Raw genomic sequence first — 142,217 nt, 5'->3', positions numbered from 1 at the left:
TTTGTTTTCAATTTAACACAACCTCAAGTCGCCTGAGGTCTTAGTTCCTTTTCTGTTGCTGTGAGGAGACACCAGGGCCAAGGCAAACTTACAGAAGAAAAGGTTTATGAAGCTTCCGGGTCTAAATCATCATGGTGGGAAACGTGGCAGCAAGCAGGTGGGCATGGGGCCAGAGAAATAGCTGCAAGTTTCCATCCTTATTTGCAGGAAAGAAGCAGAGAAGGGGAGTAGGAGAGAGAGGGAGAGAGAGACAGAAACAGAGAGACAGAGACAGAGAATAAGCAAACTTTGAAACACACCTCCTCCAATTTAAGGCCACACTTCAAATCCTTCCCAAACAATTCCACCAGCTGAGGGTCAATCAATCAAACATATGAGCCCTGGGGGGGGCGGGGGGGCGGAGGTGGTGGGGGTGGCACATTCTCATTCAAACCACCAGACCTGGGATGAGGCAGCTCAACTGAAGAGTTGTCTCCATCAGCCTGGCCCCTGGGCATGTATATGGGGCATTTCCTTAAACGCTGATTGATGTAGAAGTGCCCAGCCCACTCTGAGAAGCAGGTAGCAATGTCTATACCTCACCTATGGGCATCATGGGTTATCCCAGCCTACCCTGAACCTGCTACGATATGCAGTCATCAACATAGAGGACTTTCCAGTAAACCACTGGACACCCCTGCAATTTATGAAGCTGCAGCCACTGAGGGGCAGGTGAGGTCTGATGAATCCATTTTCAACATGGGATGGATGCATCACGATGTGTCAAGGAGCGTCTCTAGTTGGGAATTAACTTCAATGTGACTGTACTCCCTGTGCATTTGTGCAGCTCTGGCCTCTCACTTGACCTGCATTCCCGATAACAAAATAAGATCCTCCGTGTGTTCAAGTTGTGTCTGCTTAAGTATCCTGGTTTTTGTCTTCCTCCGAAGATTGTTAGTTTGAAAATGTGTTGTTAAACAGTGTTATGCTTGTCTTCGGGGTCTCCTGTCAATTCCAACTGCTGGCATTCCAAAATCCATCACTGAGTGTGTCAAACAGATCTGTGTGGTCATGTTGGAGGCTCCCTCCCAATTTCTCTTGCCCCCCACCCCCCCCCACCCCCCACCCCAAGGGCGTGACTATCCTGTGCCAGCCTAAGTCCTACCTCAGGTTGGTCAGGACAGGTACAGAATAGGCAGTGACCTCGTCCATGTGCCTCAACCACGCCCCTGGAGGGACCACCTCTAGCGGCCTATAGCATTCCGGGACAGCATGCCATCCCACAGCCTGATTTGACGAAGCTGCACCAGCTGACAATGCAACGGTCTCATTTTCCCATGATGCATGGCAACACCAGATTCAGTGGCCTTGAGTCCAGCTCTCCAGAGGTGAAAGAAGGCAATTGGGAAGGTTTGGATGCATCTGCTCAAACTACTTCTCATGAGCTCACTATCCCAAATGATTTGATTAGCTGCATAGTTGGGAGTCAGGGCGCCAGAATTGATGTGCTCTGTCAGACGTCTGGGGTGCAAATCAAAATTGCAAACCCAGTGGAATGGTCTACTGACAGGCAGGTTATCAACACTGGATCTGTTGCCAGCGTTAGCCTGGCTCGGTATCTAACCAACGTCAGGCCTTCCTCAGAGACAAATGGCATGGAAGCACCTAGAACTGTGTCATCCATTACCCCTTCCTGCTGTTCATTACCACCTGTGATCCATCTGTGTAGTGTCTGAACAGTCAGCAATTCCAGGGTTTAAGTAGTTTGTAAACTTTCAATTTCTGCACACCTTATCATCCGCTCGTGATGATTTAATTAAAGTATTTTAATTCTTTTCTGAAAAAAAAAAAAGGAAGGAAGAAAGACAGAAAGAAAGAAAAAGAAAGAAAGAAAGCTCACCAAGAGCCCCCTAAAAGTGAAAGGACAAGGGGAGAAATAGAGACTCCTGGTCAAAGGAGGGTCTGAGGCTCCTGGCAGGGGCGGGAGGTTGAAATAGAGGAAACCATCAATAAGGCAGTCAAAGGAAAGAGAACAGGAATGAGTATTCTGACATCTTCTCTTTCCTGCCATCATGGACCAAACCCAGGTAGACCAAAGGTGCTCATGTGAATTGATGTACCCAGGGGTGTCAGCCTCGAGACATCACTGTCTTCCAGACAGATCACAAGGGTGGCTTCAGGTAAGAATCAAACCCTTGGGGCTGGAGAGATGGCTTAGCGGTTAGGAGCACTGTCTGTTCTTCCAGATGTCCTGAGTTCAATTCCCAGCAACCACAAGGTGGCTCACAACCATCTATATTAGGATCTGGTGCCCTCTGCTGGCCGGTAGGTATACATGCAGATAGAGCACTCATCTCCATCATCTAAAAAGAGTCAAGAACCCTTCCCAATTCATTCATGTGACCTAATTCTACCGTCTGCATGAGAACAGCTACTGCGATTCCAGACGATGCTTGCCCGGGGAAGAGAATACACCCTTTCTTCAATCGGAAGCATCCCAAACCAGTTTACACCAGAATTCTTTGCCGCCCTCAGCTGGAAATCCTCATCAGCTAGCTCTCTCTCCATGCTGAAAGCTGCTTACAGCTGCTGTCCACAGACTCCACCTTTTTCTCTCCCACCCTGGGAAGCTGCTGAGGCGCTGACGCCCCAGTGAATTGTGTTGCAGCCAGAGAAAACGCAGCCTGGGTTCCCCACCAATCTTCTCTGGAGACTGACACAGCTTCGGAAAGGAACACATGGGTTGCAATAATGTGCAGCGCCTGAACGCCCCTGGGGGCTTCCTCCCTGCTCAAGTTCAGTGGAGGGGGACCGGAAAGGCATTATTATTCTTCCTACTTTCCCTATGCAGATGCAAAGGCCAGAGTGTCTGGCTGGAAAGGGTCCCAGAAATGATCTCATTTCTCCTTCCTCAAGGGGTTAGGTCATTGGAGGGAGGTCAGCCAGTGGCTGGGAGTGAACCTCGTCCGAGCCAGGGGTCTTGTTCTCACTCCCCTGCCCACTTGGTTTTTTGTTGGTTTTTTTTGTTTGTTTGTTTTGTTTTTTCTTCCTCTAACAGTCCTTTTTGCTGAACTCCCGGGCACTGTGCCACGTGACAAGTGCTGAGGAGTGAGGTCACTTCTTTTTAGTACATTCGTAAGCAGACGTTGAGTTCCGTCTGCCCTCTGGCCTGCAAGAGCTCCCAGCTTCCAAGCCCTGAGGTCCATACACGTGAGAAGAGTGGAGAAGCAGGAGAGACAGACACCAAATAATCTAGGAAAGATGAATAATCTAGGCCCCCAAATCCTAGGTTGGAATTGGAGAAGAGAGGATGGGGCGGGGGGCAACAACAAAAAAGATGGGTCCTTAGAGGGGCTGTATCCTGCTCTGGGGTAAAGTTCCAGGATGCCCACAGCAGACCCCTGGGTGCCTGGGTGCCTGGGTGTCTGGGTGCCTAGGACCCTCCCGGGCTCAGGGGCTCTGACATGAAGCATCAGAGTGGCCTCCATAACTGCCAGGGGCTATAGGGACAAGATCAGGGACAGGTCAGGAATGGCCAATAACCAACACCCTGGTGCCATTTAGACAGTGAAATGCTAAGCCAACTCTGGTTGCACTGGTGTTGCAAACATCAGAACCAAGGAGCCGGCACCTGAAAACTGGTCCCAAGAGGATAAGAGCAGCTGATCTCAACCCCTGGATGGCACCCCCTTTGGGGGTAGACCCGCCCTTTCACGGGAGACGCACATCGGATATCCTGTATTACATTACAATACACAACAGTAGCAAACTTACGAAGTAGCAGCAAAAAGAACTTTATGCTTGAGGGTCACCACACATGAGGGACTGTGATGAAAGGTCACAGCGTCAGGAAGGTTGAGAGGCCCTAGGATAGAGATTCCTCTCTCCTGGCCAGTGCTGGGAACTGCTACTGGAGAAATGGGAACACCCAGACTTCCAAAGCTTTCTAGTCTGAACCAGAAAAAAAAATGTTTTCTATTCGGTCCTTAACAGAAGACGATCCTGAGCAATGGATGAAGGACTGAAAGATACTTTTAAGAGGAGCTATCACCTTCTCCATGAACCGGCAGTTTTCTGAGTGGCTCACAGACGGCTTCTCTTCTGCGGCTGAGGGGGTTCTTCCACAGGAGAGTTTTCAGGTCCCCTTTACAGGAAGAGACAGAGTCAAGGACGCCCCGTTGGCATCTGTTGTTTCTATGGGGCCTTTAGATCAAAATGGTCCTGATGCCAAAGTGGCAGGTCGGAAGAGTCCGTGCTCCAGCATCCTTGCCCAGGAACAGGGTGGCCGGAAGGGTAACAGGATAAGTTGAGTCTGCCCTGAGAAACACACGCATCCTCACTCCCTCTCCCAGATTGTTAACACTAGACAGGACCAGGATATGACCTTGTGTGACCTTGTAGCTGGTCCCTGTCTCCCTGTTTGCTGTCAGCCAAGTCACGGGTCACAGTCTTCCTTGTAGCTGACCAGGAGGACCAGGGCTTCAGAGTGAGGGAAGAGAAAGCAAGAGGAGAAAGCAGAGAGAGAGAGTGGCAGGCAATGCAGGCGGGAGGACATAGTGACTCAGTAGTGAGTCACTTGAGTCACTAATTGAGTTTTTGTGGCACCTGGAGCCTCACATCCTTTAGGTCCTGAACTCTTACCAGGGACCTGTCAAGGGATCTTGGGAAAATATTTGCTGTCCCACTTCTTGTAGCTCTGGAAACTTCGATCAGCAGAAACCTCCAAGTGAAGAAGCCTGAGACACCAGCATGCATTTAAAAAGACAGTGGTCAACCTTGAGCCTTAAGCCACCCAGCCCAGGCATGACATGTCAGCTGAGGGACACCAGAGTCATCATCTCTTTGCTGCAGTCAGCGGAAGACAAACCCTAAAACCAACCACAGAGCCAGCCGTGGTGGTGCATGCCTTTTAGTCACAGCACTGGGGAGGCAGAGGCAAGTCATCTCTGTGAGTTCGAGGCCAGCCTGGTCTGTCTACATAGTGAGTTATATATACATGTATGTGTGCTACACCTCATAATCCTCCCCAACAGCCACCAACTGGGAACCAAATATTCAGATGTCTGAGACTTTAGGGGACATTTCATTTAAGCCACCACACTTTATAACAACACTGCTAGGGCGCTTTTTTTCTTTCAATGTATAAATTAGGGAATCTTTAAAATGGAGAGCAGGGGCTGGAGAGGTGGCTCTTCCAGGGGACCTGAGTTAGGTTCCCAGCACCCAGGCTGGATGGCTCAAATCACCTGTGATGTCAGTTCTAGGGTGATACAGTGTCCTCCTCTGGTGTCTGTGGGCCCTGAGCTGCTGTGCACATACCTACCCACCCACACATAAGACACAGTAAAATACGTCTTTTGAAGAATAGAGAGAGTGTGAGGATGAAAATTCAAAAGACACATCTTCCCAGCCCTCTTTGAAGCAAGTAGCCCGGTGTCCAATGCTAGTTAGTGAAACTGGAGGTTCCCTGCGGGGAGTGGGGGTGGAGTCATACCTGCATTAAATGACCCACAAGCCTAATCGATTAGAATTTTCTGACTGGAGAATGGAAGGTTGTTAAATTTGAAGGCCCCTTCAAAGCCTTTCACGCTCAACTTCTGTGTCTGATTTAACATGTATGTGATTAACCGGGGGGGGGGGGGCTTTTGGGAGGTTTGGTTTTGTTTTTTTGAGACAGGGCTTCTCTGTGTAGTCCTGGCTGTCCCGGAACTCGCTATGTAGACCAGGCTGTACTCGAACTCAGAGATCTGCCTGCCTCTGCCTCCCGAGTGCTGGGGAAGGTCCGCACTACCACAGTCCCTCCCTTTTGGGATGTATTAACAGCCCGCTAGCTTCTACCAGCACCAAAATGAAGAAGTGTCATCCGACAGCACCTGAGACCTAACACAGATGTCCCTACTTTGCTATAACCCGTCTACCTGATGTTTCCACCAATATATTTGAAAAATGTCCTTATGTATGATCTTTTCTTGTTCCTCAACCTTGAAAACTTCCTGAAGACATTTCTGTGCTAGAAGATGTTAGTGAGGTCAGCTGAATCTATGTTCCTGAGACATGGCCAGTCATCTTTGGTTCAAGAATAAATTGTCACTCCCTTTGAAGTGATAGCTGTTTTAAACTCTCTTGAGTGGCTTTGGGGGAAAGTACCATATTTTTTTGGACCATAAGATGCACTTCCCCCAAAAAACTGAGGGGTGGAGATTAGGGTGCACTTCATGGTTTAAATTGCTGTTTTTACTGTTTTTCTTGTTTTACTGCTTTAAAAACTGGGTGCGTCTTATATGGTCAGGTGCGTCTTATAGTCCGAAAAATATGGTATCTTTCTCTCTGGTAGAAACAGGGGCAAGAGAAGAGCTCCATCGCCACACTTGCTGGGGATGAGAGGGCACAAAGACAGCCTGCCTGGCATCACTAGGCATTCTGCCACAGTGAGCTAGCCAGACGGGGGACAGGATGAGGGCTGCTCATGGGATGACGAGGGTACAGATGAGATTTGCCCTGACCCGTCACTACCCAGGCCCCCCTAACTATTCAAGACAAATGAGTGGCTTTCTTATTGCACAACAAGTGTTTCTAATGTCTGAGGCCGTGCTGGGATTGGCAGTAGGTACAGAGCCGTTGGGAACATGGGACTTGGTCTCTTCCTTCTATACCATAAGCTTACCACCAAAGCAGAGAAACCAGACCTGGGCACCGGTGCTCAACATCGTTTAAATTGAAACTTACAATACAATCCAGTTTTAAACTCAAGGCACCAGGCTGGAGAGATGGCTCAGAGGTTAAGAGCACTGACTGTTTTTCCTAGAGGTCCTGAGTTCAATTCCCAGCAACCACATGGTAACTCACAACCATCTATAATGTGTCTGATGCCCTCTTCTGGCGTGCAGGTGTATATTCAGGCAGAGCAATGTGTACATAATAATAAATAAAATCTTTAAAAATAATAATAAAATAAACTCAAGGCACCAGCAATTCTGCTGCTGGATATCTTCAAGGTCATTTGAGATTAGGGTGCCTCCCTTACAGTACCTTCCCAGGCAAAGAACCAGAGACTAGAGTAGGGGTAAGGACTAGAGTTGGGGAAAGGTGACAGGAGCTTTAAATGAAGGCAGGATACAAGGAAAGAATGACACACCTCTTCTCCATTCTACTCCTGGAGACTCCTGAAGGAGACAGCCTGCCTGCCTGCCTACCTGCCTACCTCTTGCCTGCCTCCCTGCCTACCTCCCTGCCTGCCTCCCTGCCTCCCTCCCTGCTTGCTTTCCTGCCTGCCTCCCTGCCTGCCCTAGGAGTTTTCTTTTAAACTCTAATAAAATCGTCTTCTTTGAATAAAGCTTGTTTTTGTTTGACTCCATGTTGTGTTTTGTATGTTATATACAGAGGACATAAGCCGAGCCTCATGAATAGCTCTGCAAAATGCTTTCAGAGGTAAGAGGTCCTGCCTAGGAATCACCGCCTACCTGATGAACTCCTGTCCGTGTAACACAGAAATACAAGGCGAAACAGAACCTTCTGTCTTTCTCAAAGTTGCAAACATAGCAAATGGCCACTTGATTTCTACCACATTTCACATCAGATGTGGAACTGCACATCAGCCCTGGGCTAAACTGACCGGTCTATCACTCCAGGTGGTCTCACTTAACTCCTAAGCTTGGCCACTAGGTGCCAGCAAAATAGGTTAGTGTGAAAAATGGTTTCTAGTAAAGATACTTAGCTCAAGAAGGGCCCATATTTTTCTGTCCCTCCTCCCCCCTTTGTGCCAATTGCATCAGATTGTGAGGTCAAGCTCGAACCAATGAAATGAGATGTAGTCAACACCCACATCAGGGATAAAAGACAGTGGCCATTTTGGCTAAGCGTGCTGCTCACTAGGCCAGTTTGCTTTCTAGCACACCCTTGTTTGAAAAAAAAATCACCTGGCCAAATTTTTATTTTATTTATTTATTTATTTATTTATTTATTTTTGGTTTTTCAAGACAGGTTTCCTCTGTGTAATATACCTGGCTGTCCTGGAACTCTCTTTGTAGCCAGGTTGGCTTCGAACTTACAGAGACCCGCCTGCCTCTGCCTCCCTAGTGCGGGGATTAAAGGCATGCGCCACCACGCCTGGCTCACCTGGCCAAATTACTTCACTTTATTAGTGTATTCCTTTGTGGGACACCCAAATTACTGTTTTCCAGCAGTAACGTTCCTTGGCCTACATCCTGCATTAAAACACTGGAGAATACCAAGAGGTGCTGGTGCAGGCCTGTAATCCCAGCACTCTGGGAGGCAGAGGCAGGCAGATCTCTGTGAGTTCGAAGCCAGCCTGGTCTATAAAGCAAGTCCAGGATAGCCAGGGCTATACAGAGAAAAACTGTTTTAAAACAAACAAACAAAAAGACAAAACAAAACAAACAAAAAAACAAACAAACCACCTAAAACAAAACAAACCGACTGGAGCATAAGACAAGATGGCTGACATTTATTTCAGAGCCAACTGGATCCAAGATCCCTGTGACAGGCATGAGCCCACGGTTGTGTGTTCTTCTCGGGTTCTGTGCTGCTAGGTCCAATATGCTGAGGTCTGTACTTTAGAGGCCGTCTTTCCTTCCCACTCCTGTTGCCAGCGGCCCCTGTGCAGCATCCCAGGTCCTGGACTCCATTTCTAATCTAATTGGAATAAGGATAGTGCGTTTGTGTGTGATCATTGCAAGGTCTACCAAATGTCAGGGCATCATCCCTTTGCCTATTTCTTTCCATCCCCAAAGGCAGGACCAATTTATCTCTCTTTTTCTGCTTGGGCTTTTGGTGGCCACCTTCAGAATCCCAATGTCTTCCTTTATTCGTTGAGAAAAAAAAAAAAAAAAAGTGTTGGAAGCCTAGCGGGCATTGTGGTACACGAAGGAGAAAATGGCCCTTCAGGAAGCTCATGCCTACTGGAAATCAAATACCTCTTCTAGGTGCTTTGAAAACCTCTGAAGTAATTTCAGAGATTCTGTAGGTTCCTGTGTGCCCCTTTCCCCTCCTTCCTCCACGGATGACAGCTCCTGTATGATCATAGCATAAAAATTAAACTTCTGATCCTCATACATAATCCAGCCCCAGGTACTTGCCAAGTAACAGCTTGAATGAACTGCATAGACACTACATGTTTACGAAGTTGGAACTATAGCCCATACGTAGTTCATGGGTAAGAAATTTACGTGGGTCTAACTGTCCACTAACCTACAAGCCTTATTGGCAGTGAGTCTCTGCAAGTGCCCTTTGGAGTATTTGTTAGCATTCTGTTTCAGTCTGCCTACTGATGTCATTGCGTACCTGCCACAAGGGCGTGGCCCTGCCCAGGGCCACATAAAAGGACAAACCGACCACATGGCCCTCTCTCTTACCCCTCTTACTTTTCCTCTCTACCTGTTCCTCTCTCTCTCCTCCTCTCCCCCCTCCATCTCTCTCTCTTTCTCTTACCTGCTCTACTCTCTCTACTCCCTCTCTCTCTCTTTTTCTTACTCTGTCTCTCTCTGGGGTACCCTTCCCCCGTTTTCTTCTCCCCCGATGCTCACTTAGTAACCTCATATAATATCTGGCATTTGGTGCCTTATTATCCCTTAATACCTTATATCTTACTGCCATAATTATTAACTATAACAGTATTGGTTCGTAGTTAAGACAGTCTCCGATAGTAAACAGCACTGCCCCCCTATTCTGCAAAGACAGAAGTAGAGTCTCAGAGCAGTCAGTCAGCTAGCAGCATCAGCTAAGCCAGCGGGAATACGTCCCTTTCCCCACCCCCTCAGCACCCCCAATCCCCCACCCCTATCCTGCAGATCCTAACTTCCGATAGCTCCATGACAAAAGGCTGGGAGCCAGGAGAAGCTGCCCCACTTGAGGCCTCTTCTCTCTCAGACATTCAAATCCAAGCTCCAAGTTTGTTTCCATGGCAAAGGCTTCCCAAAGGAAACGACTGTTTCAATCAGCGTCAGGGGAACAATGTCAGGTGGGCTAACAATGGCAGAGTCTGCAAACATTTCCCTGCGGGGGCAGGAGGTGGGGGGGGGGGAGGTGGGGGCGGGGGGGGGGTAGATGGGGCACGACTTGAGCTGAAATACTGTGACTCTGTAAAGGAAGTGCCTTTGTGAAAACCTGCAAGAAACGCAGGTGCAGCTAAAACAAACCCAAAGGAAAAGCTGGAAAAAAACACAGGGTTTTCCACTCAAAAACCGGACACTGTTTCCCACGGCTTCCTTCCCACTGAAAGAGTTAAGAACCTGCCATCTGGCCTCAGCGACTATTTTGAATCAGAGGCACATGTGAAGCCGAACAAGGATGTTCCTCACGCCTTCTTTCTGTTTCTTCCCCACGACCCAGTCCCTCACTCTCACCAGCGCTGGGAGTTCACTGTGGCCATGCCTGCCTGCAGTCCTACCTCTCAGGGGGCAGGAGCAGGAGGCTCAGGAGTTTTGGTCATCCTCAGCTGCACCCTACCCCAAGCTGGAAGCCAGCCTGTGCTACAATGAGACCGTATCAAAAAAGAAAAGGAAGGAAGGAAGGGTTCTTCTAGAGGTCCTGAGTTCCATACCCACCAACCACATGGTGGCTCACAACCATCTATAATGTGATCTGATGCCCTCTTCTGGCATGCAGGCAGAGCGCTGTCCACATAATAAAATAAATAAATCTTTAAAAAAGAAAGAACGAGCGAGCCACCCATGGTCCAGACTTCCATGTTGTGTCCCAGGGCTCCTAGCAGACCCGTTTCTTTCTCTCCCAGGAGAAGCTGAGAACTACATTGACAAAAGGGCTGGCCCTCACCTTTCGGATGTGGACTCTCTCCGGCTCTGATCTGGAAAAGAAGAGGCGGGTACAATACGTGCAGAGTGATCCCAGGCGCATCAGCTCCATGCCTGTGCCCAGCAGGGCCGCTGTGATCACGTAGTTGACAAAGAACGCGCCGTTGTCTGGAAGGAACACGCACCTGGGCAGTGGGGGAAGGTGGGGGGTGGGAGCGCAATGGAAAGACAGAGGAAAGAGATGTTGGGGGAGGAAAAGAGAGAACCAGGAGAGGAGAGAGAGAGAGAGAGAAAGAGAGAGAGAGAGAGAGAGAGAGAGAGAGGAGAAGGACACAGAAAAAAAAATAAAGATCCATAAATAGGCACTCTGCAGAACGGCGTTTCTACCAATGACAGGTCACATAGGTGATGGTAGTGTAGTTTGTAGACTGCATGCCCCGGGGAGGTGGTAGGCACTGTAGTCTGTGAAGGTGCGCCTCGAGGTGCATTTCTCATGCACACCCATGAATATACCAGGAACCTTATTTAACAAGCAGACATATGGATGGACTACATAAAATTCGGTTTAGAATGGACCTGTTAGGTGTCTAATAGACTCTGAATTCTGACTTTTTCGCCTTAGAAGGGAAAAATATGACATCTTTTAATTTTTAAAAAAGATTGGTTTTTATTGCTTTTAATTATGTACCTGGGCCTGTGTGTGGATATGTGCACATGCGTGCAGGTGCCCACAGAGGCCAGAGGCATCGGATCCCCCTGGAGCTGGAGTTACAAGAGGGTTGTGAGGCAACTGGAGCGGATGCTAGGGGCCACACTCGGGTCCTCTGTAAGAGCGGTGCATGATCCTAAGGGCTAAGCTATCTCTTCAGCCCACACAAGGAAGGGCCTTCAGTGTCATTAGTCCCTAATTGAAACATGCCATTTCTTTCCATGAGGAACATCAGCGGCAAGCCACAGGGACATTAGCCATCGCTGTGACTGCGGCACCAACTCAAACCCCATCGTCCTCGTTGCCGACACCGTCTTATGTCACTCATGTAAAATGATGGTAGGTGCTAGACACGAAGCTACCCTGTGTAAAATTCTGTCTCCTTGAAGTGGGCTCGGCGTGGCTAGCCACCTTCCACCAGGGTCATGCAGAGGCTGCTTCTCCGAATGTCTTTAGTGTATGAAACACATGGGCTGCAAAGAACACAGTTATATAGAAATAGAGAATCATGGAACTAGTTTAAAGGCTGGGGAGATAGATAATCAGCATCTAGCACCTACAAAGCAAAGAAAGAAAACCAGTTCTCTGGCCAGTCAGCCTAGCTTAATCAGTGCTCTCCTGGTCCCAGTGAGAGACTCTGTCATGAAAAAAAAAAGTTGGCCGCTCCAGAGGAATGACATCCAAGGCAGACTAGGTGTCACATGTGCATGCATACACATACACACACATGAATACATGCATACATGCACACACACGCACACACACATACACATGCATACACACGCACACACACATACATACACACACATACACACACACATAAACACACATACACATGCATACACATGCACACCCACACACACACATACACACAGTATTTTTAGAAGGGAGACTTAACCATGCCTGGCGTTTCTCAGTGTCCCCTTCTACACAATTGTGTTACTGCTCTTGTAGAGATACCTATGAGCCTCTGGCCACACTTCAGTTACCATGTGGTTGCTGGGAATTGAACTCAGGACCTCTAGGAAAAACAGTCAGTGCTCTTAACCTCTGAGCCATCTCTCCAGCCTGGTGCCTTGAGTTTAAAACTGGATTGTATTGTAAGTTTCAATTTAAACGATGTTGAGCACCGGTGCCCAGGTCTGGTTTCTCTGCTTTGGTGGTAAGCTTATGGTATAGAAGGAAGAGACCAAGTCCCATGTTCCCAACGGCTCTGTACCTACTGCCAATCCCAGCACGGCCTCAGACATTAGAAACACTTGTTGTGCAATAAGAAAGCCACTCATTTGTCTTGAATAGTTAGGGGGGCCTGGGTAGTGACGGGTCAGGGCAAATCTCATCTGTACCCTCGTCATCCCATGAGCAGCCCTCATCCTGTCCCCCGTCTGGCTAGCTCACTGTGGCAGAATGCCTAGTGATGCCAGGCAGGCTGTCTTTGTGCCCTCTCATCCCCAGCAAGTGTGGCGATGGAGCTCTTCTCTTGCCCCTGTTTCTACCAGAGAGAAAGATACCATATTTTTCGGACTATAAGACGCACCTGACCATATAAGACGTGTGGTTTCAGCTGCCCACAGGGATCTGGCTGGCTAGAGCTATCCTCTAGGACTTGACCAGCGGCTGCAGGCAGAAGGACTCTGTTTCGCATCAGCACCAGAGACCTGTGACTCCAGCCTTAGAGACCCATTGGGTTCAGAATATCTACTTCTGCTACTGTCATCCATGACCTACAGACTTGCTCTGCAAGGGACTGCTCTCAACTGCTGCTTCAAAGCCCTCCAAGAGCTTAGGGCTGCAACACCTGCAACAGTACTGCTGGGCAACCCAAAGCCTGATGAAAAGAACCAAGCCAGAGGCATGAGGCAGTATCAATCAACTGCATCATTTTATAGTAGTCCTTGGATCACTAGTGATGGCTGACATGAATGCAGATCCTATGATAATGCACAGGCCAATCTGGTTCAGACAAGGAAGCAATCCATAGGTGTCTGCAACCTCAGCTTCCCACACACTACAACCCTAGAGCCAACCCTCAGAACTACACAGATGCTTAACTCAGGCAAGAAGAGGAACACCAACCACATTGACCTGCCCCTACAGCTCTAAAGTAAGTCTTGGTTCTAGTATATACCGTCCCACTTTCTCCTTCTCCTTCTTCTTTTCCTTCTTCTTTCTTCTTTTCTCCTCCTGCTTCTCCTCCTCTTCTTCCTCTTCCTCCTCTTCTTTCTTCTTCTTCTAAATTGTCTTATTCTTCTTGGCCTGTTGAATTCTGTGTGTTTTGTAAATGAGCTTATCAACTTCCACAAAATAAAATCCAGGGATAGTGGTAAATGCCATTCACCCCAGTAATCAGGAAACAGAGGCAGGCCAATCTCTGTGAGTTGAAAACTTCCTTAGTCTACATAGTGAGCTCAAGGCCAGCCAAGGCTAAATAGTGAAACCATGTCTCTCTCTCTCTCTCTCTCTCTCTCTCTCTCTCTCTCTCTCTCTCTCTCTCTCTCACACACACACACACACACACACACACACACACACACACACCTCACCACCACCAGCATTTTGATAAGAATCACTTTGAATATAAGGATTAATTTGAATATAGCTCACATCTGTGCAGTCTTGAGTCTTTCTGTCCTTGAACATGCATTAGCTCTCAACTGATGCAGATTTCAGTCTCTTTCAATGATGAACCCATTTTCAATGACAAGATCTTTTATTGAAGAAACATTGTTAGGATGTCTCAATAGACAAACATTAACAAAAAATATCAATTGAATGAGATAATTTCTAGAGAAAATGCTTTGCAAAATGGCAAACATTATAAGAATTTGAGCCATTTTTTCCTCATCAACCTTACTAAGCACTAAGCACATCATTTTGGAAATCGACAAGCACCCAGTGACTACTGACTACTGATTAGTCAAGATGCTGAGGCCACACAGCCAGTAAGTCACATTGGTGACCAGGAAGAGAATAAATTGACTGGCATGAAATTAACTAACCTTTTCTATCTGAATGTCTTTTATCCAACAGCCACTCGATGGCCTTGGAAGGAGAACCTCCCTTACCCCTCTCTACAAGGTCTCAGGGAAGGCAAGTGCTTCCCAAACTGCAAATCACTGAAGGGCTGAATCATTTAAGGTAGCCTTGCCTGTCTTCACAGGGATCCTCAGCTGCTGACAGATAAAGGTAAGGCATTATTGCTTCCTGGAAACTGACTTTGTTGTGGGGCTTCTCTGATATTTGATGCCTCTAGATCTAAACAGTATGATTCCTGCTTCTACCAAGCCTTCCAGCATCCTCCTGCACCTGCCCAGCATCCTCCTGCACCTGCCCAGCGTCCTCCTGCACCTGCCCAGCATCCTCCTGCACCTGCCCAGCATCCTCCTGCACCTGCCCAGCATCCTCCTGCACCTGCCCAGCGCTGCCAGCCACATACGACCTGATTCTCATTTCCTTCCTTGTCCCAGTAATCTAGAGAAGAAAATGGCAAAGAATGGGTCTTAGAGACATTAACGTAATTTGAGAAATCTATTCTAGTCTCTTGGGTTGATCGAAGTTGCAATGAGTCTGGGATTGAGGCCCAGCAATTTGTGTCTAACAAGTTCTCCAGATGACTTAGGGCTCTCTTGTCCCATCTGGCTCTATAAAGACATACACTTAAGGATGACTATTTTATTTACCCTGTAAGGATGGAAGTTAAATTGAAGAAAGCTAATAATAATGCAAATTATTCTTACCCATAGATATATCTGTTAAGTCAGCTTTCTCGTAATGTAATGAAATACTAGAGGTAAGTGACTTATGAAGAGAAAATGGTTATTTTTGGCTCATACTTTGGCAGTTTGTAGGTGTCAATTGGTTGGCTCTTGAACCTGTGGCAGGCAGCATGACATGGAGCATGGCAGAGCAGAATTGCTCAGTTTGTGGATAGAAAGCAAGAAGAGGGGGGCAAGAGTCCCACAGTCCCCTTTGAAGACACACCCCTAATGTCCTAAGGACCAGACCCCACCTCTTAAAGGTCCTACCAACTCCTTCTAGCATCACTCTGAGAATCAAGCCTTTAAGACAAGAGCCCTTGGGCCCACTCAAGACCCAAACTTCAGCACTGTGCAAGTGACTCTTGCTCAGGAGACACACAAGTCCCTTAAAAAAAAAAAGATAACTCCACTTCAAGCCATAGGAAACTGGCCCATTTTATGTTCACTGGCAACTTCATCTCACACGCCCCCCCCCCCGCCCTCCCCACTCTCTCTCCCCGTCTGCCTCTGTCTCTCTATCTCTCTGTCTCTGTCTGTCTGTCTGTCTGTCTGTGTGTGTGTGTGTGTGTGTGTGTGTGTCTGTCTGTCTGTCTGTCTGTCTGTCTCTCTCTCTCTCTCTCTCTCTCTCTCTCTCTCTCTCTCTCTCTCTCATGTGGATGTGTGTACAGGCTCATGGAGAAGCCAGAAGACAACCTTGGCTGTCATCCTTAGATGTCATGCCTCTTGGTTTTTGATACAGTCCTCATGCTGGCCTGGAACTCACTGACTCAGCTGGGCTGCCGGCCAGTGAGCCTCAGGGATCTGCCTAGCTCCACCTCTTCAGCTCTAAGGCCATTCACTTGCACCCCTGAGCCACGTGCTTTTTACATGGCTTCTGGGGGACTAGACTCAAGTCCTCGTGCTTGGCAGACAAGCACTTTAATGACTAAACATTCCCTTGGCACTATAGATGGCTCTTTAAATTTGCCAGATTTTTTTTTATTCTCTAGTTCACTCATTGATTAATAAATTAAATACAACCATTAACAGAAAATTGTTTTATGTATTCATTCCACAGTCTTTCCTCGCCCCCTTTTAAAGATGTACTTATTTTTATCTTATGTGCATGGGCCTTTTGTCAGTATGTCTGTCTGAGCATCACATGTACACTTGGTCCCTGCGGAGGCCAGAAGAGGGCATCAAATCTTCTGGAACTGGAAGTACAGACAGCAATGGGCTGCCACGTGGGTCCTGGAAATTGAACCCAGGTCTTGTGGAAAAGCGGCCAATGCTCTTATACTGAGCCATCTCCCAGACCCTTGCCTCCCTCTTTTTTTAACCTTTTGTTTTTCGTGTGTGTGTGTGTGTGTGTGTGTGTGTGTGTGTGTGTGTGTGTGTTCATGAGGTCAGAGGGTACCTTGTGGGAGTCATTTCTCTCTTCCTACTCTGCAGGTCCCAGGGATCAGCCCAGGGCATCAGGCTTGGCCTCGAGCACCTGTACACAATGAGAAATCTCCCCTGCCCAGTTCTGCCTTTTTGAAACTTATCCTTTAGCGCAATACTTCTCAAAGTGCAGTTTTGGGCCAGGCAAAGGCCACTTAGAGCTTGCCAGAAATATAGATTCTCAGAGATCATGCAGAAGAGTGATGGTAGGACAAAGCCCACCTGCCTGCCATGTGTAGGGAGCCTAGAGATTCATCTGGTGTGTGCTCAACTTGAAGATCTTGTGACTTCACACACATCAGACGCTGCCAAGATGCCACGTTTGCCCTGATTCGGTTGGCTAAAACCCTGGAACCTGATGGTCGCATGGTCTTTGACACAGCCTGCCAATGACAGACAGGAACAGGCCAGCTGCTCTTCCTTCTCATCTCTAGGGCCTGGCTTAGTCACCCTGTGCCTCACTCCTATGTATTTTCCCACAGGGAAAAAGAAAGGTCATATAGGAACTTGACAGAACCAGTGTGTCAACATTTCTCTGAAGGGGACATCTAGGATCTGTTGGTACCTACTACCCTGACCCTGAGAGGGCCAGTCACCACCACCATCACCCCAGCTTCATTATCAAACTTCCCACAGGGGCCATGTTGCCAGAGAGAAGGGATACAGACAGTCTGAGGGGCCCAATCCCACATTCTGTGATTACTCTCTGCACTCTGCAATGACAGATTGTTATTTCACTGTGTGCAGATGCGCAATCATAGGCCCATTGTGTGTCAGGCTGGAGCACACATTCGCCACCCATGTGCCTGCCTGGGAACTCTGCCCTGTTCCCAGGAAGCCCTCCCTGACTGCAGTACTGGGAGAGGAGCCACCTGAACCTCCCTTCCTTTCCTCAGCATGATGGGTGGGCTACCTCCCACCCAATGCCCCACTGCCAACCACCCTACCCAGCCAAGCCTGCTTGAACCAGCTGCTTTCCATAGACCTCCTGTACCTTCATTGCAGAGAGGTCAGCACACTGGGGAAAGGCATCATGGGAAGTCAGCAAAACACAATGTTGTTTTTTTTTTAAGTGCTTAGCTGGTCTGTATTCAAATTCTGTTTCTCTGCCACACTTAACAAGGCTGGGAACCTGGGCTTGTTGCATTCTTTTTCTAACGCCCATATTTTCCAGTGTAGACAGATAGGTGGAAAACATCTTCTTCTGGGTGCTATGAGGACTCCAGACCTCACAATAATAAGATTGTCATCATAGAACCGCTCCCCACAGTGCTGGGCGAGTCATAATTGGTAGTCATTATTTATGATGACGTGTATGCACTAAAAAGATCCTGGAAGGGGAGGAACTTGAACCACAAACATATCCCACAAGGACTGGGGAGGAGCTGGGTACAGAAAAACTGTGATAGGTTCAATTGTCAGTTTCGCGGAATGGAGAGTGGTCTCTCTGGGCAGAGCATCCCACTGAAGAATCGCCTTGATCAAGTTGGTCCAGAGGCATGTCTGTGGCAGGGATCGTCTTCGTTGCCTGGAAGACCTGCCCACAATGGGTGGCACCATTCTCTAGGCAGGAGATTCTGAACTGTATGAGTAGAGAATGCGAGCTGAACACAGCAAGCTCATGGAGAGTAGCTGAGGCCGGGCAATGTGTGGCAGGCTTGAAGTCTCCACGGAGAGGGCCTGAGAAGCCATTATGTAAAGCTACGAAGGTAAAGCAGTGGAGACCTCAGCGCTGGGGACGCCAGAGACGAAAGGCTGTCCTCTACAGAGAGCTGTAAGTGCGGAGCAGAGCCTAGGCCCAAGAGAGAAGCTGTGTAAGCTATAGGTAACAGGGCTAGAGTGTTGCCCAAGCCTTTGGAGCCCAGCCAGTGACATGACATTCCCCAGGTGATGAACACAGAGATGATGAATTCGGTGTTTTCCCTGTTGGCTTTTCATTGCTGTTTGATGCGATTAGTCCTTGCTATGGCCCTGGACCTTCCATTTTGAAATAAGAATGTGTTACTGTATGTTGAAAATGTGTAATTTGTTTTTTTGGTTTATAGGAACTCACAGTTGAGAGACTTGGGGCTTGCAATGTCTTGGAATGTTTAAAGACTATGGACTTCTAAAGTCGGACTGTATTTTACACTATGAGATAAACGTAAAACTTTGGGGACAAAGGACGGAAAGTTGTGACTCCAGAGTGATGTGTCTGGGTAGCTACTTGATAAGGAGTGGAGCTGAGGTTGCTAGTTTGACTGTCAGCTTGACACAGTGTAGAATCATCTGGAAATAAAGTCTCAATTGCTTAGACCAAGTTGGCCTATGGGTATGTCTGTGGTGGATTGTCTTAATTGTCGTAACTGAGGTGGAAAGACTTGACCACTATGGGCAGCACCATTCCCTGGGCTGGAGGATACTGAATTATGTAAGTGGAGGAAGTGAACGGATCACTAACATGCACATATGCACCTACTGCTCTCTGTTGTTGATTATAGACGGGATGCGACCAGTTCCCTCAAGCTCCTGCCTGCCATAGCGACTTCCTCACAGTGATGGACTATATAACTTGGAACTGTTGCTAAAACAAACCCTTCTGGAGCTGGAGAGATGGCTCAGCAGTTAAGAGTTCTCGCTACCCTTCCAGAGGATCTGGGTTTGGTTCCCAGCAACAACAGGGCTATTTGTACCTCTACTTCCAGGGAGTCTGACACACACTTCTGGCCCATATGTACGAAGCACTAGACATGCACATGGTACACACACATACGTGCAGACATGGATGTGTTTACTCATACTCACAAAATTAAAATAAGTACTTCAGAAACAATAAATAAATGAAAACCCTTTCTCCCTTAAGTTGCTTTTGTCATCTCTCTCTCTCTCTCTCTCTCTCTCTCTCTCTCTCTCTCTCTCTCTCTCTTTAATCACAGAAACAGGAAAGAAAGTAAAACACAAATCTTGTAGTCCGTGAGCAGCCCTGGCCCTGTGGCAGCTACAGGCCACCCCCCACCCTGGACTGAAGAGGACTTTTCTCCATAGGAACTGCCCCCCCCTTCACACAGCAGGCCACAGGTATAACAAACCCTCTTTCTCCATTGTTCCTGCTGAGCTCTCAGTAGGTCCCCTAGAGCCAACAGCTTTGCTGCTAAAGACACCTCAGGGGAGGCCAACTGAGCCAGAGCCCCACCACTAGCATCCATAGGTTTGATTTGGGCACAGCATTTGTTTCTTCTTTGTTTTTATTAAACTGTATTTCTTCAAAGGCCGGGAGGGGGGCAACACGTGCAGAGGTCAGAGAATAACTTGTGAAGTTAATTCTCTCCCTCTGCCATGTGAATCCCAGGGATGGAATGTAAGGAGTCAGGCTGGGCAGCAGGAGCATCACCTGCAGAGCCATCTCCCTGGCCTTCGTTTGTTTTTTTCAGAGACATGGTCTCGCGCCATCCTGGATGGCACTGAACTTGCTATGCAGCTGAGAATGATCTTCAACTTCAGGTCCTCCCGCCTCCAAGTTGCTGAAACAGGTGTGTACCCAGATGCCTGGCTCCCTAGCCTACCCGTCTGTGCAGCCCTAAGCACATCCTGCCACTTTGCTGAGCCTCAGCTCCCGTCCAGGAACCCAGAGCTAAACCAGGAGCACCGTAAAGGCTCTTCTAGCAGTGGCGTCACTCACCCTATCACTGGTCATCGATTTGCCCCAGAGTGTAGACCTGCTAGACCACAGGCAGACAAGACCTGATCTACTCTGAGTCTGACCCCTGTGGTCACCTACAGTATAGATCTCCTGTTATTGTATGAGGTGGTCCTCAGAGGACAGCAATGGGCTAGTGTCCCTTGGGGTAGAATACAATGTGTCCTGCCTCTTCTGGACCCCTAGAGGCCAGGCTGCCCAGGAAGTAAGTACCTGGGTAGGAGCTCAACTTGCAAACATACATGATGACCCAGACACTTCCATCTCACAGGAATCCAAAGCCAAGACTACATAGTGCATTCACCAAGCATGCACTATAACTGCCGGGGCGCCTAGAGCTAAGCGGCTCCAGGTACAGCAGTTTTCAGCTGCCTCTCCCAAATCCCTGAGAGGAAGAGATCCATCAGCTAAAATTACTCTGCTCCTAATCTCTCACCCCACGTATCCTCAAGCACCCCTTTGTTTTGGGGTCTGGGACTCTTGCTAAGAACAGGTGACGACGGTCCAGATTAGCTCAGCATTAGGCTTTCCAGTGATACACATAGCGGGGCTGGAGGGGAGGGGGGGCGCGGGCAGTGGGGAGGCTGCACCTCGCTGATACCTCCCTAGAAGACAGAGCGAAGCTGCGAGGCTAGCTCCTGGCTGTGCGCTCAGCTATGAGATACTGAGGGAAAAAAGGGTGCTGGAATCCAGCTGTCCAAATTTAGACAAAATTGGAGCCCTCTGACTCTCAGGTTGCTTGCCTGTCAAGGCTGCTCTGTGGCTCATGGGAAGCTATGTGTGAAGCGATGGCCTTGTGGCATGTGTCTGGTAGAGGGTGGTTATTTTCATATAGATATTTTGATATAGATAGGCCCCACTTAGCTCCATAAGGAAGAGACCCCAGCAACAGTCTGAGAGAAGGTAATTGAAGGTAGACCCCCCCTCCCCCACCCCCACTGAATCAGAAGCTGTCTTGGTACTTCATCATAAAATGCACCCCATCCTGTTTGTTCTCTGAGACTCCGCCTTCAATTCAGACAGATGCCAAATCCACAGAGGATTCTCTCAAGTTCATCTTAAGAACCCCAAGGAGGGGCTTGGGGAGATGGCTCAGTTCAAGAGTACTGGATTCTCTTTTGGAGGACCCAGGTTCTATACCCAGCACCTGCTCTACACGGCAGCTTACAATCATCTGTAACTGCAATTTCAGGGGATCGGATGCCTTCTTCTGGCCTCTGAAGCAGCAGATATGCACATGGTACATGCACATACATACAGTAACAACAACAACAACAACAATAATAATAATAAAATTAAAGTACTCACGAGGGACTCAGGAGCATAGCATGGCACTGGTCAGGCCAGCCTTCATCTGTACGTTCTCCAGTGTTCCTAGATTCCGGGGACCAACCCAGTCCCAACCAATTTTTCAGCATTCTGCCGGCTGGAGGCCAGGTATCAGTAATTTTGAGAGCTGGAGGCCAGGTATCAGTAATTTTGAGAGCTCCCTGGGTGAGCCTACCCTGAGATCCACTTTGCCCAAAGAGCTCTGCAGTTCTTCCCAGGTGTCCCTGGGGCCCGCAGTCATGTTCCACTCTGCAAGCAGACACGCAGTATAGACTTGGTGAACAAGTGGGCAAAGATCGTGACTCACTTCGTTTGTTTGTTATCTCCATAATTAATGACATGAAAGGGAAAAGTCACTGGGTGTGGTGGCACATGCCTGTAACCCCAGCACTCAGCAGGAAGATTAGGAGTTCAAGATCAGCCATGGCTATATGCTGAGTTTGAAAATAGTTCAATATATGTGATGATCAAAGGAAGAGATGGGGTAGGGGAGAAGATAAAGGAAAGAAAAACTGAATTCTGAGTGGAAACTGAAGGGCACCTGTCTAGTTGCCTCTGTGGCAATGAAAAGGTTCTGTAGCCTTTGCTGTTCCATCATGGTAGCTCTGAGCTGGACCTGTCTACCAGGTACTTAGGAAGAAGCTAGTGTGGCCAGGGCTCTAGCTTTCCAACTTTATGTAGGGTTAAGTTTAAATTTAAAGACTCACATACGGCCTGCAGTGAATAGTGGAGAGCGTACATAGGGAGTATCAATCTATTATAAACCCCATCTGTCTATGTCTTGTACTTCTATATCCCTCTTTTACAACAGCACTCCATCTCAAGTCTCAGGCTAACCAGGCCTGCATAGAGATACTCTGACTCAGAAAGAAAAAAAAAAAAAAGGAAGAAAGAAAAGAGCATTAATCAAAATAGAGTGATATGATTGCTAATGCCCTAAGACACTTCAGACCATCTCGAGAACTGTGAGGTCTCTAGAATGTGATTAACAACCGTGATGTATATAATATGAACTTTATCTGTCCCTCCTTTCTACTTCCTGTCAACTGGTTACTCGCTCTGCTCTGCCTCTGGACCTACGGCTAACTTTATTCAGCTTTTGTTTACAGAAAGCTTTTGGAATAAAGGTGCGTGTGCCAGGGCTGAGCCAAACCCCAACCACGTGTTTACAATAAACAGAAAATTCTTGGGTTAAAGGTGTGTGCTATGGCTGAGCCACACCACAACAAGAAACTGGCTTTTCCAGCGCATGATCTCTTGGTCCATAGTGAGATCAAATACCCTGCAAGACCTGATACCAGTGCAGGTGCTCCCTAATGCTTACCATCTGAAGGTTTCAGCGAATATCCCAAGTCTGTTTAGTATGCGTTATGTAGTATATCCCAAATCTATATTTCATCTTAAGAAATCTGCAGTGGTCATGATCTGATGCTATGTCACAAACTACTGCTCAAACTTGTATGTATGTATGTATGTATGTATGTATGTATGTATGTATCTCACTTATTTCTATTTCCATAGGAGAAAAGGTCAGACAGGATGCAGACAGCCGTCCTATCTCTGCTCCATGACTTTGGGTGTAAGACCAAAGGCTGAATCTTCACAAGCTTCTCTTTACCACCTGTCCTGATTGTCTCAGTTGGCTGAGGGGTCTACCGGGTCCTCGTGTGGCATCTGTATTACTTGTGCTTCCTCATGGCATGGTGGCTGGTGTCTTCTGAGTGAACACAGCCTCTTGGTTTTGTTGTTGTTGTTGTTGTTGTTTTGTTTTTTGTTTTTCTTTTTTCTTTTTTTTGTTGTTGTTGTTGTTGTTGTTTTGTTTTTTGAGATAGGGTCTCTCTGTGTTAGCCTGGGCTGTCCTGGACTCACTTTGTAGACCAGGCTGGCCTCGAACTCACAGCAATCTGCCCGCCTCTGCCTCCTGAGTGTTGGGATTAAAGGCGTGCGCCACCACGCCTGGCCTCAGCCTCTCGTTTTTTGTGACCCAGCCTTTAAGGATCTCGGAGCATCACCCCCTCCCCATTCTGTTCACGGGAGACAAGCCCTTGAGCTCAGCAAACGTTCACAAAAGGATGGCAGAGGACTTGCAGACGTACTGTAAAGTCACTGTGAGCACTGGGTAAGCGTGAGAGATGGGTGCTATTAGGTAGAAAGGAGGTGTTGTAAGGTCTGGTTCTGCCGCTTGTCTCTGTGTGAGCTTGGGGCAATCACACCCTCAGCTTCCAGCTTCCTCACTCACACAACGAGGAGGCAGGCGGCAGTTGTTGGTCTCAGGAGACATTTGCATGGCTGGACTCTTGCTGCCTGGGTGCCTTTAGGATGAGGCAGGTCTAACTAACTTTCTTAAAGCCCTGGGACCTGGCCTTCTGGAAACATCCCTAGCACTGACCGTGCCTGGTTCCTGACACTGGAGGTGACAAAAGGCTGTGACTGAAGCTCAGAAAGATCTGACTCCAGGAGGAACTTTAAGGAACCAACGGGGAGGTGCTGAGGGCCTGAGGGTTCTCTGGGCTCTTCTCTATACTTGCTGTGGGTGTACATCTTTAATCCCAGCACTTCCAGAGCCCAGGGGACCGGCAAAGCTCTGAGTTTGGGGCCAATCTGCTCTACACATCACGTTCCAGACCAGCCAGTGCTACATCGTGAGACCTTATCTACACATAAATAAATAATGACATGAACGAGCAAGCAGCATTCCTCTGTGCTTTCTGCCTTGAGTCCCTGCCCTGACGTCTCTCAACGGTGGACTGTGTCTGGAAGTATAGACCAAAATAAATCCTTTCCACCCCAAGTTGCTTTTTGGTCAGTGTTTCATCACACAGTAACAGAGATGAAATTAGGATGGGTAGAGGGGATATCTGCAGCACCCTAAAGACAGGCACACACAAAACTCCACCTCCCAAAGGCTGTGCCACCGCCAAACAGTAGCATCTGAGGCCATGTGGGGTCTCCAGAGTGCACGGGCCACACACAAAAATCAACTGTACTAATTCTGGGCAGGTCGACACTCCCCAAACACTGCCTCCTACTCATAAGTTGCTGCCTTGGTCCTATGTCTGGGAAGGCTCACTGGAGCATCCAAAGCCAGAACTAGGGGCAAACTCTCTCAGTGAAAGAGAATGACTCCCAACTCCTACAAATCCTCCCTTAATGAACACTGCCAGAAAGGTTGAGTTCATCCAGCGCGACCGGCTCAACTGACAGATAGGGAAACTGAGGCTGCAAAGGGGAGGGATTTGCTGGAAGTCCCAGATGAAGACCGGCATGAACACATCTAGAACTCGGGTCTTCCTGGTCAGCATTCTTGCTTCTATAGCGCAGGCCGCCCCTCCAAGAGTTGTGCTTCAAGAAATTCCCAAGCGAAAGCCACTATTCCTTCCGCTATAGGAATCCCCCTCACCCCCCAGGAGTTTGCGCTCTGTGTAGTGAGTTGTAAACTTCCTCTGCAGTTCTGCGCCCACTTCTCAGCGCCCTAAGAGAAAGAGGTGAGAAGGGAGAGAACGTCCAAGGCATCCCTGCGACAACTTGTAGCTGGGGGGCCAAGGGTGGCGGCAGCAGGAGGACCCGATGGGAATGCGCTGGCCCTTTAAGGGGGGGACGGAGCGCATGCGCGGCGCGAGCCGGAGTCGAGGCTGGTGGGCGGCGGGAGGGCTGGGCATCCAGCGGTCGGCTGCGGTGGCTTCTGCTTTGGTGAGCCGGGACGCTGCGACTGGCCTGTGGGCTGCACCTTCGCAGGCTGCTGCTCCCCAAGAATCCGCACACCGCCGCCCGCCCGAGCTTTGCCATTCGCTTACAGCCGTCGCCGCGGGCGGAGCCTGCAAACCTGCCCTCGCGCCCCGCTCTCCCAGCTCTGCTCAGCTTGGCGGCCGGAGCCCTAGCGCAGCATCCTTTGCCCGCTCATGCTGCAGCTGGTGACTAGCGGCAAGTCTGCGGCTGGAGCCTGCCGCTCAGTGACCTCAACCTGGTCCCCGTGCGTCTCCTGAACCACTCCCCATGATGGCTGAGCTTGGAGTCCCGCGTCCCGCTTTGGCTCAGCTGGGACCACTCCGCTCCAGGTGCCCCCGGTGCCCCCGCTGAGCCGCACCAGGCGGGGGATCTCAAGGCCCGGGCGCCCCTAGCCGTCGCAACCCCACCCCCCTCCGCGCCCTTCCTCCCCGCCTGCTCCACTGCTGCTCCCGGGGGCTAGGGGCTAGGGGCTAGGGAACCCAGACAAAGCCCCACTTTGTGCCGGAGGCGGGCGTGGAATGTGCGCGCCGGCGCGCGCCCCCTCCCCTCTCCACTAGCTGCTAGAGTCGGCTCCCGGAAGGGTCGCGACGGAGAAGTCGCCCCCCGCGCCGCGCTCTCCTCTTGTATCTCCGGCCCCCGGGGTTCAGACTCGGAGCTCACGCGGGCCCCCTCCGGTCGCGCCAGTGTGAGTGTGCAAGGATTTCGTAGAAGAAATTTTTTTTTCTCTCCAAAACTTCGAGTGGGCACCGGTGCCTCGGCCGACCTTTTCAGCGTGGCTGCAGGTCTAAGCAGTCTGGCCTCAGTCTCCCCAACCCGACCCCTACTTTTCTCCTCCAAGCCACCCTAGATCGCTGTGGGTCATTGTTCTCGCCGCCAAGTGGGGGTGCTTTGTACAGGGTGCCAAGTTGGGGTTTTTCTCCTCAACTCGTTTTCCAAACAAAACAAGGCCTCTAAAGCCGACCCTGGGCAACCCACCTGGCCATCACTCCAGGTTGATGCGCTGATTCTTTCTTACCAAATAGTATTTTATTGTGCAGGAGCCACGCCCTGGTTTCTTAAAGGCGCCAGGCACTGTTTGACCATGTGTTATCTCTATAGCGGGTGTGTGGGAGGCCTCCTGTGAGGCACTTATTTTTCCCGCCTCCTGATACATCCTCCCACCCCCCCGTCGAGGATTTAGGGATGCCAGGGGGAAAGAAAGTGGTCTCGAGTGGCAGCAGCGGTGCCTCCCCGAACACAGCCGCCGCCTCCGCCACCGCTGCTGCCGCTGCCTCCCATTCCGGCATTAAACGTTTGGAGACCAGCGAAGGGGCCTCAGCACAGAGAGACGAGGAACCGGAGGAGGAAGGGGAAGAGGACCTACGAGATGGTGGTGTCCCTTTCTTCATCAACCGTGGTGGACTGCCAGTAGACGAGGCCACCTGGGAAAGGATGTGGAAGCATGTGGCCAAGATCCACCCAGATGGAGAGAAGGTGGCTCTGCGGATCCGTGGGGCCACGGACCTGCCCAAGGTAAGACATGCAGGGGGCAGACACAGTGAAGAGGGGTTTTATTGACTTTGGGGCTAAGAAAGTAGTCCACACACATCTTGCTTCAGAAGGGGACCATCGTTATGGTAAGTTTTTAAAAATAATAGGTAGGTGGCACCTGTCCAGAACTTTATTAACAGTGCTTTTGGAACCATCCTATGAGGGAAGCTCATGCCCCCGTCTCCAGGAGGCCCTCCCCCATGGCTTTCTGAGCAGAATCACAAATGAACTAGGGAACTGGTGTGGCTTGGCATCTCTTATGTTCAGGACACTTGAGGACCCAGGAAACTAGGAGACTGGGGAAGTGCAGGGCTTTGTATGGTGAGGAAATATTTTAAAATGTTACCCTCTGGGTTTGACCAGCAGTGTTCCCAAGGAAGTGCAGTTTGGGTTCCCTTTTAGGATGAGAAACTCAGAGGGTACAGTGGGAAGCTGCGGAGCTGGGATTCCCCATCAGGCCTTGGGGTTCCATAAGCTCAGCTCTGTTGGGCACCAGATTCAGTGGCGTTAGCCATTACCCTGTGGGGAACAGAGAAGTTAAAACTGGACCTCCTCCACCACAACAGAGCCTCCATGGTACTGCTGAGCAAAAGAGGCTCCGTCTCATTCATCTTTGTCTTCTTGAGGTCTCCTGAGTGCCTGGCACAGGCCAGACAGTTATGAGTGTTTACTCAGTGAAAAGACATTTGGGCTATGCTGTGCTGTGCTGTGCTGTGCAGTGTTATACTGGAAGTGTGTGTGTGTGTGTGTGCGCGCGCGCGCGCGCGCGCGCGCTCGAGCGCGCGCGTGTGCACACACATGTGTTTAATGTTTATGGTTCATTCCAAGGAAGTAGTGCTCCAAGTACTGAGGCCACTGCTCAGAAGTCAGAGCCTATGGCTTTAGCCCTGAAGGAAGAAAGGGGAGAACAGAGCTACTGGAAACCAGGCCTGTTTTGCTTTTGCTGGGTTATTGGCAGAACCATCAGAAAAAAATGTTTTTGGGAAAAGATAATCTGAGGTTGAAGGCTGAGCTACTGCCTAATGTTTCCCAGGGGAATAAGCTAAATTGATTTTGAATGGCTACAGCTCATCCCCTCGTTTATTTAGCTGATCTAAAACTGTGGAACCGTCTCCACTGTCTTATCCTTAAAATGAACACTGCGCAGAACATTCTAGAACACAAAATTTTGGAGCCCAGCTTTGATTTTTGACCTTGGGATAAATGTCTGAACAAGGAAGTATGATACCATGGGATGGGAGTATTGTTTCGGATAGCCTGCCTGCCCATGTGAACTCAAGCCAATCCCCTGTAGCCTGCTCGCGTCACCGGCTTTCTTATCTGTAAAATGGGCTGGTGGCGGTGAGGACGAAATGAGAAACCATGTGTCAAACTGGAAACTGGGACTATTGGGAGGAGAGAGATGAGATGCCACTCAGAGTATCTGGCAAGCACGTGCTCCACAAGCTCTGGCCCTCTTGGTTCTGCCTGTTGGACCGGGGGAGAGTGGCACAATAGGCCGCAGCTTTGGAGGACTCAGACTATCGGTGTCTTTGATACTGATTGGTCAGTATTGTCATCCACAGGCTTCGTGTTCAGAAAGGACGTGCTTGAGTGAATGAAGCTGTCTGTTAGGGAGGAAAGTACGGAGACGTTATAGGAAGTATAGGAAGGCAAAGGGGAATTCTGAAACCTCATCTTCAAGCCTTCGAGGAAGCGGGTCAGATTGAGGAAGCGAGTAAGCACCAAGCTGAGCTGTTAATTTGGCTCAGGGAGCCCTTTGGGTGCAGGGGCTGTGGAGGAGCCCTAGAAGCCACGGAGAAGAGAAACAATATTGCACATCATACTGTGAGCTGCAGAAAGGCCCCTCCTGAGTGGCCTGCTGCGGAGGTCACACTGTCCCACGATGGGTCCCGGGAGGGTTTCTTAGGATACACAACGTCTTAACAGATTGCTTGAGCCAAACCTTGACAGGTGGGGAGATCTCTCACATAGTGATCCGTAATTTTTGGCATCTTTACAGGAAAGGAAGAGAGATGGGAACAGCATGTCTATGGCAGCTGGCAGGAGGGGCTGGGATGCGTCTCCCCCTCCCCCTTTTCGCTACAGCTTCCTGTGCCCCTGCCCACACCTGCCTTCTCTGAGTTTTACAGGCTGAGTGTCTTCAGGAAGCTGTATCCACAGCAGCAGGGCAGGGCAGTGAAAGGCAGTGCTGTGGAGGGGCCTTCATGGCTCCTCATCCTTCCTATCTCAGAACAACTTTCATAAGATGCCCTGTCCCTCCGCATCCGCAGCTGTCAGTGGCTCGGCGGCAATGCCCATTTCATGGGGATGCTGAGATGAACACCTCATTAGGTGAGCATAGGTTCCCAGTGGTGCACAGGGTGGACATGCAGCAATCCGCAAGCGCTTGCTAGAAGAATCCAGAAGCCAGTAGCAGGCTACGGCTACGCTCCTGCGTAAGAATCTCTCCTTGCTGTTTCCAGCTGCTGTCCCCTTTGGAAGCCTAGAGACTTTCCCTAAACCCAGCTGCTGAAGGCCTAGCTGTGGCACTGGCTGCTGAGGACCTGCAGATGGGAATCCAGGCATCTCTAGAGAGCCAGATAACCCGGGAGTGTGTGCTGAACAGTCTTGGCACATATCTGTAGCCAGGTGTTAGACAGTGTTCTTAGGTGCCTGTTGGCAACAGCTCAGTGATGCCCCGCCTGTTCCTGTTCCTGCCCTTTCAGGAGTGAGGTGCGTTCACTGTGAGACATCCGAGGGCGCCTCTGTTCAGGGGCTTCTCTGAAATCGCAGAGTTGGATTCTATAGCATGGTCAGTTCTGCTCTGTTTATCTGGGAGCCTTCCTGACTCATCTCCAAGGTCAGCCGTAGGCTCCCCCGCCTCCCCTAAGCTGCTCGTTGTGCTGGGCTGAGGAACTCTTCCAGTAGGATTAGCCTGGAACCCTGGACTGTCTAGTTCTTGGATCAAGCTTTATGTTCTTGCTAAGGTGGTCTCTAAGGCCACACATAGGACCCTAGGTCATTTTTTACTCTTCTTCCACAGTGGCCTTCTTGGCAGGCCCTTTGTGTGGCAAGTAGCCATGATGCTTTTGTGGGTACCCCCTGTTCCTGGCTTGAGCCTGTTCCTAAGTCTCTGCCGGAGCTTTGGCAAGTAGTTTACTATGGCTTCCTCCCTGTCCAAGAGTGGCTCTTGAGCCAGGTGGGTTCAGTTACACACCTCCAGGTGCCAGCCCCTACTTACCAAGTGGGGGTAATTGTGATACTCTGAGAGTGCCCCCCTGAGGTCCAGTGATTTGGGTGGACATGCAGTGTTGCTTATCATGTCCTACCTCCCCACCCCCATACCCTTGACCCTTGACCCTTGACCAGGATGGCTGGCCAGCCCCTGGGACAGTCACAGTGTGCATTTGGCACAGAGCGATCAGGCAAGTGAAGAAGGCAAGACCCATCCTGAGCTTATCTCGTGCCGGTGGCTGTTAAAGTGATGGTGCCAGTTTGAAGATGGAAGTGATGGGAAAGCGGAAATAACTTCTCTAGACTGTGGCATCTGCTGCTAGAGACTGCCTAGACAGGAAGCCAAGGGCCCTGGGGAGGGAAGAGGAAAGAAAGACCTGCTAGACTGCCTTTCTGAGCCAGGGCCCTTGCTTCCTGCATCTCCACCCAATGGAGTGAGGCAGTATCTATCAGAGACACCACACTGGGCTCCCCTTCCCCACAATCAGAAGCACCCCAGAGACACGTGTGTGGTGATAACTGTGTGTTACTTCCCTTCCTGACAAAGCCCAGCCACAGTGACTATGGTATTTAAAAATACTCTGTGGGCCCAGCCTACCAAAGGTGAACCCTTCCTCCTCCCTACACACCCACCCTGAGGGTACCTAGGACTCCTGATGCCCCTGCTCTTTACTCTCACCCTTACATTTGCAGCTAGGTGGGCATGGGCAAGCTCTGGGTGGGAACATACTGCTTAGGTATGGAGTAGGTGAGAAAAGGGTGTTTGAAAGCAAGACCTGCCCCATAATATGTTCCCTTGTCCCACTGCCACTGCCACACTCTTTGCCAGTTCAGGTTGGTGCTTTGGAAGCCCCAGCACGCCTGCCAGTGGGGGCAGGTGACATCCCTTGCTGAGGATATGTCCGCCTGTCTAGGACAGATCTCCTAGCTTAGGGTACTACCTAGTAGAATGGAACACTGAGGAAACCAGTTTTAATCTAGTACTGGAGCCAGAGTGTATTCGTCTGCTTTTCACCGCTATAATGAAATACCTGAGGCATGACACTTAGGAAGAAATGAAGGTTTATTTAGCTTGCAGCCTTGGGGGCTGAAGGGGCCCCTGTTGGTTCAGACTTGGGTAAGGTCTAATGGCAGTGGATAGCGTCAAGACAGGAGCATGGAGAGACAGATCACACTGGAAGCAAGAAGTTGGAGGAAGAGGGAGCTGTGTTGTGCCCCTTTGATGACAATCCTGAGGACTTTCCTTTCCAAGGGCACACCTCCAGTGCCCTAAAACCTTCACCTAGAACCCACCTCAACATTACCAACCCAAGGACAAAGTCTCAACACCTTTGCCATAGACCAGACTGAACCCCAAACCCAAACAAATAACCCCAATATGGACATTCTTGTTAAGCATTAATTAATGCATATTGTAAATTTAGGCAGTGGATCCTCCTGTGTTTTCTAAAATTATTTAACAGTATGAAATTCCAAGGTCAACATAAGTGCAGTCTGGTGTCTGGGATGGCTGAGCTGGGAGGAGGCTTGGGATGGAGGGAGCTGCTAGAAAAAGCAGTGCAGAGTAGGAGCCTCCCCAGGGTGTTGTTGCTGGGGGGGGGGGGCTGGAAGCTCTGGGGTGTGCCTCTCCATGTGACAAGAGATTTTTCTCCATCTGTCCCTAGATTCCCATACCAAGTGTGCCTACTTTCCAGCCAACGACGCCCATCCCTGAGCGCCTGGAAGCCGTGCAGCGCTATATCAGGGAGCTGCAGTATCCTCTTGGGTCCTGAGCTGTGGTCCACCATTTAGTGACAGCCCCAAAGATCTAGTGGGACCTGGAGAGAGATCAGCAGGGCCGGCTCCCTCCCAACTCCAGAACTGCCATTTACTGGCACCTGTGGTTGTGTCTGAATGCTGGACACCCTCTCCAGCTTCCCCAGTACCAGCCTCTCCATAGTGTGTGTGTGTGTGTGTGTGTGTGTGTGTACATGCACACCTATGTAAGGAGAGAAGGGGCTCCTAAGAACCTTGCTAAGGACAGTGGGTACCAGTTGTTATGCATCCTGCCCCAGCTAAGGGACAGAAGAAGCTGGTTGGGGCCATTGCGGTGCTCCCTTTGGGAGGATGAGGGATGGAAAATGATCTTTTGCTCCAAGATAGAACATCTTGAAGTATTTCTCCTAATTTTTGGCACTTTTCTTCCCTGGCTAGCAGCCAGTTGCCTTACTTCTCTGCTGCGAGCCCCTGAGCTTCTGCCCAAGAGCTGTGTTTGTGTCTTGGATCCTGTGGTCCTTGTTTTCCTGTGGCTCATATAGCTTGCTTTCTTGGAACACCCAGGACTACCAGCCCAGAGGTGGCACCACACACAAGGGGCTGGGCCCACTCTCCACGTCAACCCAAATTAAGCAACTTCACCTCAGGCCAGTCTGGTGGGGGCATTTTCTCAGTCGAAGTTCCCTGTTTCCAAATGACTCTAGCTTGCATCAAGTTGGTATACAGCTACCCCACCAGCCTTTTTAGCTGTTTGGAGGACCCAGCACTGCCAAGAGCTGTCCCTAGCTAAAGGCTGCTTTCTCAGCCCTGCTGGCTTGGCTGCCCAGTCAGTGTCCTGTCCTGAGACAAGAGGCCACGAGAGAACAAGGGAGGCTGCCAAGGAGTGGGGGAGAGGAGCTATGAGGGTGAGGAGAACCCCAAGTTCTACCCTGTTCCCTTCTTCCCGGAGAGCATCCCAAGCATCCTGCAGGGCGGTTTGTGGGGTCCTTCTGTCGCCATCCTACGGTCTGGGATGGCAGCCAAGGGGAAAGTAGAGCCTTCTAAACCAAGCTAGGAAATCCTTAACCACTATCCCCAGGTACAATCACACAGGGACACAGTTCTTTGAAATTAAGAAGAGCAGACCTCTGACAGGGTAAGTGCAGTGCCACTGGGTTTGATCCCTTAAGGAACCTGGCGGGGGGCGGGGGGGGGGCTTTTCTGAGGACCGCCATCCATAGGATGGGGGATGGGTGCTACCGCGGGGGGGGGGGGGAGGCGAGGCGCCCAAGGAAGGAAATCCCAATGAGATAGCCACCCAAGGCTGATGAAAGGGAAACATAACTGAGCTAGTGGGGTAACCCTTCCCCTGACCCCAGATGCTCTTGACCGGAGTGGGAGATGGGAAAGGGCATCTTCCTTTTCTTTCTTTGAAGCCTCCCATGCCCTCTGGGTTATATGGTACCGACAAGTAAGAAAACTGGCTTCTCTCACTCCCTACCCCATGGTGACTCAGCATGCTGACTTGAGCTGAGTCTCTGGTTCCAGACAGTTTCAGTTGCTAATTTGCTTAATTTCGGGACAACGACCTGCACATTGCTTATCCACTTAATTCTTGAAACCCTTGAGTGGAACCCACCTTCTCCGGTCCCAGGCTTGGCTCCTGTCCTTCAGTTGCTGCAGTGTGCCGATGTCCCTTTCCATCCTCCCAGGATGCAGGTGACCCACACAAAGCAGTCGCTAGACCTGGAGGATAGGCTGTTCTGAAATAGCCTCCATTCCAAGTTCAGGGGCAGGCGGGCCAGCCAAGGGATAGCTGTCTGCCTGGCTACAGAGAGTATTTGCCGTCAGTCAGCATGTTCTTTGGGCAGCTGTGGTCAGGTGAGGAGTGCCCATGGCAGGCTTCTCAGCTCCCCCAAGCTCCTCAGGTCTTCCTGCCGTCCATGCTCCCCTCCCCCAGTCTTTGAGCCTGAGCCAGGCCAGGGAAGAGGAAGTGAAGGGAGAGAAGGGCAGGGAGAACAGGTCTATTTCCGGAGCTCCAGAGCTGCCTCCTCACCCCCTCAGGGTGGGGGGAAGGCTTGGGAGGGGGAAGGAAACACCAGGCCTGGGGGATGGCAGCTTGGAAACAAGTCCCTGCTGGAATCTTTCTGGCAGTCACCAAATAGGGCCATAGAGGGCTGGAGACAGTCTCCACACAGCTCCGCCTTCCTTTCTCATAGGCTGATGGACCTGGCCAAGGAAATGACCAAAGAGGCTCTGCCAATCAAATGCCTGGAAGCTGTGATCCTGGGAATGTATCCTTCCTCTGGCCTGGGGGAGACTGGCTCTGACTGGCCTGGCCTGTGCTGACATCTGTTGGCCCCTAGCATGGAGCAGCCTCCCAAGGTGGAGTCTGTGCCAAAGGGAAGATCCTTGGGAGGTCATTGCCCCAGTACCCTGACTGTTGTACCATTTCTAAGAAACAGTCTCGGAGAAGCAGCCAAGAGGCCCAGGGCTGCCACATCCAGCTTGTGCTGACTTACAGAGATGGCAGGTGGGGTCTTGAAAGTAGAACTGCCTAGAAAGATGCACAGGGTTTCTCAGCCAGCCCCGCAAAGGGCACAAGGGCATCTAGGAAGACTGACAACCCACCCCGCCCTGGGAAAAGCAGCCCTCTGCAGGACCCCAGTCAGAGCTGGGGAGAAAGACGTATTTGTGGCCAGTTTGTCTGTTTTCAGAAGTTGGCCGTTCAGGGGCTCTTTGGCACACAGATAAAACATCCTGACCAGGCCCTTTCCTTAGCGCTGTGATTCACCAGTTACCTCACCAACAGCATGCCCACCCTGGAACGCTTCCCCATCAGCTTCAAGACCTATTTCTCAGGGAACTACTTCCGCCACATTGTGCTGGGGGTGAACTTTGGGGGCCGCTACGGAGCCCTGGGCATGAGCCGGAGGGAGGACCTGATGTACAAAGCTCCAGCCTTCCGCACACTCAGTGAGCTCGTGCTGGACTACGAGGCGGCCTACGGCCGCTGCTGGCATGTGCTGAAGAAGGTAAAGCTGGGCCAGTGTGTGTCCCACGACCCCCACAGTGTGGAACAGATTGAATGGAAGCACTCGGTGCTGGACGTGGAGAGACTGGGGCGGGAAGACTTCCGTAAGGAGCTGGAGCGTCACGCCCGGGACATGCGGCTCAAGGTTAGCATCAGCAGTGGTCTGAGGGGCCAGCGTCCAGTCCACTGCCGCTTCCTCAGGGGATTCCCCTCCACGCCTTTACCCGGCTGCCCTGACCTGTAGGGGTTGCCTAAGGATGAAGTATCTACCGGGACTCAGGATCCGTCATTACTCAGAAAACGTCCTGTTGTTGAAGTTGTTCCTTTGGGGAGGGGGAAGGGCGGGCGCTGGGTTTGCGGAGTCCTTAGGTCTGTGCAGTTTGGACGTGTGAAGGATGGGGACATGTTACACTCCAGGCCTGGGTGCTCTGCGTGGAAGCAGCAGGCACCTGGCCTATCTGCGAATGTGGCTGGCAGGCTGGGGTAGCGAGCAGCCGCGACCTCTCCTGTCCCTCCTGAGTCCCTAAGCTTCCTTGCAGTAAAGGACCAGGAGGTGAGCAGCAGAAAGAAGGTCCAACTATAGGGAAGACAGTGAGGGAGGTGGCCCCTCCCCCTTCTTCCCCACCACTCAGCAGCTGCTGGATGGTTGGAGGAACCTCATGGATCAGCATCAGTAAACTAAGGTCCTTAGCCTTCTAGCAGACAGACTTGGGGAGGGGGCTCTCTCCTGAGTGATCAGCCCCTCTCTCTTTCTCAGCCCTAATGCATTGTGATCTGCTCCCCCCAAAACCCCGGCAGTTAACATTGTCTCCCCCTGAGGTGGAAATAGGCCTCTGTTAAAGAGAAGCCCCTCTGTGCCTAGGCCACTCCCCTCCCCCAGCTCTCACTGTTGGGAACATGGTAGTGTTTTCCAGGCAGCAGCAGAATGTAGAGACAGAGCTTTTTAGGGAGTTCTCTCTCTCTTGAGTGCTGCTGGTTCCAAGCCAGCTCAGCACTGGACTCCCCACACTGCTGTTTTTTCAGCTCCTCCTAGCTCTGGGGAGCTAAGAACTCTCCAAGCGGGCTGACCATACCACAATGAAGAATGATTTGAGGTTTTATGAGGCTTTTGGGTGGTTGGCTGGTTGGGTTTGTTTTTGTTTGTTTGTTTGTGTTATTCTGAATCAGAGATACAGCTCCCAGTCTGACATCTGATTAGCTTGAGATTGTCACTGTCAGCATTTGCCATATCCCCATCTCACACACTTACCTAGCCTGGTTAAAGGAGGTCTTTCTTCAGAGGTGTTTCTCCAGTCCTATGACAGCCCAGTGACAGCCTCCTGCACTATGTTCTGGACCCTCGAGGAGTAGACAGCTCTACTGCGGATCTGCTGCCCCAGTGGCTTTTACTGCCAGTGATGACCCAGAGACAGGACAAAGGCTTGGAGTGTAGACTGCCCAGGGGCTTCCAGGGACTGTGGCAGGCAGAGTGGGCCACTCGGCAGCCCAGGACTTTTTTTTTTCCTTCCTCTCCATCCAGATTGGCAAGGGCCCTCCTTCTCCCACCAAGGACCGGAAGAAGGATGTTTCTTCCCCACAGAGGGCCCAGTCCAGCCCCCACCGCAGGAACAGCCGCAGTGAGAGGAGGTGAGAAAGGAGGCCCAACAAAAAAACCTTTGCAAGTCTTGCCCTTGCCTCTTCCTGACCCCTCTCTTCACCCCTCCTTCCTCCTCGTCCTTTCTTTGAGAAATCACTTGGGGTAATGGGTCCATGTGCCTGCGTGTGTGCCTACAGCCATTTGTGCCATTTCCCTAAAGAAATTCAGCTGACTCTGGTTACCCTGTGCCTGGCCAGGAGGTCTAAGGACAGAGGCAGGCAGCAGAATGGACACAGTGGGACTCTCACAAGGCCCTGAGCTCTCCTGAAGTTTGCTAAAGGGGCTCTATATATGACCTTAGGCTGTACAGCTAGCACAGGAGGCTTTGAGCACAACTTTTGCCCCCTATATGGTCAAAGTTTTTTTGTCTGTGTCCAAATAGTAAAATTTATTATTTAAATACCAGGCCTCACACTCTGACTCCCTCTCCCACATAGCATCCCGGCTCTGCCTTTAATTATAATTGTACCTCTGGAGCCATCCCCACCCCCACTGTGAAGTGAGAGGGTGCTGAGCAGACCTCTGGCACTGAAATACCTATTGCCCCTACCTGTGATCTCAGAGGGTTTTTGTAGGGAACCAACTCTAGGTTGTACTTAAAGCTCTTACGCGCAAACTGTGCCAGTCTAGTAATCGGCATCAAAGAGCAAGAGGCTGTGCGCTGGGGGGCGGGGGCATCTAGGAACTTGAGGCTGCCCGCTGGCTCCAGAGCACTCCCCAGACCCCCTGCTGCAGCTGTGAGGCTCCTGAGTGGAGGGAAGGGTGGGGTTATGATATCTTCCTTTCCCTAGCTCCCTAGCAACCACTTACTCTCTTCCACTCCCTCTGCTTTCTTCCTTCAGGCCTTCGGGGGAGAAGAAGCCTGCAGAGCCCAAAGCCATGCCAGACCTCAATGGGTACCAGATCCGGGTGTAAGGCAGATGCCAGAACCCCTGGGCCTCTTCTGCTTCTGGAGGCCCAGAGCCACCTGCAGGAAAGAACCTACTTCATTCAAGCAGGGCCTGGTGATGGGGTGGGTTGGGGTTGGGGGGAGGCAAGAAAGATGCCTCATGGCCCCCCCCCAGGTGACTTCCCTTCCCGTGGAGCCAAGCCCCCAACTTTGGGCCAAGAAGCAGTATTTCATTTGGAGTTTTAGCTCTACAACGGAAGTTTAGGTATTTGGAGGAAAAGACAGATGGGCACACTGGTAGCTACCGCGGCCTGCTCTCTCTGAGCACTGTGTGGCTTGGGGGGTGGGGAGGCTTAATGGCTCGGTGGTGCTCCTTCTCTCTCTCCAGTGCTTGGCAATTTCGAGCCCCACCAGCCTGTGGGGTGAGGGTGGGGTGGGCTAAGAATGGAAGTGTTCTTCCGGCTGGGCCTGTCCTGGCAGAATCATGACGCCGGGAAAAGGAAGCAGGGTAGGTGTTCTCCCTGAGAAATGACTGTTTCTCAAGTCAGGAACTTGGCAGAAGCCACATCTGCCTAAGGTGGAAACTGATAGCCCAGGAAAGCCCTCAGGGCAGTGTGACTCTTCAGATAGCACTGTGTCCCCTCGCCCCCACCCCCATCTTCACTATAGCCAGTTTGGGATTAGGCTATAGAACCAGGGAAGGACCACAGTGGGAAGCGTGCCTGGCCCCTAAGCACATCTGCTGGTTCCATATAGTCTTGACGGAGCATATAGATTGAGGGGGCTCCTTGCAGAAGGGCTGGGCTTTGTAGAGGGCCCAGAATTGCACTGGGGACACTATGACCCTGAGAAACTGCCTGGGCACAGGATGGTTGAGTGAAACCCTCTAGTTGTGTGAGAGTGGGCTCTTTTCTCCCCTTGTAATAGCCCCAGCCCTTGCTGGGGAAACAAGACCAGACCAGGATGCCTATACCCCAAGCCCACCCACCCTGCGTCACTGCCCATTTGCGCAATTTTAGCAATTCTTTGAGGCACTGGCAGGGAAGAGCCCAGGCGGCGGGAGTTGTCTATGTACTGACCCTTGGGCACAAGATCCCTGGGAGGAAAGTGAGGTGTGGAGGGGGCCTGTTGGGGCTGGGGGAGGAGACACAGCGGTGAGATGGGAGTGTAAGTGAGAAGGGCCGTGGGAGGCAGTTCAGGATAAGGCTAGGTGGGGACTGAGTTCCCTGCAGCACAGATGGCACTGGTCAAGTTGCTGGAGGCTTCAAGTGACAGAGGACAGCTGGATGAGGTGACCATTAAAGGGCTTTACTGAGAGGCAGAGGCAGCCTGGGCAGCTGCCAATAAGGCTGCAGAGGGCTGAGGGCTTGGATAAGAGCAACAGAACTAGGGACTCAAAACACCTACAGGGTCAGCAGCTATCAAAGAGGAGGACTGGGTGGGACTGTGTCCAACAGAAGAGAGCATATCCCATTAAAGTGGGTGCCACCATGCTACTGACCCCTCAGTGCAGGCCCTAAGGGGTAGTTATCTTTTTTTTTTCTTTAAGGCCAGGACTCTGAATTGATACATGAATTATAAAAGTTAACAATCAGTTCAAGACATTATTACCGTAGGTGACAGAGTGCTAGTCTGCAGTGTCTAGGCTAGAGAGCATGGGCTGGTTATGGGGAGACTCCTGCTGCACTGTGGGTGGAAAATGTGACTGTTTTCAGTTTCCCAAAGGCAGAGGGGGCCACCTCCTGTGTCACCCTCCTTGCCCCATCCTGCAGGTAGACACCATGCTTGTGGTTGTTGGGCCAACAGAGCCGGTAGAGTGGGACAGAATGGTGAGGCTTTGGCCTGCCAGGAAATGGCTGGTGGCTGAAAGGAGAGGAAGAGTTGGAGGAGGAGGGAGGGAGGGAGGGAGGGAGGACCATACTGGTGACATGTGTCACAAAGAGGCCGGCTGCTCATCATGCCAACAGCTCCTGGGCCCAGAACCAGGTCCAGTAGGATCCAGCACCGGCCCCATGAAAGGCCGGCTGTTCAGTCTCTTATCTTACCCTGTTCCTCCTGGGGTCAGGGAGGGCACTGGGAAGTACATACCTGCCCCGAGGCTACACCCCTGGCCAGCCCCATGAACGGGGCATGACACAGTTTGATCCATCCCCGAGTTCAGGGGATAGGAGGTGGTAGTCCCAGTGTTCCCATGCCCACCTTGAGAGGTGCAAGGTTGGACAAGATCTCTTCTGAATCTGAATGTGGCTGCTTATCCTTAGGAGAGCAGCCCTGTATGTGTCTGGCAACTTCAAGATATGACAATATGGGAGGAAAGGTGTCAGGAGAGCTGGCGTCTCTATGTGGAGACCAACTCCAGGTCCTAAAGCTTGAGGACAGGCACTGAGGCCCAGGGAGGGAGGAAGTAGGCGGAACCCTGACTTGTTCAGTGTGGGCCAGCTGTGACCCCTTGCTCTTCACCTCCTCCGGCCTGTGGAGACTGACCTAGGCCACAGTGGTGCTTTTTATTTTTTACTTTCTCTTATGTAGCAAGCCATCCTCTCCTCTGAGGCCATCTGTGCAGGCTGTTGTGTGCTCTCTGGGGCTGACCTGGCTGTCTGGTTTTCTGGGGAGGCAGAGGCAGGGACTTTTGAGGCCTTAGTCACCATCCATGACGTCACTTCATCTCACTTCCTATGAGGGACAGAGAGCTGGCAGGTTTGACTCCAGACCGCCCAACTCAGGCCTGCCTTCTGGCTTCTCTGCCCTATCCTTGGGGGCCACTGGCCGAAGAGGGTCAAGGTGAGGTCGGAGGCGGCTCCTTGGTGGAGGTGGCTGGGGCAAAGGCTCCTTGTGCGTGTTGTTGGGTCAGAACACTGGGAAGCTGGTGTCAGAGAACTTTCCTCTCCGCCTAGCTGCCTGCCAGTCCTTTCCCTCCATAGCCCCACATTTCCATGTTTCCTGACCCTTCGTGCCAACCACTTATCCTTAGTGGGCATGGCCAAGTGGGCAGAGCAGTGGCCTTCTGGCCCCAGACTCGATGATGAAGCCTAGAGACCAGGCACTGAGCAGCAAGCAGCTCAGGAAGTTGACCATGGCTGATGTCTAGTCCTGCCCTGCCCCCTTTCCAGCTGCGATGAGTTCCTGGCTCAGGGGAGGGTTAGGTTTAATGATAGTTGTGCAGTGCCCTGAGGTCTGTGTGTGCACACACCTGGCCTTCCTGCCTGCAATGAATTCAGGCTTACCACAGCACTGCCCCACCCCCACCCTGACATGCTCTCAATGATGTTAGAGTGCAAGGATGTGCAGGCAGGGACACACAAGCTGGAGGTGTAAAGGGCAAGAATATTCTCTAGAGTTGTAGGTGGGAGCTAAGGATTCGCCCAGCCAGGTATCACAGCCTCCTGCCAGCATCGCCAGCAGGCGGGGCTACCATCATGCTAGCTGCACGTCCTTTGCTAGGATCTTCTCACTCCAGCTTGGTGCTTTGGGGTCCCAAGCTTCCTTGTTAGTTTAAGTCTGATACACTTGACCCCTGGGCCAGTGATGACAGCCCGCCATCCCGTGTGCTTTGTTCAGCTGATGTGTTGTCCCAGAAGTCATTATTTCTGTGTTCGTATCAGTGTTATCCCTGCCCTTCACTGCACACTTTTGTCTCCTTTCTCACCTTCCCGTGAAATGAATAAAGTCTGCCCAGCTCCCGTTGTATGGGCTGGCAGAAGTCATGTGAAACCTTGTCTGCTTCACTGTGGGAGTGGAGCCCAGTCCCATTCCCACCTCGTTAGCCCCACTATCTGCAGGAAGAAGCCAAGATCCCAAGCAGATGGGAGGAGAACCACAGAGTGGGGAACAGGAAGCCTCCTGGCCCTGGCCAAGGGACTCTGTCAGGCGGTCAAAGCTATTCAGCTCTTGCTAGCCCTAATCTGGGATCAGGTTTCCCAATCTGCTGTGAGGTGCCTCTTCCACAGCCAATCAGTAGAAAGGAGAAAGACAGTTCATTTGAGGAAACCGCCAAAGCTTTGGGAAAACCTCTGGACCCACATTGTCCCTCCCTTTGACTCTGGACCTTTTAGCCACCCATACCAAGGCAAGTGCAAACACTGAAAACCAACACAGAATTCTTAAAGCCCAGTGTCTGTCAGCCCAAATCACTTATCACATGTGTCTCATTGAGCTTACGAATAAAACTCATTAGGCAGGCCATGTGACAGCCCAGCCAAACCATCCCGTCCTAGCTGGGAGGACAGTAGCATAGAAAGCCTCTGTCTCTGTCATTTCAGTGGTCTGATGACTAGGCTTGGGGTCAGCATGGCAGCTGGAGAGGAGAGCAACCTGGGGTTAGTTTGGATTATACCCTTAAATAGAGGTAGAGTTATTACCAGCCAAAATACAGCACTCCCTAAAAATTAAAAAAACAGTTACCCAAAGGTAACCACAATATGTGGATACAGTGAATGCATGGCATTCCATGGGAGATGTGCTGTTTACACAATCTAAGTCTAGTTACAGTGAAACGCAGCAGAGAGCTTGGTGGGAAGCCCCAATGGTACAGGCCACTCTGGGCCAACTGCTCCTGATCGAGGGAGACAAAAGGCTTGGAGTGATCATAGGCCATTACTGAGTCAGGCTCATCATGGTCACTGCTAAGCCAACTCCACAGACTGCAGATGTATTGCTGCTGACCTCCAGGCTGCTCAGAACCCAGTTTCCTGGGAGACGTGGTTACCTTATTCTCTGCTGCCCAGGTTCTTCCAGGGCCTGCCTCATTTAGGCATGACTAAATTGACTATTCCCAAAATCCCTAAAGAGACTGGTGCACTGATTCCTCCTCCCCATCTGCCAGGACCTTGCATTTTGACTGCCTCTGTGGCGGGCAATGGCAATGGAAAGCAATTGTCATACCAAGGACTAAGATTGACCCAGATGCAGGTTGCCTGGGAACACTTAGTGTTTGCCAAGGTTGGATGGAGAACCAGCTGTTGAGGCCTGCTGGGTGGAAGAGACAGGCCAGCTCTTTGAGCTAGCTCACATGACAACTCTTTCCAATCTCTAGCCAGTGAGAATTTGCTAATGGGAAACAAAATTTCCAAGAATTCAATATAAGAATAGAATGTAAGAAGTCATTTTCTCCAGGGCTAGCTGCAGTCTTGCTTGGTAGATCATAGGGACTGGAGACAGTACACAAGGGCCAGCCTCTCTGCAGACCACATGGAATCCCTGTTCTTCTGCCCCAGGATGACCTGCACCACCACACCAGGCTTTCTAGATTCAACAATTAAAGGACAGGCTGTTGGGGGTCCTGGGTCCCACACAGCTCCTTCCTGGAAACCAGAGATGGGCCGTCATGCCCTGGGAAAAGAGAAGCTGTACTGTGCATTACTTAACACACCAAAACCCCATTCTCCAGCGAGTCACTACATACCAGCATAGGAACTGGAGAGAAAGCAAGCCCTTCCTGGTCTCCGGCTGAAAGCTGTTTCTGAGCTCCTCTCCCAGGCCCCTGCTCCGAGATGGGCAACCTGCAAGAAAGCCTGGCTGCCCTGTGCCTCTGAAAGGCTATGTCTGAGGAGCATATGCCAGCAAAAAAGTAAGCGGAAGATTCAAGATTCTGGGTCTGCCGCAGGGTTTCTGCTTCCTGGGGAGTAAGAGGCTATCAAGACCACACCCCTACTGCCCTCCTAGCAGAGTGGTTATCTTTGTCCTGAAAGTGGGAGGGGAAACAGATCAGTAAAGTGTTTGCTATGCAAGCATGGGGACCTGAGTTGGATCCTTGGAATCTACTTAAAACTGGAATGCAAGCACTGGGGAAGCAGAAAGGAGCAGCCCTGGAGCTCACAGGCCAGCCAGTCTAAACTTTGTGAGTTCTAAGCCAATGACTGACCCTGTCTCAAAAAACACCGTGGATAGATCCTGAGGAATGACAACAACAACAGTTGATCTCTGGTTTCTACATGCATGTACACACCCATTCACAAGCATCCATGTACACGTGCACCCACGTGAACATGCATCCTTGCGCGCGTGCGCGTGCACACGCACGCACACACACACACACATACACACGCGCACACACACACACACACACACACACACACACACACGCACATGAAAGGGAAATTCAATGCAAACTGCTAACCAAAATTCTGAGTGTGTGTTTAGTGACTGAGGCAAGGCACTGGGGGATCCTCCACACAAGGAAAGAGTGCACCAGAATGGTAACTCAAAGCTTGGAGCTTTCCAAACCCTCCCAGCCCACAGGACCGGGCATCCAACCTTTCTGAGGACAACCATCCAACCCAATCTCCCACCAAAATTTTTGGCACTCTTAGCATCCCTTTCTTGCTTTGGCACAAGCAACATAGACCTACAAAGCCCTGTGAAGTACTCAAACTGCAAACTCAAAGGTGGAGGAGGGATTACATGATTTACCTAGTCATCAGCCAGCCTGGCCAAGGTAAGGCTCCTTAATCCTATTCCCTGGCTAAATTTGCTTTCTCCTCAGTCTGTGGATCCTGACCCAGAACAGCTCCAGGTGGCTTTGAACAATGCCAGGTCCCTGGAGAGACGACTTGAGATTGAGCATGGGGCTGGCAATCTGTTGAGATAAGACAGAAAACTACACCTTGCCTCGCTTGGCCTTGGCTTGGTATACTGCATAGGGAGACCAGAGGACAACGTAAGATCAGCAGTTAGGCCCAGCAAGGAAGAGGAGTGTTTCCAACGACAGATGGCCCACAGCTCAGCCCTGGCTCGACTGCAAGAGATGATCAGAAATAGATACCCAGCAAGAGGCATCTGCCACATGCATCATGCCTCACGCAGCTGCCACTGCTTTGACCAGGAACATCCCACTTTCCACCGCGACCCATCTGTAAAAGTCTGCAGTCTACAGAGAGACACAGGCAGCAGATGGAATAAGAGCAGAGCGCAGCTAAATTAGAGCCCTTCTCTTCTCACATTGGGACAGAGAATGGCAGGGCAGGGGACTTCACTCAAACCCTCTTCCTCCCAAGTCTCAGAACACAGGGAAGATAACAGAGACAGATGGCTAGCTTCTGTTCTCCATTTCCATCCTAAGGCCCCTCACACCCTTCTGCGCCCACCACATCCTCCAACTCTCTCAAACCTCACGTTTTTCAGAGTTCTAATGAAAAGGCCAACAATGGAGGGGGCATGATTAGCCTTTATTTGGAAAAATGTTGCCTGGCTCTGCTGGCTCCAGAGTGCAGTTTATATGCCCTTTAAACCCCCACACTTCATTTCTAAAACAGAAACAAATAAGAAACAAGGAAAAGCTAAACCATCAAGCCCTGGCTCTCCACCTTCTTTAGCAGTTGAGCCCGCACTTCCTGGCAGAGGGAACAATCAGTGGCCCTTCTCCTGAGAACCAACAGGGCATGGTTGTGAAACCATCTCAGGAGGTATCCAGAGAGAAATGGTGAAAAGTAGGCTATGGACAGATGGGCCTGGGGCTCAGACAGGCAAATGTCCAGTACCCAGAAAACAAAACTTAAAAACAGACACACACAGGAAAAGACGTTCCCTCAGAACCTGGGCACGGGGAGCTGAGGGTCGGAGTGCAGCAGCAGCGTTCCGGCCAGTCTCTGGCTTTCAAGTAAAGGAAAGAACATGACGCCTGGCCCACCGTGCCTAAGCACAGTCAGTGCCCTCCAGTCTCAGGGAGAGCAGAGCAGACAAACCAACAAAGGCCAGCAGATACTCTGAGTTAAAGCTATGTGGAGGATCTGACTATACTCCCAGCAATGAGTAAGGCATGCAGGTGACATGGTATAGGCTACATTAAGGACGTTAGGGAACCCTTTGTTTGAGGAAGAAAGAAAGAACAAATTTGCAGGCACAGCCATTCTGAGTTTTTAGATCTAGTTTGCTCGAAGCCAGGCTACTGTTGAGATATTTTGGCCTGAGCTGCAGAAGGCCTCTCCAGTGAGAGAATGGAAGGGAACAAGGAAGGCAGGAGGCAGAGGTGGGGAAAAAAGAGTGGGAAGAAGAAAAGTAATTTTCTTAGGTGTGCAGAGGTCAGCGGTCAAGCCCCAGGCTCCAGTGCTGGCTAAGGCTGCTGTAGAGCCTCCTGCTTCTTCTACTGGGACTCCAACCCTTGCCCAGGTCTGCAGAGCCTGGTGAGACAACAGTTCCCTGAAGGCTCAGTCTCCTTACCATTAAAATGCTTTAAACCTCACGACACTGTCCCAGCCCACTGAACCCCAACACAAGACATCAAACTGCCTTCCTCAGGGAAGTCCTACCAAAATCATCTGGGTCTGAGGAGATCTGGGGTATGGTGTGTCCCTGAGCTGCTGCTCCAGGCTGTGGGCCAATTTGTCTCCAGAAATAAAAAGTGCCCAGGATGCCTAGATGACTGACTAATGAAAGGGAAAATAGGGCCCCACACTTGTGGCCTCCTGGCAGCACACAGCTACTATGTCATGCTCTCAGCCTGTCCATAGCCCATCACCTCACAGTGGCACATGTACTAGGCAGAGGCAGGCCTGGCTGTGCTGGGCAGTCCCATCCCAAGAGAACCCATGCTTTACACACACCTTGCATGTGCGTGCCAGAGCCCAGAGGTCATGAAGGGAGGGGGACGGTTGGGTCAAAGGGTGCCACCAAGAAATGGCCTGAAAGTAAATAACCAATGAGATCAATAACTCCCGCAACCCTGGTCATTAAAAATCAATGGGGGAGGGGGCGCTGGGTACATGGAAGGAAGGGGAAAAGCTTTCCACCTCTCCCAGGGCCACCTAGCATGTGGCACAATATTAGGAAGAGGCTGGGACAGGGCAGGGACCACAGAGAACGTGGACAGGCCTGGATAAAGTCTAACCACGGGCAGGAGGGAACAAGGGAAGGGACGTAAGTTTCCACAGCACGGGGCATTTGCAGTCGTCCGATCCAGTGAGCTCTTTCCCTGGGGGCCCTCATGGGGCAGTCACTTCCATGCCGAAGCTGGCTAGCAGGCAGAGATGGTCTGAAGAGTAGAAGGGGTTGGGTAAGCCATTGGCAGCCCAGAGGATCTCTTCAGAGAGGAGGGAGAGGCGGCCCAGGAGCTTCAGAGTCCCATCTCGATCCAGCCTGTGATCTAGGGCACAAAGTAGAAGCCACAACCGTGTGGCATGGTAGATGTGGACCTCAGAACTTTCACTTTAACGTAAATGACATTCCCTCACACACACATACACATGCATGCTCATACATGCATGCACCCACCACCTGACATTCTGTCAGGGACAAATGGAACACAGTTTCTGGGCCCAACATTACAAGGTTTTTGATTTTTCAAGAGATCTATAAATATAGATCCCTCATATAAAATATGATTCTAAACAGGCAATTCGAATATTTAAAAAATAATAATCAAACTAGATATCGGGCTAGTGAGCTGCTCATCATAACTATTGGCAAGAAAAAACAGGGTCTGCCCTTAGCAAGTCCCTGCCCGCCTTCTGCCCTTAGACTGGTCTAGTTACTTCTAGTGCTCTACTTTTAACACCTCCATGATGGGAAAACAAATGACTATTCTCCTGCCCCAAGCCTGACTCTGCAAGAAAAGGAGAAAGCAAGCAAGGAAGGCAGCCTACATGAAGGATGTACACAAAGCTAGCACGACGTCTGCGTCTTTGATGCTCAGGTTCCTGCAGCCCAAGTCAGGCCACCAAGACCCAGCCTACCATCAATGCCCCAGGCACCCCGGGGTGGCTTCTAGAAACCCGTGTTTCACCACCAGGCTTACCAGTTCTGTTCTCATTCTCACAGGATTCGGCTGAGAAAAAAATGTAATCCACTGTCATCCCAAGACCTAAGGGCATCGTCGTGACCTCTGGGCGGCCGTGCTGGGGCAGGAAATGGGTATATACTGAGGTCAGGTGGAGGCAGTGCTGGACGGTGCCTATTGTCCTACAGGGACAGAAGGCAAGATGTCAACTAACAAAACACATTACATTTCCTCGTGTCACTTTTTCCATGGGCTTTATGAAGATTTTTAAAAGGATAATCCCTAATGATGGTTTCAGATGTTGCTGACACTCAGCAGCTTGTGGCACTGTTACAGTCACTATAAGGATGTTCTGAGAGGCTGTATAAGGTTGTGAAGTTACAGTTACACTTCAGTGGAAACCCTAGGCATATAGGATTGAATGAAAATGGCCCCCAGCCAGGTGTGGTGGTGCACATCTTTAATCCCAGCACTCAGGGAAGCAGAGGCAGGTGGATCACTGTGAGTTTGAGGCCAGGCTAGTCTACAAAGTAACTCCAGGACAGCCAAGGCCACACACACACACACACACACACACACACACACACACACACACACACACACGAGAGAAAGAGAGATAGAGAGATAGAGAGAGACAGAGAGACAGAGAGAGAGAGAGGGAGGGAGGGAGGGAGGGAGAGAGGGAGAGAGAAAGGCCCCCATAGGCAAATTTTTTAATACTTGGTCCCCAGTTAGTGGAACTGTTTGGGGAGGACTGGGAAGTGTGGCCTTGTTGGAGGCGGTGAGTCGTGGGGGTGGCCCACATCAGGCCCAGTCAGTCTCCTCTCTCTCCTCTTTCTCTGTATATATGTGTGTGTGTCCCTTTCTCTCCAGCCCCCCTCTGCATCCCCCTTGTCCCTCTCTTTTTGCCTGCCTCCTGTAGATGAGAACACCATATTTCCTGCCATGATGGTCATGAATTAACCCTCTGAAAGTGTAACCAACCCCCAGTTAAATGCTTTCTTTTAAAATCTGCCTTGGTCATAGTGTTTCATCACAGCAATAGAACACTAACTAAGACACCAGGATACTGGAGATGACGTGACCATGGTATATCCACAAAGGAAAACTGGAATTATGGAGGTTTACGAGTAATTATTACTGAGTAATTATTGCGCAGCATTGTGCTATAGGCTAACTAAATAGATCCTAGTCTCTCTGTGTGGTTATTTGGGTATAAAGCTGGTTAAGGAGTAACCACTGATTTTATTTAAGTTATTATTAATACTAAATATTAATAATCATTCAACACATCCATCAAAGAAAATGTTAAATCTTAAAAAAAATCCCTTATATAAAACATCTAAGAAATTAAGGACATCATGAAAAGACAAAACTTAAGAATAACAGGAATCGAAGAAAGAGAAGATTCCTGGCTCCAAGGCCCAGATAATATTTTCAACAAGGGGGCTGGAGAGATGGCTCAGTGGTTAAGAGCACAAGCTGCTCTTCCAGAGGTCCTGAGTTCAATTCCCAGCAACCACATGGCAGCTCACAACTGTCTATAACTCCAGTTCTAAGGGATCTGACACCTTCACATAGACATGAATGCAGGCAAAAACACTAATACATATAAAACAAAATTAAATAAATTATTTAAAAAATATTTTCATGGTGCACGCCTTTAATCCCAGCACTCGGGAGACAGAGGCAGGCCGATTGATGTGAGTTTGAGGCCAGCCTGGTCAACAAACTGAGTCCAGGAAATCCAAGGCTACACAGAGAAACCCTCCTCAATAAAACCAAAAACCAAAATTAATTTCCCCAATCAAAAGAAAAAGATGTCTATAAGCATACAAAAGACCCACAGAAAACCAAATAGATTAGACCAGAAAAGAAAATCCTCCCACCACATAATAATCAAAACACTAAATGTATAGAACAAAGAAAAAATATTAAAAGCTGCAAGGGAAAAAGTCCAAGTAACATATAATAGCAAACCTATCAGCATCACACCTGGCTTCTCAGCAGAGATCATAACCACCAGAAAGGCCTGGGCAGACATCTTATAAACCTAAGAGACTACTATACCTTGTAAAATTTTCAATCCTCATAGATGGAGAAAACAAGATATTCCAAGACAGAGATAAATTTAAACAGTATCTATGCACAAACCCAGCCCTACAAAAGATACTAGAAGGAAAACTCCTACCTGAAGAGGTTAGCTACACCCTCCCCCAAAAAAACCCATCGGATATAAATAACAGCAAAACCAAAAGAAGACAAGCACACAAATACACTACCACAACCAACATCAAAATAAAAGGAACGAACAGTTACTGGTCATCAATATCTCTCAACATCAATGGACTCAACTCTCCAATAAAAAGACACAGACTAACAGAATGGATATATAAACAGGACCTATCATTCTGCTGCATACAAGAAACACACTTTGGGGCTGGAGGGATGGCTGCTCTTCCAAAGGTCCTGAGTTCAATTCCCAGCAACCAGATGGTGGCTCACAACCATCTATAATAAGATCTGGTGCTCTCTTCTGGCATGCAGGTAAACATGCAGGCGGAACATTGTATACATAATAAATACATACATACATACATCTTTAAAAGAAAGAAAGGAAAGAAGGAAGGAAGGAAGGAAAAAAGAAACAAACCTCAGCCACAAAGAAAGACATTACCAGAGAGTAAAGGGCTGGAAAAGATTTTCCAAGCAAACAGACCCAAGAAGAAAACTGGAGTAGTCATTCTAGTATCTAATAAAATAGACTTTCATCTAAAATTAATCAAGAGAGATGAGGAAGGACACTTCATACTAATCAATGGAAAAATCCACCAAAATGACATCTCAATTCTGAACATCTATGCTCCAAATGCAAGGGCACCTGCATTTGTAAACCAACATTAATAAAGCTTAAAGTGTACATCAATCCTCACACATTAATAGTGGGAGACTTCAGCACCCCACTCTTACCAAAGGTCAGGTCAAGAAAACAGAAACTAAACCAAAATAATGACACAAACTGATATCATGAATCAAATGGACCTAACAGACATCTATAGAACTTTTGACTCAAACACAAAACCTTCTCCAAAATTAACCATATAGTTGGTCACAAAGCAAGCCACAACAGATACAAGAAGATTGAAATAATCCCTCTTCTCTTTTCAGATCACCATGAACAACGGAAATAACAAAAAGCAAACACATGCAGGGAAGCAGAACAACTCTCTACTCAACAACAACTGAGCCAGGGAAGAAATAAAGACATTAAGGACTTCCTAAAACTCAATGAAAGTGAAGGCACAACATACCCAAACTTATGGGACACAGTGAAAGTAGTGTTAAGAGGAAAGTTCATAGCACCAAGCACCTTCATAAAGAAACTGGAGACATCTCATACAAGCAACTCAATGGCACATTTGAAGCTATAAGGAGAAAAATAAGAAGCAGACACATCTAAGAGAAATAAGCAGCAAATAAACTCAGGACTGAAATAAATAAAGACAGCAATTCAAAGAATCAACAAAACCAAGAGCTGGCTCTTTGAGAAAATTAACAAGATAGTCAAATCCTTAACCAAACTAACTTAAAGGGAGAGAGACACTATCCAAATCAACAAAATCAGAAATGAAAAGGGGGACATAACAACAAACACAGAGGAAATCCAAAGAATTATTAGGTCTTACTTCAAAAGCCTATATGCCACAAAATTTAAAAATCTAAATGAAATGCACACTTTTATAGAAATATCCACTTACTAAAACTGATTCAAGATCAGGTAAACAAATTAAATTGTCCTATATCCCCTAAGAAAATAGAAGCAGTCATCAAAAGTCTCTCAACCAAAAAAAGTCCAGGGCCAGATGGATTCAGTGCAGAATTCTACCAGACCTTCAAAGGAGATCTAATACCAATACTCTTCCAACTATTCCACAAAATAGAAACAAAAGGAATATAACTAAACTCATTCTATGAGGTCACAGTCACCTTGATATCTAGACCACACAAAGACCCAACAAAGAGAATTTCAGACCAATTTCCCTTATGAACATTGACACTAAAATACTCAATAAAATACTCACAAACCAAATCCAAGAACACATCAAAAATATCATCCACCCTGACCAAGTAGCCTTCATCCTAGGCATTCAAGGGTGGTTGTAATCCACCATATAAACAAACTGGAAAAAAAAAACCCACATGATCATCTCCTTAGATGTTGAAAAAGCACTTGACAAAATCCAACATCCATTCATGTTAAAAAGTCTTGGGAGAGATCAGGGATACAAGGCACATAACTAAACAAATACCTAAAGTAAAGGCTATATACAGCAAGTCTATAACGAACTTCAAAATAAATGGAGAGAAACTTAAATCAATTCCCCTGAAATCAGGTACAAGACAAAGCTGTCCACTCTTTTGGTATCTCTTCAATATAGTACTTGAAATCCTAGCTAGAGCAATAAGACTACTAAAGGAGATTAAGGGGATACAAATTGGAAAGGAAGAAGTAAAAGTTTCACCATTCCCAGATGATATGATAGTATACATAAGTGACTCCAAAAATTCTACCAGGGAACTCCTACAACTGATAAACACCTTCAGCAAAGTGCCTGGATACAAAATTAACTCAAAACAAAACAACCACAAAACAAAACACCTGTAACCCTCCTTTATACAAAAGACAAATGGGCTGAGAAAGAAATTAGGGAAACAACACCCTTCACAACAGACACATACACATACACACACACACACACACACACACACACACACGCACACGCACACGCACACGCACACACACACACACACACAACTTGGTATAACTCAAGGACGTGTATGAAAAAACTTTCAAGTCTCTGAAGAAAGAAACTGAAGAATGGGGATGGAGAGATGACTCAGCGGTCAAGAGCACTGGCTGCTCTTCCAGAGGTCCTGAGTTCAATTCCCAGCAACCACATGGTGGCTCACAACCATCTATAATGAGATCTAATGTCCTCTTCTGGCCTGCAGGTGTACATGCATAATAATAAATACATACAAAATAATAAATAAATATTTTTAAAAAGAAACTGAAGAAGATATCAGGAGATGGAAAGATCTCCCATGCTCATGGATCGGTAGGATAAACATAGTAAAAATGGCCATCTTACCAAAAGCACTCTACAGATTCAATGCAATTTCCATCAAAATACCAACACAATTCTTTACAGACTATGAAAGAACAATTCTTAACCTCATATGGAAAAAATACCCAGAATAGATAAAACAATCCTGTACTATAAAGATCTTCTGAAGCTATCTCCATTCCTGATGTCAAGCTGTACTACAGAGCAACAGTAATAAAAACTACATGGTACTGACATAGCAACAGACTGATGGAGCAATAAAATTGAATCAAAGACACAGAAATAAACCCACACACCTACAAACACTTGATTTTTGACAAAGAAGCCAAAACTATACAGTGGAAATCAGCATCTTCAACAAATGGTGCTGTTCTAACTAGATGTCTATGTGCAGTAAAATGCAAATAGATTAATATTTATTACCCTGCACAAAACTACATTAAAAAAACTACATTCCAAGTGGATCAAGAACCTTAATATAAACCAGAAACACTAAATCTATTAGAAGAGAAAAACGGGAAAGAGCCTTGAACTCCTTGGCACAGAAGACAACTTCTTGAACTGAACACCAACAGCTCAGGCTCTAAAATCAACAATTAATAAATGGGACCTTATAAAACTGAAAAGCTTCTGTAAAGCAAAGGACACTGTCAATGACAGACTGGGAAAAGATCTTCATCCACCCTACATCTTACAGAGGGCTAATATTTATAAAGAACTGAAGAGGACTGCTCACCGCTGGTCGCCACCAGAGCCAGCTTGCTGCTGCAGCCGCTGAGGGCAGACAATGCAGCACAGACCCCTCCTCTTCCCCCCCCCCACCTGCCCCTGCCCCTGGGACCAAGGGCCCAGCAAAGCGGGCTGGAGCAGGGTGGGGGGGGGTAGGCAGGTTCAATAAACAGAAAAGTGTTACCGTAAAAAAAAAAAGAACTGAAGAAATTAAACAACAATGAACCAAATAATCCAATTAAAAATGGGGTACAGAGCTAAACAGAGAATTCTCAAAAGAAGAATATCAAATGGCTGAGAAGCACTTTAAAAAATGTTCAATGTCCTTAGTCATATCAGGGAAAGGCAAATCAAAACAACTATGAGATTCAATCTGACACCTATCAGAATGGCTAAGATCAAAAACTCAAGTGACAGCACAAGCTGGTGAGGATGTGGAGAAAGGGGAACACTCCTCCATTGCTGGTGGGAGTGCAAACTTGTAACAACAACCACTTTGGAAATCAATTTGAGGCTTTCTCAGAAATTTGGGAACTGTTTTACCTCAAGACCCAGCTATATACCACTCCTAGGCATACACCCAAAAGATGCTCTACCATAAAACAAGAACATTTGCTCAACTATGTTCATAGCAGCCTTATTCGTAATAACCAGAAACTAGAAACAACCCAGAGGTCCCTCAACCGAAGAATGGATAAAGAAACTGTGGTACGTGCCTCATATTTGATCATGTCCCCTGGAGGGGGAGACCTGGTGGCACTCAGAGGAAGGATAGCCGGTTACCAAGAAGGGACTTGATGCCCTATGAGCATACAAAGGAGGAGGTAATCCCCCTCAGGAACAGTCATAGGGGAGGGGAATAAGGGGAAAATGGGAGGGAAGGCATAAAGAAGCAAAGTAACAAGGAGGACCCAAGGGAGGATGTTTAATTCTCATTCAGAAGAGCATACAGCATAGACACTGGAAGCAGCTGAAGAGAGGGAACAGGACCATAGAGGTCCTCTGAAAGACTCCACACAGTGGGGGTCAAAGTAAAAGCTGAGTCTCACAGCCAAACTTTGGGCAGGGAGTCTTATGGGGGGGGCGGGCGGGGATAGAGGGACCAGAAGGAACAGGAGCTCCACAAGAAGACCGACAGAGCCAACAAATCTGGGCCCATGGGGCCCTGCAGAGACTGATGCACCAAACAAGGACCATGCATAGAGAGAATCTAGGGCCACTGCTCAGATGTAGCCAATAGGCAGCTCAGTCTCCATATGTGTCCCCTCATATGTGGAGCAGGGGCTGTCTCTGCCATGGACTCTGTCGTCTGCTCTTTGATCACTTCCCCCTGTCAGGGTGTCTTAGCAGGGCACAGAGGAAGAGGATGCAGACAGTCCTAATGAGACTTGATAGGCTGGGGTCAGTTGGTAGGGGAGGAGGGCTCCTTCTCTCTGAGGACTAGGGGAGGGGGGTGGGGGTAAAGAGGAGGGTAGGTGGGACCAGGAGGAGATGAAGGAGGGGTAGGATTGGGATGTAAAGTGAATAAATTTATAAAAATAAATTTAAAACTTAAAAAGTCACACAGTTCATTGCCCAGGTGACATTAGAGTTGCAATGGCTAGTGCTGTCAACTTGACAGGATTTTAGAATCACCTCTGGCCAGGTGTGGTGGCGCACGCCTTTAATTCCAACACTGGGGAGGCAGAAGCAGGTAGATCTCTGTGAATTCGAAGTCGGCCTGGTCTACAAAGTGAGTCCAGGACAGCCAGGTGTACCACACAGAAAAACCCTGTCTGGAAATACCCCCTTTCCCCCCAAAACAGAATCACCTCTGGTTATGCTTGTGAGGAATTATCTATATTGAGACAGGAAGTCTAACTAAACTGTGGTGGCACCTTCCATGGGCAGAGGTCTTGAACTCAACAAAAGGAAAAAGTAAGCAAAGCACTGGCATTCACTTCCTGTCCCCTGGCTGCAGGTGCCCATGACCAGCCATGACTTTGCCACTTGTGTAATAAACCCTTTCTCCCTAATGCTGCTTTTGTCACGGTATTTTATCACAGCAACAGGAAAATTAATGCATTACTCAGTGGCATCAAATTCCTTCCCATAGGAATAAGAGAGGCTAAATGAACCTAGAAACAGAAATGAATGCTGAGACCTACCCACCCCCACACTCCTCATCCCCATTACTCTGTGGTCAGCAAGTCTGCTGGAGGCTTCCTCTCTCAAGAAAAGGAAAGAGATTAAAGATGTGTGCCTCCACATCCAACTTTTAAAAAAATATTTGTTTATTTATTTTTATGTATACAGTGCTCTGGCTGCATATACACCTGTAGGCTGGAAGAGGGCATCAGATCATATTACAGATGGTTGTGAACCACCATGTGGTATCTGGGAATTGAACTCAGGACCTTTGGAAGAGCAGGCTGTGCTCTTAACCACTAAGCCATCTCTCCAGCCCCAACTTTTTTTTTTTTTTAACTATATAGAAGTTTGTCACCTGTAAGACTATCACCTTACCTTTTACATACATGCCCATCCCTCTATAAGCTTATTAGGGAAGGAAGGCAGCTTAGAAAGCATTCCCAATCAGCCTCAGCACAGCCAGTGCACTCATGCCCAGACTAGAAACTGGGAAGAAGTTTACCTGGGGAAGACAGGCTCAAGTTCAGATATCTCTTCCTCAAAGATACACTCGGCCCAACCAGCAGGTCGATCTGCAGGGGCCAGAGAGAGAAGCATTTTGTTAGCCACAGACCTGCAGCAGGGTCAGAACCTTTCACCTTCAGATCGCTTTCAGAGCTGGCCGCACTGCCCACCCACCAAGATCAGGAGGGGGAAAGGAAAGAGAATCAGTGATGAGGAAGGAAATGAACTCAGGCTAAAAACCTGAGACCCCTAACTCTCCGCAGTTTTTAACTAGGTCACAGTCATGTAGCTCAAAACTCAAAGTGAGGAGGAAAATCAGTCAAGAGTCCCTCCCACTCACCCAGTGAAGTTCATTTTTCTTGAACAGGGGCAACCAATGCTATCAAATTCCTTATTCAGAGTTTGTCTCTACTGCCCTAAGTTGGCCTTGACCAATTGTCCTCTAGATATGAGCCTTGGTAAACTTTATTAGTTTTACTAGCTGAATCTTTATTACCAAAATCAAGGGCAAGCCTGTAATAGATAGATAGATAATAAATAGATAGATTTTGCCTTATTAGCTGAATCTTTATATGTAAAATACGGGGCTAGCCTGCGGTAAAGATTTTTAATTCTTTATGCATTCCTCTAGAGATTTTGTCACACATCATCCATTGTATACAGACACACATAGGTGCACGCACACAGAAGTATGTACATTCATAAAGAAAATTACAAATCCCAACATCAGAAGAGAGAGAAGAGCTATTACTCTGAGTCTTATTATCCTAGTCCAGCTTCTCTTGCTGTGGCAAACACCATGACCAACAACAACCTGGGGAAGGAAAGGCTTTTGGCTTACACAGTCAGCACTGAGGGAGGACAGGGCAGGAACTCAAACAGGAACCTGCAAGCAGGAACTGAAGCAGAGGCATGGATGGGTGCTGCTTACTGACTTGCTCAGCCTGCTTTCTTATACAATGCTGCCCAGGGGCAGCACCACACACATAGGCTGGGCCCTCCCATACCAATCATTAATCAGGAAAGTACACCTCCCCCAGGCCAATCTGATGGAGACTTTTTCTCAGTTGAGGTTACCACTTCCCAGATAATCCTAGCTTTTGTTTAGTAGACAACTAGCCAGCACATTTACTGACACTAATAAAGATACCAAGGGTTTACACTAACAAATCTATCAATCAAATTACTAAAATCAAGAATGAAAGAGGGTCTCAGCTGGGGCTCAATGTAAAGTACAAAGTCCAGAATTTTAAAAGGAAAAAGGATGGAAGTTGAGAGGGCTGATTCATCATTTCTAGTGGGGGATGGAGGGTATCTGTACACAAACACTATAAACTATACAAATAAATTATAGGGAGATGGCTCAGTGGGTAAAGTCACTCACTACCAAGCCTGACAGCCAGAGATTGATCCCAGGAACCCACATGATAGAGAGCCGACTCCCACAAATTGTATTTCACCCCACATGCTCATTATGGCACGCTGCCCCCCCACACACAAATAAATGTTTGTTTGTTTATTTTAATTTAAGCTAGGCCCTGCACTCAGGAAACTGAGGCAGGTGGATGTCCCTCTCTGAGTTTGAGATCAGCCTGCTCTGCATAGCTAGCACCAGACCAGCTTTGGTTTACACAGTGAACCTCTGTCCCAAAAAAGTAAACAAAGGCTTGTCTCAAAAAAGTAAACAAAGGCCCAGTGCACGCCTTTAATGCCAGCACTTAGGAGGCAGAGGCAGGTAGATATCTGTGAGTTCAAGGCCAGCCTGGTCTACAGAGTTAATCCTAGACAGCCAAGGCTACAGAGAGAAACCCTGTCTCAAAAATAAACAAACAAAATATAAATAAAGCTCTCTTTTCCTTATCTTTCTTTTGTAGGTAAGGAGATATATGGGAGCTGGAAAGAAAGGGAGATATAGAAATATAAGGGAGATAGAACAAAAGGTAGATTATTGAATCTACTCCTCAATTTAAGGCCTTAATTGCTACTCACAAATAAAGTTATTTTTAATTCACTGGTATAGAATTTTGTATATTGATGCAAAATAAGTATAATTCTGATACACTGGTATAGAATCCAAATATATGGTTATTCTTCACACATATTACATATATATTTCTACTCTAATGTGAGGTATTATACCCATCCAACTCAATTATAATACAAGGTTTACTTCCAATACCTTGAAAGTGGTGCTGCAGCCTACTTAGGATAATTAAGTAATACAAGCTAATTGTTAGTTGAACAAATCACGGTCGTGTCAAATACTAGTCTAATTTTATCACAAGAATATATATCCAAGTCTAACAGATAGATATGATTCTATAGATATATAAGGTAAAATAGTTAAATAAGGTCTTCAAAAGCCTCAGAGACCCACAGAATGTGACATTTAAAGATGTTTTTATTATTCTAAAGATTCTTTGACAACAAGACAAGTTAACTCCTGGCAACACCCAGCTTACCTCAAAGAAGATGATGAGTATCAAAGAACCTCTTTATGGAGTTGACTTCAAATGCGGCAAACCAGCCACTGGGCAAAATGTCCTCGTTTCTGCCACTGACAGAATTCTACCTTAAAATGGGCAAGCTTAAATGCAGGCAGAGTCGACGGCTGAACTCTGCCAAGACAAGTTAAGCAAGTCCTCAATAATTCCTGCCTCCCAAATAATATACGTCTGTCAGATAAAATGGGCTAGAAGGCTGAAGATGATGCTCCAAAGTTAAAGAGTGTTGGGTGACTGTTTAAGCAGTAAACTGGCTCAGTCATTTTTTCACTTTGGTAGCTGCTAACCTGCACTTCCGGTTCACTCAGGTAATTAAGTTTTATTCCTTCTCAAGTCTCTGATGAGGTTAAAGACCAGATAATTTGGCTTTACAATTAAGCTTAGTAGGTTAGGGGTTAAGATGTTTTTAGATCAAGATAGATGTTTTAAGTTAATAGAGATGAGATATGATAGATATTGATCTTCATTAAGAAATTTAGACCCAACAAGACAGGAGAGATGTTTACTTCAAGTTTGCCAAATACAAATAGCCAAATCATTATGAATGTAACATTTATATAATTCCTGATTGTCTTGTGGTTCTTCCTGCTGTATGTAGTTTATTTTATTCATGTGTAATAATATAAATGTATATGTTTTAAAAAGAAACATAATAATAAAAAGTTAAATATATATATAAAGAAAAATTAAAAATATGTAACTTAACATAAAATGGAAAAAACTAGAGAGACATAAGCTAACACAAACTTAAGAAACAGCAAGTTTGATTAGACATGTAACAAATACAGACTAAATCAGCAAGAAAAGCCTGGATTTTGGATGGCTTCATTGGGGAACTCTACCGAACATTTAACTAAGATTTCATGTAAACCCTTTATTTTTTGTTTTTGTTTTGTTTTTTCAAGACAGAGTTTCTCTGTGTAGCTCTAGCTATCTAGAACTCACAGTGCAGACCAAGCTGCCCTCAAACTCAGAGGTTTGCCACTGCCTCCCAAGTGCTGGGATTCAAGGCCTGTGCCACCACTGCCCAGAAGAATTAATATAAATCCTTTATGTACAATTTTGGAGGTGATATTTTGTATTTCATGCTATGAAGTCATTAGCAGTGCTGTTATTGTCATACCAAAACTATATAATTATATCACAAAAGAAAACTAAAAACTAACATCCCTTATGAAACATAGAAAACTCAATAAAATCCAGAAAAATATGGATATGATTATATACTTTGATCACATGAAATCCCAAGAACTTAAGCTAACAGATTGGATTAGAAAACAGGATCCAAGCTGGAGAGATGGCTCAGGGGTTGAGAGCACTGGCTGCTCGTCCTGAGTTCAATTCCCAGTACCCACATGGTAGCTCACAACCATGAGATCTGGTTCTGCCATGTAGGCAAAGCACTGTACACATAATAAATAAATAAATCTTAGGGGGGAAAGTAAAAAAAAAAGAAAGAAAGAAAACAGGATCCATCTTTTTGCTACATCCAAGAAACGTACCTTACCTCTAAGGACTTTTTTGTTGTTGGAAAAGGGCATTCCAAACAAATGGACCCAAGAAGTAAGGAAGTGTATCTAATTTAATATCAGACAAAACAGAGTTCAAATCAAAACTAATCCGAAGAGATAGGGAAGGACAGTACATACTCGTTAAAGGAAAAACCCACTAAGACTGTATGCAATTCTAGATATGTATACACCAAACACAAGGGTATCCAAGTTCATAAAAGAAACATTAGCTAAAAACAACACATTGAACCTAATACAACAATAGTAGGTAACTACAATACCCCACTCTCAACAACAGACAGGTCATCCAAACAAAAATCAAACAGAAAAATGCTGGAGTTAAATAATATCACAAATCAAACATCTACAGAACAAAGCAGACATCTATAGAACATACCACCCAAACACAGTAATATACTTTTCTCAGAAGCCTATGGACCTCTCTCCAAAACGGGCCACATATTAGGACACAAAGCAAGTCTCAAGAGATGTAAAAAGGAGAGAAGAGAGAGAGAGAGAGAGAGAGAGAGAGAGAGAGAGAGAGAGAGAGAGAAGAGAAGAGAGAGAACAGACACCTTATATCCTATCTGATCGCCATGGATTAAGGCTGGATATCAACAACAATAGAAACAGCAAACAGTATACAAACTCATGGAAGTTGAACAACTCACTATTGAATAAAAATTGTGTCAAAATAAATCAAGAAGGAAACTGAAAACTTTTTAGAATTGAATGAAAATGCAAATACAACATACCCAAACCTGTGTGACACAACGAAGGTGGTTCTAAGAGTCAAGCTCACAGCCTATATTAAATAAACTGGAAAATCTCATACTAATAACTCTAGAAAATAAGCTCTAGAAAAACAAGAATGCCCAAAAAGAGTAGATGGGAAAAATAATAAAACTCAGGGCTGAAGTCAATGAAATAGAAACAAACAATGAAATGAAGCATTGGTTTTTTGAGAGGAGTCAACGAGACAGACAAACCTGTAGCTAAATTAACTAACACAGAAATCTAAATTCCAAATTAATGCTAGGCACTGGTGGCACACACCTCTAATCCCAAGACCTGGGAGGCAGAGGCAAAAACTATTTAAATTAGTAAGAGATGAAAAAGAAGACATGATGGCAGATACTAAGGAAATTGAGAGAGTCGAAAGGACACACTTTAAAAATCTATATTCTACCAAACTGGAAAACCTAAAATAAATCAATAAATAATATTTTTGATTGAAAGTATGCATCATAATACCCAGCAAATTTCTTGGTATTTATGATCTACCAAAGTGAAATCAAGATGAAATAAACAATTTAAAGAAACAGTAGTATGCATATGATAAAGGTTAGTATGTAGAAATAAATAACTAAAAATAAAAATGAACATCAAGAAAAAAACTCAATTTAAAAATGGGGTATAAACAACAGAATTCTCAAAAGAAAACACAAATGGTTGAGAACACTTTTAAATAGTCAACATCTTTAGCCATCAGGGAAATCTAAATTAAAACTATTTTGAGATTTCATCTTATCCTAGTAAGAACACCAAGATTCACAAAACAAATGACAGCACATGCTGGCAAGGAGATCACTTATTAGCTGCTTGTGGAAGTGCAAACTGGTACAGGCCCTGTGGAAATCAGCATGGAGGATTAAAAACCTACCCCGACATCTAGCTGTGCCACTCACGGGGCATCCACCCAAAGGACTCTATGTCTTACTACACCTCATCCGTGTTCATTACTGCTTTCTCTTTCTTTCTTTCCTTTCTTCTTCTTTCTTTCTTTTTTCTTTCTTTCTTAAGATGTCTGGGCAAAATGGCTTTATTAGACTGCCAGGATCACAGTGGGACTTAGGAATTAGCCTTGGGGCCCTTCTTACCAAAGGTGGACACAACAGTGACAAATCAACGGTTGTACTGCATTCACCGCTTGGTCCAGCCTGTCTTCTTCTTCTTCTCCTGTTTGGCCACCTTGGGAGTTTGACCTTTCACTTTTCCAGCACGAGCCAGGGAACCATGAACTTTACCTCCCAGCGTGCGGCCAGCTACTTCCAGAATGGTCAGGGCCTCTATACTACACTGGCCTAGGGTGGCGTCATCCTCCAGCGGCGAGCCTGTCAGAAGCATGACTTGCTCTTTGGGGTTGATGCCTTCCAGTGAGGCCACATGAGCTTTGATCTGGGTGACCGTCTCCTGGCCGGTCACCTCGAGGGTGTGTAGTTCCTGGGCTCGGACAAAGAGCTGCATGTTGGCGACTAACCCGCAGACGGTGCTGCTGCTACTGTGAAGACGGAGTCAAGAAAGAGCTACTGCTCTATTTATATAGCCAGAAATTACAAACAGTCTAGATGTCCATCAACTCATGAAAGGATAATGAAAATGTGGTAGTTTCCCAGTTTTACCACTGAACTGGCAAGGTACACAGTGGAATATTATTCAGCTGCTAAGAAAAATGAAAGTAAATGGATGACCCTAGAAACAAGGATCCTGCGCGAGGCAGGAACACTGCTCAGCCTCCATCAAGCAGCTGCTTCTTGCAGTAGATGGGGATTGACACAGAGGCCCTTGCAGCACGCAGCCCTAAATGTCTCCATCAAACCCCTCTTCTCAAGGATCCAGGATCTATGAGCAGGAGACAGATTATAATATTGTAAGAGCCAGAGGTGCTGGATGAGATGACTCCAAGGAAACAGCATCTTCCAGACTCAACAGAATTGATGCACATGTGAACTCACATAGGCTATGACTGCACACACAGGACCTGCACAGGTTCAAACCAGACACAATGCCCCAGCCCGACCTGAGAGGCTATCTACGCAACTGAAACCTGCTGGGGAAGGGAGACCCAGTTTTCCCCAATGGAGTGTCACCGAGCATGTCAACCACACTCTGGCACATGCCTTCGCCCAGGGCAGCTGGCCAGCGGACAGGAGATGAGGAGGATCTGGGAAGAGTTGGGAAGTGGAAGGATAAAATTATACTACATTGTATGAAAGAAAAAAAAATTTTTTTATTTAAGAGTCCAGAAATGTACACACCTGTGTCCCTTCTATTTTTGAAAGGAAACTGATGACCAATGTATATGGAAGTTCTTTGGGTGGTGATTAACATGTTCTACAATTAAGACTCAGAATTTAGCTCAGGGACAGAGTAAACATAAGGCCCTGGGCTTGGTCCCCAATATGAAGTGTGTCGGGGGACAAGAATAAACTGCTCTAAAATTATAGTGGTGATGGCTATGCGGACACTGAAATATACTAAGGGCCAGTGAACTGTAGAGATGCATATTTTATAATATATAAATTTTATCTAAATAAGTTGTTTTTAATTAAAAGGACTATTATAAGCAACTTCGGCCAAAAAACATTGGTAATTCAGATGAAAGGAAATCTCATTTTATGTATTTTATATTTTTTTCTATCATTAGATTGTTGCTGTTCCTCCAATAAATAGGGTCTTGTCTTCATTCTATTTTCAACCAAGCAAGAGCATGTATATGTGACTATTTAACTGTTACATACTAACTTTACAACTACCTGCTTTCCAGGATCATCTTAATTCTAATGCTATTGTTCTTGGGTGTTTCTCTTGACCCACTGCATAAAGGCATCATCAACAAGCTCCACTCTAGACCTTCTGTTTCTTAGGCTTTTATTTTCTGTTTCTGTTTCTGTTGGCTGCTGTCTTCCAACACAGTTACCTAACAGTAAGTGCTCCTGTTCTGTCCCTGACCCTAACAGGCATGTTTGGGGAACTGCAGTGGCTTTGGTTTGGATTTTTTATTTTTATAGTGCTGGATGTTAAGCACTTCTGTTTTAAACTAAGCACCTTGTGCTGTAGACTGTGAACCATGAATTAAAACTTTCTACTTTTATTAATTTCCTGAAAACTCTGCCTCCTGGGTCACACTGTGGTCACTAGTATGGTATTATCTGGAATGCCAACATTCTAGCAATAAATCTTGGCTGAATTGCATTGTTCATCACTACACTATACAAGACAAATCACAGTAACCAGTTTTGTTTTGTTTTTCTTTTTTTTAAGATTTATTTATTTTGTTTTGTTTTGGAGGTAGGGTCTCTCTGTGTAGCTTTAGCTAGACTCGCTTTGTAGACTAGGCTGGCCTCGAACTCACAGCAATTCGCCTGCCTCTGCCTCCTGAGTGCTGGAATTAAAGGTGTGAGCCACCACGACCGGCTGATTTATTTATTATGTATGCCTGCATGTGTGCCTGCACACCAGAAGAGGGCACCAGATCTCATTATAGATGGTTGTGAGACACCATGTGGTTGCTGGGAATTGAATTCAGGACCTTAGGAAGAACAGCCAGTGCTCTTAACCTCTGAGCCATCTCTCTAGCCCTTGCTTTGGTGTTTTCAAGACAAGGTTTCTCTGTGTAGGCCTAGCTGTCTTGGACTTGATTTATAGGCCAGGCTGGCTTTGAATTCACAGCAATCTGCCTTCCTCTGCCTTCCTGAGTGCTGGATTAAAGGTGTATGCCACCACATCCAGCTGTATTTGTCTCTTTTTATTTTCTGGTAGTGCTGGAGACTGGACCCAGAGCTTTGCACATGCCAGATGCATACTCTGCTTTGAGCTGTGACCTCAGTCCTTTCTTCTTCTCAGCAATATTGGGGGGGGGGGTGTTTGTTTTGCTTGGGTTTGTTGTTTATTTTGTTTTGTTCTGTTTTTGAGACAGGGTCTCTCTATACTAGCCCTGGCTGTCCTGAACTTGTTATGTAAACCAGGCTGACCTCAAACTCAGAGATCTTCCTGCCTCTGCCTCCCAAGTGCTGGGATTAGAGGTGTGCTGCACCGCACCTGGCTTCTCAGCAAAACTGTGTAGGATGTTTCCCACAATACCTGGTGCTTCCCATGCATCCACTACTGTGTACAGACAGCACTGTTCAGGCAGCTTCACAGGACTCAGGGCCTTACGTGGGTACAGTTATCTCCACAAAGCTGCAACATCTTCCCTGAGCCTATTCCTCACTGGAAGTGGCAACCAAGCAAGCAGCTAGAAGATCGTCAGTGAGAGTGAGCACACACAATAATATGGGGAGGGGGCAGGGGGTTCGGGGGTCTCAGCATTCATTTGTCTGTTTCTAGGTTGATTTTAGCTTAGATCATCCGCCTCTTTTTTTTGCTGCAGCTGAGAAATGTATTAGTTTTCCTGTTGTGGTGATAATACCTTGAAGAGTTTTTAAGCAGAGATGGCCGGAGAGACGGACTCAGAAGTTTAGAGCACTTGGTGCTCTTGCTTGCAAAGAGGCCCAGTTTGATCCCAGCGCCCACGCTCTACCTCACAACCACCTGTAATTCCAGTTCCCCGGGATCTGACGCCTCTTCTGATCTCTGAGTACCAGGCATACATGCAAGCAAAATATTCACACACATAAAATAATCTAAAAAACTTCCTTAATCTAAGTGCTAGGGAGATGGGCGAGTAAGAGTAACAGCAGCACAGGCATGAGGACGAGTGTGCGTCCCCAGCACCCACAAGAAAAGCCGCCCACACTATTTAAGTGCCAGAAATTGCAGTTCATACCTGTAACCCTAACACTTGGAAGGCAGAGACAGGAGAACTCTGTGAGTTCAAGGCCACTCTATGCTACATAGGAAGTTTAAGGCCATCCTGGACCACAGAGTAAAGTGTCCATGAGAAAGGAAGCACAGGGACCCTCCTCACTATCTGTAACAGTGTGAATATTTGTAAATGCCTAGAGTCATAAGTTGAAATCCTGACTCCCCAGAGAGCAATGATATAAAGAACGGCAGCTTCTTCTGGGGGTGGGAGGGCCACTAACTTGGAAACATACTTAATCTTTATGGAGGCTAGAGAGACAGCTCAGCAGTCAAGAGCACGTTTCGTTCTTGCAGAGGACCCAGGCTCAGTTACTAGCACCCACTAGCAGCTAACAACCTTCTGTAACTCCAGTTCCAGAGGATCTGACACCTTCTTCTGGCCTGAATGCAATTGCTGTACAGACTTACAGGCAGGCAAAGCACTCCTACATACACACACACACACACACACACACACACACACACACACACACACACACAAAGAATCATTCTGTCACAAAGGAAGCTAGAAGAATAAAACTTCCCGTGCTACACCACACAGTGTGGGCGATGTGGAAATGCTTTTGTCTGTTCTGGGAAACAGACCATCCAGTGTCTAGCACTGCATCTTCTTGCATTAGGAGGTCATCATTAAAGTTAGCGTCTCAGACAAGCTGGCATATTTTGATATGTACTGAAGACTAGATAACTCTGGTCTTAAACTGGAAATTGTATCTGTTTAATGTATTTAAGCACACCCGCTAGAAAACTATTTGCACTTAGCAAATCTTTTCATTTCTGGTCTAAAGTGATACAAGCTTTTCTTTTCAGATTTAGAGTCTCTAATGGGATTCAACAACAGCAGCCTGTTCAGGCCTGGGTTGGAGGTACTGAGCCAAGAAGGGAGACATGAGGTATGTGGTAAGCATGTGTGCTTACCCAGATTCAGTCTCAAATGTGAAAACAATACCATTATTTTGTACTGTTATTGAATCATTCCCATTATAAAACTTTTTTGACACAAGATCTTGTAACATAGCTTAGGCTGCATGGTTTTCATCTCTTCCCCCTCAGCCTCCTCAGCACCACCATGCTCAGTAAACAATTTTACTTTTAAAGTGATTGTTAAGCCAGGCACGGTGGTATATGCCTTTAATGCCAGCACTCGGGAGGCAGAGGCAGGCCTGTGAGTTCGAGGTTAGCCTGGTCTACAAAGTGAGTCCAGGACAGCCAAGGCTACCCAGAGAAACCCTGTCTCAAAAAACTAAATAAATAAATAAATAGACTGTCAGTGTGTAGATTAAAGGTCTTGATCTAAATTTGATTACTATTAAGTTTCCGTGCTATTTTATGTTTCATTCAAGTGCAAATGTTTTAATATAATCTGTTCTTACTATAAAGTTATCCATGTGGGACTGTTACTGCTTTACTCTGGGATTTTACAGTCTTAAAATTCAGAGCTGAGCTGCTGGCCTTACCTGAGACATCTGTATCATCTCCTCCAAGGCTGTATGCCAAGGAAATGCTCTACTACTGAGCACCCCCAGCTTTCCACTTCTGAGATCTACAGTTTAGTTTTCATCTTCTGATGCCATTATGTGTCTGAACTGACTTTATAAGGCAAGTCTTTCTACTGTTTGAGGTCGTCGTGCATGTCTTGATCAAGGCTGCCCAGCTTCCCTGCTCTTGCAATGCCACATGTATCCCCATCACTAATCCCTCCCAGTTTTGTGTGTTCTTTTTTTAGTGCTGCCACTATGTGCATGAACATAGGGCCATCTACTGGACCACTGGCAGTCGCACAGGGGCCAGATCCATAAGGAAAACAGATTCTCCCTCTCTCAGTGTCCACCATCAACAGCCAATAGCTCTCAACTAGGGTCCCATTATTAATCTTTCTTCTCTAACATGTCTTTTAGCTGCCTTTCGGTTTTCCATTACTCCTTTCTTCATATATTTTAGTATAGATTCCACAGTATTACTTTGAGCAAGGAGAGCTCTGAGTTAGCTATATTATGCTGTCCCAGATACTTATATGAAGTATATACAAAGGAAACACTGAGCATGTGTTCCAATTAAGAACTTTGCTTTTAACATAGGATGATATGAAACATTTTAATCTTCTCTTCTCTGGAGCTGGAGGGCTCTGCAGCTCTGAAAGAATCACCACTGCCCCTTGGACATTTGAATAGGCTGTGTACTGAAAGTGTAGCCTGCTTCCGCTCACTCTGCCTTTCAGGAGCAAAGCCATCTACTGGCTTTTCCATCACGATGCATGCTCTCTACTCTTGTTGAAAAAGCAAGAGATTTGAGGTTTGTCCCTCAAAAGGTGTGCCTTACCTTGGGGAACTGCACAGTGTGGGTCTGTCTGAGATCTATACAGCCCCATAGTTAAGCTCCCCATACTTCCTCTGGCACCCCTAGTCCATTTCCTCTTGTAGCTATTACAAATGCACTGTAGTTTACCACTTCAGACCTCCTAGTTTTGTAAAATATGGAGTTTGCCTCTGGCTTGTTTTCCCCAGCTTCCTTATTGCTTTGAAGTGGTTTCAGAGACAAGAAGGTGAGGCCATCAAATCACTCTGTCATAGCCAAACTGGATGTTCTCCACAGGAGCAAGTTTTTCTTGTGATCAGGCCCCTAATTTGCCTCACAATTTTCAAAGCCCTGTGATATGCGCCTTCTCTCCTATAAATGCTACACACATGCTACCCATCAGCAGCAAACCGATAGGGTTAACTGGCTCACTCAGAGTCCCAGGGTGGCAAGGACCGAGGGCTCCTGGTTTACAGTCCAGTGTTTGTATTAACATATACATCCAAGCATGAACTCAGCTCACCAGTCTTCTTCTGAACTCATTATCATAAGCTGATCATGAATTATATTTAGGAGCTAGGAACAGGCTGGAGAGATGGCTCAGCAGTTAAAAGCATTTGCTGCTCCTGAAGAGGACACAGGTTCAGCTCCCAGCACCCACATTAGGCCGATCACAGCCTCCTGTAACTCCAGCTCGAGGGATCTGATACCTTATTCCGTCTCTGTAGGCACAGTACTCTGCATGCCATGGTACTCATTCATACACATAACAAAGCTTTTTTTTAAAAAAAGAGAAAGAAAAGACTGCAAAACAAAAACTGATAAATGTCAGGGGTGCAGAAGATGAGGGCCAAGAGAACAGGCTTCCTGTTACCTGGCTTGGTGTCTGTCACTCCTTCCATGAGAACCAGTCCTACTGGTCGCTGACAAGCAATGTTGCAGAAGCGGAATCGTAGCAGGAAGTCTCGGCCATACTTACGTCTCTCTATAAACCAGGAAATGCCATATGGTAAAAGAAAGGCAAAGGAGTCACACGCCAAGACTTCCTAAGTAAGTACCAAGCACCTTCTAGCATAAGAGCACCGAGGAAATCTGCCTCTGTGGACAAGGAAATTCTTCCAATAGTTGCAAGTGAATTTTGTCCAATTCATTCAGTGGCAGATGGAGAACAACAAGAAAAACACGGGGACGTAAGTTTATTTTCTCTTGTTATTGAGAGCAAGCTTTGACCCCACATGAACACGAAGATACAGCAAATCAAGAATGTGATCTATGGTCCAGGCATGGTAGTAATTCCAGCATTGGGGAGGCAAAGGCAAGTACTCTGAGTTCGAGGCCAGCCTGGTCTACATAGAGGGTTCCAGGACAATGTGAGCTATGTAGAGAGACCCTGTCTCAAAAAACAACAATAACAGCTGGGTGTGGTGGCACACGCCTTTAATCCTAGCACTTGGGAGGCAGAGGCTGCTGGATCGCTGTGAGTTTGAGGTCAGGCTGGTCTACCAAGTGAGTCCAGGACAGCCAAGGCTATACAGAGAGACCCTGTCTCAAAAAACCAAAACAACAACAACAACAAAAAGAGTATGATACGTGAAGGCAGGAGGGATGGCTTGGCCAGTAAAAGCACTAGCTTTCACCAGAGGTCAAAGGTTGGTTCCCAGCACCCACACCTCACAACAGTCTGTTAGGTCTAGTACCAAGGGACCTGAGGCCTTCTAGTCTGTGTAGGCACCAGGCACACACGTGGTACACAAACAAACACACTGTCCCCCCCCCCCAAAAAATCACAAATATAAAAAAAAAGTGCTTACCTGATCTCTTGGGATGACAGGAGGTGACATACTGACAGCAATCAGTGATGCCCAGGGAGCTGGGCCACAGTGGGGCCTGCAGCTTCCTCTGGTAAAGCTGATGAGAGAAGTCTTCCTGTCCAGAAACCTACAAAAAAGAACAAGGTGGGCATGATGAATCCAAGATAGAAAAAGGAAATGATTCGTGTTTTGGGATGTTTCAACAAATACAAACACATACAATCAGATAGTATACACATGAGATGAGCAAGCTACGTAAATCTCAAGGGAGGGCAACAAATTATAACATTGCTTTCTCACTAAAAACATTTAAATGTCCATGAGACAGAAGAATGGAAAGAGGGTGAAAATTAAGTCAAAGACAACAGAACCGTATGAGCACGTGGTCCTAAGAGTCACCTCAGAATGACCCACGCAATCCTCCACAGGGGAGAGCGCCTCCCTTGAACTGTAATGGACACAGGTTTCTCCTGTTCTCCTCAACTCTGTATCTTCTAGATTAAAGTCAGTGCCTTGAGTGTTCTCGGGAAACCACAGGGGAAACCAAGTGGGAAACGCACCCAGCACGTTCCCGGGTCTATGTCCCCATCCTCAGTCCAAGTCATGAGCAGCCTGGGGACGGACAGAGCGTATAGGGGAACATTCAGCAGTGTCAATCATCTGCAAAGCTCCAATGTGGGCAGCAATATCCCCTTTATTTCCCTCAACAACAAATATTTGAATGCCAATTATGTGCGAGACACTGGGACAGACTGGGGCAGTCACACCCCCTGCCCTGGGAAGGCGTAAACATTCAGTATGAAATTCAGAGTAAAAAAGACTTGGAACTGAATGGCCACTTAATGGCTGCAACTTTAGACAAGTTAGTGTTCTTTAAGTTAACATCCCTTTTTAGGAAATGGGACACTAATACCATATGCAATTAGAAGTCTTACAGTAATAATAACCACAACCAATTACTGACTGGCCCCTTGGAAAGAGGCACTAGAAAACTTTACATGCATTATTTCATATGATCATATGGTATCTACTATTGGTCCCATAATATCCTCAGTGTACATTGAAACAAGGGAGGATGAGGAGGCTCCGTAACTACCCAGGATGGCAGAGCAGGGATTTGAACTCGGGGCTCTCTGAGCACTTTCACAGCCCATGCATAACAGCGCCATCATTTAGTAGGCACTCAGCAAGTTCTCCTGGCCCTGAGCTCCTTGAAGACAGCTCCCTTAGAGGAGGCTAATGGCTTGCTCTAGGCGGCCAGGACATCGCCAGCACTTAATAATGTCATTAAAATAAAAGCCCAAGCACTCAATAGTTAAGTCGTTTTGTGTCCCTTCTCCATTATGCTTTGCCAAAAATTAAACAATAAGCTGGATCAGAAGAGACAAAACAGGAGCAAAGATTATGTAACGTATGGCAGACTCAGCACACGCTGATAAAACTATGAGCTATCTATGCTACTGATATTTGGCAGCTATAAGAAATTAGAGTCAAATGCAAATGACTAACTGAAAAACAGTCCAAAGCAAAAACAGCACTATGCTGTGTTTATAAGACACATACAGTATAAGACACATGCTGGGGTGATCACAGCAGAGTCCAGACCACCTGGCTACAATTCTTGGGTTCCCCCACTAACTGCATGACCTAAATACAATTATTTAGCATCTCTGTGCTTTAGAGTCTGTACTTATTAAAATCGAAGCAATGATAGAAGCAGTGAAAATTAAGGAGTTGATAAAGGTAAAGTCTCAACATAGTACTTGACACATATGAGCATAATAAATGTAGACTGTGATGGTTCTATGGCAGCATAAATACCATTAGAACGGCACAGAAAGCGACTTGAGAGAACTGCTGCTACACTCAGAAGAGTCAGCACCTCACTCTATGCGAGAAGGTACAGGATTTGCGTAATAACGGGGGTATTTTCTCTTATTTTATGTTTTAATTGCTAAATAATTTATAGGAATTGATAGCAAATTAAAACATGGTAAAAATGGGAAGACGTTCAGTGTGCCAGAGGTACTCCTGTGCTGCTAGCCTCAGGAGCAGAAGCCATTCAACACCTGCAGCGACAGGAGGGAGCCCACAATCCCTTGCCGCAGAAGCAGCCCCACAGTGGCTGCCCACTTGGCTCTTCCTCACACCCCCCGCGTTCCCACCCCACAGTGGCTGCCCACTTGGATCTTCCCTGGCCGCCCCCGGGCCACCCCCCCCTTCCTGCCCCACAGTGGCTAAGCACTCGGCTCTCCCCACCCCCACCCCATGTTCCCGCACCACAGGGCTCTCTCCTTCCTCGTGTTCCTGCCCCACAGTGGCTGCTCTCTCCTCCCTCCTTGTTCCCACCCCACAGGGCTCTCTCCCTCCCCGTGTTCCCGCCCACAGTGGCTGCTCCATTTCACCTTCCAGGCTGGCATCCCATCGTACTGGAGCTCTCCATCCCTGATGAAGTTGTAGAGAGGTGAATCAGGGACAGAATTCAGGTCCCCACACAAGATGATAGGGCAGTGGCTGCCATCTGACAACCTGGCCACCTTGTCCACCTCGGCCAGAAGAATGGCCATCTGGGCCAGCTTGACATCACCCCGACGTGGGTTGTATAGGACATGGGTATTTGCCACACACAGGGGAGCCACTGAGACCTGCCCCAGACTTTCTGGCACTAGCGGCTGCAGCAGCAACACTAAGCCCACATTGTCCCGATTGAGGAGCTCCAACCCAGGCCGGAAGTACTCCACAGGGCTGGCACAGAGCAGACGGAACCTGGTGGGCTTGTAGCACACAGCGCAGCCATCCGTTTTACACCCAGTCCTCCTCTTGTAAAAACAGGTGAAGCCTGTAGGGAAATACCACAATGAGATGGGGCAGAGTCGGGGAAGCCTGAATCCCTTCCACCCACTGCAGCAGCCTAAGGCTCCAATCCCAGCGCCCCGTGAGGGAGAGCCCTTGCCACCTGTGAGGTTCTGCAGATTCCCTCACAGCTACGCATGGCCTGAAGCCCAAGGGGCCAGAAGGGGAAGGAATGAGGGAAGGGTACATGCAACACACATGACTGCCAGAACGGAGGCTTGGGGTTGCCTCGTGGCTTCCCCAAGTCCCTAGTTCCTTGGATCTTGAGTCAGACAAGTGGAAGTCCTGGCTCCACAACCAATTAGCTTTGTAGTTTGGGAGTTTTAAGCAAGGCTCATGGAGTTCATTGGTTATTTCAAAGGTTATTTCAAAACCTAGAACTCTACTTCCTCACCCACATGTGAAAAGAACTAGCCCACAGGCAGGGCTGGTGGTTTACTAAGACACAAAGAGGAGGAGACTCTTCAGGAAACTCTGCAGGGCTGGAGGAAGAAGGGCCTGCAAACGCTGGGGAGCTGCAGTACCCATCATGCGCAGTGAGGGCTCCAGCTGCTCCCAGTAATGGTCTTCCTGGACTTCCTGAAGACACAGGATCTGGGAACGGACAAGGGAACCAGTCAGAAGCAATGGGACTCCTACTCCCTAGGAGCAGGCCCCAGACCAGACTAAGGGTCAGAGTGAGACTTCCCACAGGGCTGACTTCCCAGACGGAAGCTTGAGGGGGCCAGACAAGTGTGTTACACTTCCGCACCCTGGGAGTCCCTGCATACAGGTGCTGGAAAGTGTACACCCTAGAGAACGGTCTCGGCATCTGCCCAAAACGCTTCACTCCAGGGCAGGCAAGCTCACACCTGTCTGTCATCCACAGAGCCAGAGACCATCTTAGCTCATCTGGCACAACGGCATCATCTAACTAGCCATGAAGCAGGAACTTGTCCTCTCTGAGCACCAGGAAACAGCCTAGGTCCTGCACCTAGGCAAGGTGGCGCATCTCCCTCTTCACTCACGTCGGGGTCCCAGTGCTGGAACTCCTGCATGAGATTGGCAAAGCGGTAATTCCAGTTGAGGATGTCCGGGTGGCAATGCAGATAGAGCTCTGAGCTCTGCTGCATCAGGTCCTGGGCCAGGATATTATACGACATCAGAGTGAACTGGAACTGAGGGCCATCCCCTGCCTCCAGACCCTGAGCATCTGGCTGCGTGGAGAAATCCTCCCATTCTCGCCACAGGATTTCTGCAAAGGGGTCAAGAGAAGAGTTCCAGAATGCAGGCAGGTGTCTAGAGGCCAAGCCACTACCACCCAATGTCACCATGTCATGCCTGAGGTTTCTTTCTCCTCTGCCCCTGGCACTTATCCCTCTAAGGACGTTTTTCAAGCTAATCGGTAAGCTCCTCAGAGCCGGAGACAACCTTGTCCTGTCTATCACTATATCCCCTAGTTACCCAGCACCTAGCATATGCTCAAGAATACTTACGAGTCTAACAAGGTCTCATGTATGATATAAGAGCAAGTCTCTAGGGATTCATGCAATGGGGGTGTGGTTAACAGTCTCCTGGAGCTAAACACTTCTAGAGTAATTTCCAGCCCCGGGTATTTTCTATCTCTCTCCGTACCTCGTTTCTGGTTATACCGTGAGGTGCCTGAGTGGATTTCAAACCTATTTAAGCCACAGAACTTTCCTCCCATCTTCACAGACTCCCAATATGGAGTAGAAATAAAACCAGAGTTATTCTCCCTGAGGCAGAGCAGAGCCTGAGGCCTCTCTACCCCTGCCTCCACAAAGCCTGTGTTATGCCTTCAGAACATGGAATGTCAGAACTAAGGTTGGGCCTCAGTTCTCCCACTAACTGCAAGATATTAGATATGTCCCACTGCCTCTGTGCACTGTGGCTTTTTCATCTGTAGACCCATAAGGACAGACAGGATGACCTCTAAGATACTCCCAATATCTGACCCTGCAAGAGTCGCAGAAAGAACTCCCCACGACAAGGTCTTTTCCAGATGACCTGCTACCTGGGCTCACTATGCTGGACGTCAGACTCACCATGATAAGGTATTTCCATTGGGGGAGGCTGCAGCTGCTCCAGGCCTTCAAAGGGCCACATGGAAGTCTCTTCCTGGGGCATAGGCTCCGGTGCTATGCTCCAGGCCACCATTGCAGGGTCCTCTTCCCATTGCTCTGCAGCCATTGCGCCCATGGGGAGAACAGCACAGTCTGCATACTGGGGCCCTGTCTGCACTGGAACAGCTGCCCACAAAGGGCCCTCAACCTCGGCCAGTGGCTCCTCCCCTAGCACCTCAGGGAAAGGCTGGTCCAGGTTCTCTGCTGCCCGAAGGTCACTCAGCTGCCTGCTGGACCACTTGTCCTCCGTGGCAGCATCCTGTTCTCCAGAATTATCCATCAGGAGTGCCAGGCTGCTCTCAGCTAGTCCCTTATCTGCAAGAGGACCCTCACTCGCAGTTGACAGTGCCTGGTTCCACCCTTCTTCTTGCCACTGCTGCAGCAGGCCCTCACACTCCTCTTGATCAGGCCCCCGAGGGGCCATGGCAAAGTTACCCTCTACCTGGGGGGACGAGCTCTTCGCCAGAAGGGCATTTTTTCGGCACGTAAAGAAAGCATCTAGAAAGGAAGCCAAAAGAGCAGGTTATTGGATAATTCATTCCACAGTGCTCCCCAGGTAGAACGGGTGCCTCATATGATCAATCCACTTTGTTCATCATTGTGCTGTCACACCTCCCCACCTTACTACCTGGAACATCACCTTAGCAGCGCTTGCCATGTGATGTGCCAGATACTGTTTTAATTGCTGTACAAGTATTAGCCAATTTGCTAGGCAGAAACCTGATAAATTTCAATGCAAGAATGAAAGAAGAGTTAATGCCAGGAGATAACCTAGAACACAGACGGGTACATATAACCTCATCTTTCTTCCTGGTAGTTAATGCTACTTCTTAATTTTTAATTTATTTTATGTGTATGGGTGTTCTATCTATATGTGTGTCTGTGTATCGTGTGTGTGTGTGTGTCTGTGTGTCTGTGTGTGTATGCCCGGTGCCTACAGGGTTCAGAGAAGGGTGTTAGATGCCCTGGGCCTGGAATTTCAGACTGTCGGAAAGCTACCGTGCTGGGGCTGGGAATCAAGTAGGTCCCCTAGAAAACAGCCAGTACTCTTAACCGCTGAGCCATTTCTCCAGCCCTTAAAACACTATTTTTAACATCAACTCTTGAGTCCTGAAAACCATATTACATTAGAACTAACACTTCACCATGAAGTAATACTGAGAAGTATAGCCTTGTAGCAAAATTAACCAAACTGACTCCAAACAATGCTCCTTTGGACTGAGTTACTCCTGACCTTAAGATGAGAACCAGAGAAATTGAAAGTGAATAACCCCCACAAGAATTTTCTAGCTCTACAAACTCTCTAATCTATGAAAGAATTCCAGAAAGTAATACTAAAGTGAGCAGCCTTAAAATCAACTTAATTTTTTAACAAAACCCCTGGGCCTCTTTCCAGAGCTATTTAACCCACCCACAACATTTTCACAAACCCCATTGTCAGTTTTCTCACTCCATAACACATCAGAGGCTGCACATCAGAAGGTACCAGCAAGTGACAGTTGTAAGACAGCTGTGCTGTGTCATGTATGCTATAGGAGCCATGAATGACAGCCAAAAGGCACTAAAGCGGGAAGAGAACTCTAGAATTAGAGCTTCAAAATAATGTTTCGGTGAGAGCACATAACTCATCTCTCAGCACACACATGCAGACACTCCAGAGCAATAACGGCCCACAATCACTAGACACTCGTTTTAATGGCAATTTGTCAACTATATGAATTTACGCCTCTCTAAATCACTGGTAAATCTTAACCAGCCAGATGGCTCAGCAAGTAAAGGCACTTGCCAAAAAGGATGAAGGAACCAAATCCACAAAGCTGTCCTCTGACTCCCACACATACCATGGCAAGCCTCACAACCGTTACCACCACATACACACAGAGAGTAAGTCTTTTAAAAATTAAATCAGTCTTTAATCCCAGCACTCGGGAGGCAGAGGCAGGCGGATCGCTGTGAGTTCGAGGCCAGCCTGGTCTACAAAGTGAGTCCAGGACAGCCAAGGCTAACACAGAGAGACCCTGTCTCGAAAAAAAAAAAAATTAAATCAGTCAACTAGGTGACAGGGGCAGATTTGGCCCTTAGGGAACAGCAATGTCCAGAGCTGTTGAGGGACTGCAACTGTGACCGTGCTCTTGGTCAAGGGGCAAGAGTGCCACCAAGCATCCTACAATGCACAGGACAGGCTCACAATAAATGATCTGGTCTTAAAAGAGTCAAGAAAGTTCTCAATCCACAGGCTGAGTTGCTGGATTTTAGTCAAGAACTTGCTAACTATCTGTCCCTTGAAGCGTACACAGACACACACACAATAGCTATTGATGGAGACTGTTTTTCAAGAGGAGAATTCTTTGCTAAGCAAAATTTTTTAAATACCAAATACACAAAATTAATATAACTGTCACTTTATAACGTGTGGATGGAGAGAGGGCTCCCCTAAAAATCTCTATAATTCTACTAACTGAGAAACCTGTGAGCTGACACTTAAGACCACCACTGTGGACACTAGATAGCCACATAATTAAAGGAATATCCTGGGTTCTCTGCGAACAGTGACTCTGTAAGACTACCCATTCCTGGGAAGTATGCGTACCCAAGACCCTCCTGAATCCTCTGGAGACCCATCACTGCCAGCAAACCACGTGTTAGCATAAGACACGGTATACACATGGACAAGGCCTTACTCTGTTGAAGCCAGCAGTCTAGAGGCAACAGTGTAAAAAAAAAATTCTAAAGTTTGATATAAAAATACAGTATCCATCACCCACATAGTGCAATTCCAGAAAGAAAAGGCACATGATACAGTTGGGCGTCTTATTTCTAAGAAAACCCTTCTTGGTACTAGCTCCTAAGTTGCAGGAGAAAAATTTGGGAATTTTATGGGACCTCAAAGAAAAATTGGGGTTGTGTGAAAGCCTGTGGATATCAAAAGCAGAGAGAAGGCAGACTGTGCAGAAGAAACAACCACCCCCCTCACTAAGGCGTCCAGCCTATCACATCTCTCTCTCTCTAAACACTTGCTCCAAAACTGAGGATGAAACCGCTTCTGCCTCCTGAGCCTAAGTTTGTTTTTTCAACTCTTCTTCGGCTGAAAGAGGTCCGCAGATGACAGGCCGCAGTGAGAGGTCTATATGAATGAGCCCACCCGCCTAAAGGCACACCCCTCTCCGACTCTACCCGCCGAGAGGTCTGGTCCTCGCCTGTCCGGGGATGCCACCGCTCCCGACCCCCGGGAGTCTTTCAGCCTGCCCCAGGACCGCCGCCAGGGCCAAGGAGGACGCCCCCTTCCCCAGTCCTGGGTCCACGTTAACCGTGGCCCGACGTCACCAGACCACAGCGTGAGGAGGGGGCTGCTCACGAGAATGGCCAGCCAGCCCGAGCCTCGTGGGGCCAGGACGGCCCTGAGGTCCGTCAGGGGCCGCCTCACACTTTGCCACCAGCCGAGGACAGTGAGGCCTGGCGCTCCGCCCTAGAGCCCGTGGAGCCCAATCCCAGCTCCAGTCCAAAAGGATGCGAGGCCGGTACCTGAGAGGGAGCGGAAGAGGCGCGCGACCGGCAGCAGCAGGTAACACAGGCATGACGCGATCATGGCCGGCCGCCTGCCCGCGCCGCCGCCGCCGCCGCCGCCCCTCAACACCGCCGCGCAGCGGTCTCCCTCGGTTCTGTCCACCCTGGCTCCACCCCTCACGCCGCCACGCTACCCAGACTCTGCCTTGAGCCGCCCAGGCTCCGCCTCCACACCGCCTAGGCCCCGCCCCAGGCTAGCGCTTCAACAACAACTTTATTGGGAGCAAGGGGTTGGAGAGTTGCGAAGGGATGGGCTTCCATGGCAACGGAACAGCCCGGCCTGAAACCCACTACTCTGTACGCTAACTTTAAAAGTTCATTTAAACAAATAAATGTAATAATAAGATTAAGGGGCTCGTAGGAGGCTTTAAAGTATCCTTAGGAAACCACTTATTCTCCCTTTTGCCCCTAACTAGGGGTCTTCCTCAGGAACATCATATACCCTTTTTGACCCTTTCCTCAACTCTAATACAAATTATTGGACTTTCTGCAAAGACTTATGCTAAGCATAGCCCTTCTGTAACTAGTCCTTCTGAGCCAAGAGGAAATCGCTTCCACATTCCCAGACCTCTTCTGGCCTTTACTGTTTCCCCAGTTCAGATTCTAGTTCACAAATGGAGTCCTCCCCTTGCTTCGAGCATATGCAATTTTCACTTCCTCCACCTGCTCCAAATGGGTTATAGGGAAAAGGTGTGTCCCATTGGAATGGAGGGAGGGAAAGAGGGAGGGAGGGAGGACTCCACAAGATCAGGAACTAATATTGACTGGGGGTGTGTTTACCCTGTATCTCTATTGTGCCAAAGACTGAGTGGGTGTGATAGTTTAAGATGGTCCCCTTCAGCCTTCAGGGTTTGAATGCTTGGTCCCTAGTTGGTGGCTGTTTGGGGAGCATTAGGATGTGTGGCCTGGTTGCAGGAAGGATGGCTGCTTCAGTTTGTTCTCTTTGGTCCTTGCAGCTTGAGATGTAATCCCTCAGCTCTCATCTTCTGTTCCACCACATGCCTGCTGCTTGCTGCATCTACTCTGCCATCATGGGCTGTTGTCTCTCTGGAACTGTAAGCTTCAGATAAACCCTTCCTTCTGTAGCTTGCCTTGGTCCTGGTGTTTTATTACAGCAATAGAAAACTAAAGCTGTGCACCGTGGACCACACCTTTAATCCTAGTACTCTGGACACAGAGAAGGGTGGATCTCTGTGAGTTCCAGGTTAGCCGGGACTACATAGTGAGGCCTTGTCTCAAAATAGGTAATTGAATAAAATGAAATTAAATAAGGCAGCCAGTCACCTAGATGGGACTAATGATTGAATAAAGTGTGTGTTGCTTAAATGAAGCAACATGCTCCATCACGTCTGTGCTAACTAAAGACTTCTTTGGATTTCTCTTCCCCTATCTACTACCCTCCGTCTTCTGTCCCAGCCATGCTCTAAAGAGGGAAGGACCATACAATACACCTAGTTCCAGTACCCAGTGTCTGAGTTGTGCCATTTCCAATCTGTGGCTGGAGCCTTGGCTGTTCAGGGAAGCCCTCTGGGGAGTCACCAGATCCTGGACCAGCTGGATACATCATAACACTGAAGAGCTAAGAAGAGGAAGGAGGAGAGAATCAGTGATGTGGCCCTGCCCCCCTCATCTGCTTGCAAGAGCAGCATTCACCCCTTCACCCTCCTCTTTCTCCCAAGATCTGTCTGGTGGTCCAAGTTCCAAATCAGATCTTAAGTCAAGGACTATGCATGTCATTTTGTAAAGCAATGGTCCTTCCGTTTACTTGAAAATTGTCTTTAAAGTACAGTCATCTAGGCCCGCCTCCCAGAGTCTTCCTTCACAGGTCTTAGGCCTTTAGACACTCATCAAGTTGGGTTTGCTGGTGGTGGTGGTGGTGGTGGTGGTGGTGGCAGGGTGTGTGTGTGTGTGTGTGTGTGTGTGTGTGTGTGTGTGTGTGTGTGTGTGTGTTTCCTCTGTGTAGCCCTGGCTGTCCTGGAACTCCCTCTGTAGACCAGGCTGGCCTCAAACTCAGAGATCGGCCTGCCTCTACCCCCAAGCACTGGGATCAAAGGTGCGTGCCAACACCCCCAGCTTTCATCAGGGCCGTTTTGAGGTAGGAAGCTTCTATTGAAGGAGCTAGCCTCACCTGGACTGCTCAGCACACAGTGGTGGACACAGTGAGACAGGCTTATGGATGTCACATTCTTTCAGAAGCTTTCCCTGGAGCCTGTGAAGCCTGGCTTCTCTTTTTGTATCCTGACTTATAATTAGCTACTTTATTTAGAAAGCGAAGGCTGAGCACTCAGGGGGGCAGAGGTAGGTGGAGCTCTGTGAGTTCGAGGCCAGCCTGGTCTACAAAGAGAGTCCGGATCAACCAAGGCTACACAGAAAAACCCTGTCTTGAAAAAAGAAAGTGAAGGCTGATTAAAGATTCACACAAGCTCTCCCAGGTAGCCTCTTAAAGCCTCAGTTTCCTTCACCATATTGAGCCAGAGTTGGCTCACATGTTCTTCCCCCACCCCCTTCCCTCCTTTCATTTATTTCTTTTCAAATAGGGTTTCACATATCCCAGAATGACCTTGAGCTTGCTCCAAGAATTCATCCAAGGATGACTTTGAACTTTGGAACCTTCTGCCTCCACCTCCCAAGTTTGCACCACCACTCCCAGTATGCAATGTTAGAGATCAAACTTGGGGGTGTCATGAGTGCCAAGCGTCTATGGTGGTTTTCAAATTTGGACAGAAGCAATCCAGAGTTGGGAATGCTGGGTCTTCCTCCACAATCCCTGGCTACAGTACAGTTCCTGCTCTCCACACTATAACAATGGGTTGCCAAGATTCTATATATAATTTAAATAAAAATGTCCCAAAGCCAGGAATGGTGGCACATGCTTTTAGTGCCAGCATTCAAGGAAGCAGAGGCAGGCAGATCGCTGTGAGTTAGAGGCCAGACTGGTCTACAAAGCAAGTCCAGGACAGCCAGGACTACACAGAGAAACCCTGTTTCAAAAAACAAAAGCAAAACAAAAATCCCCATATGGGCTGACAGTGATCCCCCAAAAGAGCCATAGATCCAAGGGGAAAACAAAACAAAACAAAAAACAACACAAGCCATAAGAAGCTTTCTTTGTGTCTTGGTTAGGGTTGCCCAAGAGACTCCCAAAAGATCATGGGAAATTGCTGTTGCCCTTGGTTTCCCCTCAGAAGTGGAAAGTAAGTCCTTATTGCTGATGACAACCAGGTGCTTCAGTCACAGGCCCCAGCAGACCTGAGCTGGATCTGACCTGAAAAAACTTCTCTCTGAGGACTAGCTGTCATATACCAGAAGGCACCATGCAAGCTTCCAAGGAGGAAACCAATCAACAGTCCTGCCCAGTTGTTTGTTTTTAAAGATTTATTATTTATTTATTTATTATGTATACAGTGCTCTGCCTGCATGTTCACCTGCAGGCCAGAAGAGGGCACCAGATCACATTATAGGTGGTTGTGAGCCACCATGTGGTTGCTGGGAATTGAACTCAGGACCTTTGGAAGAGCAGCCAGTGCTCTTAACCTCTGAGCCATCTCTCCAGCCCCAGTCCTATCCAATTATGACACCTATGAACCACAATTCCTCAGCCAAAGGAAAATTACAATCATGACCTTCACTGTGTCCCAGCTTCACCATACCAGAAATAATCCGAGGGATGAGCCCTGCCATTAATCTCAGCTGTGATAACCATGGCAACCAGGAGCACCTGCATCCTTCATTAGCACAGCTTCAAGGTGCATGTGCTATCTAACATTGGAAGGAGAGGCCTTGGAATGCTTTGAAGAATTCAACTTGGCACATGTGGAATTTGATTGCCTGAAACCTTTTTTTTGCTATACCTGCACTAGTTACCTTCAGGACTGTAGTAGAAGTTACTGGCCAAGGGCATGGAGAGTACTGCCCACACCACCAAAAATTGTGGACCACATGTACAGCTCAAGTTTTTATATTAGGGAGCTGAGGAGATAGGTCAGTAGTTAAAAGCACTGCCTGCTCATTCACAGGACCTGGGTTTAAGTCCCAGCATCCACATGGCAGCTCACAACTGTCAGTTCCCGGGGCTCTAGTGCCCTCTTCTGACCTCTTTGGGCATCAAGCATACACATAATTCACACACACACACACACACACACGCGCGCGCGCGCGCGCGCGTGCACGCATGCAAGTAAAAATCCATAAACATAAAATAATAATAGTAATTGTTTTTTAAATGTATAATAGAGAGAATTGGAGAGATGGCTCAGCAGTTAAGAATGTTGACTACTCTTCCAGAAGACAAGGGTTTGATTCTCAGCACCCACAGTCATCTGTGGCTCACAGTCATCTGTAATATCCCTATGTTACAGGCATACAAGTGGTACACATACATAGACCCAGCCAAGGCATCTGTACACATAATAAAATAAAATAAAAGCAGAAAAAAAAGTATACCAGAGTCTGAGGGCATAACTTAATGGCAAAGCACTTGCCTAGCATGTACAAGGCCTTGGGTTCAATTCCCAGTACATCAAAAAATAATAATAATAATACACACACACACACACACACACACACACACACACACACACACTTTTTTTTTTAGGGGCTAGAGAGATGGCTCAGAATTTAAGAACACTGCTCTTCCAGAAGTCCTGAGTTCAATTCCCAGAAACCACATGTCAGCTCACAACCATCTATACTGTGATCTGATACCCTCTTCTGGCCTGCAGGTGTACATTCAGGCAGAACACTGTATACATCATAATAAATGAAATAAATCTTTTTAAAATGTAATTTAATATATATTACATATATATTATCATATCAAAAGAAGAATGTGGACTCCGATATAGCTCAGTGATAGATCAGTTATCTAGCACGCATAAGAATAAGAACCTGTATTTAATTCCAAATACCACACAAAGAAAAGAAAAACATAAATATGTAAATAAAGCAAGTGAAATTAGTTTTAATAATCTTTAAACCCTACAGATAAAAAGTTTTAACACACCATTTATATTTTAAATGTGGGTTGTTTTCTCTGTTTACTTTTTTTTTTTAACTTAGTCTTTGAAATCTGGTGTGTGTTACCCAGACATCACATCTCAATTTGAAGCAGCCACACTCCAAGGGCTGAAGAGCTACAAGGTGTTGTAGCTTATTGCACCTGCACAGGTCCAGAGGACTCAACTCAGCCGCTCTGATGGGGTAGGCCTCTCCGACTTTTCTGAAAGCTCCTAAACACACAGCTTCTCTGAGCCCAGCATTTCCTCCAGTGTGTCGGAGTTAGTGACCAGCTACTCCCCAAACGATGGGAATTAGCGTGAGTCGGTGCCTTCGTTCACTGTTAGTCACCAAGTCGTGAACCCGTGTTCTCGTGGACATTTCCCACACTCAGTGTTCTTTGTCTTCTCGTGTCTGCCCTCTGATTTCCTACCCTGTCCCTGATGTTGGTTCTTAGAAGACCAGCTCCATCAACTTTAGAAAAGTGCGAGAAAATAAAAAGTAAAAACGTAAAAAAAAAAAGAAAGAAAGAAAGAAAGAAAAGAAAAATAAATAAATTTTAAAAAGAAAGAAAAGGAAGAAAAGCGCAAGAACCATCAAGAATAAATTTTCTGCTCCGTGCTCTCACAACAGTGCATGAAACAAGATGTGGAACCACCTTTCCCCCTGGCCTCCCAATACAGGGCCTGGCCCCTCCACCCAGCTCAGGATCCTGGGTCCTCCATCTCCATCCTCCTCCCAGAGATGGTGCCTTCCCCCCCCCCCCCCCCCCGACTCCTCACAGCAAACCTTAGGCATGTTCAGGCATTCCTACACTGTGACACAGGCTATTCCTCTACCGTCTCATCTCTTTCTTCATAGCCAACTGTCTTGAAAGACTTGCCAAGACCTGCCCTCTGTGCTTCGTTACCACCCATTCACACCCATTTCTCAGGAACATGGCTTCCATCACTTGCTGAGCCATCCTCACTAATGTTCCCTCTGCCTTCCTTGAGAGGTCACTGGAGAGCTGTACCAAAGATGAACCCCAGGCTTTATTGGTTACTGGCTATTCTGTCATTTTGCTTGCTGTCCCGTCTTGTTTTCTGTGACACGTTTGTTTTCCTTCTGTCTCTGTGGCCATTCTGTCCTCCTGCCTTCACTTGTGTCCCTCCGAGCAGCCTCCTTTCACCATGCCTAGGACTTCACTTTCTGCCTCTCTTCTCCTACTTAGAGAACTTTCAGCCACTTTAATGGCTTCAAACACCATTCATATATGACAATTCTCATGCTTGTGGAGAGTTTTCACCAGGCAGGGGAATGAATACATTTATTTATTTTTGTGCCAAGGTTGTGTGTATCCAAGGCTGGCCTTGAACTCACTATGTAGCCTAAGATGACACTGAACTTCTGCATCTCCTGACTCCACCTCCTGAGTGTTAATATTTACTGGCATAAGCCACCATAACCAGCTTTATGCATTGCCGGGGATCAAACCCAGAGACCCATGAATGCTAGCCAAGAACTCCACCAACGGAGCTACATCCACAACCTACATGGCTGCTTTTGCTTGTTTGTTTGTTTTGATTTATTCCAGCTCTTTTCCTGGCCCATAGACAAATCCTTCTGCCTGCAGTCCTCTTCAATGGATGTCCCAGGGATTACTCACAGACTCAACACACTTGTTACCTCCTGCCTGTCATGCCATCCCACACACCCCACCGTACCAGTGTCTCTGCCATTTGCTGAGTTACCCTGCTCTCCTACACTGTCTCTTCTCTCTGGCTTTTGTTTCTGATCTCACTGGAGCCCTGGGGAGTGGTTTGACCTCCTTTGTGTCTAAGCAATCCACTTCATCCATTATCTACAGCTATCTGGTGCTGATCCACCACCTAGCCTTAATCCGTGTTCCTTAGTGTGCAAGACCCACTAGATCATCCTGAGGCTTAACACCTCTCTGCAAAGCTGCGTGGATGTCAGGGTGCAACTCTCACTGCCTGGCACAGCACAATGGGCCCCTTCATCTTCCCGCCCCTTTTTCTCAGCACGTCCTAGCCCCGATGTGAATCATACCCAGCCTCAACGTGCTTTGGTGACTTTGCAAATGCTTTGCTTTCTCCTCCTACCCTCATCCACTTACCTGGCTACTATCCAGGGGAGCTTTGACTCTCAGCCTAGACATCTTTTCAAGTTTCTCAGATATCCACCACTCATGTAGATACAACACTGCTCCCAGTACAGACTTGAGGTCCCTCCTATTTGCCCCTGTAGCAGTCTTCTGCCCTGGACTCAGTATGGTCAACTGTCTATCCATTCACCCGTACCTTCAGGATACTGCCTACTCCACGAGGTTCTTCCTCATCCTGCCCAGGCCCAGAGCGCTCCATAACTGAAGGTGGTTTGAGTTTGAAATGTCTCCTTTATGCTCCTTTGTTCAAACTTTGTTCCCAGCTGGCCTCACGAGTCTAGAAGGTGTAGTGCCTAGAGGAGATGGGTCCTAACTGCAGGAAGTGGGTCACTGGAGGTTGGTCTTGAGGTTTTATGGGCAGCCCCTATTTCCTGTCCACTCTCTGCTTCCTGACTACAGGCACGGTATGACCAGCTTCCTCCTACTCTTCCAAATGTTTTCCCCGCTACAATGGACTGTGGCTCTTAAACTGTGAGCCCAAATCAACCCTTCCAGGCTTCAGTTGCTCCTTACCAGGCATTTTGTCACAGAAACGAGGCAAGTAATTAACTCCCTCCTCATATTTGGAATCTTATGATTTAAAACTCTCATTTAAAAAACAAAACCCAAAACCCTAGGGCTGGGGAGATAGCTTAGTGGACAAGCATGAGGGCTTGAGTTCGAATCCCCAGCACCCACATAAAAAGCCCAATGCAGCAATGTGCCCCCTGTAATCCCAACACTGTTAGGTAAAGACAAGTCAGGCTGGCCAGTCAGTGAGTTCCAAGTTCAGCATAAAGGACACAAAGGACTCTGTCTGCTTTTAACCTCACTGGTGAGGAGAAACGCTGGTAATAGAGCAGGAAGCTGGGGTTCGGGGCATGTGTCAGTAGATAAGAGTACTGTGATGGCTATTTTTTTTAAAGATTTATTTATTTATTATGTACACAGTACTTTGTCTGCAGGTACATCAGAAGAGGGCACCGTATCTCATTGTTAGATGGTGTGGTTGCTGGGAATTGAACTCAGGACCTTTGGAAGTGCGGGCAGTGTTCTTAACCTCTGAACCATCTCTCTAGCCCCTATTTTTTTTTAATTTAGGCCAACTGGGAAGTTTTAATTAAAAGACCACTTAATTATAAGCCAAATTGTACAACAGGAACAATATTTTTTTTTTAAAAAAGAACACACTGCATATATACATATGTACATGAATGTTGTTTTAAAGACAAAGATATCATATCGCACTTTTAGATTAGGCAGTTGATTAGTTCTAGATCGTATTTTAGTATTGGCAATTCTTAATCAAAGCTTGTCCGTTTAAAGATATGGTTGTAATTGAAGTAGAAAGCTTTAGGTGTCAAAGACATAGAGCCTAGCATGATTATTGATAAGAATTTAAGATGCCTGAACAGACACCACCAGCTTGGAATTTCAATTACCTTTTTTTCTTTAGTTTAAGTCATACAAGATCAAAACTTGAGGAAAAAAAAAAACTATCATTGAAGGAAGCACAGATAGGCCACCAGTCTTGCTTTTTAAAGTTACAAGTGAAAATGTATTTTCAAAATGTGAGATATTAATTATTGTAAGCTTAATACTTAACAGCATAGCCAATTTTATTTGTATGGAATAAGCGAAGTTAGAATTTTTAAAGATTTATTTATTATTATGTATACAGTGCTCTGTCTGCATGTACACCTGTATGCCAGAAGAGGGCACCAGATCCCATTATAGGTGGTGGTAAGCCCCCATGTGGTTGCTAGGAATTGAACTCATGGCCTCTGGAAAAGCAGTCAGTGCTCTTAACCACTGAGCCATCTCTCCAGCCCTGCAAAGTTTGATTTTAAACATGACTCTTGGTCAGTGTTGTATGTCCCGTCCTCACCATGAAAATGAAATTTCACAGAGAAGTACCTAAGTGGGCCTCTTAGTGCATGGCCATGCACATGGGACACAGACAAACATGTAGAAAAGCATCCATACACGTGAAAAATAACATTTTAAAAAATCAGTAAACCTTATTCATAATAGCCAGAACATGGAAACAGCCTAAGTGTCCCTCAGTAGAAGAATGGATAAAGAAACTGTGGTACATTTACACTATGGAATACTACTCAGCTATTAAAAACAAGGAATTCCCAAAATTTGGGGACAAATGGATTGAACTAGAAATGATCATAATGAGTGAGCTAACTCAGAAGCAGAAAGAGTCAAATGGTATATACTCACTTATATCTGGACACTAGTCCAAGGGGCATGTCTCATGAAAGTCTTCACTTACCAGGAAAACGGGACAGAGAGGAGGACATCTTATTGGGACTCTAGGTGAGAGAAGCATGGGAGAATGGGGAAATAGAAGGATCCAAAGGATCCTAGAAACCTACAAGAAGAACATTATGATGGGCGGATCTGGGCCCAGGGGTCCTGCGCAAACAATGGCACCAGCCAAGGACAATACATGCAGTCAACTTTGAACCCCTACCCATATCTAGCCAATGGACAGGACATTCTTCACAGTCGAGTGGAGACTGGGGTCTGACTTTCATGCGAACTCTGGTGACCCATTTTTGACCATGTCCCCTGGATGGGGAGGCCTGGTGGCACTCAGAGGAAGGATAGCAAGCTACCAAGAAGAGACTTGATACCCTATGAACATATACAGGGGAAGAAGGTCCCCCTCAGTCACAGTCATAGGGGATGGGAGTAAGGGGAAAATGGGAGGAAGGGAGGAATGGGAGGATACAAGGGATAGGATAACAATTTAGATGTAATATAAATAAATTAATAAAATATATTTTTTAAAAAATCAGTAAAATACCTCTGAAAAAGTAATCCATAACGGTTTGTCCGGTGAAGACTTACAATGTGTATTATCCACAGGCACTCCAAATATCATAAGACACATTTATGGCTTATTATTTCTGTTACCCATAAGAATTACCACAAATTAAATAAAATTTAAATTTTCTGGACATAAATTATTATTAAATTTTCTGTATGAGTGTTAACTCTGTTTTGGTTTGGTTTGGTTTGGTTTTTCAAGACAGGGTTTCTCTGCATAGCCTTGGCTGTCCTGGACTCACTTTGTATACCAGGCTGGCCTCAAACTCACAGCGATCCGCCTGCCTCTGCCTCCCGACATGCACCACTGCCACCCAGCAAGTGTTAACTCTTTTTTAATTAATTAATTAATTAATTAATTTACCTCCTGATCGTAGGCCCCTCCCTCCTCTCCTCCCGGTCCCACCCTCCCTCTCTCTTCCCTTACTCCTGTCCCTACTCCTGAGAAAGGGGAAGCCACCACCCCCCCACCCCCCAGCTCATCAAGTGGCCTCTTGAAGGAGTGCTTCCTCTTTGCCTGTGGCCAGGCGAGGCAGTCTTGCCATGGGTGAGTGATCCCAAAGCAGGCAACAGAGTCATGTGAAAGACAGCCCCTGCTGCCCTTACTAAAGGACCCACATGAAGCCTGAGCGGCCCATCGGCTACATCTGTGTAGAGGGCCTAGGTCCAGTCTATGCATGGTCCTTGGTTGGTGCTTCAGTCTCCGCAAGCCCTTGTGGGCCCTGATTAGTTGGCTTTTTTGGGCCTTTTTTTTTTTTTTTTTTTTTTGGAGCTCCTGTCACCTCTGGGCTACTCTTGGTTGTCAACTTGACTACATCTGGAATTAATTACCTATCTATCACAGGTATACGCATCGCCTTGTGTTTTTAGTACCTGTCATGGATGGCTATCCCAGATGTGGTCAGAGTTCTAATCCCTAACACCTATATGAAAACCAGGCACGGTCTTGCAAGCCTGTGACCCCAGGGTTGGGAGCCTGCTGGCCAGCCAATCAAGCCCCAAGGAAAAGAAACCATCAGGCCTTAGACTCAGGGGGGAAAAACCCATATCAAATAAAGGGGAGGAGTGGGGCGGGGCTGGAAAGATTGCTCAGTAGTTAAGAGCACTGGGTTCTTTTTTGGAAGACTCATGTTCTATTCTCAGCATCCATAAGGTAGCGATTTGTAACTCCAGTTGCGGAAGATGCAATGCCCTTTTCTAGCTTCTTCACGCCGGCCATACCTAGACACACAAGTGATGCACAGACATACATGCAGGCAAAACACCCGTAACACACAAAATTAAATAAAACCGAGAGCAGTAAAGGAAGAGTCCCCACTCTGTCCCCTGCATGCATATGGTAAGGGCACACACACCCCACCACAAAAAGAGAAAGCTGTCCTCTTTTCTTCCTCTTAAAGATATAGTTATGTATAAGAATGTTCGGCCGGCATGTATGTCTGTGCATCATGTGTGTGCCTGGTGCCTACAGTAGTCAGAAGAGGGTATCAGATCCTTGTGAGCTGCCATGTGGGTGCTGGGAATAAACCCTGGGTCCTCTGGAAGTGTAGTCAGTGCTCTTGGCCACTGAGCCATCTCTCCAACACCCCCCCCCATTTCTTCTTTATAAAACTAATGTTATTTCTTGTGGTGAGGATAGTGCCACGGCACACATGCGGGAATCAGAAGACAGCTTTTAATGTTCCATTCTCTCCTTCTACCATGTGGGTTCCAGGGATCCAATTTTTGGGTCCAGTGAGGCTTGGTGGTAAGAGGTTTTAGCCACTGAGTCACCTCGATGGTCCAATCATCATTCTTGTGGTATCTGACATCCAAACTGTGCCCCAGAACACAATCCTCTTTGATTTATCCCAAGCCAAAAATCATAGCACCCTGCTCTTTGAATTACTTACAGCATCAGTTCATCTCCCAAGGGCCCTCAGCCTCCACCCCCCACCCCCGCCCCCAGCATTGCAGAGGTATATCTCTCAAACTAGTCATTTTAAAAGCACAATGCCTTAATTACACGCTACAGGTTTGGTTTTGTTTGAAACTTCCTAGTCTGAGCTGGTCTTGAACTTGTGACCCTCCCAGCTCTGCCTCCTGAGTGTTGGGATTACAGGCAAGTGCTACCAGGCCTAGCTGGTTATGACACAGGACAAAAAAGGCACAATCTCAACAATGAGTGAAAATGACAAAAAGGCTTAAATGGAGAGAGAAGAGTCCTTTCGATGACTGTGCTGAAATAATTGAACATGCACATGTGCAAATGACTCTCCAGCTCACGTACCTTTAAGCCAGATGACCTGAGTTCAATCCCCAGAACCTATGTAAAAAAAAAATGCAGGTGTGGTGCTGTGTGTCTGTAACCTCAGCACTCCTGTGGTGGCAAGCTGAGAGGTAGAGACAGGTGAACTGGCCTGCCTCATGAACCAGTCATCCTGGAGTACAGCATAGGACACAACACAACACAGAAGCAAAAGACTTTGCTTCACAAACAGGAAGGAGAACACTGACTCCCGAGAGGTGTCCTCTTGCCTACACACACATATAACTATATTTTCCCAAGCCAGATTTCTAGAGATTCTTCTTGTGAATGACAAAAGGGGGACTTTCCCCTTTCCCACCCGCCAAATCTTCCAGCCACTGACCTGACAGTTGACCCCCTGAAGCCTCAATTAGGGAGCAATGGACAAGCCTCTCTGGATCTCTTGACACCACAGTGCAAGTGAGCTTCAACTCCACATGGGAGCACGGCTGAGCCTCTGGATGCTGGCCTCCAGTTAAGCAGCCTAGGAGTCTGGTTTAAGCAGTGCTGCGGCAGCAATGACTCGTGGTGATAAAACATATGCTTGTGGTCCTTTGCTTTCTGAACTCCTGCTCCAAGGCCGAGGATGCTCCCCGCAAGGGTCCGAGAAAAAAGGAAGAACTGGGTGGAAGAAACCTGCCTTCACCCATCACTGAAATACTTAGTACCTGAAGCGCAGCCACCTTGAGAGAAAAACATGGTGGCGGCGCTTCACGGTCACCTGACTAAGAGCCTTGGGTTTGATGCTAACTCAGAAGGAAATAGGCTGTCACTAAGAGGCCCCTCTACAGCACCCAAGCACTCACAGCCCAGTCTGGGCTCAGACCCAGTGAACATATGAGAAAAGATCACCACCAGAGCCACCAAAAGGGTGGGAGGCCTGCCGTTGCCAGGTCCACCCTCATGGATCACAATGACTGCATGAGATCACGGAATGTTGAGGATAAAAGGAAAGCGCCTCTTATGTCACAAAGTCACAAGTGGGTGGGCATCCTTTTTGACCCAGCTCCAGGGAACAGAGCGCTACCATTATCCCCAATGAGCCTCAGGCCTAGCTACCTCCCCCAGACAGAATTTGTGCCAAATCCATGCATGCCGGATTCCCACCAAAGCCGGCTTTCCTTCGAGCTTTCAGGGACTGAAAAAATAGCTATATATAGGTTCTCTTGGGGTTTGCCCTTGAGAGAGAGAGAGCGAAAGAGCAGTGCAAATAGTTTGAAACAGAGCTGAATGGACAAGTGTGCATCTTAGGGAAGCAGCCACCAGGGGACAAGAGCCTGTCACCAGCCCCCAAGAGAGTCCTGGCAGCATGGAAGATGACGATGAGGAGCCTCTTGAGTCCGAGGCCAAAGGTGAAAGGGTCTCCCATCTCTCATCTCCCCAGGGTAGCGTCCAGTGATCAGGAAGACCCCAAGCACCCTTCTTTCTCTATTTGAGTCTCTGCGATGGATCTGGTGTGTGTTGCATTAGAGACAGGGTTTAGAAACCCACTCAGGCAGTGAGTTGTGAGGCTAGATTTGGCTCTTATAAGCTCTGGCCAATCTTAATTTTTATTTGTAGGCTGGTTTCTATCACATTGATAGTTAGAAATCAGCCATGTTTACACCACATGAATCGGCTTCCAGTTAATTTGCTAGTCTGCCTCTGGTTGAGTGGAGTTCTCAAACTGTTTGAGGGGCTGGAGAGAGGGGCCAGCGCTTGGATCTTTTTGCTCTTCCTGAGGACTATAGTTCAGTTCCCAGCTACTCACAATAACCTGTAACAACAATTCCACAGGACTTGACATCCTCTTCTGGCCTCTACATGCACTGCACACACACACACACACACACACACACACACACACACACACACCCTGAGCCCATTTTGTTCTTTCTTCCTTTCTCTCTTTTCCTTTTTTCTTTCTTCTTTCTTTTTTCTTTTCTTTTCTTTTTTTTTTTTTTGAGGGTTTCTCTGTATAGCCCTGGTTGTCCTGAACTCACTTTATAGACCAGGCTGACCTCGAATTCACAGAGATCCACCTGCCACTGCCTCCCAAGTGCTGGAATTAAAGGCGTGCACCACAGCACTCGACCTCTTGTTTAAAAAAAAAAAGTGAGACTCACCCCTTTTCTCAGAGCACAGAGCAGCTGCGCTCTTCCTGACCAATGAACCAGTACTACTTACATGTCGCAAGGAAGCTGTCACAGAGGCTTGGGAGTAAATATCGGGGCCTGACTCTGTGAGCAAAAGCTAAGACATACATCTCCTTGGAATCATTAGGAGGACCACCATCCTAGAATCTAAATTGTGAAGGGGTGGGTGTGTGTGTGTGTGTGTGTGTGTGTGTGTGTGTGTTGTCATCCCGTTCAAAGAGCAAACTGGTATACATGCATGAAATTGTCAAAGAATAAAAGTAAATAAAGCCAAGAGGCAAAAAAGAAAAAGGAAGGGAGAAAGAGAGAGTAGGCTGGGCCTGCCTGCTAGGCCTCTGGGAAGCACAAATATGGTTTCCTGGACCACCCAGGCCTGCTGATGGCGGAGGATTCAACTCTGAATCCTGTGTGTGGCTTTTAGGAGCCGATCACTCAGTGGCCCAGTGAACAGACCACATTCAGCAAGTGCAGGGACCAGTGTGGAGGAGGCGCCGTTGCTCTCAGCAGAGCCTCGCCCAGTAAAGACAAGATGTTCAATCACAGCACTGAACTTGAGCTCAGGAGACATCTTTAAGCCTCTCCCTATAGCCCGGAACAGTGCTGGGCTCTGGGAAGAGGCTCCCTAGAGATCCCATTGCTCTCTGGAACAGATTCCCATCTGCTGTCCTTTGCATCCAATCCCTGTCCCCACCTCTGCCACCCTTCACCAACCTTCCAGTGGCGTAGTGTGTGACCCTGAGGAAGTCCACGCTTTGGGACACACCCTTGCACCTGAAAGAGTAACAGAATCAACAGCAGACTCCCAAATCCTTCCATGCAGATGATGAGGGAGGAGTGTGAGCAAGGGCCCGAGGACTGGATCAGCAAGTTGACAAAGGACATAGAACTCCACCAGTTCAGCCATAGGGGTCTTATAGAAGGGGGTTCTCCTGGCAGGGCTACACTGGGAGGCTGTGGGACAAAGGCTGCAGGCAGCACCTGGGAGGCAGAGGACAAGGGGAGCCAGTGGTGGTGGTGGTGGGGAGGGAGGGGTTCACCCAACAGGCTGCAGGTTTAATTCCCAGAGTGGGACGGGGTTTTCTTCCAGATGACCCTGAAGCCTCCCTGGCGCTTCAGAACAGTGACGACACCCTCTACTGCGAAGCCGAAGCCCCTCCGAGTGTTGAGAAGGAAAAACCCACCAGAGAGGATTCAGAAACTGACCTGGAAATTGAAGGTGAGGTGGCATCTGAGGAGAGGGTGGGTGGCCAAGTGGCTTCCTCAGGAACCAGAGAGGTTGCGTTCCACCTGAACAGTCCCTCTCTGTCCCACGGGAAGATGAGAGCAGGAAGGCTGTGCTCAATTCTAGACCATTTTGTCCTCTTGGATGGGACAACAGGACCTTCTTTCTGAGCGGGCCCCACATCAGGGTGTCCTTAAGTTTTAAACTGACACACGAAAGTTTGTGGTCTTTAAATCTCTAACTATGTGATTTTCTTTTAAAGTAAGTGTGTGTGTGTGTGTGTGTGTGTGTGTGTGTGTGTTTGTCTCTGTGTCTGTGCATGCTTGTGTGTGTGTCTGTCTGTCTGTGGCTCTGTGTGTGTCTGTGTGTCTATGTATCTGTGTGTGTTTGTGTGTGTCTGTGTGTTGTGTGTGTTTATATGTTGTGTGTCTGTGTCCCATGTGTGTGTGTGTGTGTGTGTGCGCGCGCACGCATGTGTGAGTCCAGGTGCTTTCAGAGGCCAGAGGCCTCAGATTCCCTCCTGGAGCTGGAGTTACATGCGGTTACAAGCCTCTTGACGTGGTTTCTGACATTTAAATCCAGGTCTTCTGGAAGAACAGCATGTGCTTTTAACCCCTGAGCTGCCTCTGCAGCCCACCCCACCCTGCCTCTCTTACATGATTTCTCCATAGTCCCAGAAGGCAGACTTTATTACATTTTTCCTAGAAAGGGACAGAGCCTTAAAGATGGTGAGAGTCACCCAAAGCGCCCAAGAGCTGGCCAGGTCTACATTAGCGGATACCACGTTCGACCTGTCTTCGGCACTCAATATTCAATGCAGAGTGTCTCTGCAGCCCTGACTGACTCTGTGGTCCCCTGAGAGTTCTTGTTTCTCCTGCATCAGAGCCACAGATTTTGCCTAGTCGTCCCAGCTTACGGAGCTCAAGCAGACACTCTGCTCTTGCAAACACCACCTTCAGTTTCCCTTTCTCCCTGTGTTATCCCTAAGGGGAGAGATGCCACAGAGATCCTTTGTGAGCATCTGCGAGGCGAGGGGAGAGTGAAGCTGGTCCCGCTGGATGGAAGCAGCCTCCAGCTTGGCAAGCTTAGGCTAGCCCAAGTCACAAGTCACCCTCCTTCTCTTGTTGGTTCTGTTTTATTGAGAAAGGGTTTTCATGTACTCCAGAGCAGCCTTGAACTCACCTCATTTCCAAAGATGACCTTGAATTCTTGATTCCGCCCCCCCCCCAAGTGCTAAGACAACTTCTGTGCATCATTTTCCCCACCCTCTCATGTGTTCTAGAGCAGGGGTGGCATGCCGTGATTCCCAAACCACAGATGGGGGTGGGAGTGAGACAAAGTGAACCTTACCCACAATATCAGCTTATAAGACCTTCCCCCACCCCAGTCCAACATGCAAATTCCCTCTTCTACTCAGACCTCCTCCCCACTTGTGGTGGTTTGAATAAAAAACAGCCCCCATAGGCCCATAAGGAGTGGCACTATTAGGGGGTGTGGCCTTGTTGGAGTAGGCGTGGCCTTGTCGGAGGAAATGTGTCACTGGAGGCAGGCTTTGAGGTTTCAGACACTCAAGCCAGCCTCAGTGTGTCTCAGTCTCTTCCTGCTGCCTGCTGATCCAGATGTAGAACACTCAGCTCCTTCTCCAGCACCATGTCTGTCTGCACACCGCCATGCTTCCCGCCATGACGGTAATGGACTAAACCTCTGAACTGTAAACCAGAGAGAAGCTCCTCTCTTCTTTAAGGTGGTCTGACTACTTGTCAGAACAGTTAAATGTTCTCCTTTATAAGAGTTGCTGTGGTCATGGTGTCTCTCCACAGCAATGAAACCCTAACACTCCACAGTACTCCCCGAACATCCCATCTCTCTCTCTCTCTCTCTCTCTCTCTCTCTCTCTCTCTCTCTCTCTTTCTTCTTCTTCTTCTTCTTCTCCTTCTTCCTCTTCACTTGAAGGCTGTTGTTAATTTTGCTTTCAACACTTCATTTTACCTAGTTGGAGGATGTGACAAGAGTAACCCTGGATGTTTTGCCTGAGGCTCCTAGTTCTCTTACTCCCCCATGTCCAGGAAGGCTTGTTGCCCATTGACCATGGGCCAGGTTGGTCTGAGCGCTAAGGAGCAAGGAGCCCAAGGGCTTGCAATAGAGAGATGGTTTCTCGTTCTGTTAGTACTGATCAGTTGTGTGGCATCTGTGTCTACGTTTGTCATTGGGGAAATACAGGATAGGGAAGCCCACTAAGGTGCAAGCTTGCTTGTTCTCAACTGATTTCCATTTTCTGCCTTGGCCTAATTTGTTGTCTTGGGACCGTTACCGGAGTGTTTTAGGCTCAGGACCCTGACCGAACCTGACAACCTTAACAACTGTGCTTAGCCACCCATCCAAAATAGGTCAATTAAAGACACAATCAGTAGTACTCAGTGTGGCCACATTATGAAGAGGAATAAATAAGGAAATCCAAAGGCCCATACCTGCCAAGGCCATTTTCAGCATCCTGGCATAAGGATTGGGTTGAAATAGAGGGCAAGAGGTAAGCGTAGCTTAGGCAACCCAAGGCCAGGCATGGTCCAGCTCTCCATTAGGGTCTTTGCTCCTCTCTTCTTTAAGGTGGTCTGACTACTTGTCAGAACTGTGTGAACTCTCTTTCCAGAAGACAAGCTCCTACTCCAGCTGGCCCAGGCTTCATCCCTTTCCTGCTCCCTGCATGAGACTCCTGGAGAATTCTAATTTCTTGGGGCTCATTGTTTGAATAATCTGGTGGCCAAAGGGAAACATACAAGTGTCTCTTTCTTTAAAAAAAAAAAAGTAACTTTCTGTTTAAGCAGATGTTCCTTTAAATCTTTGGCCAAGCTTTTTATTATTTATTTATGGCTCATGCTTTTTTGTGGTGCTGGGGAATCAAGGACTCACATAGCTCTGACCTTACTCTACTGCAGAACTGCACCACCAGCCATGGCTTAAGCTCTAACAGTCCTAGTGAGGCTGGAGAGATGGCTCAGTGGTTGAGAATACTGATTGCTTTTCTAGGGGACCCAGGTTCAGTTCCCAGCACCCACATGGTGGCTCACAACTATATGTAACTGTAATACCCTAGGAGCCAACACCCTCTTCTGGTCTCTATGAGCACCAGAACACACACACAGTGCATAGACATACATACAGGCAAAACACCTAGACACATAAATTAAATAATAATAGTAATGTAAAAAAAAACAGTGCTATCTGAGTTTGGTGGTGCATACCTGTAATTCCAGCACTTAGGAGGCAGAGGCAGGCAGATCTCTGTGAGTTCAAGGACAGCCTGGTCTATAAAGTGAGTCCAGGGCAGCCAAAACTACACAGAGAAACCCTGTCTCAAAAAAAAAATAAAATAAAATAAACAAACAAAAACAGCTAAGCAAGGCTGTGGTGGTGTACACCTTTAATCCCAGCACTTGGAAGACAGAGGCAAATAGATCTCTGTGAGTTCAAGGCCATCCTGGAATACAGATCAAGTTCCAGGACAGCCAGGGTTACACAGAGAAACTCTATTTAAACAAACAAACAAACAAACAAACCAAAGAACAGAACTAGTGAAACTAACATTGAAATAGAGATTCCTTCAACAATCAAAAGCCAACAACTCTGGGCCTATGACTCTGCCCTTCCATGTTGTCTCAAGCGGATTCATCACAATGGGTGGTTGTAAATTAATTAGTTAGTGATCAGTTTCTTGTGACCTCCAACATGTGGTCACACTCTCCTGTAGACACATTGTCACCCACAATTGGAAAAGCTGGGTTCTAGAACACACATCCACAAGGGCACGTCCTAGGCAGAGGAAGGTCCAGCAGGCAGAAAAGCATGTCCCCTGGAGCTAGGGGTGAGCTAAGGCAGACCAGGAGAGAAACCTTATTTCATTCTGACTTTCTATACAGACATAGATAAATTCTTCACCATCGGACAGAAGGACCTGTACCTGGAAGCCTGCAAACTGATGGATGTGGTGCCTGCCTCCTACTTCATCCGCAACATGGAAGAGTCCTGCGTGAACCTAAACCACCATGGCCTGGGCCCCAAGGGTACCAAGGCCATTGCTATAACTCTAGTGGTGAGCACAATGGCCACCAGAACACAGCGCGCCTGGTGGACAAGGATTGACAGAGTGGCTGGTTTGAGATTCAGAGGGCACCCTCCTTGGTGTCCAAAGAGCAATCTACCCTGGGCCTTTCTGTCATTGGCCATTGTTTTCCTTGTTAGGTCATGGAAGAAGTCGTGCTTTGAAGACTGTGGCCTTTCCTACTTGGGAAGCAAGGCATCAGCCTGCTTCCTAGGAAATGCATGGGCTAGAACCAGGCCCAAAAGTTACCGTAATTACCAAACATGGGCCTGTGTCTCCATTCCAATGCCAACGTCGGCCATGCATGCACAGAGCCACGATGCTCAGTGTGAGCCTTTCACATTGTCATTTTTTAGAGATCCCAGTGCAGAGGAAGTCACATTCTTCCTCATGAATAACATTCTCTCTTGGCTTGTCATGACCAAACAAGGACCTGACCTTGATTTCCTCACAGATTTATATCATTGGTTACATAGAAAGCTAGCTATGTCACGGAGACTTTGACAACTGTAAGTTCCTCTGTGACTGTTCACTTAGGAGGGTGAAGAGGAAATTTGACTTCAAAGAAACTCAGGAAAGTAAATAGGTGAATGTTCTTAGGAGGGGGCATTGAAAAACCAGTAATAGGCAGATGGCTCAGTTGGTAGAGTGCCCACCACACAAGCCTGGGGAGTGCAGTTCAGGTCCCTGACACTCATGTAAAAGCTAGGCTTGCTGGTGTACACCTGTAACCCTGACCCAGGTTGGGCAGAGACCTACAGATCCCTAGCTCTCACTGTACAGCCCCCAAGTCTAGCCAGTCAGTGAGCTCTGTGAGAGACTATGTCGGGGATAAGGTGGTGGCTTTGCATGGTAACAAACGCCTTTAAGCCCAGCACTTGGAAGGCAGAGGTAGACAGAGCGCCTTGAGTTTAAAGCCAGCCTGGTATCCACAGGAAGTGCCAAGCCAGCCAGGGATATACAGTGAGACTGTGTCTCAACTAAACAAAACAAAACAAAAGCAAAAAAAAAAAAAGGTGAAAAGCAATAGAGGAAGACTCCTTGATGATAACCTCTAGCTTCCTCATGCTGTGCACACACAGAAACACCTTCACAACATGTGCATTAACACACACACACACACACACACACACACACACACACACACACACGCACATCAGGTGGTGGTGACACACATCTTTAATCCCAGCACTCAGGAGACAGAGGCAGAGGCAGGTGGATCTCTGTAAGTTCGAGGCCAGCCTGGTCTACAGAGTGTGTTCCAGGATAGCCAGGTTGCACAGAGAAAACCTACCCTGAGACACCCCTGCCCCCGTGCCCCAACACACACACAAAATCACACGTGAGCACTTTTTAACATTAGTAATAACACGGGGTTATGATGGCACATACCGGTAATCTGAGCATTTGGGAGGCTGAAGCAGAGGCCTCAAGGCTAAAAGGTCAATTTGGCCTAATAGTGAGCTCAGGGCAAGCCTGAGCCTATATGAGACTCTGCCGTAAAATAAAAATCAGTAATATTTCAGTTGTCCATAGAAAGAACAAAAACAAAAAAAAAGCAAAAGGGATTGAGAATGAATCCTTAAAACATCCTGTTTCTGAAGGATCTGAAAGGAGAAATAAATCAAGTCCACAAGCAGAAAACTGTGAGGCAGTGGGAAGAGGGTGGAGCTACCTGGTTCAGCGATGCAGCCTAAGAGGATGATGGGTAAGGAAGGTGACTCTGGGCTTCCTCAATGCCTGTCACGCTACAAAACACATGGCAATGTTCAAAGCTCTGCAATGCACCATCCTTGTTCGCTAGGGAAACAGCCCCGCGGTCGAAAGCTACCAGAGAGAACATTGCTATGGCAAAGTGTGAAGGTGTGGCGCATGCTCTGTACCGCTCTCCTCACCCTCCGCACCCCTTCAGATCCCTAGTCTGCATCCCCATGCCCTTTATATTAGTCCTTACCCATGACTGTAAGACCTGAGGCTTGATGACTTCAGAAAGAAAGGAGGTTTAGGCCGAGGCATGGTGGCGCACTCGCAAGGCAGAGGCAGGTGGTCTCTGCAAGTCTACAGAGCAAGTTCCAAGAAAGGCAGGGCTTCACAGAGAAATCCTGTCTCAAAAAAAAAGGGGGGGGGGCTAGAGAGATGGCTCAGAGGTTAAGAACACTGACTGCTCTTCCAAAAGTCCTGAGTTCAAATCCCAGCAAGCACATGATGGCTCATGGCCATCTATAATGAGATCTGACGCTCTTTCCTGGCTTGAGGTGTACATGCAGGCAGAGCACTATATTCATAATAAATAAATCTTAAAAAGAAAAACAAAACAAGAAGAAAGAAAAGCGGTTTATTTAGCTAACTGAGTTCGAGGGCTGGTATTAGCTCTCCTCTGCTGATGACCTCGAGGCTTCACAGTGTAGGAAATGAACTCAAGAGAAAGAGATGAGAGGATGAGACAGGAAGAGCACGGACAGGAAGGGAAGGTCGCCGCCTTCCACTGGGCTCCACTTCCTTACTGGAGATTTATTTTCATTTTTGATGGTGTGCACATGGAGGGGCAAGGAGCACGTGAGTGCACATGCCTGCGGAGGGCAGAGGAGTCAGATCCTCTTGAAGCTGCAGCCACAGACAACTGTGAGCCCAGCCAGTGCGGGTGCCGAGAGTCAGACTCAGGACTTAGGCAAGCGCGGTATGCACTCCTAACATAAGCCATCTCTCTGTGACCTGAGCCCCACTTCTTAAAGTTCTCATTAAGTGATGTGGTGTGATGTGTGTGCGTGTGTGTTGTGTGTGTGAGTGTGTGAGTGAGTGTGTGTGTGATGTGTGTGAGTGAGTGTGTATGTGGTGTGTGTGTATGGTGTGTGTGAGTGTGTGTGAGTATGTGTGAATGTGTGTGAGTGTGTGTGTGGTGTGTGATGTGTGTGAGTGAGTGTGTATGTGGTGTGTGTGTATGGTGTGTGTGAGTGTGTGTGTGTGTGAATGTGTGTGAGTGTGTGAGTGAGTGTGTGTGTGGTATGTGATATGAGTGTGTATGTGGTGTGTGTGTGAGTGTGTGAGTGAGTGTGTGTGTGGTATGTGATGTGAGTGAGTGTGTATGTGGTGTGTGTGTGTGAGTGTGTGTGTGAGTGTGTGTGGGTGTGTGAGTGAGTGTGTGTGTGGTGTGTGATGTGTGTGAGTGAGTGTGTATGTGGTGTGTGTGTGAGTGTGTGTGTGTGTGTGTGTGTGTGTGTGTGTGTTTTCAGAGGTTGATGTCAGATGTCTTCCTGTATTGCCTTCTATCTTACTCAGGATCACTCACCGAACATAAAATTCACTGACTCAGCTAAGCTCACTGGCCTCAGGGACCCTCCAGTCTCAACCTTCTCCAGGCTAGGATCATAGGCAGGCGTCAGTACGTGATGTTGGTGTGGAGGGTCTGAACTCAGGTTTGCCTGGCAAGCACATTATCAACAGAGCCACCTCTTACAAACAGCATGGTCTCGCTAACTCTTAAACATTGCCACGCTGAGCTGGGCGTGGTGGTGCACACTTTTGATCCCAGCACGTGGTAGGCAGAGGCAGGCAGAACATTGTGAGTTCAAGGCCAGCCTGGTCTACAAAGTGAGTCCAGGACAGGCAAGGCTACATAGAGAAACCTTGTCTCAAAAAAAGAAAAAAGAAAAAAAAAAAAAACATTGCCACACTGGGGAGCAGCCCTCCAACCAGCACCATCCTCTCCTCTAGAGAGAAGCCACACTCTGAACCAGAGTGGACGGAGAGCCAGTTTAGTCACTAACAAGCACTTCCTTGTCTTTCTTCCTCTCTCATTATGATGGCCAAAGTCCAACACAACCATCCTCAAACTGGAGCTGGAGGACAACAGCATCATGGAGGAGGGCGTCAGGAGTCTGATGGAGATGCTGCATGAAAACTACTACTTACAGGAGCTGGTAGGGCCTTCCTCCAGCTCCCCCTGGCTCACCTGGGCACCCAGAACCACTCAAGCCAAGCCAGAGCCCCCCTCACTGCCCTCACCCCATCCCACCCTCACTCCCCAGGCCCAGGTCAGCTTTGGGCTATCTCTAACCAGGGCCGTGCATCAGAGGCTGGTTCTGACACTGTGCTACTGTCAGAAAGACTGTACCTTAAAGTCCTCATGCTAACAGAAGTGAGCTTTCTTCTTTGGAAAGCAGGGACCTGGTGGGGTAGCTCATTTTCTTTCTTTCTTTCTTTCTTTCTTTCTTTCTTTCTTTTCTTTTTTTCTTTTTTCCGAGACAGGGTTTCTCTGTGTAGCCTTGGCTGTCCTGGACTCACTTTGTAGACCTGGCTGACCTCGAACTCACAGCGATCCACCTGCCTCTGCCTCCCAAGTGCTGGGATTACGGGCCTGCGCTACCACCACCCAGCTTGAGGGTAGCTCGTTTTCAAATCCTCCAAAAGAGAGTTTCAAAACAAACAAGCAATATGCTTATCTGAAGTGCCAGGGCTAGACTGAGGGAGAGGGGTGCCATTAAAGACAGTACTGGAGAAAGAAAAACAGAAAGAAAAACAAAAACAAAAACAAACAAACAAACAAACAAACAAACCAAGATCTTGTGATAGACATTAGAAAGCCAGTTTGGGACCAAGCTTTCTTGTCTTTCTTCTCTCTGTCCTTTGCATTACCCTAATCCTAAGCCTTCCACCCCAGTCCTACTCTCTCATCATCCCCTGACCACTACCACCCCAACTTGTTTTTGAGGGCTTTCTTTGTGATTCTTTCCTGTGTGTGTGTGTGTGTGTGTGTGTGTGTGTTCTTACCTCTCAGAATATTTCTGACAATGACCTTGGTCTGGAGGGAGCCAAGATCATCTCAGACTTCCTCCAGGAAAACAACTCTTCGCTTTGGAAACTGAAACTCTCAGGTGAGCCCAAGGAAGGGGGCGAGAGGGTGCTGGGAAAAAAAGAGGATACCTGGGCCCAGCTCCTTTTGGTCTCAGGACAAGATGCTGCATCTTCTCCTTGCTGGACCAGACAGCCTTCCCCTTCTAGGGCCAGCTTCCTGCCCTTCCTTAACAAGCCTCTCCCTGCAGCATTCTTCCCTTTCCTGGGGTCTGCCTGGCATGGATGCCTTACTCTTTTACTTTACTCATATCTTCATATTCATGTCTTTTGTTTGTCTTGTATTTTTGTTTTTGTTTTTGTTTTTTTAAACAGGGTCTCTCTCTGTGTAGCCCTGGCTGTCCCAGAACTAGAGATATGACTGCCTCTGCCTCCTGAGTGCTGGGGCTAATGGTGTGCTGTGTGCCACCACCGCCCAGCTCACGTCATCTTTTAAAGGGACTTCTCTGATGTCTATCACAATGGCAACGTTCTATCACCATTACTGTGTCCTGTTTCTCCGGTTGTCTTAATGCTTATTAAACAACTGATTATTGAGTGTCTACACTGAAATGAGTGATAACCTATCTGTTATTGGGGGGGAACAGGGCCACTTGGAAATTCTAGTACTCAGACACACCCTCGCTTGGGTTTGCATGTTTATGGAATCTTCAGGGCTCTGGAACGTCTATGGCAAGAAATGAGTATCAAGGGGGATCCTATGCTGAACAGTAGGGCCTCTTTGGAGGACCACCCTTTACCCAGTTAGTTTTGGATTCCAAGAGATAAGTCCCAGTCCTTCAAAACTTCAAAACTGACAAGGAAAAAGCTTTATTAATGGACGCTTGAGTCAGGCACTGGTGGTGCACACCTTTAATCCCAGCACTTGGGAGGCAGAGGCAGGTGATCTCTGTGAGTTCAAGGCCAGCCTGGTCTACAAAGTGAGTCCAGGACAGCCAGGCTACACAGAGAAACCCTGTCTTGAAAAAACAAAAACAAAAAAATCCGTATCTTAAAATTATCCAGAAAAAAAAAAAGAATGCTTACTTTTAATACAAATTCTACCATTTATCGAGTATTCTTTTGCAGTTTCACGTGTTTCCCTCTAAATGCGTTTTTCCCTGTGACAGAGCAAGTAGACTTAGCTCAGTCTCTGAATAGGACACCATGTTATAGAGAAAGCATGTGTTGTTAGTGTCTCTGTACTGAAAGGGACAGTTTTAAGCTCTCCATTAATGTTTCAAGGACTTTCTTGCATACACATCTTTTGGGCATATGTTCTGGCATACAGACGGAAACCTTTGGGTGTAATGAGTGGATACATCTGCCTTTGTGAAATTCACTCTGCATTTCCTGAAGAAGCCTACCAATGGACTGTCTCCTTAGTCAGAAGGGGATTAACCGAGATATTTGTGAACCAAATGGTTAAATGTATAGGTGTTGAAGTCACGGGGCACGGGTTCGAATCCTAGCTGTGACACCTGCCTACCCTCTTGTTCAGTGACCCTCACTCTCCTCATGCATAAACCACGAGTGGCTACATAGTTCAGCTTAGACGGTGATTCTGAAGATTACATGACTTACGACCTGAAACACCAGCGGGGATGTTCGGATGCGCTAATCACTAGTAGTTCACATTGATGGTGCAGTAGAACATCTTTCCAGATGTTGCTGCTTTTAGTTTCCTTCCTCTTCTATGAAATGCCAGATGTTAGATGGGGGTTTCTGTGTGGTTGTTAGGCCTTTGGTTTGTTGTTGTTGTTGTTGTTGTTTTGTTTTGTTTTAATTTTTAAACTTTTGTGCGGGGGTATTTTGCCTGCATGTATATCTGTGCACCACTTGCGTGTCTAGCGCCCATGGAAGCCAGAAGAGGGCAGTGGATCCCATGGAGCTAAAATTACAGATGGCTGTGAGCTACCATGGTCAAAAATGAACCTGGCTCCTCAGGAGAACAGTTGGTGCTCTTAACTGCTGAGCCATCTCTCCAGACTGAATGTTAGGTGTTTTTGTTTGTTTGTTTGTTTGTTTGTTTAATATTTATTTATTTGTTATTTTTATACTGTGCTCTGCCTGTAAGTATACTTGCAGGCCAGAAGAGGGCATCAGATCATGTTATAGATGGCTGTGAGCCACCATGTGCTTGGTGGGAATTGAACTCAGGACCTCTGGAAGAGCAGTCAGCATTCTTAACCTCTGAGCCATCTCTCCAGCCCAATGTTAGGCATTCCTAATATAGTAAAGGTATTCATATTTGATGTCAGATAGGAAGAAGAAGATGGTCAACACTCTCCCCCTATTCCTTGTGTCTACCTATTCACTTTAAGTACTTCATTGTGTGCATGTGTGTGTCCATGTGTGTCCATGCCACTGTGTTCCATCAGAGGGCCAGGGCTGGAAGATAGGGGAGGGCAAGGGAGCATGGCCTGGAGTGCATTGCTAACAAAGCACTTTCGCTCACTACAGGAAACAACTTAAAGGATGATTCTGCTGCCCTTTTATGCCAAGCCCTGTCGGTAAGAAGCATAGGGAATGTCCCTTGGGAAGTCTGGGTGACCTGGGAGACACACTGGGCAAAGCCACTTACATAGTTCGGGGGACAAATGTATGTCTTCCTCCTGTAAAAGCTCTAGCAAGTCATAGAGCTATCTGGGTCACAATTTCTCCCAGAAACCTTTAACAGTTAAATATTTTGTTTTGTTTTGTTTTTTGGAGACAGGGTTTCTCTGTGTAGCCTTGGCTGTCCTGGACTCGCTTTGTAGATCAGGCTGGTCTCGAACTCGCAGAGATCCACCTGTCCCTGCCTCTGGAGTTCTGGGATTACAGGGGTGAACCACTGCACCCGGCATCAGTTAATTTTTTTGTTGTTGTTAATGTGTAGGAAATCATTTGCTAAGAATGCCAACCCACCCAGTTTCAGGTACCTAGGAGCCCTCTATCATTCTGCCCCAGGGTTAACAGAAAGACTTATCATCAAAGACAAAAATGACCTTTTGCTAGGGCATGGTGGCCCATGTTTGTAATCCCAGAACTATGGAGGCTGAGGCGGAAGGATGGAGAGTTCAAAGCCAGCCTGTGCTACATAGTGACATCCTCTCTCAAGTTAAATACGTGGGTGAAAATAACCTCACTTTCTACAATTTGTTCCTCTAGTCCAATTACCGGATTAGGTCACTGAACCTCAGCAACAACCAGTTATCTGACACTGGAGGGGAGTACCTAGGACAGATGCTGGGTATGTCCTCGAAGAGGGGCGGGGCACAGTGGGCGGGGCACAGTGGGCGGGACACGCTGGGAGGAGTGATTGGGGAGGGGACCACTTAGAGATGGCTCTCCGCTTTTTAAATTTTTATTTATTTACTAATGATTTTTATATGTAAGGGTGTTTTTGCCTGCATGTATGTACATGTAGCACAAATGTGTCTGATGCCTATGAAGGGCAGAAGGACCGTTAGGTTCCCTGGAGCTGGAGTTGCAGATAGTTGTGAACCACACTGTATATTAATACTAGGAATTAGACCCAAGTCCTCTGCAAGATCATTCCGTGCTCTTAACCACTGAGCCATCTCCCTAGCCCTTTCACCTTTATGTTCAGCTTAGCCTTTGAATGCTTCCTTTGTGGGGTTTGTTTTGATGGCTTTTCTTTTGATTTAGTTAGTTGTTGTTGCTGATGGTGTGTTTCTGCTTTTCTGTTTGTTGGTTTGATTTTTTTTTATTTAAAAAGATTTATTTATTTATTATTTATTTATTATGTGTACAATGTTCTGCATGCATGCACACCTACAGGCCAGAAGTGGACACCAGATCTCATTATAGATGGTTATGAGCCACCATGTAGTTGCTGGGAATTGAACTCAGGACCCCTGGAAGAAAAGACAGTGCTCTTAACCTCTGAGCCATCTCTCCAGCCCTGATTTTTTTTTTTTGAAACAGTGTCTTACTATTACTGTACCCCAGGCTGGCCTGAACTTGAGGTCCTTCTGCTTCCGCCTTCCAAGTGTTTGGATCGTGTGTGTGTGTGTGTGTGTGTGTGTGTATGTGTGTGTGTGTATGTGTGTGTGTATGTGTGTGTGTGTGTTTGTGTTTGTGTCCTAAGTGCTCCCATTATAAAAGTGGTACAAATAGGGCAAAGCAAGCATCTGGATGGGAGAAGCTAATGTCGCCAGGGATTATCAGATCACATAGAGAAGCAGTGTGCCTGAGGGCTGGAGAGATGGCTCAGCAGTTAAGAGTGTCTGCTGCTCTTGTAAAGGACCAGTGTTCCCTTCCCAGCACCCCCAATCAGGCAGCTCACAAGCCCCTGTGACTCCAACTCCAGAGGATCAACACCCTCTTCTGGCCTCCTTGGGCAGCAACACACATATGGCATATAGTCACACAGATGCACACACTCCTGAGATAGCTCAGGAGTTAAGAGCAGAGGGCCCAAGTTTGGTTCCCAGCATCTACACCATGGTTAACAACCGTCTCTAACTCTGCTTCTGTACATCTGATGCCCTCTTTTGTCCTCCATGAACACCACGTGTACATGTGGTACATGTACATATGTGCAGGCAAAACATTCACACATAAGAGAAAAATTAATAAGTCTAATAATTTTAAAAATTGCATTTATAAAATAAAAAAATAAAAAGAATCCTTTAAAAAAAAAAAGAAGCAACCAGCTGGCATTGGGTAGACCTAAAACAATTCACATATTTTATAGAAATATATTAGACACATATACGTGGGCTGGAAAGATGGCTCAGTGGTTAAGAGCACTGTCTTCTCTTCTAGAGGTCCTGAGTTCAATTCCTAGCAACCACATGGTGGCTCACAGCCATCTATATATGATCTGATGCCCTCTTCTGGGTATAGGTGTACATGCAGCCAGAGCACTATATGCATAGTAAATAAATAAATCTTAAAAAGAAAGAAAGAAACATAAACTTGATAAAAGATGGCAAAGATGATCTTTTAGGATATTTTTTAAATTATAGAAATGTGTTTGCCGATTTAGATAATTATGTCCCAACTCCTTTAGATAATTGTATCCACAAGATGTGCTCTGTCTCTGTCTCTGTCTCTTTCTGTCTCTCTCTCTCTCTCTCTCTCTCTCTCTCTCTCTCTCTCTCTCTCTCTCTATGAGTCTTACATAATCCAAGCTGGCCTAGAAGTTGCTATGTATCTGCAGATGACCCTGACTTCCTGGTTCTCCCGACTCTGTCTTCTAAGCGCTAAGATGCAGGCATACGCCACCATGCCTAGTCAAACCCAAGGCCTCATACATGTTAGGCAAGCACTCTACTAATTAAGTCATGGCCCTCAGGGTCCCAGATGGACACTAAAGATATATGTCACTGTACTTGTGACACCAGGATAAACATTGATAAGAACGGAGCCTTCCGCGTTCTGTGCCCTCTTAGGTTGGGTCTCAGATTATACACCTCTTCATGGGAGAACATCTGTGACCACATAATCTTTACCAGGTAGATCGTGCCACTTGCCCTCAGTAGTAGAAGCGTGGGACTGTTTCATTGCACCTTTCCCACAATTAGGGGTCATCTTTCAATCTTTTGTTTGTTTTGTTTTGTTTTGTTTGTTTTGTTTTTTGAGACACAGTTTCTCTGTGCAGCCTTGGCTGTCCTGGACTCACTTTGTAGACCAGGCTGACTTCAAGCTCACAGCAATCCACCTGCCTCTGCCTCCCAAATGCTGGGAGTAAAGGTGTGCACTACCACACCACGCTCAATCTTATATCTAAGTAATAGAATTATCATCTTGTCAGGCATGTGGCACACAACTTTAATCCTAGCACTTGGAAGGCACAGATGGATCTCTGTGTGTTTCAGACCATCCAGAGCTACATAGTGAGACCCCATCTCTAAAAGAAGTTTTTCTTAAAGTTCTTAAAGCTTGCATTCCCATCTCCAGCGCTGCGGGTCTGAGGCTGGGTCTCGGGGATGTCGGGGGCTACTGAGCTGACTCTGTGTCCCTCCTAGCCCTCAATGTAGGGCTGCAGTCGCTAAACCTGAGCTGGAATCACTTCCACATTCGGGGAGCTGTTGCCCTGTGCAATGGTCTCCGGGTAAGTCACACTCTGGGAGGGAGGTGCGTTGAGCTGCTTCCTCCAGGTCTCCGTGGATTCGAGTGTACAGAGCTCAGGGTACCTTAGGCGTGGTTGAGCTTCCTTCCGTGACTCCTGGGTGTGCACTGCTTTTCAGAAATCCTCCCTACTGAGGCCTTTAGGGATTCTTTCGGAGGATAGTTCAGCTAAAGGACAGTGAGACGAGATCCCAAAAGGAATAAATCTCAAGAGGAGTTGAGCATGAGCCCCGCGTGGAGGGGACAGGGATGATTGCGTAGATCTGTCTCTACAAAGAAAGGCCAGGACAGCCAAGGCTACACAGAGAGACCCTGTCTCGATAAACCAAAAAAGAAAAGAAAATCTCTGAGCTGTGGGTTGGAGGGTGGAGAGGGGTGAAGGTGAGAGTCAGAGTTAGGCTGGGATGGGATGGGTTAAAGTAAGAGTTGTGGGAGGTGATGATAAGGGTGGGGGTTGGGTGGGAGTGATATTAAGGGTTAGGGTTCAGGTAGGTTAGGATGGGGGTGTGGGGTTGGGGATGGGATGGGGGTGGGGCTAGCCCGGGCATTTTCCTGGGTAAGTCTCGCTCCATCTTGATGCTAGTGCTGTTCCCTTCCCTGGAGACTAATGTGACCCTGAAGAAGCTGGACATCTCCATGAATGGCTTCGGGAATGAGGGCGCTCTGGCCCTGGGGGATGTCCTCAAAGTCAACAGCTGTCTGATCTACGTAGACGTCAGCAGGAACGGCATCACCAATGAGGGGGCCTCCAGAATCAGCAAGGGACTGGAATTGAATGAGACCCTCCAAGTGCTGAAGGTAGACCCACAGAACTGAGCTGCTGCCTTCGTATGTGTGTCTGTGAGCATGTGTGTCTGCCTATGTGTCTGTGAGCATGTGTCCATGAAGAGTGTGTGTGTGTGTGTGTGTGTGTGTGTGTGTGTGTGTGTGTGTGTGTAATCCAGGGAAGCAGAGCAATAGAATTAGACTGGATACTGCTAGGGAGGATCATCCACAGTACTTGTACTTCTGTGTGCAATGCACATGTTTGTGCCCGTGCGATGGACCCAGGGCTGCCTCAGCTCTCTGGTGACACACATGCTTCTAAACAGGTCTTCCCTCCTGCCACCTGGGTCTCTCTTGGGATTCCCGTCACACTAAAGCCACATTATGCTCTGGGGGTACTAATCCTAGATCCCTTAAATGGTTTCTTGCGTTCCAGTCCAGTCCTCTGCAGCCTCAGCTCGCCCCTGCTCTCCCTCCACGGCATTCCCTGGCCTCTAGTCTCCTCCTCTCCTTCTTAACTCATGCCTGCTCTGCTGATGAGCATGGCACACAAAGGTCCGCGACAACCTGCAACCTCCTGAACTAGGGGGCTGTTGCCAGAACTCTCCCCTCCACTCCCTGCAGAACCTGCGGGGGCTCCTAACCCTGCACCCAGGTGAGTGTGAAATCTTCCTAAGGATAAGGATGTTCGGCGGTCACTAGCCACAATCGTACCCCTCACGTCTAGCATGGTGCTGGATGCACAGTGACTCTGTAGTAAGTAGATGGATGGGTGGATGGATGGATGGATGGGTGGATGGATGGGTGGATGGGTGGATGGATGGATGGGTGGATGGATGGATGGATGGATGGGTGGGTGGATGGATGGATGGGTGGATGGGTGGATGGATGGGTGGGTGGATGGATGGATGGATGGATGGGTGGATGGGTGGATGGATGGGTGGATGGATGGGTGGATGGATGGATGGGTGGATGGATGGATGGATGGGTGGATGGATGGGTGGATGGGTGGATGGATGGATGGATGGATGGATGGATGGATGGGTGGGTGGATGGATGGATGGATGGATGGATGGGTGGGTGGATGGGTGGATGGGTGGATGGATGGATGGGTGGATGGGTGGATGGATGGGTGGATGGATGGATGGGTGGATGGATGGGTGGATGAGTGGATGGATGGATGGATGGATGGATGGATGGATGGATGAGTGGATGGATGGATGGGTGGATGGATGGGTGGGTGGATGGATGGATGGATGGATGAATATTTCATTGTAAACTAGCTTACCTGGAGAAACTTCTTGTGACACAGGCTGTTGGATAGTTTGAAAACAGATGGTGAGCCTTCTGTTCTCCTCTCGCTGGGCTCTTTCAAAACACACCCTACATCAGATGATGCAATAATTCATCAATCCTGACCCAGTGTAGCCAGTTATCTCTGCCAGCTCCACTTTCCAGATGGGAAGGCAGAGGCTAAGTAACTACGAAGAGAGTGGCCACTCATATCTGGCTTTCTAAGACCTTTCTAACACACACATACATACATACACACACACACACACACACACACACACACACACACACACACACACAAGCACACACACACAGCCGATGGGATGATGGAGGCACAACAGGTGTTGAGATCTTATTGATGGAGGAGTAAGCATGAGAAAACTGAAGATGAGCCTTCTGTCTGAGGTGCTCTTATAAGAGGACAAGAAGAAGCCAGACTCTTGCAGAGGGAATATGTTAGTAGCCAAAATAACTAGACCGACCATGTAGGATCGGGAAAAACTAGGAGTCCCAGCTGGAGGGGAATGGGACCACACGACTCAGAGAGGTGGGCCAGGCTGTGAGTAACAGCCTCCAGGTCCAGTGGAACCAAGGGCTGTTGGAAGACCCTGAACCTTTTTAAAGGTACTTTTGGCTAAGAAGTCAGGCTGCCAGGATGGCGCAGGAGGTAAAGGCACGCCCTGCCAGGCCTCACAACCTGAGTTCGATCCCCAGAACCACATGTTGGGGGAAAAAATTGACTCCTGCAAATTGTTCTCTGACTTCCACATGCACACTATGGCATACACGTGTATATACACACAGACATACATACATACACATGCACACACACAAATCATTTTTAATTTCTTAAATGAAAGAAAAAACAGAAAAGGAAAGCCCCACAAGAAGTACCTTTTGTTCTCCACACTCATCCTCCTCTGTCTCCAGATTTGGGAAGCTAAGAAATTTCCCTGGGAAATGGGTCCCACAAAGGCCAGGTGCCAAGTTGCATACACTCAGAAATTTTCTCACCAGAGATCATCAGAGCCTGGGAAACTGGCACACAGTAAACGCTCAGTAAAACCTGTGGCCTCCCTCCTAATACAGCCACCTGAAAGGGCCTTCAATAGCCACAGCCACCACCCATTCTCTGCTTGCTACTGCACTGGGAACTTTCTCAGGTGCTTTGGCTGAATTATTAGGTTGGACCCTTGGAACATCCTCTGTGGTGACAGGTACAAAGAGGCCAGCGAGTCAAGCCCAAGCCGCATGCTCCCTTCTCCTCACTCCCATCCATGCTTCACTGGCTCTCATCACCCTTGTAATAATAACCTAAGCCCACAAGGTCCTCCATGTTACAACCTTTTCTGGCTCTAGGGCCTCCTCCTCCTCTCTGCGCCCACTTATGGACCATGTGCTATCACCCCACCCCCATGCTCCTCCCTCCAGCACACCTTCACCCTTGCCGGCTCTTTTCTTCTTCGGTGAATCTTTCCTCCTCCCCATCTCTGCTCCTGCTCCTCCTTCAGATATGATTAGTCCTCCCTCATCCCAGCAAGGCTTCCCTCAAGGATCCCCTACCTGTGCTGGACCCTCCTTTTTTGCTTCTGCAGTATGTCCCTCTGTCATCAAACATGGAAGAATGAGTGGATGGATGGGTGAGTAGATGGGTGGATGGATGGGTGGTTGGGCAAGTGGATGAATGGATGGATGGTTGAGGAGATGGTTGGATGGGTGGATGGATGACTAGTTGGATAGGTGGATGAATGGTGGTTGGATGGGTGAGTGGATGGTTGGATGGGTAGATGGATGGGTGAGTGGACGAGTGGATGAATGGATGGATGGGTGAGTGGATGTTTGGATGGGTGGATGGCTGAGTGGATGGTTATATGGGTGGACGGATGGGTGGTTGAATGAGTGGATGAACGGACAGATGGGTGAGTGGATGGTTGGATGGTTGGATGGATTGATGGATGGGTGGATAGATGGGTGTATGGATTGATGGATGGGTGGTTGGGTGGGTGGATGAATGGATGGATGGCTGATGGGAGAGACTGATGAGTGGGTAGGTGGATTAATGAATGGATGGTGAGAAAGACTTATTAGTGGATGCATGAATAGATGAATGGAAGGTGAGCTGGAATAATGAGTAGAGGAATGGATGGGCAACAGATGGAGGAAGGGATGGACTTGTGGATTATGGGTGCATAGATAAATGAGTGCTGAGTGGTGAGTGGAAAGACGGAAGCATTCCCACAGATGGACAGGAATGATACACAGGAGTCTAGGAGGGAGGTAGAGGTTGTGATTTGATGGCGAAGGCGAAGTTGCACTCTAACACAGCCTCTCCTGCTCCCATCTCAGCCTCCTCCCACTGTGCCCTTCTCCCACAGCTTTTCCTGAATCCTATGAGTATGGAGGGGGCAGTGCTTCTTATCATGTCAATCAAGAGGAACCCCAAATCCAGGATGGAAGAGCTTGACATTTCTGTAAGTGATCACCAGTGTCACCAGCTGTGTCCCTCACAGGCTCTCACATGCAAGAGGCAAGGGGCTAAGTGATGGGAATAGCATCACAATGTGAAATAATTTACTCAATCCTGGGAACCCCAGAAATGAGCCCCTAAGGGTATCAGAGGAAAACAAAACAAAACAAGAAAACAAAAAAAGCAAGGTGGAGGACTCCAGAACAGAGTTTGTAGACTACCAAATTCAGTAATAAGCAGACTGAGTCTCAGAACATTCTAGAATCCCCCCCAAAATTTTTTTCAGCTCTCGCTGGCCTGAAACTTACTATATAGAGCAGGCTAGCATCAAATTCACAGAGATCAGCCTGCCTCTGCCTCCCAGTGTGCCACAGACCCGGCCAGAATCCCAGGATCTTTAGGACCCTCCTCATAAACGAGTTTTTGTTTCATGACCTGTGGCCTGTTATGCTCAGAGTTGCCCCTGTAGGTGATCCCTTCAGAGCCTCTTCCCCCGTGAGTCTCAGGCTGTGGTGAATTGATATTTAAACCTAACCATCATGAGGGTGGGGCCTCACACTCCGTCCCTCTGTAGCACAGACTTTCCCTCGTTTCCCACTTTGCCTACCAGGAATCTGAAACACAGCCATTAGGTCATTTGCCCAGGACCCCATAGCAAATGGGAAACACCCAGAAGTAAGCCAGTGCCCTGCCTCCTCCTCTCCCTCTGTGAAGGTAGTGAGAATCCATTTCACTGCCTAACGTTTCACAATGGTGTTTTGTAAGATTACCCTATGACCCACAGTGATCAGAGTCACGGGATTTTGAATATCTGAAACCAAATGCCTCTCTCCTTGAAGACACTGCTGTTGTTCTTCACTCCCGGTTCTTCACCTGCCCCTCCCTGCTCCTCCTGTTCCTGAATCTTTCTCCTCAGAGGCCCCATCTCTCCACACTCACACTATAGCCGTGACTGCACCAGGACACAAAGCCCCTCGGCCCCCACCCACACTGCCCCAGAGTCTCAGCCACATTCAGGTTTCATAGCCATTTGCACACCTGACCCCGGCAGGTGAGAGGCATGGATGCAGGCTTGGTATCCTTGAGGGAACCTTTAGCCATCACTGCTTAGGGCTTAGATGGCACAGGGGTCCCTGAGCCGTGACCTAACCACCTGCCAGAGCCAATAGACTGAGTTAGCCAGTTGGTCTCTTTTCTGACACTGTGACGAAATGACTGGAGCCAGTATGTTATAAAGAAAGGATTGCTATTTAGTTCACATTTCCAGAGGCTGAATGACCCTGAAGCACAGCACCAGCTCTAGTGAGGGCTCTCTTGATCACCTTACCCTTCAGCAGATGGAGTCATGGTGGTCTCACACAGGGGAAGGAAAGGACACTGCATGGAGAGACAGGAAGCCAGAGGTTGAGTCTTACGCACTGACAACTCCTCCCCCTCTTCCTCTTCCTCCTCCTCCTCCTCTTTTGATTGTTTTTTGGGACAGGGTCTTTCTGTGTAGAACTGGCTGTCTTCAGACTTGCTCCGTAGACCAGGCTGACCTCAAACTCCCAGGTCAGCCTCCCCTTTCCTCCCTCCCCTCCCCCCACCTACCATTCCCCGATTCCTCACCCTGCCACCCTGAGCACCAGGGGTCCTACCCACTTGTCAACGATGGTGCCATAACTTTAAATGGTCCTGGGATCCCTGCTTTGTAGACACTGCTAAGACCAGATTCCCTGCAAGGCCTTCAGCCCTGAAGCTGGAGTTCAGTCCTTTGCAAAGGCAAAGGGTGCTCAGCACCACACCAAAGAAAGCGAGGCTTGCCTAGCAAATAGAGAGCAAGCTGGACCACTCTTCCAAAGGACACACATTCTCCGTGGCCTGGAAGCCAGCTCTGACTTCTTCCGAAAGAAAAGTTTCTATTTCACTGTGAGCCGTAGCAAGACGGTCCGCATCGGGGAGCCTGGGAACCAGCTCTGAAGAACATCGTCCACACAGATGTGGACCTGTCAAGGTCTCTGCTTACGCAGAGAGCCTCTGATCGCTGTCATTGTGCCCTGTCCATCAAATGTGGGCACTTACAGTTGCTGTCTCAGGCAGAGCTGAGTTGATAGCTTGTGACAAACAAGCCTCTCAGACATAATGGAAACATCTAATCAAAATCTCTTAGGAGACCTGGGCATCTTGACACATGCCTATAATCCCAGGGCTCAGGAGGCTAAAGCAGATGGGTAACCATGCATTCCTATGCTCATCCTCAATAGTGAGCTCAAGGCCAGTCCAGGCTGCAAAGTAAGACTATACATAAATAAATACATACATACATACATACACACACACACACATGTTTATATATAATAAATGTAACATAAATATAATTTTTAAATTTGGGAAACTTAACAGATCAAGTCACAAGCTACATAACAGCAGAATGGCGTTGAGGATGTAGCTAAATTTGGTAGACTGCTTGTCCAGGCCGCACAAAGTTTGGATTCTGTGCCTAGCACCCGCTAAAACTGGCCATAACGAAACATGCCTATAATCCCAGCACTTGGGAGGTGGAGACAGGAGGATCACTATGAGTCCAAGACCAGTCTGGATGCCATCCAAGACTGTACTAGATTATAGAATGGGACGCCGTCTCAAAAATTAACCCATGACATTTACAAGTCAGTCACAAGCTGGAAAACACTATCCACACCAGCTCAGAAACAGAACAAACCAGAAAGAGCTGAAGTGCCTGAACGTGGGTTGGCAGAGAGGGACGGGTACTCTGGTCAGCAGGCAAATGGCACGATGACAGCACGCCCACTGTGGTCCCCCTCTCCCTGCTGCAGAACATTATGGTATCAGAGCAATTTGTGAAAATCCTGGATGGGGTTTGTGCCGTTCACCCCCAGCTGGATGTAATATACAAGGGACTGCAGGGTCTTTCCGGCTTTAAAAACAACTTCCTGTGGGCAAACCCCATAAAGCTGATCCAGGTGAGTCCTGCTCCCCACCCCCTTAGAGCCCCAGAGAGCTCTGGAGGAAGCTGCCACATGCCCCGAAATCACCCATCCAGTACTGGCTCTCTCTGATTGTCTGTGATCTCTCCTCCTCCTCCTCCTCCTCCTCCTCCTCCTCCTCCTCCTCCTCCTCCTCCTCTTCCTCCTCCTCCTCCTCCTTTTTTTTGGGGGGGGGGTTGAGACAGGGTTTCTTTGTGTAGCCTTGATTGTCCTGGACTCACTTTGTAGATCAGGCTGGCCTCGAACTCACAGCGATCCGCCTGCCTCCGCCTCCCAAGTGCTGGGATTAAAGGCGTGGGCCACCACCGCCTGGCTCTTCTTCTGATTTTTGAAATAATATTTCTCTGTGTAGCCTGGCTGTCCTGGAATTCACTATGTAGACCAGCGTGGCCTCGAACTCACAGCTATCTTCCTGCCTCTGCCTCCCAAGTGCTGGCATTAAAGGAGTGTGCCACCACTGCCCGACTCCACGTGATCCTTCCTAATAAGGTCCCTTGCATGGAGACCTGGAAGATTGCCCTCTCATATTGGGTCCCTGAATACTGCCTCATCCCAAAGGAGGGAAGAGCTGAGATCTGGTGGAAGTAGGGGGTGAAGGCACAGGATAGAGTCCACCACCAACAAAGGCAATCGCTGAGGCCTTCTGTGCCTCAGTACTTTCATCTGTAAAATGGGAACAAACTAGAAGGGTGGCTGTAACCACCAAATTACTTAATAGGTATGAGGCGCTCAGAGCAGTGCCTGAGCGTAAGTGCCCAGTGTTCTCTGAGGCTGGATGTGGAGACACCCCATGTTTGCCAGAGTCCTTTATTTCTCAGAACACACCTGACTTGAGTCCTCTCTTAGTTTGTCTCCAGAAAAATCACAACAGGTAGGTATGATTGTGACATTTTAGAATCAAGTGACTACTGAAGCCTGAAGGAGTGTTGCATCCTGGGTAAGGTGTTTCTCAGGTATGCCTGTTGCATCCTGGGTAAGGTGTTTCTCAGGTATGTCTGTTGCATCCTGGGTAAGGTGTTTCTCAGGTTTGTCTGCTCCTCTGCTGCCTGCCAGCTGGGGGTGCCGTGCAAATGCAGCTTCTGTGTGTATACCCCATCAGCCTGCTTCCTGCCTCTGATTGGTCCTCTCTGTGCCCCAGTTTCCAAAACTAAATTTAAAAGGGTCTTACATGAAAATTATTATGTGCGGGGCTGGAGAGATGGCTCAGTGGTTAAGGCCACTGACTGCTTTTCAGAGGATCCCTGGTTCAAATCCCAGCACCCACATGGCAGCTCACAACTGTCTATAACTCCAAGATCTGACACTCTCACATAGACATACATGCAGGCAAAAACACCAACCCACATAAAATAAGTGTAAATAAAAATTCTTTTTTAAAAAATTATGTGCAAGATTCAGGAAGGCAAAGGTATCAGGTTTGTTTAGAAAGAAAATGACTGCATAGGAACCAGAGGAAATGGGTTTTACACAGGAAGACATATGCAGAGCAACAGTCCCACCTCTTGTTTTAAAAGAATATAGAAATGGAGGGTGACATGAGCAGGAGGAACTGACGCCTCGGGGACAGACTGACAGATGCCACAGGGTCTCAGGAGCAGCAAAAACAAAACAAATTTAAATTTGAGTATAAACCTCAAGTGCCTGGGCAACCGAGGCCAGCCTGAGCAACTTACTGAGACCCTGCCTCTGAATACTAAGTAAAAAGAGGGATAGCTCATGGTAACACATTTAACATGTGTGCAATCCCAGGTTCAATCCCCCAACACTACAAAGAAAAGAGGGAGCGTATAGAAGAAAGAATCCTCAGGTAGAGACCAAATAAGACATCTGTATAAACTATAGTTGGGGAGAGGGAACCAACCGTGTGGCTGAAAAGATGGGGCAGACAGTAATGGCCAATAGAAAATGTCACAGGAGAAAAGTGATGAAAGCGACAGTGGCCACAAACTTCATCAGAACCCAAGTCATAGACACCCCAGGATGAGGAAAGAGAAAAAGGACTTCCTGGCAGAGGTGGGGCTGGGGAAGGAAGGCCCCGGGAGAATAGGATTAGCGTGAGCAGAGCATCGAGCATGGAAGACAGTTCTAGCAAGATGATGCCTGCCATGGGAACAGGGAGAGCCTGACACGAAGATGGAGTGCAGGCAGCCTTTAGGGGGACTCCAGGTAGGGTTCCTCCATCTGAGGAAACCTGGGACTCCAGACTCATAAAGAAGTTTAAAAGACAAAGCTGGCCAGAGAGGCTGGGCCAGATATGGTATCCCCAACTTTCAGACCTTGAGTTGGGGTTTGAGTTCATCTGGCATAAGGGAGTCACAAGCTCTGTTGAGCCATGGAAGTAATGAGGATCCACCAGGACTGAGGGGTGACCTGACTAGGGGGAGTGACATCAAAGGATATAAATAGAAATAGATAGACTACATTTAAGGTTTCCTGGCAAAACACTTCTCCATGTGGACCTTTGTGGGGGTACTGTGAGGACCCTAGGGGTGCCTAGGGCCTGTCCAACCAATCATACTGCAAGACTGTGTTTTAGTTGTGTGGTCTCTCAGCTAAGAGAAGCCCCATCCCCCACCCTCAGAGCACCAATGGCACAAGTATTAAGAGGCCATTTCTCTGGTCACTGTCCAACCGTACTCCTGTGGTACTGAGGCAGCCTAGCTTTAGTGTCCCTGTGTGAAGTCAGGGAAGGGATGGACTGAGTGGTGCCTCTGTTGGGTTGGGCTGAAGTTGCTGGAAGGACCCATCCCTCCCCTGCCTGCACCTGATACTTGCTCTAAAAAGCACAGATACCTCAAGCGGGCATTTCTGGGCCCAGGAGTTTGGGCCTCTTTTGAGGGGGGGACAAGATGTGATAGCCGTAATTAAGCCAACTGCTTGTTGCTCGCATCTCCTGCTTCTCTCAGAACTATATAGACCAACAGAAGATGTCATTTGGGGAGTTCTTCAAGAGCTTGAACCCCTCAGGATCAATGACGATGTCTGTGGGGGACTTCCGGAAAGCCATGATACAGGTGTGCTGATCCCCAAAGACTCTGGGTGGTGTAGGGTAGAGGGTGGACAGGCAGCCATAGGCTTGCGTCTCATCCTGCTCTCTAGGATTGCTTGAGGACATAGCCCTCACTTCCCTAGACCCAGAGGGAAACTCAACACCTCCCTTAACTCCTTTCTCAAATCTCCATCATGTGGCCTGATGCCATTCCTCACCCCAGATGATCAAGTTCATCTCCGAGGCCTTTCCCCCACCGCGTGTGGCTCCTAGGAAGAAGAGAGTGGGAGAAAAGACTGTTTCCTCATAGTTCCCACATCCTCCCTTTAGCCGTACCAGCCTACCTGAACCCCACATGCCCTCTTATCAATATAGTGGATATGTACTGGAGGTCCCCTGAAATGTATGCACGAAGGGATTAATTGTGACAGCATCCTAAGGCCTTAGACCCAGGTCTAGGGAGCCTGGGCAAGGTTGAATGTTTAGTTCCAGAACCCATAGGGCAAGAGGGCTGACCAAGGACCAGGGTGCTTGGAGCAAGAACATCCCTCTATGGTAAAGACCACAGCTCAGTCCACTTCAGCAGGCCACCCATTGCCTCTGAATCCTTAGCCCTTGTCTCTCCTCCGAAGCAGAGGTCCTCCGGGGGCCGGATGATGCTGTGGAAAGCAGCTGCCCCCCAGTACCTCGCTGTGGTAGGTGTAGCCACCTCTGAGCCCTCAGCTGCCACCAGTGGTCCCAGGAGGAGTTCCCAGAGACAGGATGGGGGTCACTGGGTGTGAAGGGGCAAAGGGCTGCATAACTCATTACATCCACCTTCTCAGCAAAACAAGGTCCCCATCAACCGGTACCAGGTCAGGGAGCTGATAAAGAAGCTGGGTGAGAAGAAAGGAATGGTGAACTTCAGGTGAGCACGGCCTTCGCTCAGCCCCATCCCCCACCCCCGCCGAAGGGCCCCAGTGGGATGCAGGCGTGTCATCCCTGGGACCACCCCATCTCTGTGAGATGGAGTACACTACCTACGGTACCCCAGATGCCTCCTCCCAGAGCCCACAGTTCACCATCTTTCTCATCCATCTCAGTTCACTGATGTAGCAAGACACTGAGACCCACGGCTGAAGAACTCCAGCCCACATGACACAGGGACAATGCTCGGGCCTCCAAGGTGAGAACAGGAGGAACTAGGGGTGGGGTACGCAGGGGCCTGAGGGAGGCATCGGTTGAGCAGTGCTTCAGCTAGGCCTGGCAAGACGAGTAGACACACGTGCCATGCTTCCACTTAGAGGTCAAGAACAACTTATGGGAGTGAGTTCATCACTCCCGTGACATGGCTTCTGGGGATGAAATTCAGGGTGTTTGTGGCTTCCGGAAAGGGCCATTAACTGCTGAACCATCTTGCTGGGGTTTTTTTTTGGGGGGGTGGTTCTGTGTGTGTGTGTGTATGTGTGTGTCTCTGCATCTGTGTGTGTCTGTGTGTGTGTCTGTGTGTGTGTGTATCTGTGTGTGTGTCTGTATATCTGTGTGAATGTCTATGTGTGTGTCTGTGTGTGTGTCTATATGTGTGTGTCTCTGCATCTGTGTGTGTCTGTGTGTTTGTCTGTGTGTGTGTCTGTGTGTGGGTGTCTCTGTATGTAACTGTGTGTCTGTCTGTCTGTCTGTGTGTGTCTGTATGTCTGTGTGTGTGTGTCTGTATGTGTCTGTGTGTCTGTATGTCTGTGTGTCTGTGTGTGTGTCTGTATGTGTGTGTGTGTGTCTCTGTGTATGTGTCTCTGTGTATGTGTCTCTGTGTATGTGTCTGTGTGTGCTTCTGTGTCTGTGTGTATGTGTCTGTGTGTGCTTCTGTGTGTGTCTCTGTGTGTGTGTCTATATGTGTATGTCTGTGTGTGTGTCTATGTGTGTGTGTCTGTATGTGTGTGTCTGTGTATGTGTGCCTATGTGTGTGTGTCTCTATGTACCTGTGTGTGTCTGTGTGTGTGTATCTGTGTGTGTGTGTGTGCGTGTATGTGTATGTGTCTGTGTGTATGTTTCTCTGTGTGTGTCTCTGTGAATCTGTGTGTGTGTCTGTGTATGTGTGTCTATATGTGTGTGTGTGTATGATCTGAACTCAGGTCCTCGTGCTTGCATGGAGGCACCTTACCTCCCAGCCTAGCAGTCATCCTTATTCCCTTTCCTTTCAATCCAGTTTCTTAAAAGCCTGGAAGTCACAACAGCCAGTCAGGTCTGAGAGAAGCTCCAACAAGAGATGTCCTGGCAACTTCTGGTGGCTGAGAGATTAAACTGATGGTCAGATGGACAGATGCCATGACCAGGGCTAAGTGTGAGCAAATAAAGTCTGGCTTGATTGCGGTCACCCCTGTGCTGCCAATGTCCCCCCTTCAGTGGGGGGAACACTCAAGGTATGGAAACTCTCAGGGGATACAGTCTAGGTGGTCTCACACACACACACACGCTATAAAAATATTTAGGTCTTGAGACGAGACAGACAAATCTAGGTGTGGTGGCTCATACCAGCAATCCCAGCTCTCTGGAGGCCAAGACAGAAAAGTTTATTGCCACAAGTTTGAGGTTAGCTTAGCTTATATAGCAAGTCCCAGGCCAGTCTCAAACAAACAAACAAAACCAGAAGGGGCCAGAGAGTTGGCTCAGGATTTAAGAGTATCATGTCACGCACATACCTGCACTCACATACATGAATACAAACCAAAAAAGTGGGAAGGAAGAGAGGAGGAAAGAGGAGAAAAGAGGAGTAGAGTTTAGCAAAAAGAAGAAAAGGAAGAGCCATGAGCCCATGCAGAGGCTGGCCAGGCTGTGGCACGCTGAGGGATGCTGAGTGTGACATCACCAGTTACCGCTGTGGCACAATCAGGGCAAACAGCACATCATGCATTCTGCGCAGGATCCTCAGACAGGTCAACCCGGCAGCTGACTGCTTCCCTGTGGTCAGTGCCACAGCCTGAACTGAGCGAGTGTCCCTTAGTTGGGTGGTAACTTAAGAGCTCAGGGACACTGTTAGGATGGTAGAGAAAAAGCGAAGCATCAGATATATTGGGGTGTTCTGTGGCTCTCAGAACTGTCTCCTCAAAGAAACGTGAGGTTGGTTTTTTTGCTTTGTTTTGTTTTTTAAGTCACGGGTTTTTGAAATCTTTCATAACCTACAAAGTTAAAATTATTATGAAGCATCCATTATCCATAACTGGCACAGTCCAGGGAAACTCAAGGATTGTATGGCTGGAAGGGACATCCAAATGTGTTACAACAAAAAAAACTGAAAATCAGAATGGCTAATCATCAATAAAAACTTCCTGTTATTATTGCAAATTTGATTTTCCTTCAGGCTTATTTCTGGGATTGATGGGGAGTCTAGAGAGCAAAAAACCTACCCCTACCACCACCTCCAGTCTTCTAAGCACCCTTTGACACTGACACTCCACCCTAAGTAAGAGAGAGACACATGGCCACACCCAAACATGCCAAAAGGGACTGCTTTTATCAACTCCCAAAGGTGGCGTCATTTCCACTGGTAGCCACTAGGTGTCAGGTCAGCTCCAAAAGTCCTCTCGAGAACCTTCAATGAGCTCTTTAGAGATGGGCCCTAAACTTGGAATCTTCCTAGCACTTCCTCCAATATCCTGAACATCCGCCCTTGGAACCCAGCCGGATCAGCCCCCGAGAGGCAGCAGCCCACACCAGTGTAGACCCTCCCCCCTCCAAGGCTTTGTGTTCTCGCTGTCCATCGGAGTTACTAAGAACTGCTGTGCACTTCTGTAGTAAGGGCGAAAAGCTGGCGAAGTTACACAGCTAGTGCCCTATCTTAGGGGGCTGGACTGCAGGAGCACCAGCAAGCACAGCCCAGCAAGCAAGGCTGCTGGAGCCTGAGGGTGGGAGGGGCAGCGGCAACCCTACCTCTACTTGAAAGCAGGAAAGCCCTGGAGTAGCAGAGGCTGTCAAGGTGAGAGACAGCTTAGAGGCCCTCAGCTGTTGCACTCTTTTAGAAAACAGGTTTTCTAGAAGGTTTACCCTTCCTTCCGTACTCCAGCTGGGCTTTGGGAACCAGCTCTGCAACCTCGCAAATGAGCACCGTTAAATTCATCTCCCAATTAGGAGGTGTTCAGCGTCCTGTCCTGTCCGAGGTAGCAAAAACAATGCTGAGACTTGGGGGGTGGGGGGGGAGGGGGAGGGGGCAGCCAGCAACGAGTCTTAACCGTAATCCTTCCCCGTCCCTCTGAAGCTGCCTTGCACCTTTCTACCACCAGAGGGCAATGTAAACGCTCTGCGGACTTCAAAATACATTGTTAAGGCTGGAATGGCTTGTGAGAAGGAGACAAAGGCAGCCTTGCCAAATACTCAGGGCTCAACACTCCATGCTCTGTTGTGGCCAAATTCTTACCGAGAAAGTTGATGAGCCCTGCCGACCCTCACCCCAGGCCTCCAGCCCCAGGGCCTCAGCTACCCCACTGGGGAAACTAAAATGGCAGGATGCTGGAGGGTACCTGTGTGTGCTAGGACCTATCGTAACCCGCACATGTAAAGCCTGGCATTTTGCAATTCTCAGTTATCATCTCTGAGACCCTGAGCAGTGGGTTTGTAAAATATGAAAAGTAAGATGCCAGGCAACAGATATGACATGGAGAAGTTTATTATAGACGTATGATGACAGCAGTGCCCCAGAGAGAAAGAGAGAAACAGAGACAGGGAGATCAGACAGAGGCAGCAAGAGAGAGGAAGAGAGGAAGAGGAAGAGAGAGCAAGAGAACAAGACGAGGTGGGTTTGCCCTTTTTTATGTCCTGGGCAGGAACGCACCTAATGGTGGGCAGGTGATGATGTCATAGGTGATGTCATAGGCGGCCAGGCAGCCTTCACTCTTGTGAAGCTACTTAAATGCTAACAGGATCGGGTTCCATCCTTCCGGCCTCCGTTTCCTTATCCGTAAACAAGGATGGCAATGCTACCATCCCTGTAGAGCCCTGAGAAGAGTTCATGAAACAGCGCACATGAAACCCTTTCTTGTTTTCAGGCCTTGTTAGAGTAGCTTATAATTTACCAAGTGCCCTCACCGTCCTTAGTGCCTATAGAGAGCTAACTGCACCTCATTACAGTGGGGGTGTTCCACTCCTGAGAGAGGGTACTGGCAGCTATAGGACCCAAGGACAAAGGCAGGGCCATCTCAGCACACCCAAGTACAGTCTTAAAACTGCTGTGGTGGAGTTTCACCCTCAGGCCATTGGCTTAAGGCTGCCATGCAAACAGCCCGAGGTCTTAAGAATGACAGGGAGCCCAGGGTGGTGGCGCTGGCCTTTAATCCCAGCACTCAGGAGGCAGAGGCAGACAGGCTGACCTGTATGAGTTCGAGACCAGCCTGGTCTATAAGGCGAGTTCCAGCCAGCCAGGATTGTTACACAGAGAAACCTTGTGGTGAAAACAAACAAACAAAAGACAGGGAAACAGGAAATGGGAACTGCAGTGCTAGCTCGTGTGGTGTTGACGGTGGGGGAGGGGGAGGGGGTGCTGGCACATAGACAGCAGAGGAGGACATCCACGCATCTGGTCCCAGGGAAACCTCACCATAAATCCTAGGGAAGGCACAGACCCCATCCGGGGGCTTCCATCGCAGCAAGCAAGCCCTGTGGCCCCGTTGTTTCTCAGAGCTGGTCAGGAATGGGCGATGGGGTCGTACAGGCCACGGCCTCTAAAGTGGCAATTACAGTGTCCTCAGGAGACCGAGCCTGTCCTGCCAAGTGGGGGCTTGGGATGTGTTTTGTTTTCAACAAAGGAAAACAATGGCTGGCAAAGCTAGCCTGTGTCCTAAGACCCTGGCTTCTGCCCAGCAGCCTTGAACCAAAATGAAGGAAAGACTCTCAGGAAGGCGGCGTTACATTCCAGGGAGAGAGGAAGGCAGGGCAGCTGCGGGAGCTGGCTCCCGGCCCAGCATGCACCACGGGAGGACAGCAGTGTGATGTTCTCTCTCTCTCTCTCTCTCTCTCTCTCTCTCTCTCTCTCTCTCTCTCTGTCTCTCTCTCTCTCTGTCTCTCTCTCTTATTCCTGACAGGGGGAGTTTTGGCTTTGTCTTGGCACTGCTTTTGAACTGGCTAGCTGCTGTGAGTTTCAAGATGCCTGGGACACAGCATTCTTACATAAGCAAATGTGTGCAAATACAGGGGTTTGTTTGTTTGTTTAATGATATTTTGGGGCCAGGCCAGGAGACAGGAGAAACCCCTCGTTCCCCAGCTTTGAAATAAGAAGTTGGTCTTTTTCCCCCAGTTCTTGGGCAAGAGTGTCAAAACCCTTGGAAATTCCGGAGAAGAAATGCCTTTGTTGTGCTAATGGATGATTCACACAAGCCTCAGATGGCTTTGAGATGGGAGCTGATCTCCAGAAAGACCAAAGCGACTAGAACTGGGCTTTCCAGTCCAGGCCCACAGGGCTCCCTCCCAGCGTGGTGTCTTGGAGGTGGAGTTTAATCCTCTGGCTTCCTTCAGTCAACCATGCCCATCTCAGGAAACTCTTCAACCCTGGCTTTTGAGGTGGCTGGTGGTGCACAAGCCATTGCGGAGGAGAGGGTGGTGTCCACACCCCCGAGAGAAGCCAAGCCTCCCTCAGCCTTGCCTGGCCTGTGTGCCTGCCTGAGTACTTCTGGATATTGGTGGACAAGCTTCCTAGCTCCTCCCTCACCACGGGAGGGGTATATGATGAAAGACTCCCCCCGCCCCTCAACCCGGTTTTCGAGACAGGGTTTCTTGTGTAGCCTTTACTGCCCTGGACTCGCTTTGTAGACCAGGTTGGCCTCGAACTCACAGAGATCCTCCTGCTTCTGCCTCCCAAGTGCTGGGATGACAGACTTTTACATGGGCTTCCAAATTCAGGTATCCAGGCGTAGGTGGCAAGCACATTTTCCTAACAAGCCACCCTCCCACCCCAAAGCCTGCAGCCTTTATGAGGAAATGGTAATCGTCAGTGTAGCACATCCAGTGAGGAGAAACAGGACCTGGGATCCTTATCTGGCCAGTCAGAAATGCAGACATCCTGGGGATCCCACTTGCAGCTGGCATCTTACGTAGCAGTCCCTGGGAGGATTGGACCCTTAAACCAAAGGAGTCTGCGTTCAGGGAGAGGCCGGGGTGAGTAGAACTGTTGGAGTTGGCGCAAGTTAAGCGAGAAGCACGAATGCAAAACAAAAGCATGCTCCTGTCTGAATTTGTGGCGTGTTCCATACTCAAACAGGAGCTGTCAGAGCCTGAAGCCCAGGGGAACCCGCCTTCTGGCGGCGTCCCTGAGAGCCCTACTGAGATGCCGACGCTCCGTTTTATACTTTGCCCAGCAGGCGGCGCTCCGACCTTAGGAGTCCTCCATCTGGGCCAAGTTTTTCCCAGTTCTAAGACCTGTAATGGGAGGCAGGAAAAAGAAAACATAACCCTCGTTGACTCAGGAAAATTACATTCCGATTAGCTATCCAAAAAAAAAAAAAAAAAAAGCAAAGCAAGGCGGGAGGGAGGGAGGGAGGGAGAAGGAAAGGAGGGGCAGAAGGAGGGAGGGAGGAACGGAGGAGGGAGGGGAACAGAAAGTAGCCATGTCATTGCCATCAACAGCAGCACAGAGCGTTCTGACAGCCCAGGTCAGATCCTCAGCAGCTTCTCCACCTGTGTACTTCAGGTTCTGTGGGAGCTGAGCTTGGGCAACTCGGGGGCAGATTCATTTTAAAACAGGGGACAGACTAGGTGTTTATTTAGAATTGGGGGCAGGGGGAGTGGAGGTTGTAACCAGTGAGAAATTGCAAAAGCTAGCACTGAAGAACATCAAATCCTGGGCCTTGGAAGAGGCTTCTCTGGGAGCCTCACACTTGCCCCTGCTGTAGTGAGAGTGCCCAGTTCCAGCAAAGCCTCTTTGTTTCGGCGTGCCCAGCTGCAGGAAAGGGAGTCTGAGGCAGTGGTCCCTCCTTCCTTAGGCAAAGGCAGTCTGCCTCCTGAGCCTGCAGTGCCAAGACAGGGAGGGGTAGGAAGACCTTGGGCTCCAAGTGTTTCTCCCTGGAGAGAGAACGTCTTGCCAACATCCATCTCCTCCACTGTCTGTGCAGCAGCCAGTTGTAGGCACGCCACAGACAAGTGTGGGATGCTGCCTCTTCCTCCCGACACACAAGGGGAGGTTGCCATACCAACCATCTTTCGAATGGGTCTAAGGGTTTCTCCATCGCTGCTTCCTGCCCCACAGTTGGTCCACCACTTACCTGTCATTTCAGGCTTAGGATAATAGCCTCAAAATGCCTTTCCCAAATATGCTGTGAGACAGCAGTAACTCCTTTTTAAAATTATTGGGGGGAAACTTCAGAATATAAATCCTTCCAATAAGGAAGTGGGAGCAGAAGAGGAGATGGCTCAGCAGTTAAGCGCAAAGGACCCAGCTTTGGCTTCCACTAGCCACACGGTGCCTCACAACTGTCTATAATTCCGGTTGTGTGTGTGTGTGTGTGTGTGTGTGTGTGTGTGTGTGTGTAAGCAAAACTTCCATACACATAAAAAAAATTGTAAAAAAACAAGGGAGGAGGCCAGGGATGTGGCTCAGTTGATAGAGTGCCTGCCTTGCATGGAGCCCTGGATTTGATCCCCAGCAGCACATAAAGTGTGCATGGTAGGTACATAGTAGCCACCCCAGCACTTGGAGGTGGCAACAGGAAGACTGGGAGATAAAGGTCATCATGTCAGAGGTCAGGAACACAGTTTCCAACACGGGGCAGCGTACAATTGCCTGTAATCCTAGCTCCACGGAGGCCAACAACCTCTTCTGGCCTCTGCTGGCAGTCACAAATATATGTGCATACACACATATAAAGAAAAATATTTTTATTTGTTTGTTTGTTGGTTGGTTGGTTGGTTGGTTGGTTTGAGACACGGTCTCATTGTGTAGCTCTGGCTGTCCTGAAACTTTCTCTGCAGATTAGGCAGGCCTCGAACTCACAGAGATCCGATTCCCTCTGCCTCCTATGTGCTGGATTAAAGTTGTGCACCATGGCCGGACGGACAGTGGTGGCGCACGCCTTTAATCCCAGCCCTCGGGAGGCAGAGGCAGGCGGATCTCTGTGAGTTCGAGGCCAGCCTGGTCTACAAAGTGAATCTAGGACAGCCAAGGCTACACAGAGAAACCCTGTCCCCAAAAACAAAAACATAAAAAAGGAAACAAACAAACAAACAAAAATCCTTCCATTGAAGATATGCTGGAAGTGAGGGAGAACAGTGGTGTGGCTGAGCGCGCAGGCTCTAAAGCCCAGTTCTTGAAGTAAATCTAGCAAAGGCGGAGTGGGCAGAGGAGGGCCAGGGCTTCCTGGGGGCTTGTTAGTGGGTTCTCAAGCCCCACAATGATTTCCATGCCCTGTTGTTATTTACTCTTTTAAACATTTAAATTGCTTTTCTTTTTTTTTGAAACAGGATTTCTATGTGTGTTCCTTGCTATCCTGGAACTAGCTCTGTAGACTAGGCTGGCCTCCAACTCAGAGATCAACCTGCTTCTGCCTACTGAGTGCTGGGATTAAAGGCTTTTATTCAATGCCCAGCTGTGAAGCATTGAAAAAAAAAAAACTCAAAAATTATACAACCCATCATATCTGGGGGAGAAGTTTTGTTTTGTTTTGTTTTGTTTTGTTTTAAAGATGTGATCTCATGAGTTGGAGAGATGGCTCAGAGGTTAAGAGCACTGTCTGCTCTTCCAGAGGTCCTGAGTTCAATTCCCAGCAGCCATGTGGTGTCTCCTGGCCATCTATAATGAGATCTGGTGCCCTCTTCTGGCCTGCAGGTGTAGGTGCAGACAGAACACTGTACACATAATGAGATATGATCTCATGGAGCCCAGGCTGACATGATTCTCTGTCACCCAAGTGCTGAGATTGCAGAGTTTCTCTGTCACCCAAGTGCTGAGATTGCAGAGTGCAGCGACGAGCACACTGCCACATCTGCTTTAAGTGGCGATGGAGAGCTAGCCCAGGGCTCCTGTGCATCCCAGGCACTCTACCAACTGAGCCAAATCCCCAGCCCTGACGGGAGAGCTTGAAACAAACCTGCATGGAGAAAAGCAGTAGAGGGTATGGTGACAGCTTTACCACTGTCGCTAGCATGCCCCTCCCCCAGCCTTTCTGGGAATGGTGGAGAATGTGGCCAGGTCTCTCCTGAGCTTGAGGGATGGAATGCGTGTCTCTAAGGAGGTGGAGTCCAGGGCTGACCTCAACGGGTGGCAGGTACAGTCAGGAAGAAAGCAGAGAAGCAGCAGCTTGTCCTGGGATCCTGGGTGGCCTCCTCTATCTACTGTGTGGGAGGAATGAGTGTACAGCTGACAGTCCCCGTGAGCTGGCAGTGCCTCTGGAGGAGCCTGCGGAGCAGAGAGTCTGGTGAGGACACATCGGGGAAGAGGGAGGAAGTGGTGATGAGGCCTGGAGCCAGGAGGGAGGCTCTTTAGAGTCCCAGCCAGCAGGGCCAGCCCAGGCGTGCTCTGCCCTCTGGTCTCCAGCCAGTGGGTAATTCAGAAACTCCTCCAGATTGCTGCTGGGGCCTGCTTGCCTTGCTCCTCCCAACTCAAGCCAGCTGCCAAGGCAGGCAGCCACCTCGGATCCACCTTCCAGATGTGTCCCCGATATTCACAGCTGGTCCAGGGTCAGTCAGGACCAGAAACTGAGCTGGTGGGAGTGGAACAGGCCTGGGGAGAATCCAGGCTCCACGGAAGGAGGAGGGGGACCCTCCCCTGTGTGTGCTGGGGTAAGGACAGCGGAGACGCCCTCCAGACCTGTCTCCAGTCCAGCCTGGATCCTGGCAGGGGACCTCTGAAGCCAAACAGCAGAAAGCCCGCCCTCCCTGGCAAGGGCTAGCCAGACAGCAGCCAGGGCCTCAGACAGCACCACCCATCCCAACACCCACCCTCTCTCTCTGTCCAGAAGGCTGGGAACCGGCCTTAGAGTCCTCCCTTGGCATCTCCTCAAATGGCCTATTAATCCCTTCCTTGTTCAAATGCAAGTTTTCCCAGAGCCCAGAAGAAATGGATACACTTGGGGCTTTCTGTCCTCACACTTGGGAAGAGATCTGGGGGCCTGCTTAAGTTGGAGGGGGGGCACACAGCACTGCAGACCTAGATTTGGGGGAAACAGGCCCAGAAAAGTTACACAGGGTCAACAGCTAAACAAGCAACTACCCCACCCCAACCCCCACCCCCAGGCAACACTTCCTCAGCCATCTATCCTGAGATCTCCAGGAAAAGGAGATTCCAAACTTTGGTACTTAGCAGACAACAGGACCTTGGACAAGCTGCAGCGTTCTCACTGTAACGGGGAAGGGTTCTAACCAGGGTCACCATGTCGGGGTCACCAGACCCTACCTCCTGCCATCACGGCTACTCTGCCCACTCCGCAGCCCCCCAGCCTTGCTCCCACAGGCCTATAGCCCAGTGGTACCCCAAGCCTGTTTCTCTGGCTGGACTTGCTTGCAGGCCCAAAGGGACCTGGAAACCTTGTCATTGGATGAGTTCCCAAGATTTCAGTTTCCGTTCTGGCCTTGGCCTTTTCCAGCGTACTGGGTCCCATCTCCCCACAGGCACAGAGCCTGCCTGCCTGGTCTGGTAACTCTAAAGGGCCTGTTTCTGTTGCCCGCCATTACTGAAAGAACTGAACCACCTCGTGACTCGCGTCTAGGAGTCCAAAGCTTCATTGATCCTCGTCATTAAGCATAAGGGGGTGGGAGGGACTGTGACATGACAGGGTGCACGCCTTTAACCTCAGCATTCAGGAGACAGAGGCAAGTGGATCTATTTGAGTGTGAGACTAGATTTGTCTACATAGTGATTTCCAGGCCAATCCAGATATACAGTGATACCTTGTCTTTAAAAGAAGGGGAAGTGGGCCTGGAGAGATGGCTCAGAGGTTAAGGGCACTGACTGTTCCTCCATAGGTCTTAAGTTCAAGTACCAGCAACCACATGGTGGCTCACAAGCATCTATAATATGATCTGATGCCCTCTTCTGGCCTGCAGGTGTATGTGCAGGCAGAGCACAGTATACATAATAAGCAATTTTTTTTTATGGGAGGGGCAGGAGGAGGAAGAACAAGAGGGGTGGGGCCAAGGTCTCATGCCGATGTTTCTACCAGGTCTTTTGGTGTCTGAGAGCAAAGCTTGCCCTCTCCACTTGCTTTAGGGGGCAACTCTGCTGCTGTTCTCTGCTGACCAGAGGCCGACTAACATGGCCCCCAACCCTGGCATCTGCTTCCCTGGCTGCTGAAGCTCCAGGTCTCTCTGCTGACTCAGTTTCCCCTTGAGTGGCGCTCCCCTCTTAATTCTTCACCTCTCTGTTTTTGTCCTTTTGCCACAGGCTCTCGCAGTCCGAGTCTGGCCTTGAACTCAATATACAGCCAAAGATGAACTCGATGGTGACGAAGCTTCAACCTAGTGTCTCTAGCTCCCTGCAACCAGGGTTAGTGGACTGGGCGCAAGTTCAGTGGGTGCAGGCACTTACTGCCAAACCTGACGACCTGCATCTGACCTCCATCCACATAACAGAAGGAGAGACCCTCCCCAACTGGCTTCCACATGCGTGCCATGCACACATGCGCGCGCGCGCGCGCACACACACACACACACACACACATCTAAAGATTTTTCTTTAAATTAAGAGGCTTATGGCTGTAGCTCAGTGGTAAAATACTTATTCATTTGTTTGTTCTGGTTTGTTTTTGAGGAAGGGTTTCTCTGTATAGCCTTGGCTGTCCTGGACTCACTTTGTAGACCAGGCTGGCCTCGAACTCACAAAGATCTGACTGCCTCTGCCTCCCGAATGCTGGGATTAAAGGAGTGTGCCACCACGCCCAGTTTAAAATGCTTATTTAACATGTGCAAAGACTTACATTTAATCCTCAGAACCACAAAAGTGAAATGTAAAGTAATAAATAACACTATGTCTTGATATTGGAAAGAAACAGAAAAAGCACAGCCAGAAAAAAAAAAGAAACAAAAGGACACCAGTGCTGATTCAGGGTCTGGTGGCCTCTGAGGTGCCTCTTTGGGTGCTGGATTCAGGAATAGTCCTGGGGAGAGCAGACTGGGGTTCTTGAGGGGTGATGGGGGTGGGGGAGGGTGGTTGGGGCAGCTGCGTGCCAGAAGACATATGTCTTTCAATGTGTTTGTGGTCTCTATAGGTTGCATGGCACCCTCCTGCAAACAGTAGTCCCCAGCCGAGGAGCCAAGGGAACAGGCCCCTCTTTTCCCCCTTAGGACAATAGTCCAGGTGGTGGTAGGGGCGGGGATATGGCTGGACCTTCCTCCTCCTGGTCACCTGTAAGCACACCTGGGTTCAAGATGATGGGAGCAAGTATAAGAAGAGAGTGGAAGCCAAAGGACAAGGCTCTGGATTCCAAACTCTGTGTCAGCAAATCACAAGCGAGCATCCAAGGCCTCAGCCTGCCCTTTACTGTGGCCTGCAGTGGCTTTGTTATTTAAGTTTAGAGGTGAGGCTGCAGGAACCCTACTAGGACCCCAGTGGTGCCTGAAGTCTCCACCCAGAGGGGTCTCCAGACTAGCTGCCTTCTGGACCCAGGGCCAGGGAAGAGGCATAGGCCCCTCCACCTGCTCATCCAAAGAGACCTGAGCTATCTCGCTCCCCACCGAGAAGATGCAGCCCAGCCTGAGGTGGGGCAGTGAAAGACAGACAGGTCACAGGCAAGTTCCTAGTTCTTTCCATGTTGCTGTCTTCCTTCCGCTGGCCCGGAGAGCCATCTTTCTCTGTCAGAACTGGTGACATAGAAGGAAGAGGAAGGAAATTAATCTCACCTGAACACATCTCTCACATCAGTGTAAATTTAATCCTTCTTTTAAAAAGCGTGAACATTTGCCAGATGGTAATGGTGAACGCCTTTAATCCCAACATTTGGGAGGCAAAAGTTGGATCTCTATGAGTTCGAGGCCACTCTGGTCTACAGAGTAAGTTCCAGGACATCCAGGGCTACACAGAGAAACCTTGTCTCAACAAACAAAAAATCAAAACAAACAAACAAAACCAAAAAAGTGAGCATTCTAGGAGCTGAAGAGATGTCTCAACAGTTAAAAGTGGGTAGTGCTCTTGCAGAGGACCTGAGTTAGGTACCCATCATGTACACAGAGCAGCTCACAGCTGCCTGTAACTCCAGCTCCAGAGTATCTAACACCCTTTTCTGGACTCACAGGCACCTACACTCATGTGCACATACCCACATCACACACACACACACACACACACACACACACACACACACACACATTCATGTCATTTAATCCCAGCACTCGGGAGGCAGAGGCAAGTGGATCACTGTGAGTTCAAGGCCAGCCTGGTCTACAAAGCAAGTCCAGGCCAGCCAAGGCTAACTCAGAGAGACCCTGTCTCGAAAAACCATAAATAAATAAATAAATAAAATAGAAATGAGCCGGGTGTGGTGGTGCCCGCCTTTAGTTTCAGCACAAGGCGAATAGAGGCAGGGCTTGTGGGAATGCTTCAACAAATTGAGGCAGAACCAGATTGTTGGGTGTACTGGAGAAACTGAGGCAGTTCCCAGACTCCTCCTCTACCTTAAGCCCCCATACAAGGCTCAGCGCCTCCTCCAAAGCAGTGTTGGCCAAGCACATGTGTGGGTCCCCTCTTCCCTGGGGGGCTGTTGGCCACCAGCCGACCAAGGCAGAAGGAGCAGCAGAAGATGAAGGGCAGCGCCTGGGAGGCTGTAGACACAACAGAGATCAAACACTTCGGGAACCACTTCAGGAGCGAGTTCAACTTTTCTCAGGGAGAACAAAGTCTATATAGTCCTTGGGGAGTGGATGGGGGGTTTCCAGGCTAGGTGTGCATAGCTGGTGAAACCAGGCGCTTTTAGGATGCTTGTTTTGCGTTTGGCAGCACGCTCCTATCATATGAACGGGAACACAGCACCTAACTACCCTGTAGGTGCAGGGAGAGGAGAGCTGGCAGGGAACTGTGTCAAGGGCCATATATGAGATGTGGTTAGGGGCATCCATGTCTAAAGACACTCTCCAGATGGAGCCAGGCAGAGAGCGGAGGCCCTGCTTTGGAGAGGGAGTCCTGCACTTTACAATAAGTTCAGAATGGCTGTCCAGACAGTGCACACACGTGGCGGGGGAGGGGGAGGGGGGAGAACTCGACTGCAACCTCAGACAGCAGGGTCCTTCCAACACACTAGTGTGCCCTGTGTAACACCACCGTGAAGCATCTGAGCTACGGGACTTGGAGCAACCCCATCCCAGCCAGGCCCACGGGTCACTCAGAAGCCCCGCAGCTGAGGTAAACTCACCCTTCCACATGGAGTCACAAGACCCAGGGTGGAGAGGGCACACAGGAAGAGACAGGGAACTCCAGCCTCAGTTTCTGAAACTCTTCTGAATGTTTTAGCCACTTGTCCTAGGCTGGCCTCTACTGCAGGTGACTCAAAGTGTGGTTCCCAGCCCCTCTGCAAACTGTACAGAGCAGAGAATAAGAGGCAACCCCCGCGTGCAGGGCAGCCTTCCTGCCCTCCCCCACTGCCGTCCTGGGCAAGAGCAGGCCTAAGGTGAGGTAAGACCAGACATGCCCCCAGAAACATTTAAAAGCTTCTTCAGCTGTGAGGCAGAGTGGTTTAGGGCAGTTTAACACTTTAAATACAATATAGGCCGGGTGTGGCAGCATATGCCTTTAATCCCAGCACTCTGGAGGCAGAAGCAGGTAAGCAAGTCTCTGTGAGTTCAAGGCCAGCCTGGTCTACAGAGCAAGGACCAGGACTGCCAGAGCTACACCGAGAAATTCTGTCTCAAAAATCCAAAAGAAATGGAGAAGGGAGGAGGGGGTGGAGGCGCTGTCCGTTGTGTAAGGCATGATGTCAGAAGCTCAAAGCAGCGGGTCACACAGCATTCACAATCAGGAAGCAGAATGGTGAACATTGGTGCTCAGTTCACCTTTTCCACATTTTCTTTTTTTTTTTTTTAATAATTTATTTATTATTATGTATACAGTGCTCTGCCAGGATGTACACCCGCAGGCCAGAAGAGGGCATCAGATCACATCATAGATGGTTGTGAGCCACCATGTGGTTGCCGGGAATTGAACTCACGACCTCTGAAAGAGCAGTCAGTGCTCTCAACCACTGAGCCATCTCTCCAGCCCCCACATTTTCTTTATATTCAGAACAGTTCCTCAGACCAAGGAATGATGCTGTTATATCCATGGTGGGTCTTTGCCATCGGCTACTCCTCAGGAAGAATGCCCTCACAGACAACGCCCAGAGGTGCGTCTCCAGGGTGACACTAAACCCCGTGAAATGACCTTGGGGAATGAGGGTCACACTGACCTGCTGGTCTCAAGGTTCAGGACATGGTGCTGCAGTCCCTACAACGGAGCACTCAGTGACCTTGAGGACTGTCAGAGCTGAGGAGCCCTGCTGAGGCACATCAATTCCCGATGTTGCTCAAGACATTCTTCTAGCCTGGCATGGTGGCACATGCCTTTAATCCCAGAACTTTGGAGGGGGGGGGAGATTTTTCTAGAACCATTAGAACCATCTGTCTGCATCCACCTCCTCCATTGCAGGCCTTGAGGCTGCTCAGTTGGACTTGCTAAGACCATGATGTAGTTTGTATAACAAATGTCCCCTATAGGCTCAGAGTTATGAACAATTAGTCCCCCGTTGGCAGCTTTGCTTGGGGGGGCTTCTGGAGGAAGCACCTCAGAGAGCGCAGGATTTGAGCCTTTATGGTCTTTCCCAACTTCCACTTTGCTCTCTCTGCTTCCTGCTTGCGTCTGAAGACGTGAGCTCCCAGTCATCATTCCTGCCACTTACGGCCAAGCTTCCCACACCATGACGGGTTCATCTTCCTCCTCTGGAACCATAAACCCAAATAAGCTCTTTCTTTTTGTGGTGTTTTAACACAGCAATAGAAAAATAACTAAGACAGACTGGCTCTACACAACAGTAAAGAGTTTAGAACTCAGCCCTAGAGGTTACCGCCCACAACGCCAAATCCATACACTTTGCGATCCTGACTTAGGTCTAATGAGAGACCAGAGTCCCTGACAGGGCCCCGGAGGTGTCAGTGACAGTGACGCTGGGCCTGTAGAAGGATGTCCACACAGGACGGACCCTTCTCTGGGGCAGTAATAAATGTCACGCTTAGAATGAGTGCCAGCGTTACAGCGGTGAGAGCAGACGCGCTGAGGAAAAGAGGTAAACAGGCTGAGTATGAGCTAGCCAGCTGACCACAGGTGAGGAGCGCCAGGGCTCTAGGAAACACGGATAAGGAGGTTTGGCAGGCTCTGGCCACCCCCCTTAGAGGCCACTTTCCTCTTCTGAGAAATGCTGGGCAAGTAGTCACACCTGTGTACATACACTTTTTACATTAAAGTAATGGATTTATTTAATCTCTCTGTGAGTGAGTGAGCAAGCAAGCGAGAGAGAGCGCGCGCACGCACATATGTGTATATGGAGTCAGAGAACAACCTTAAGGATTGGGAGTCTCACTTTGCACTATATAAATCCCAGAATCCCAGATATCTAAAACACCTTTACGGGGTAATCCACCTCACCAGCCCTCTTATACATATTGCTGCATCTATGCATCTAATTGTAACAGACTGAGTTATGGGTAAGGATAGCTTTTAAAAGAATCTCCACCAGTTCCAGAAAGAAGACCAGTGTAAGATGCCACCACCACCCCCCACCACCCACCACCCACCCTGGCCTCCTGTGCCTCCATCTCCTACCCTCAGTAAACCAAGACTTCCCAAGTGCAGATGGTCGGAAACAGCGGAGGCAGCGGTTTCCCCATCCTGGGAGGGTACCCTGTGCTTTTACTTTCTTACCTGATTAGCAACAAACCCTGACACCTTGTTTCCACTACTCTTGTGACCTCCTCTCCCTCAGGAGCATAAGAACAGAAAGGACTGCTGTGATTGGGATCAGATGCAGTTCTGGAGGCGGTGGCTGCCTGGCCAGCGCTTTGGTGGAGCGGAGCACCTGGCCTCTCTGGCCTCTGCTTCACTGTGTTGTGGTTCCTGGCCATACCCCATACATCATTTCCGAGTTTGTCTTTGATATCTCAACTTGTCTCTACACCTTCTGTTCCCCTCCCTCAGAGAGGCACAAAATAATAGGCCCCCTTTCCCCTTCTGGGGTTTCCATGGTGCTCTGTCTGGACAAGCAGGTCATGTGGCTGGTGACCTCTGGGCAATCGAAGCATTACCATATTTGGCTCTGGAATGCACCTTACACTATATACCATGTGCCAGCACTTTGTTCTTGGCTCCGACTTGCTCGTTCCAAATTCTTCAGGACTTCTTTGGCAGTGAGTGATAGAAATCAACTCCAGCGTGACTGAGCGAGCGACACAGGAAATCTGTTGCAAAGAGCCCAGAATTTTCATAGCTCAGCTGTTGGGCCGTAGCAATGGGCCAGTCAAGTCCCTTTTCCTTTCCCTTTGCTGCTTTCTCCTCTCTCTCCCCCTCTGCCCAGCTCCCCAGGGTATGCAGGGATTGGGGTACAAAGCATAGAACAGGAACAACAGCAGTAGAGTGTGCGCCCACACTTTCCACTCACAGGAGCAACTGCCAAAGCTGGATGGTCATGCGCAGTGGCACATCCCTGTGTTCCCTGGGAGGTGAAAGCGGGAAGGTCAGGAGGTGGAGGCCACCAGCAGCATCAGCTCCATGGCTAGTTTGAGGACAGCGTGGAATACGTGAGACCCTGGCAAAGGCCAGTTAGTAAAGGACAGAGCAGCAGGTCCCAACAAATATGGGTGGCCCTGAAGAGAGTCAAGTGTGGCAGAAAGAGGTACCCCAGGGGAAACAGCACCACAAACTCTTAGCAATGAGAGATGGAGGGGTGGGGCACACACAGAGCCATGACTCCTCCCCCCACCCCAAGACAGAGTTTCTCTGTACAGCCTTGGCTGTCCTGGACTCGCTTTGTAGACAGGCTGGCCTCGAACTCACAGCAATCCACCTGCCTCTGCCTCCCGTGTGCTCGGATTAAAGGCGTGCGCCACCATGCTTGGCTTCCTTCTTTGTTTCTTAATAATAAATAAGGAAACTGGTGAGTGACATGACTCAGTGTTCAGTGAGTCAGTCAAGGTCACCCAGCCAGTCTATGGCTGAGCCAGATGTGACACCAGGTCCTCTATCCTAGCCAGCCCTCCTGCCCTCTCTCTCGGTGAAACATAGCCACCAGACAGCTGCAGTGCTGACAAGCCTACCTTTGGGGCAAAAGAAAAATTGAGGGAGCCTCTGGTCCTAGCACGCAGAAAGGAAGACAGAAAGATTAGGAGTCTATGGCCAACCTAGGATAATCGGACACTAGCCTAAACTATATGAGCTCCCTCACCAAAAAAGGGGGTGCAGAGGAGAAAGGAAAGAAATGAGAGAGGCGCTAGCTCACAGTACAGGAAAAAGAAAAGGGTTCCTGGGGGGGGGGGGGGGGGAACTGCAGCTGCAACAGTGGGAATGGATGTTAGAGTGAAAGGGAATGGTAGGGTTAACACCATGATGCCAGGAGCACTAAGAATGTGAGACAAAGGCCCTTACAGATGCCTGTGGGACAGCCAATCGGACTGGGTACGGATGGGCTCTGAGAAGCAGAGCTAGTGTTGCCACGGCTAGTTTCCATGAATGCCTCTGGGAACTGCACACCAAGCACTATAGCTTTCTACAGATTTGTGTGGTTTGGTTTGGTTTGGTTTGGTTTGGTTTGGTTTGGTTTTTCGAGACAGGATTTCTCTGTGTACCTTGACTGTCCTGGACTCACTTTGTAGACCAAGCTGGCCTCAAACTCACAGAGATCTGCCTGCCTCTGCCTCCCAAGTGCTGGAATTAAAGGCTTGCGCCACCGCTGTCCGGCTTGGTTTGGTTTTTTGAGACAGGGTCTCACTATGTATCCCTGGCTGTCCTGGAACTCCCTGTGTAGACCAAGTTGGCCTGGAACTCTGGCTGGCCTCAAACATAGAGCTCTAATTGCCTCTGCCCCTGGAGTGCTGGGATTAAAGGTGTGTGCCACCGTATCCAGCTTGCCCTACACACGTTTGTTTCTAATATGGTTAATTTTAACAGACTAAGATGGAAAGGAAGGAAGGAAGAGGAAGGGAAGTTTGAAGGAAATAAACACCTAAGGGAGCACAGCAATTCCCTGGAAAGGACAGGAAAACAGAAGATTATTTAACTTTACAGTGCCTGGCACATACTCCTAAATAATTTCATTAAGTTAGATTTATTTAATCTAACAAAAATATAAATAAGCTGAATCATCCAAATTTAGTGATTTAATTTTTAATTATGTGTAGTTATGTGCACAAGTACAGGTGGTCAAGGAGGCCAGAGGCATCAGAGTCCCAGGAGCTGGAATTTTTTGAGGGTTATGAGCCACCTGACATGGGTGCTAGGAACCCAAACTCAGGTCCTCTAGAAGAACAAACAGCAAGTGCCTTTAACCACTACGCCATCTCCCCAGCTCCTCAATTAAATATTAAATGTGTCTATGCGAAGTCTTCACTGGATTTGAAGAGCATTTTAGCACATTCTTCATTGCTATAACAAAATACCTGAAACTATGTTGTTTATAAAGCACCAAAATTACTTCTTATAGCTCTGGAGGCCAGAAAGTCCAAGATGGTGGGACTGATTATAGGGAAGGCTTCTTGCTGTGACAAAGCATGGGAAAGGACATGGGGGGGGTGTTTTTATAACTAACCCATTCCGAGTATCACAACCTTGATCCTTCATCATCACCATCACCTCTTCTTAGGCCCCACTTCTCAACACTGCCACTTTGCAGTTTAAATTACCAACACATATTAGGTGTGGTAGTACACACCTGAAAGCTCAGTACTCCAGAGGCTGAGGCAGAACGATCTCAAGTTCAAGGCCAGCCTGGACTATATGGATTTGTATAAAGTGAGATACAAGCTAGCCTGCACTACAGACTTGAGAGTTTATCTGTGTTAGGTAGGGGTTTTAGGTTAGGTAGAGACACCATGACCAAGGCAATTCTTTTGTTTGTTTGTTTGTTTTGTTTTTTTGAGACAGTTTCCCTGTGTAGCCTTGGCTGTCCTAGACTAGCTTTGTAGACCAGGCTGGCCTCGAACTCACGGTGATCCGCCTGCCTCTGCCTCCCATGTGTGTGCACCACCACGCCCAGCCAACCAAGGCAATTCTTATAAAGCAAAACATTTCATTGGGGCTGGCTTATGTTTAGAGGTTCATTCCATTATCATCATGGTAGGAAGCATGGCCATGTGAAGGCAGACATGGTGCTGGAGCATGGAAGGTGTGGGACAAAGCTTTCTCCTTGTTTCCATGCCTGCCTCAGGAGCAGGGGACACAACCCCCAGGTGGCTACAGGTGGTCAGTCACAGGGGCTTGTCACCTGTTATCTTCCCTCATGCAAATAGAGCATTACTAGTGTCCTAAGTCCCAGCCAATGAGACGCATTCATCCTTGAAGCCCCTCCCCCCCTCCACTGCCCAAGGTTTGTAACTCTCTGTTCCACATGAACTAAAATGATAAACACCAGGGCTGGAGAGATGGCTCAGAGGTTGAGAGCACTGCCTGCTCTTCCAAAGGTCCTGAGTTCAATTCCCAGCAACCACAAGGTGGCTCATAACCATCTACAATGAGATCTGGCACCCTCTTCTGGTGCGCAGACATACATGCAAGAAAAACACTATATATAATAAATAGATCTTTAAAAAAATGGTGAGCACCATCTACCTCACTGAAGGACTCCTGAGACTTCACTGACTTCTAAGCTATGGCATTGGGTAAAAAAAGGACCTCCCCTCTCTATAAAGAATTCATCGCTGGACCCACGCCAGATCCCTTGGATAAGAAGTGATCATTTCTTTCCATCCCTCTGGGAGCACTCTGCATGGAGCAATCAAATATATGAGGTGTCACAGGCTGGTGGCCTGTGTCACTTTCTCCTCTCAAGAGCAAGGGAGTCTCCTAGGGGAATGAGAAGTCCCACAGTCTGAAGTCTGAGGCTCTCAGGCCACATTCCCTCTTCTTCTCAGAGCATCATAACCAGAAATCCAAGTTCGGTGACATGTGATGCTGTTTGGCACAGCCCGGGATGTACGGGAATGTGTGAGTGAGGGTGGGGCTGCTTGAGAGTACGTGATCGTGGGAGGATGTGTAAGAGCATGAACTCATGCCTTTCAGTCCCCTGCATGTGTTTCCTGCTTAGAGTCAATCAGGGCCTGCAGCCCAGCTGTTGGAAGCTGATGCTGAGCTGAGAGAGAGGCCTTTAGTCACCCAGGGCATAGGCCTGGGAATAATGACAGTGAAGGCTGTGTGGCCACACCAACAGCTGCACATAGAGGAGGCCTGGCTGTGACAAAAGGGCCCTTTCACCGGTCTCAGTAGCCAGGGTCCGACCTCCACACAGGCTTACCTCTGGGAAGTTGCGTGGCCATACAAAAGACCCCTAGATCAGGGGTCTGCTATCCTGAAAAGCCACATCTTTGACTCTCCAGGGGGAGTCCATGGTTCGGCATGTGCCAGGGACCGGAGTAGGAGGGCTCATTTGAGGTGGGTAGTGTGGCACTCCTGCGGGCCACACAACAGGGGAGCTCTGCGGCATGGATCTGCCCTCAGAGAGTTGAGCCGATTCCCAAACTCAGCCACACAAAGTTGTCTTGCACGTCAGTCTAGTCCCCACCAGACGCTGCCCCTTAGTCCAGAATGTGAGACCAGCTCTTGAAGCTGATCTGCTGCTGGGAACTGAGCAAAAAACTCCATCCGAGTAGGCAAGATGAACTCCCAGGGCAGTAGAAGAATGTGGTAGGGACGATATTAAAGAGTCACACTGAGAATGTAACATTTTTTTAAATATTTTATTTTTTAATTTTAGTCTATGTGCATTGGTGTGAGAGTGTCAGATCTTGGAGTTCCAGACAGTTGTGAGCTGCCATGTGGGTGCTGGGAATTGAACCTGGGTCCTTTGGAAGAGAAGGCAGTGCTCTTAACCACTGAGCCATCTCTCCAGCCCCAAGAATGTAACATTTATATAACTCATGAGTATCACATGGTTCTTCCTGCTGTATGTAGTTTGTTTTATGCATATGTAATAAAATAAAATAGTCACACTGAGAAAACATAGCCCAGGCATTGTGCCAACAGCTATGTCATTCACCAGCTCAAGAATCTTCAAAGCAACAATCTGAGCATAGGAGCACCAGACTGCCCAGCCAAGAGGGCCTCAGCAAGTGGGCAGGGC

At 48.3% G+C, this 142,217-nt stretch overlaps 4 protein-coding genes across 12 annotated transcripts; 2 read left to right on the top strand and 2 right to left on the bottom strand.

Moving 5' to 3' along the window:
- The first annotated feature begins 25,280 nt into the window (after positions 1-25,280).
- VASH1 (vasohibin 1) lies at positions 25,281-41,118 on the top strand. 3 transcript variants are annotated; one of them, XM_084791162.1, is made up of 8 exons: positions 25,281-25,697; positions 26,549-26,880; positions 31,779-31,867; positions 32,948-33,004; positions 34,068-34,142; positions 34,646-35,027; positions 36,402-36,508; positions 37,361-41,118. In XM_084791162.1, the coding sequence occupies exons 2-8, from the start codon at positions 26,551-26,553 to the stop codon at positions 37,431-37,433; spliced, it is 1,113 nt and encodes a 370-aa protein (XP_084647288.1). In that variant the 5' UTR covers positions 25,281-25,697; positions 26,549-26,550; the 3' UTR covers positions 37,434-41,118. The 3 variants fall into 3 exon arrangements, with proteins under 3 accessions (XP_084647288.1, XP_084647287.1, XP_084647289.1); XM_084791161.1 differs by having other exon boundaries at positions 25,281-26,053; XM_084791163.1 differs by having other exon boundaries at positions 25,304-25,332.
- Positions 41,119-44,551: 3,433 nt separating this feature from the next.
- On the bottom strand, positions 44,552-90,986 carry ANGEL1 (angel homolog 1). 5 transcript variants are annotated; one of them, XM_084792696.1, is made up of 11 exons: positions 90,471-90,986; positions 79,320-79,434; positions 74,214-74,789; positions 73,176-73,402; positions 72,693-72,762; positions 71,721-72,154; positions 69,316-69,442; positions 68,379-68,489; positions 55,607-55,676; positions 47,135-47,298; positions 44,552-46,483 (listed from the first exon to the last, which is right to left on the bottom strand). In XM_084792696.1, the coding sequence occupies exons 2-11, from the start codon at positions 79,420-79,422 to the stop codon at positions 46,323-46,325; spliced, it is 2,043 nt and encodes a 680-aa protein (XP_084648822.1). In that variant the 5' UTR covers positions 79,423-79,434; positions 90,471-90,986; the 3' UTR covers positions 44,552-46,322. The 5 variants fall into 5 exon arrangements, with proteins under 5 accessions (XP_084648822.1, XP_084648823.1, XP_084648826.1 ...); XM_084792697.1 differs by lacking the exon at positions 90,471-90,986 and adding an exon at positions 90,110-90,126; XM_084792700.1 differs by lacking the exon at positions 79,320-79,434 and having other exon boundaries at positions 90,471-90,983.
- On the bottom strand, positions 61,384-64,243 carry LOC311603675 (ubiquitin-like protein FUBI). The gene has a single exon (XM_084792716.1). It carries the CDS (start codon positions 61,868-61,870, stop codon positions 61,547-61,549), a length of 324 nt encoding a protein of 107 aa, XP_084648842.1. The 5' UTR covers positions 61,871-64,243; the 3' UTR covers positions 61,384-61,546.
- LRRC74A (leucine rich repeat containing 74A) lies at positions 77,731-121,368 on the top strand. 3 transcript variants are annotated; one of them, XM_084792702.1, is made up of 15 exons: positions 77,731-77,853; positions 78,812-78,910; positions 93,350-93,478; positions 101,390-101,497; positions 102,355-102,451; positions 104,871-104,920; positions 105,558-105,639; positions 108,386-108,471; positions 109,092-109,286; positions 112,922-113,017; positions 115,830-115,976; positions 118,907-119,014; positions 119,814-119,896; positions 120,072-120,154; positions 121,172-121,368. In XM_084792702.1, the coding sequence occupies exons 2-14, from the start codon at positions 78,854-78,856 to the stop codon at positions 120,082-120,084; spliced, it is 1,251 nt and encodes a 416-aa protein (XP_084648828.1). In that variant the 5' UTR covers positions 77,731-77,853; positions 78,812-78,853; the 3' UTR covers positions 120,085-120,154; positions 121,172-121,368. The 3 variants fall into 3 exon arrangements, with proteins under 3 accessions (XP_084648828.1, XP_084648829.1, XP_084648827.1); XM_084792701.1 differs by lacking the exons at positions 77,731-77,853; positions 78,812-78,910 and adding exons at positions 91,101-91,479; positions 97,399-97,571 and having other exon boundaries at positions 121,172-121,366; XM_084792703.1 differs by lacking the exons at positions 77,731-77,853; positions 78,812-78,910 and adding an exon at positions 91,100-91,479 and having other exon boundaries at positions 121,172-121,367.
- The last annotated feature ends 20,849 nt before the right edge of the window (positions 121,369-142,217 follow it).

Source organism: Acomys minous (genome assembly GCF_964271855.1).
Source record: "Acomys minous genome assembly, chromosome: 8".
Lineage (NCBI taxonomy): Eukaryota > Metazoa > Chordata > Mammalia > Rodentia > Muridae > Acomys > Acomys minous.
This window is presented reverse-complemented; position numbering and strand designations above follow the sequence as displayed.

Coding starts and splice junctions, on each gene's coding strand:
- VASH1 (XM_084791162.1), top strand. CDS start 26,551: ATGCCAGGGGGAAAGAAAGTGGTCTCGAGTGGCAGCAGCGGTGCCTCC. Junction 31,868..32,947: donor CGCTATATCAGGGAGCTGCA/GTATCCTCTTGG, acceptor CACTATCCCCAG/GTACAATCACACAGGGACAC. Junction 33,005..34,067: donor AAGAGCAGACCTCTGACAGG/GTAAGTGCAGTG, acceptor CCTTTCTCATAG/GCTGATGGACCTGGCCAAGG.
- LOC311603675 (XM_084792716.1), bottom strand. CDS start 61,870: ATGCAGCTCTTTGTCCGAGCCCAGGAACTACACACCCTCGAGGTGACC.
- ANGEL1 (XM_084792696.1), bottom strand. CDS start 79,422: ATGATGTATCCAGCTGGTCCAGGATCTGGTGACTCCCCAGAGGGCTTC. Junction 73,403..74,213: donor AATGGAAATACCTTATCATG/GTGAGTCTGACG, acceptor ACCCCTTTGCAG/AAATCCTGTGGCGAGAATGG. Junction 72,155..72,692: donor GCCCTCACTGCGCATGATGG/GTACTGCAGCTC, acceptor ATTTCCCTACAG/GCTTCACCTGTTTTTACAAG.
- LRRC74A (XM_084792701.1), top strand. CDS start 91,437: ATGGAAGATGACGATGAGGAGCCTCTTGAGTCCGAGGCCAAAG. Junction 108,472..109,091: donor CCCTGTGCAATGGTCTCCGG/GTAAGTCACACT, acceptor CCTTCCCTGGAG/ACTAATGTGACCCTGAAGAA. Junction 113,018..115,829: donor TGGAAGAGCTTGACATTTCT/GTAAGTGATCAC, acceptor TCCCTGCTGCAG/AACATTATGGTATCAGAGCA.